General features: G+C 39.2%; 14 protein-coding genes and 1 non-coding gene across 17 annotated transcripts; 7 read left to right on the top strand and 8 right to left on the bottom strand.

Moving 5' to 3' along the window:
- Positions 1-6,425: 6,425 nt before the first annotated feature.
- LOC126802988 (zinc finger protein ZAT5-like) lies at positions 6,426-7,644 on the top strand. The gene has a single exon (XM_050530713.1). The coding sequence runs from the start codon at positions 6,486-6,488 to the stop codon at positions 7,626-7,628; it is 1,143 nt and encodes a 380-aa protein (XP_050386670.1). The 5' UTR covers positions 6,426-6,485; the 3' UTR covers positions 7,629-7,644.
- Positions 7,645-22,149: 14,505 nt separating this feature from the next.
- On the bottom strand, positions 22,150-26,273 carry LOC126801940 (monocopper oxidase-like protein SKU5). The gene is made up of 9 exons (XM_050529439.1): positions 26,112-26,273; positions 25,878-25,987; positions 24,277-24,547; positions 24,051-24,183; positions 23,536-23,893; positions 22,955-23,323; positions 22,567-22,823; positions 22,390-22,471; positions 22,150-22,295 (listed from the first exon to the last, which is right to left on the bottom strand). Exons 1-9 carry the CDS (start codon positions 26,271-26,273, stop codon positions 22,226-22,228), a joined length of 1,812 nt encoding a protein of 603 aa, XP_050385396.1. The 3' UTR covers positions 22,150-22,225.
- Positions 26,274-43,923: 17,650 nt separating this feature from the next.
- Positions 43,924-46,487, bottom strand: LOC126801941 (monocopper oxidase-like protein SKU5). The gene is made up of 8 exons (XM_050529440.1): positions 46,352-46,487; positions 46,147-46,256; positions 45,778-46,048; positions 45,540-45,669; positions 45,077-45,437; positions 44,608-44,976; positions 44,225-44,481; positions 43,924-44,114 (listed from the first exon to the last, which is right to left on the bottom strand). Exons 1-8 carry the CDS (start codon positions 46,484-46,486, stop codon positions 44,056-44,058), a joined length of 1,692 nt encoding a protein of 563 aa, XP_050385397.1. The 5' UTR covers position 46,487; the 3' UTR covers positions 43,924-44,055.
- A 9,925-nt stretch (positions 46,488-56,412) lies between these two features.
- LOC126804051 (ras-related protein RABC2a-like) lies at positions 56,413-58,713 on the bottom strand. Its single transcript, XM_050531809.1, has 6 exons — positions 58,323-58,713; positions 57,806-57,874; positions 57,653-57,718; positions 57,275-57,396; positions 57,045-57,173; positions 56,413-56,945 (listed from the first exon to the last, which is right to left on the bottom strand). The coding sequence occupies exons 1-6, from the start codon at positions 58,450-58,452 to the stop codon at positions 56,826-56,828; spliced, it is 636 nt and encodes a 211-aa protein (XP_050387766.1). The 5' UTR covers positions 58,453-58,713; the 3' UTR covers positions 56,413-56,825.
- A 667-nt stretch (positions 58,714-59,380) lies between these two features.
- On the top strand, positions 59,381-59,453 carry TRNAR-UCU (transfer RNA arginine (anticodon UCU)). Its single transcript has one exon. It is a non-coding gene; the product is annotated as a tRNA-Arg (tRNA).
- A 137-nt stretch (positions 59,454-59,590) lies between these two features.
- On the bottom strand, positions 59,591-62,615 carry LOC126804049 (mRNA cap guanine-N7 methyltransferase 2). Its single transcript, XM_050531806.1, has 11 exons — positions 62,456-62,615; positions 62,287-62,368; positions 62,102-62,196; positions 61,647-61,718; positions 61,438-61,547; positions 61,175-61,297; positions 60,962-61,054; positions 60,495-60,563; positions 60,292-60,380; positions 60,101-60,195; positions 59,591-59,966 (listed from the first exon to the last, which is right to left on the bottom strand). Exons 1-11 carry the CDS (start codon positions 62,567-62,569, stop codon positions 59,796-59,798), a joined length of 1,113 nt encoding a protein of 370 aa, XP_050387763.1. The 5' UTR covers positions 62,570-62,615; the 3' UTR covers positions 59,591-59,795.
- A 1,196-nt stretch (positions 62,616-63,811) lies between these two features.
- LOC126804050 (uncharacterized) lies at positions 63,812-65,006 on the top strand. The gene is made up of 2 exons (XM_050531807.1): positions 63,812-64,106; positions 64,189-65,006. The coding sequence occupies exons 1-2, from the start codon at positions 63,816-63,818 to the stop codon at positions 64,783-64,785; spliced, it is 888 nt and encodes a 295-aa protein (XP_050387764.1). The 5' UTR covers positions 63,812-63,815; the 3' UTR covers positions 64,786-65,006.
- Positions 65,007-65,517: 511 nt separating this feature from the next.
- Positions 65,518-72,480, bottom strand: LOC126804048 (dihydrolipoyllysine-residue acetyltransferase component 1 of pyruvate dehydrogenase complex, mitochondrial). Its single transcript, XM_050531805.1, has 23 exons — positions 72,250-72,480; positions 71,871-71,921; positions 71,422-71,476; positions 71,303-71,336; positions 71,149-71,195; positions 71,008-71,052; positions 70,784-70,857; positions 70,323-70,392; positions 69,922-70,101; positions 69,784-69,828; positions 69,605-69,678; positions 68,844-68,913; positions 68,264-68,659; positions 67,758-67,818; positions 67,633-67,677; positions 67,459-67,542; positions 67,205-67,281; positions 67,070-67,132; positions 66,711-66,781; positions 66,559-66,619; positions 66,272-66,332; positions 66,106-66,186; positions 65,518-65,925 (listed from the first exon to the last, which is right to left on the bottom strand). Exons 1-23 carry the CDS (start codon positions 72,342-72,344, stop codon positions 65,867-65,869), a joined length of 1,899 nt encoding a protein of 632 aa, XP_050387762.1. The 5' UTR covers positions 72,345-72,480; the 3' UTR covers positions 65,518-65,866.
- A 504-nt stretch (positions 72,481-72,984) lies between these two features.
- LOC126802840 (bark storage protein A-like) lies at positions 72,985-74,635 on the bottom strand. Its single transcript, XM_050530551.1, has 6 exons — positions 74,357-74,635; positions 74,188-74,255; positions 73,944-74,099; positions 73,650-73,856; positions 73,344-73,523; positions 72,985-73,264 (listed from the first exon to the last, which is right to left on the bottom strand). Exons 1-6 carry the CDS (start codon positions 74,598-74,600, stop codon positions 73,100-73,102), a joined length of 1,020 nt encoding a protein of 339 aa, XP_050386508.1. The 5' UTR covers positions 74,601-74,635; the 3' UTR covers positions 72,985-73,099.
- A 1,687-nt stretch (positions 74,636-76,322) lies between these two features.
- On the bottom strand, positions 76,323-80,797 carry LOC126802089 (3-phosphoinositide-dependent protein kinase 2-like). Its single transcript, XM_050529633.1, has 11 exons — positions 80,314-80,797; positions 79,206-79,386; positions 79,039-79,091; positions 78,501-78,602; positions 78,315-78,423; positions 78,165-78,243; positions 77,778-77,943; positions 77,385-77,519; positions 77,123-77,283; positions 76,776-76,998; positions 76,323-76,638 (listed from the first exon to the last, which is right to left on the bottom strand). Exons 1-11 carry the CDS (start codon positions 80,503-80,505, stop codon positions 76,555-76,557), a joined length of 1,485 nt encoding a protein of 494 aa, XP_050385590.1. The 5' UTR covers positions 80,506-80,797; the 3' UTR covers positions 76,323-76,554.
- Positions 80,798-81,923: 1,126 nt separating this feature from the next.
- Positions 81,924-85,168, bottom strand: LOC126802241 (uncharacterized). The gene is made up of 4 exons (XM_050529839.1): positions 84,924-85,168; positions 84,158-84,675; positions 82,545-83,444; positions 81,924-82,422 (listed from the first exon to the last, which is right to left on the bottom strand). Exons 1-4 carry the CDS (start codon positions 85,089-85,091, stop codon positions 82,143-82,145), a joined length of 1,866 nt encoding a protein of 621 aa, XP_050385796.1. The 5' UTR covers positions 85,092-85,168; the 3' UTR covers positions 81,924-82,142.
- A 6,138-nt stretch (positions 85,169-91,306) lies between these two features.
- LOC126802637 (uncharacterized protein C594.04c-like) lies at positions 91,307-93,129 on the top strand. Of its 2 annotated transcripts, XM_050530289.1 has the most exons (4): positions 91,307-91,634; positions 91,719-91,982; positions 92,108-92,599; positions 92,941-93,129. In XM_050530289.1, the coding sequence occupies exons 1-3, from the start codon at positions 91,404-91,406 to the stop codon at positions 92,585-92,587; spliced, it is 975 nt and encodes a 324-aa protein (XP_050386246.1). In that variant the 5' UTR covers positions 91,307-91,403; the 3' UTR covers positions 92,588-92,599; positions 92,941-93,129. The 2 variants fall into 2 exon arrangements, with proteins under 2 accessions (XP_050386246.1, XP_050386245.1); XM_050530288.1 differs by lacking the exon at positions 92,941-93,129 and having other exon boundaries at positions 92,108-92,925.
- Positions 93,130-96,667: 3,538 nt separating this feature from the next.
- LOC126803924 (uncharacterized protein C594.04c-like) lies at positions 96,668-98,102 on the top strand. The gene is made up of 3 exons (XM_050531657.1): positions 96,668-96,975; positions 97,059-97,322; positions 97,470-98,102. The coding sequence occupies exons 1-3, from the start codon at positions 96,721-96,723 to the stop codon at positions 97,947-97,949; spliced, it is 999 nt and encodes a 332-aa protein (XP_050387614.1). The 5' UTR covers positions 96,668-96,720; the 3' UTR covers positions 97,950-98,102.
- A 3,238-nt stretch (positions 98,103-101,340) lies between these two features.
- On the top strand, positions 101,341-104,485 carry LOC126803921 (probable inactive purple acid phosphatase 29). Of its 2 annotated transcripts, XM_050531654.1 has the most exons (4): positions 101,342-101,841; positions 102,522-102,916; positions 103,094-103,544; positions 104,248-104,485. In XM_050531654.1, the coding sequence occupies exons 1-4, from the start codon at positions 101,553-101,555 to the stop codon at positions 104,280-104,282; spliced, it is 1,170 nt and encodes a 389-aa protein (XP_050387611.1). In that variant the 5' UTR covers positions 101,342-101,552; the 3' UTR covers positions 104,283-104,485. The 2 variants fall into 2 exon arrangements, with proteins under 2 accessions (XP_050387610.1, XP_050387611.1); XM_050531653.1 differs by lacking the exon at positions 104,248-104,485 and having other exon boundaries at positions 101,341-101,841; positions 103,094-103,831.
- Positions 104,486-105,571: 1,086 nt separating this feature from the next.
- On the top strand, positions 105,572-108,221 carry LOC126803922 (WAT1-related protein At3g30340-like). Its single transcript, XM_050531655.1, has 6 exons — positions 105,572-105,818; positions 105,956-106,018; positions 106,111-106,227; positions 106,379-106,796; positions 106,889-107,040; positions 107,537-108,221. Exons 1-6 carry the CDS (start codon positions 105,634-105,636, stop codon positions 107,658-107,660), a joined length of 1,059 nt encoding a protein of 352 aa, XP_050387612.1. The 5' UTR covers positions 105,572-105,633; the 3' UTR covers positions 107,661-108,221.
- The last annotated feature ends 3,592 nt before the right edge of the window (positions 108,222-111,813 follow it).

The raw sequence follows: 111,813 nt of genomic DNA, 5'->3' as shown, positions 1-111,813 counted from the left end.
GATGTAACCAAAAAAAAAACTTGTATATGACCAACTTTGTTTACTATTCAAATACAGCCCCTAATGGTGACAAAAACATCCTGCCCGCTTCTTGTGATTTGTGAATTCATTATCCTCTTATTAGTTAACAAATTAATTAATTAATCACACTAGCTAGATTATGAAAAATGTACAATAGTCAACGCAACCAATAGGGGAATGAATTTTTCAGTTGGATCTTCAAGTCTACCATATTAAGTTTTGGCTTAATTTGCTGCACAAAATAACAGAAATGAAATAATAAATTTCTTCATAACATGAATTAACCATTCTGGCAAGCTAGAAGGACATTAATTTGCTCCTCTATAATTCTCTCCCGTTTTCCTCATTGTCTCCAACTCCCCAGGCCATCGCATCTCAAGTCTTTAATTTGCGGAAATTATTTGTGTTCTTAAATAAAATGGAGAGTATAATATCCTACGTATACTCTATGTCTCTATCCAACTATGCATGAGCATATGAGTGGTTGTTGTATCGTGTGATAGACGCAAATACAAGGTAGCAAGTCTGTCTTGTCTTCTTTGTCATGGAGGCTAGATCGAGGGGGGAGAGGGGGAGGATGTCTTTTTTGCATTAACTAATTATCTATAAGTGCGGCATTAAGTTATGCTTGAGACTTGGTGTAGTGACCTCACTTAGAATTAAACATACATATTTATATTAGATTTTAGATCAGCTTGCTATCACCTCGATCGACCTGGTTGTATCTGCCAGATCGAACCAATATACAGTTGGTTTCTTTGATCATGGGATTCTTACTTGTGCTTTCTACTCTCCTAACCCTAAATCACACACTCTCTAACTCCTGCTGTACGTACGTGACTTTGCATATGAATATTCATCTCTTGTACTCGATCAAACTCTGATACAACATCAGAAAACCACCCGATCTAAAAATTCTTAATAAGAATCAAGTTTAGAAAAAAATGGTTGTCGAGTTGCGCTGAATATTAGTATAAACATAACCCTTAACATAAATATAATGAATATACGTACGTACTTCATTCTGTTCATACATTTAAAGTTTCTGGTGTCTTGAGTTGTTTAGTTACAACAAACACATGTTCCATTGAGTGGCTCTGAAGCTACATGCACAGAACCTCTCTCTCTCTCTGAGAGGGAGGGATGGGATAACTTGTGAAGCAAAACTACAGATGGATATGGTATAATACTGGCTTTGGAAAAGTGGGTAATATTCGTTCTGAGGCATAGCTGCTGAGTACTGGTAGCAAGCTACTCCCGATAGTCCAAGCTATACAGTCTAGTATTGTATGTTGCCTCAGTGTATGTATATAGTTTATTATATGGCTGTCTTGTCTTGTACAGAATATTCTACTTAGAGATGAAGTCATGGAGAGGTAGCCATGATCGCAAGTGATCCTTTGCTTCTCCAAATTAAGCTAAGTTAGCCAATTAGCCTAATCAGGCTGCTTTTGTTTGGATCTTTATATACGTGCCGCACACAAACCATCACTAGCTATATATTCTCTTCTAACCAATAATTCTTCTTCTTCTTCTTCTTCTTCTTCTTCTTCTTCAATCCAAGAATGATTCGTGTTGGCCTAAATGACAACAACAAATTTAGCATTTCGTCATGCTTTCATTGTATGAATAATCCAGAGAAACCAGCAGTTTAATTAATCAGAGATATATTGTAGGATAAACGAAACCAGAATTAAAAGAAAGGTGACAAGTACGTATTCCATATATCTGAAGAAGCCAACAGTTTACGCATTAGCATCACGCACCAGATGCTCAACTAAACTACTTTTCTTTTTTCGTCTCGACCGAAAATTGTAGTTTAATTAAAAGTCGCATTTTTTGAAATTTTAGGAGATCGACTATTTCTGTTCACCGTGCAAAAGAGATATTAGAAACCTATACACGAGCTTATTGAGATCGAGTCAAACAACTATCCCATGCAATTTAGTGGTCTAGCACTCTAGCCCGAGAGCTAGATCGATCGAATGATGAAATTAACTATGTAATAGCTAGACTCAACTATGTGCATACAGCAAATGTAATGCCAATTTTTAACAATCGCAAACAACCCAAATTCACTGCAGTTGGAAGAACAATATGAGCAACGTAGGCGCATATTTTTGGAATATATATCAACAGATCGATCACTACATACACAAGTAAGTAGTCTTCCACTAAGCAAAGATCTTCTTATATCCCAAAGATAAGGTATCTATTGATTTGATAAACAATCTTCTGATAAACTTTTTCTAATTGATAACGAGTAGTTGCTTCGATTCTATTTTGTGCTGGATGATATTTTATTTGCCGCCTTAATAATTGCCTCAAATGAGTCAATTCCATCGTTTGGATGTGAACCTCAATGATTAGCTTGTACATAGAAAAACACCCCCACATAAATTATGTGATAATCAATTAATCATGTAGCTTGCTACAGTAGATCGATTTAGTTATATAATTATAGTTTAGAGATGTCTCATAATTTAAAAAACATACATGTATATAAAGATATGGCTTGTGATTAGGTCAACGTACACTACACATGATACTGATTCATTGATTAATTAAGACAGTTAATAGTGTGCATATTGCATAATGCACATTATGATACAATTAGTAGTACTCACAAATATACTTATCCGACTTATATACTACGTCATTATCTATACTTTCATAACCAAAATTCATTTTGTCAACCAAAATAAATATGAAAATACATGAACACTCTTACACCATATATTATTACAAAATGAGATTATATAATTCAAAAAGCAAAAGTAATTGTAAAAATCAAAATAGAAAAAAAAGAATTATTTCTAATATTTACAATAACATCCTTGCAATTAAACATTATTTATATTATAATTATAATTAACACCCACCCACATCGGGTGTGTTTTATTCTAATTAATGTTAAAAGAGGAAAAACGATATATATTTTTCAGTATTATACATGTGAACAAATCATGCTTATTTTGGAGAGAGAGAGAGATATATATATATATATATATATATATATATATATATTCTCCGTTAGTGTATATTTCTATTTTTATTTCTTCTTTTTCATTTTGTGTTGGCATATAGAACTAGCTAGAGGGCATTTTAATTAAGTCGACCACACATCCAAATTCCAACTAGCACATGATTTGATCGCCTAAATATGTATGTAAGAAACTAAGAACCATGCATGAAACTGAAAGAAAAAGAAATACAAGCAAGAAAAACGAAAATCATGTAATCGTTTTTGGTTTCGTGCTCTCTCTTAGGTTGTGTTTGACCCCGAGTTTGACCCAAATTATGGGCTTAAATTCTCAAATAATTTAACCAAGGTGTCTGGTGAATTAACTTATTTCCTAAGTTTACGAACTTCAATGCAATTTTTAGGCAAATTATAAAAACTGTAAAATAAAGCTTTTAGAAACTACTGGTTAAGTCTGCAAACGCAAATTTTTTCAATCGCATCTCGGAGCAAAACTGAGCCTTAATGAGATGAAAGCTTTGAAGCCAATCTAACACGTACCCACCCCAAAACGTAATGACTCGATGATGTCACACCTTAATTAACTCACCTGGGTTTGATTAAAAAGTTTAAACGGCGAGAAAGCGAGAAATCTTTCTCCGATCAATTGTACGTACGTGTACGCTTTCGTTAATGATCTTTGTGTCCAAAACTATGCCAGACTCATTTCTGCGGGGTTAAAAACATTTTACGCTTTTAAGGAGTTAAGGCTAGGTAAAACTGTGCGATTTACATGTTTGTGAATGCATGCATGAAAACTTATTATGGATATTACCTTGTATAACTACGTAAAACTTTGCATGCTTGTTTAATCATCGGCACCGGAATCTCTAATTGGCCAGCACTCATTGATGGATAGAAACTCTCATGCTCGCAAACGTGACTTGTACGTGGGTAACTGGCTACGTTAATTGGTCTTTTCTACTAGACTTGCATGTAATTAATTGTAAAATTAATTAATATTCATATCTGGTGTTTGTTTCTTTGTGATATGGACATATAGTGATCGACAGATGATTAGTATCACTATCACATTGTGCATAATTAGGAGCTAGTAATTGATGAGTTGTCGATCAGTTGTACATGCATATGACTTCAAATTTTGTGAACTAATATATACAGATCGTCATGAGCCAGAAACTTAGAGGCCGGCTGGGATTCAGATAATTTAGTGGGTTGTAATTTCCGGAAATTCCTTAAAATTAGGAGTAAAATCATAAGTAAATGCTAAGTTTGGCGCCCAATATGTTACAGCCAACGAAGAAAGACACATAAAGAGTTCCCAAGGTCATGCAAGCATGACGATACTTAACTGAGAAGAGTAATGTGATTTGTATATATACATATGAATATTGAATAGTATATATGTAGTAGGATCCATGGATATGAAATGAAGGTTACAATCATGATGAGGGAGAGAGGGAGAGATCGAGGGAGAGAGAGGAGAAATGGGAGTGGGGGGAGCACCGCAGATTCCGTAGTTCCAGGCTTGCACTCCAATCATCTCGATCGATCATATATTCATATTCATATATATATTATATATATATATATATCAAATTCATATTCATATTCATATTCATATTCATAAACTTGCACACAATACAAATATCGTTGAGGCAAAGTAATGGGGGCTATAGGTATTTTGTTGCCTCTTTGCCTTTGCTTGCTTCCCTACGACACACTTTGTAAATTACACTTCTCTTTCTCTGGTTTTCTCTGATAATAAAATAGTACTTGCGTACACGTCTACATGTGTATCTGCGCGCAGCCTGTAATTTTGGAGTCTCTCTTCAATAGGACGTCTTCGATCACTAGGTGTGGTTGGACAAGCTGCATAACTCACGCGCCTTCCATACTAACTTCCACAACCAAAGAGATATTTCCACCAAGAAATGTAAAATTCATGGAAATTAGATTATTTTTCCTGAAGGAATATTATTGTTACAGAGCACAATTGGAACCCTCATTAATTATCATTCCAACCCTAGAACTCCCAGCTTATACCTTGTAGGCTTGGGTTTACTATATATGCTAATATGGTAATATGAAGAATATCTCAATAGTGGATTCATTTATAATTAAACTTAAGAACTTAATTCTACTGGGAGTGATTGATTAAATTCATTTAGAATACAAACAGTTTAGATCTTGCAACACACACACACACTGTCAAATGTATAAAAATAAGAAATTTTATTATTTTAACACCTATATCCAACATTCCAACTAGTTTGATGTTGAGTATTTATATCCAACACCTATATAATTACATATAATTGCCCATCCCTTAAAGTATTCATCACCTAGTTCCCAATGAAATATATATTTTCAAGAGGGATATAATAATAAACTCTAAGTCAATCTATATTAATATATATTGCAATAATACTCTATTAGTTGATATTTGGATTCATAGTACATGAAAATTACTACATAAAATGATTTGGAATTAGGGCACAAGGATAAAATTGCTACATGAAAATTACCTGATCCGGCCATCTCTTTGAAAATAAAATTAATTAAAAAGGAAACTATACTTGTGTTGAATAGTTGGTAAGTTATATCAAAGTCATATTCCCTTAAAACTTAATCCACAAGTTGAGCTGCTTACATTAATCACTAGTTTATTACAAGCTTAGACTTTGTACCTAATTTGTTGGACAAAAAAAAAGGTGGTGTTATTGACACACCCTTAATTGTTATTAACACACCCTACTAATGATATAAACCAATAAGAACCAAGTAAAAGTTGTAGGATGCATTAGAAAAGTAACAAAAAATATATAAGGTGTGTTAATAACAAAAAAGGTGTGTTAATAATAATTTCCAGAAAAAAAAAAACCTAATTTGTTGGACAAGTCACAAGTTGATATTGTTGGAGTGAAGAGATGGAGTAGCACTAGGTAGCGTAGTGTACAACAATAACTCGGAGAGTGGGTGCACGCGCTAACTAAATTGCTTGGTTTTGCAAGTGAAGGATTGAAGGAAAGAGAGCATGAAACGGGGTTTGCGTTTAACAACCTCTTCTTCTTCTCTGGCTTTACACTCTCCAATCTCTAAATTTGCAACCCTTCTGTTATATCTGGTTGTTTTTGGCTATCCCTTAAGCATTTACTAAAACTCTCACTCTCTAAAATTACAACAACTTCTTGTTTTTAAATATAAATATGTGTTTATAAATACCTTGAAAGCTCAATAAAGATTGGAGGGACTAAAAATTTCACAGTAATTAGTGTTGTGTGTATTGGGTGGCCTTGTGATGACTCCATTATTCTTCACTATATATATTAATGCAATAAAAACCACTAAAACCAGTCTCTCTTCCTTCTCCTCCAACCCTCATCGGCCTCTTGCTTCCTCCCAACCCATTATTCTCTCCCTCTGTCTCTTAAGCACTTTGCTCAACAGGTAGAGGAGGAGAGCTGGGAAACAGCCAAACATGGAAGAAGCAGATCGTCAACGCGATCATCAACAGGAAGAAGTCGTCATAGACTGCAAGGAACAACACAACGACACCACCACCGTCACCACCACCACCAATAACATTATTATCAAGGGTAAACGCACAAAGCGCCTAAGGCCTCAATCCCCCATCCCTTTCGCCATTCCTACAAATTCTTCCACCGCGGAGAGCGGTGGTGGCGGCGGAGGTGGAGAAGGTGAGTGTAACAACACCATCACCAACTCATCTCCCACAACCTCCGCGGAGTACCAGGATAGCACCGAGGAAGAGGAAGATATGGCTAACTGTTTGATCCTCTTGGCACAAGGCAATTCCCGAGGTCCTTCCTCGTCCCCTAAGCTGCACCAACTTCACAATACAACCACAACATCAAGTCGGAGATTCATGGAAGCAACACCTCTCGCCGCTGCCGTGGGGCCTTCCAAGGTGGCCGGGGCGGGCGGGTATTACGTTTACGAATGCAAGACGTGTAACCGGACTTTCCCTTCTTTCCAAGCATTGGGTGGCCATCGGGCCAGTCACAAGAAGCCAAAAGCAGCGATCAATGTAGATGACAAGAAGCAGTTTGGAATTGGGATGTTAGCATCGAATGAAGAAGACACACAGTTGTTCAAGAACATGAACATCAACAACAACACGTCCTCCTCATCTCCACTTTCTCTTCATCTGAGTAACAGGGGGCTGGTCTTGAGTAGTACCAGCAACAACAAGCCTAAGGTTCATGAGTGCTCCATTTGCGGGGCGGAGTTCACCTCCGGTCAGGCCTTGGGAGGCCATATGAGGCGCCACCGGGCGCCCGTTGGAGTAACAGCTGCCAACACCACCTTGGCGTTGACAGCTGCTCCTCCAACAATTCCTTTAGTCTTGGAGGCTCCGCAACCTCAACAAAACCAACACCAACAGTACCACCACCACCAACAGCCCTTGAAGAAGCAAAGAAGCATGTTGTCTTTGGATTTGGATCTAAACCTTCCTGCACCCGAAGACGATCATCATCAACGAGATCAATCCAAATTTGTGTTCACACCCAAACAACAACAGCAACAACAACAAACGCAGCAACCTCAGCAGCAACAGCAACAAGAAAGGTTAAGAATTTTGGTGGATTGTCATTACTAATTAAAGGAAGGCTAAAAAAAATTCCCAGTCTGGTCAACTTGATCTGAATTACATTTTTTTTTACTTTTACTTATGATTCTTTGGATTCTACTTGAACAATATCATATATACGGACTTCGATTCTTTGCTAATTCAGTGTAAAATTTTTATACAGTCACATTTTTTTCCCGATGTGGCGATGTGGGAGAATTGTATTTGATCTACAAAAATGTTAACAATACCATGTAATGATGGGGGCTTTTTCTTGCTTATGATTTTCGGTTGGGTTTTCTTGTTGGTCGTTTTCTAGCAGGAGAAATGTGAGAAACACTTGGGGGAGTGCTTAGCTAGAGCTAGGTTGTCACCACCACCATTACAATCTCACAACCAATTTTAGTGATGGTGTGAGTTTCATTGTTTCATTTACAAGAAAGCCTGCTGCCATTGATGTAAGTGATAAGAATAGAATAAAAAGTGTGGAAAACCACTATAGTCACTGCAATTCCCACATGAATCCACCTCTGTCCTTTCCTTCTTTATGTTCAATATAACAAATGTGTGCTACTAAAAAAATGTGTCTAGTTGCTTATATTTGTCACTTTCTTTGATTGGTCACCTCTTGTTAGTTACTACCCCACTGTGCACACCTAAGAAATGTGTGGAATGATCCACTGCTTCATGACCCACAAATCTTAAAGTACTCATCAGTCCTAGGATGTTGAACTTGGGAACTGAAATAACTAGTTCAAAATCACTCTTTTCTCAAAAAATAAAATAAAATTCCATACCCACCTTGTGTGACATGTCTGCTTTAGATTGGTTACGAGTTCCTTGCATATGCAAATGGTCGCAATTATCTAGTGGTGGTGAAGTGTCTGCTTTAGGTCACCAGCGAGTTTCTTGCTTCGTCAATGGTTATTGCCGCTTAGTGGCAGGATGAGACTGAGTGCTGCCAGGTGTATCTTCCGGCGGCAACATATCGGGAAAGCTGAATTATTGGACATTAGAACATGTACTCGTGTTACATGTCTACAGTGAAATCTATTATGTCACTACTCTTTCAAAACAAATAGAGTCGTCACTGGAGTAGTACTATTTGCTAATAAGTGCTTGTTAGAATACATGTTTTTTTTTTGTACAGTTTCTCAATATTATTTCAGGAGTTCTTCTAAGTGCTTATTGTATTAAGGAGTTTGAGCTCCATGTCTCCCCCCATTTGTATTCAACGGTTGCACTAATGAACAGTTAAGGGCAGCCACACCAGCTCGTATTCAAATATATATATATATATATATATATATATATATATATATCATACACTCTTTAAGTTGTTAATTTACTGAGTCTTAGTGTTGGTGATCCAAACTACTGTTCAATATTTCATTCGAACTAGTGTTTGTAACCCATTACCATACTACCCATCATATATACTATGAGAGTAAATCCTTATAAAGTAACGAAAATTCAATTGTGAATTCTCTTTAATGTTGTTGTTTACATCTAGTTAAAATAGTTGATTATATATATACAGTCTCTATCCAGAGTGAACCTTCACTCTTAAATTACAGAGTGAAGTTCTAATTTTGGCACACTTTTCGGTCAATTTTTTTTACCATTAGTGATTCAATATTTAGGTATGTTATTCAAGATCATCTCTACAAACTTTCATCTAATTTGACAATGGTTTGAGCTTTCAAAATTGAAATTTACACGAACGGTTCACGTTGAACAGTTTTAATTCATTCATTGATTTAATCTAATTTCAACCTTAACGATGTCCGAATTAGATGAAATTTTGTAGAGATGATCTTGAATAACATACCTAAATATTGAATTGTTTATGGTGAAAAAATTTGACTGAAAAATGTGCCAAAATTAGAACTTCACTTTGGATAGAGACTGATATATATTAGTTTTAATTTATGATGAATAAATACGCTTAATGGCCAAAATAGAACGGAGAATGCATGTGATTCCAAATTTTAGTACTCTCCGTGTTTTGTCCTTCTTAGTTCATTCAATTGAGTTCGGCCCTCAACATGTTTCACGAATTGCCTCTTAGGTCATCTAGAAGCGGCTGTTGTAAGACAGCAGAGTTCACGTTTAAGTGATCAAAAATTGTCTGGACACTTATTCTAGCTACATTCCACGCAGAATTGAAAATTTTGATAATTTCAATAGATAACGCTATGTGTTTATTGTTACAAGGTCCTAATTCCGTTACCAATAAACCTGTTGTATCTAACTAGTGTTATATTTCATGATTAGAAAGCCTTAGTATGTTATCAAACATTAAACACTAGTTACACAGCAGAGAAATGCACACTAAGCTTGTAGGGGAGTCCGACAATCCATGTAATATTAGTGGCTCATGTCTAATGAACATTTCACAGTTCAAGTTCTGGTAGCGATCGAGTGGACTACAGAATTAGAGATGGGAAAGTTGGCCTAACTTATAGAACTTGTGGTGTTTATGGTGGCTACAAGCATGTGTAAGCACAAAGTAGGCGATTATAACCATCCAATTCAAGACAGAATTATACGGCAACTAATCAGCCTTGTACAATTGGTATCATATGGCATAGCTATATACACAAGCATAATTAGCTGTTCTAAGTAAGAGTTGGCCAATGTCTACCTCACATATCAGATCAGATGTTTGCGAATTCGGGAGTTGGGTTAACTATTCGGCTTAATTAACATTAATAGGTTGCTCTTATGAGGTCAAGGATGAATGTGCCAAAGTGAGGTGTGAACTATGAAGGATATGCTTAAGTCAGCTTATTGCTTTAGCTTGCTGCTGAGTATGCACCTAAAATCATATGATCAGATTTATGAGGACATATAATTCATGTTAACCACAATCAAATTTGTGCTTAACGATATAAGTGTGATCATCAACATGGTCCAGAAATATTACCTTGTAACTCGTTTCACACCAATCACCAATGAGAAGATCAAATTCTGCTTCTGGTTGCGGAAATGGTACTTGGATGACCAGACAAATCCCCACCAGTGTTGAGGAGCGGCAGTTTGTGCCTCAAACTCCATCGATCCATCTTCCCAAGAATAACAGTTTCTGTATTGCATTCACTTGAATAATTTGATTATATTGCTTGATTGATTTTCATACACAGATCACCTACATATATACTAGTCTACCCACAAAACACTCCATGATTCACTCCGTGAATCACGGGCCGTGTTTCACGCTGACACTCCCCCTCAAGTTGGTGCATACATATCAACCATGTCCAACTTGCTAAGTGAATCATAAAAGACCCTTTTAGACACTCCTTTTGTGAGCATATCGGCAAGTTGATCTTCTGTAGAAACAAAAGGAAAACTAATGATCTTCGCGTCTAGCTTCTCTTTTATAAAATGACGATCAACCTCCACATATTTTGTACGATTATGTTGCATAGGATTATGTGAAATATCAATAGCTGCCTTGTTGTCACAGTGCAGCTGCATAGCACATTTAGGCTTAATACCCAAATCTTGTAGCAAATTTCTAAGCCATAACAATTCGCATACTCCCTGAGCCATACCTCTGTATTCTGCTTCAGCACTAGATCGTGCTACCACATTTTGTTTTTTACTTCTCCACGTAACAAGATTACCTCCAACAAAAGTACCCTGATGTGGATCTCCGATCTGTAATATTTCCAGCCCAATCTGCATCTGTAAAGCCACAAATCTCAAGGACATTGTTGTGATTAGAAAACATTACTCCTCTCCCTGGAGCTGACTTTAAGTACCTCAAAATCCTCACAACAGCATCCATGTGATCCACACTCGGATTATGCATAAACTGACTCACTACACTTACTGCATACGTAACATCTGGTTTGGTATGTGACAAGTAAATCAGGCGTCCAACTAGCCTCTGATAACGAGTTTTGTCAGTAGGCACTTGATCTGGGTACTCTGCTAACCGATGGTTCTGCTCAATAGGAGTATCAATTGGAGTGCAATCTAAAATACATGTCTCCGTTAGTAGATCAAGGATGTACTATCTCTGACACAGATAGATACCATCACTTCCCCGGGCTACCTCAATGCCCAAGAAATACTTGAGTGTACCTAGGTCCTTCATCTCAAACTCTGTGGCTAGCTGCTTCTGTAATCTATCCACCTCAATAGTATCATTACCAGTAACTACCATATCATCAACATATATGATTAGGGCTGTTACCTTCTCTTGTTGGTGTTTGAGAAATAATGTGTGGTCTGAATTACTCTGCATATAGCCAATTTTCCTCATGAATTGTGAGAATCTTCCAAACCAAGCACGACGTGACTGTTTAAGACCATACAAAGACTTTCTCAATCTGCATACGGAGTTACTTGGAGAAGCGGCCACATATCCAAGCGGAAGGTCCATGTATACTTCCTCCGTTAGTTCTCCATGAAGGAATGCATTTTTAACATCAAACTGCCTAAGTGGCCAGTTCAAATTAGAAGCGACAGAGAGCAATACCCGGATAGTGTTTATCTTTGCAACAGGTGCAAATGTCTCATCATAGTCTATGCCATATGTCTGGGTGAACCCCTTCGCTACTAGGCGTGCTTTATACCAGCTTACTGACCCATCTGGATTATGCTTCACTGTGAACACCCAACGACATCCTACAGTCTTCTTGCCATATGGTAGAGGTACAAGCTCCCAAGTATTGTTCTTTTGTAATGCTTCCATCTCTTCCTCCATTGCTTTTCTCCATTTTGGATCTCTCAATGCATCATGTACTTTGTTAGGTACTGATACAGTAGATATTTGATTCAAAATGACTCATATGACTTAGATAATATTTTGGTAGATATAAAATTTGCCACATGATACTTTGCTTTAGTCTGAAGGGTAGGTTCATATTTTTTTGTTGGTTGACCCCGAGTAGACCTATTTGGCAACCCCAGATGAGTGATCTTCTGTACCAGGAGAGCTTTGGTCAGGGGTATAAACAGTTGTACGGGAAACATGAGGGGCAGTTGTGTTGTCAGCTTCTGGTGCCTGAATCTCTCGATTGATGACCTCCGGTGATGCCTGTGTAGCTGACACATTAGTAATCTCAACGGAACCTGTTACCATATCGACTGACTCACTGGTCTCCCCCTCTCCATGATACAGCTCTTCAAAATATGAATTCTCCCCCTGAATAGCAGTATCAGAAGAGGAAAAATAACTCATGTCCTAAAAAAAGATAACATCCATAGTGACATAGTACTTCCGGGTAGGTGGATGATAGCACCGGTACCCTTTATGATGTCCTCCGTACCTAACAAACACACATTTAACTGCCCGAACATCCAACTTAGAACGCTGATGTTGTGGAAGATGAACAAAAGCAACACAACCGAAAACACGGGCATGAAGATTATGAAAAGAGGGTAATGAGACATGAGATGCAAGTACCTCATAGGGAACTTTCCCTTGAAGGACACGAGATGGAAGACGATTAATGAGGTGGGTGGAAGTAATGATAGCATCACCCCAAAGGTATTTAGGCATATGGGCACTAAAAAGAATACACCGAGCCATATCAAGTAAATGACGATTTTTTATTTCAGAAACCCCATTTTGCTAAGGTGTGTAAGGACACGTTGTTTGATGACCAATTCCGTGTGTATTAAAGAACTCCTGAAAGACATGATTCACATATTCCCCCTTATTATCAGAACGAAGAACTCGAATGGTGTCATTATATTGTGTTTGGACAGAGGTATGGAAGGCACAAAAAGCGGGAAAAACCTCATCTTTATTTTTAAGAAGAACAATCCATGAAAGACGGGTGCAATCATCAATGAATGACACAAAATATCGCATTCCTGACACAGTAGACTCTTTAGAGGGTCCCCAAACATCAGAATGAATTAATTCAAAAGGAAGAAAACTTTTAATAGAAGTACTAGGGGAATAAGTAGATCGATGACTCTTACCCAAAACACATGTCTCACAACGTAAAGAAGACTCATCCACACTAATAAACAAAGTAGGCATGGATTTTTTCATAACACTAAAAGATGGATGTCCTAACCGACGATGTCAGAACCAAATTTCACTTAGCTTGTCAGAAGTGGAAAGTAAAGCGGTCCGAGACTGTCTCCCTGGTTTTTTTCCCTACGTATGTCAAATCCAGATGAAACAACCGGCCCTTCAGATACCCCCGACCAATTACTCGTCTGGTGAGAAGATCCTGAAATATCACATACATAGGGAAAAAGGTCACAGAGCACTGAGCGTCAACGTTCAATTGGGGAACAGATATCAAATGATGAGATAAGGCGGGTACATATAGTACATTGTGAAGCTCTATGGTAGGAGTAATACGAACAGACATTGTCTCTAACACCGGGAATGCCTCACCATTAGCATTAGTAACATAGGGTACGGGTGGAGGAGACAATTTGGTAAAATAAGATTTATCATAAGTCATATGATCAGATGCACCAGAATCAATAATCCATGTATCAAAACTAATAGAGTGAGAAATATTGAAAGCCATACCAATTTGACCACGGCCAACAATGGAGGCTGTAGGTGCTCCTCCAGCAGTATGATGATCATGCCCAACTACACCATAGATATCTGGTTCCGTAACTAATTGAACATCAAGAAGCCTAGAACTCTCCGTTTGGTGTCCAGAACCCATTGAAAAGAAACAATGCAGCAAAAATCACAAGAAATGGAGAACAATCTGTTGCTGGTGCATTTGCACCGTCGGTGAGTATGCACTGACTGAAGCTAACCGGACCGGGTCGGGTCGAGTTGACCGGGTCGAAGGCAGAAATTCGCCGATTGATCTTGGATGTCGTCTTCGTCGTCGCTGCGCCTCCGGAGGTATAGCGCGATCGTGGAGGAGAGGAGCGTCTCAAAGATCGCGTGGACATAAGATCGCGTCGTCGTCGGAGCGCGGTTGTTGTCGGAGCGAGGAGGAGAGAGTAGCGGGGAGGTGCCTCGGGGTAACCACCGGAGTAGAAGACATGCACCGAAGGTTAGGAGCGCCTCGAAGATCGCGTCGTCGTTGGAGCCCGGTCGTCGTCGGAGCGAGGAGGGGAGAGCAGCGGGGAGGTGCCTCGGGGTAACCACCGGAGCAGAGGTGGGCTTGGAGGAGAGGGCAGCGGAGATGGGGAGGAGACAGCAGCCGTGAAGCGGAGATGGGGAGGAGACAGCAGCCGTGACCACCGGAGCAAAGGAGACCGAAGTGCAAAGGCCGAAGTGCACGGCAAAAAAACAAAATCCCAGAAAAAACATAGACTCAGCTCTGATACCAACTTGAATAATTTGATTATATTGCTTGATTGATTTTCATACACAGATCACCTACATATATACTAGTCTACCCACAAAACACTCCATGAATCACGGACCGTGTTTCACGCTGACACATTCCTGTACAACAATTTTTCAATTAGGCCCGGTTGTTTTATCTCACAAGCTGCAACCAACTTGTTCCTTGCAAGCAATATTTTCTTTCCTAGAATGAATTCCAGTTCAAGTTCAACTGAGTCAGAAATCTGATAGTGCACTATTTTTTTTGTTGAGGGATATAAACGAATATGCCCAATTTCTCTCTGAAACCTCACACTTGGGAATTCCTTTGATAAGGAATACATTTAAACAAAAGTTATGAATTAATTACGTTCCTGGGTAGCTGAGATACTTGAATCATTGATTGATCATTAATATATAGGCCTTCGTATAAGCTCCACACAAGAATACATAGTCAAAAAAGATGATTTACTCTTTATAAAAGCACTAACTTAGGTCTACTTGCAGCTAAATTCCTGTGTGAACTAAAATCAAGATCCTCATGTTGAGCCTAACTAAAAAGAGTGGAGAAAGGAAGATGACATTCACCGGACCTAGTTATGAGAAGATGTTTATCCGTATGATTAAACACTTTTACATGAACAATACAATTGGTTGTTCCAGTGATAAGAGGCCCTGGAAACTTTCTGTTGAAGATAATCACCTAATTCACAACAAAGTTTGACTATGAATTGAATCACATTTTCTATCTTCATTTTTTTATACTCAAAGTAAGAGGGATTCAAACTTGGTAATCAAAATCAAAATTAAGTAGCTTAATCAGTTCATGCATACCGGTTGGTCCACAGATACAGACAAGTAAGGAGCACAATGAGAAGAGTAGCAGGAAGAATCAGCCATGGATCGACAACCGCGATCACTTTCAGACTTCTAGCTACTTGGCCCCTTATCACAAGTTGAATGAATGCAGTGGCAGTGCAGATTAGGGGTGGGCATAAAAAACGGAAATCTCGATCCCGTCCCGAAATTTATAGGGACGGAACGGGACGAAGGTCTAAAAACATTCGTCCCGTCCCGATCCCGTCCCGTTTCATAATAGTGGGATGAGACGTGAGACGAATAATTTCTATCCCTCTTCATCCCGTCCCGTCCCACCTTTAATAAAAACTTAAAAATGCTTATATATTTGTATCAAAATGAAACTAATTTATGTTCTTAATAACTCCAAAATTATATCAACTCAAATAATAATGATAAATTATAATATTTTGAACATAATATGCATTTTTTTTGTTAAATTTTCATTATTAAATATTACTTTGTTAATGAAAAAAAATAAAAATATAGGTTTTTATTTAACTTCATAGGAAGGTGGGATTTGTCCCGTCCCGTCCCAACTGAGATTAATCCCGAGTGATATGCATTCTTTAATACCCTCGTCCCGTCCCGATTCAAAAGAGTGGGACGAGACGTGGAATGAACCCCGTCCCGTCCCATTCCGTGCCCACCCCTAGTGCAGATGATAGCAATATGAGACCTACAAAGAGATAAAAACAATGGTCAAATGTCAAAGTGAGTAAGAGACTAGCTATGAACTCTCAATAAGCTAACATGTAATTAAAGTTTTATTAAACTTAATTAGCACTGGCTAGCTAGTATGTCTGATTAGCATACCCTGCTGCTGATTGTACAATCAATACATGTCTATGAACCATGACCCTCCAAAGTTTTGTAATTCTATTCAGAATGCCCGAATCGTAAAGCGTACCAGAAACTTAACTAGAAATCAACCATAATTTCAGCAAAGCAGGTCTTCATTGTAAACCGAAACTGATGTTTGTGCAATCTGCAAAGAAAGCTAAACAGAACCAGATGCTTGAATTCTTGAAATGCTATGTGAAATGCTAACATCTGCCAACACAGCCTAATAGGGCCTCCACAGAAGTAAATACTGGCTAGAATAAGAAAGCTTTGAAGACAAATAATACTATGTAAGCCTTGAAATGGAGAAAAAGCGTCCGGCAATAATTTTACAGAGCAAATTCATAGTTGAACAAGAAAGTTTCAAAAAGGAAAATAAACATCTCAGTAAAGAGTGAATTCAGAAATCTCAAAATCTTTGCCTTTTCATTCACGTCTTCCTTCGATTCCAATCACAGCTAATTCAATTCAAACTTGGAAAGTAAAATCGTCAGATTCATACATCGCATCCCGTGAGATTTGAATCGAATTGAATTTAGAGATTAATATTGGTTTTGAATCCCGCAATACGAACTTACCTTAATTCGATCAAATTACCTTATGTTCATCATCCGTGGATGTAAAACACGGAGAATTTCCGGCTACGAACCTGGGCAGAGGAAGTTCCGGTCTTCGAGTTCGTAACAGAAACCAAGTGTAGTAATCCTCTGCATCAAAAGTCCCTCCTATTCTCATGTGAAATGACCCGAAAGGCACACCATTTAATTCATTGTACCCAGATGATTGGATATAATAAGGGTATTGTAGTAATTGAATATTCATGAAAATATCACTACATATAGGCTCTTCTCCAACCCCCATCATTCTTCATCCCTCTGCATCTTATTTCTCTCTCTCTTGTTTATATATTTTTTGGATGATCTAGTGAGATTGGAGAGACTTACATAGAGTTTTAATCCATGGGGAGCTACATGGTGTTGCATGTTCCATATGTGTATGAAGCCTATGATGTGGATCAACTTGTGAGATCCATGAGATGGATGAGGTTGAGGGAAGATGGCAACATCTTGTATATGATCAAACGATGTGCATCTTTCCTCACCCTTAATCATCTCAAATGTCTCACAGGAATCCCTATGGGATTGATTGTGGATGAAACATGGTAAGTAACATTTTTGGTTCAATTTAAACGTTTCGGACATATGTAGTCGCAATTATCAATGACTTATGTGAATTTTATGTACTATGATTCTTATGAGTTACCACAACATGATTCTTATGAGTTGCCACATGTTTCCACTAATAGTATAGCCTTTTTTCACTCCTAATATTAGAATTCTTTTGATTTGTATGCATAACTCATATTTATTTCGAAAAAGAGTTATAAATTTGAGAGGGATGGAATTATAAGCTCAATACCAGCGTATAAGCTCATTTTTTTTTATCATAAATATGAATACAATTCACATTGTGAGAAAGTGAAAAAGCGCCGTGCCCTTTTACTGAGACTGTGAGAGAGAGAGAGAGAGAGAGAGAGAGAGAGAGAGGAATAGTCGGGTCGGAATTGGGGGCGATCGTCTAGGGTTTTGAGGACGTATGGATCCGGAAATGGATAAGGTATGGATCTGAAAAGGCTTTTGAGGAGGTTGTTGGCATAGTATATAATTCGTTACTTACTTGATTTCTCTTTGAACTGTAGGATTTACTCTCGGCCTTCAATGCTGAAATGGAAGACTTCGGTTCTGCAAGGTAAGGTCTGCTTACTTTGAATTTGATATCTACTTCTGCATCTGAACTAAAATATTGGGTGGTTGTACACTAAATGGTTTGTTCAGCTTTGTGGTTCTTGTATTGTCTAGCCTTGACAACATTTCCTTTTTGAGTGGTTCATATATCTAATATTCTGTGCCAACAACGTTTTAATTTAGGCTTCTTAGAAGAACTCAAAAGAATGGTTGTGTCGATGAAATGTCTACTAAGCATGTACCCTGTGTTCGGACCAGTAATTGTAAATTCTAGAAGGAACATAAGTTCTCTTTATTTTACCTGCATGTGCCATATCATGGGTTAATATACTATACATCAATGTATGTTATACATCTCACATCTGACGATTAGATTTTTCGACTTAGACGTCGTTGTTTCTATACCTCAGACGTCTTTGTTGAGTTTGTTCTATAGTATCACTTGTCCATCAGTCATGAATTGAGTTTTGGCTATTATGATAATTATATTAATCATTTCGTGGATGTATGTGTTCTATCTTCTCATATTAATTGTTTTCTTTGAGTTTTTTTTTAAATATTGATAACATAATTGAGTTGAGACATTGCATTACAAGACTTTACTACTACTGAATAAAAAGTTCTCATATGATATCAAACAACAATGTTTAAGATTTGAAAAAAAAAATCTACGTTAGTTAAACTTTTTTTTATATATAAAATGATAGTTAAATTTTAATTACACTAAATAATAAAATATTTCATGATATGTTGATAAATGATAATTTTAGTATTTTAGAGTGTGTATTTAAAGACGAATTTACATGAAATTTTAGATTAGTAGTGTATTTAAAAGTAAATGTGTATTAAGAAAAATAGTTTGCGTATTAAAAAAATTATCGATAAATTAACCTGCACAGTTACGAGTCTAGTAATAATAAAAATATCTTCATACTCAAAGCCATTTCGTAGGAGAAAATCTATTTATAGCGTGTGAGCATTTCCGCCGCTTGGCCTGGAGTCCCGAGCTTGGGCATCGCCGCCGCCGACCTGAAAGTCAGTCGGTCCTTTGTGTTGTTGCTGGTAAAGATTGAGACTTTTTGGTTATCTGATTGTTATTTCTGAGATTCTGGGTAATTTTTTAGATTGGTTCAGATGTCTACAGGCACAAGCTCTCCTGATCTGTTCCCTTTTTTCAATTCCCAGAATCAGCAAAGGTGATATCATTTTTCTGCTTGTGAATTTTCCGTCATTATTTTTTTTGTTAGATTGCCATTTTTCAGATACATAGGGCTTCAAGGATTGCTAGTGTAAATGGGATTTTTCTAATCCTTGTGGAAGAGGGACTCTTTCTTTCCTTCCTAGAAAGAAGCTAGGGGCTTTTCCTAATCCTTGTAGAATATGGACTGAGCCACATCTATATATGATATCCTCTCAACTAGAGTACGATAACTTCAGATATCGACTAATCTCTAGGCTCCATTATTATTATTATCAGTTGAGTTATACAAGCATGTCCGCAGAGAGGCATATTTTTCATACCACAGTGACGCGAGTAACTCTACCAACAACGGTGGAGAGAGGGGTTGTGGTATTACTACGTCTTTTCAAACAAAGGCGCTTTTGGAAAGATGATCCAGAAGACTTCACACAGGATGGTGAACCAAGCCTCGTCACCGAAGTAGCACTTCTTGTCAATGGCCCAGCAAATGAAGACTTGTTTGCTGCAAATCTTTTGCGGATGGGTGTTCCAGCTGAACAACATGAGCATATTTTTCTGAAATTTCTTCAACAAAGGTGTGTTAGAAATCTTGACAACATCGCCCCCAATGTGCCTTACAGTGTGAATTATATTGGACATCAGCGCTTCATTGTTGGGTTGTGCTAACTATAGTGAGATTGTTCGTTGGGTGGCACAGCAGCCGATCGTGTTTGAGAACCATTGGGGTCCTAAATTTGTTCCTGCAAGTAGATCTTGGATCAACAGTTTGAAGAAGGTGAGAGTTGATTCTTTGGAAGGAGATCTTGGATCGTGCGCTGTTTGTCTGAACAATTTTAGAGAATGTGTTGATCAGCTGGCTACTTTCTTACCCTGCAAACACCTCTATCATGCAGATTGTATTGCCCAGTCCCTGAGGACCTGTCACCTTTGTCCCTTGTGCCGACACCCAATGCCGACTGTGAAAGCCGAGGAACAATAAAACTGAGTCGAACCTGCTCAACTGAATCATTATTCACCAAGGATAACTTTGTAATCCTGCTGTATCAAGCTATGTATGGAAGGGAGAGCTGATCCCTTCCTATTGTATATTAGAAATTCATCCATCTTTTTACCAAAATAAATGGAAGGGAAAGAGTTGATTCTCCCTACTGTAGTTTATGACTGTATTTTATTTCATTTCTTTGGTTTGCAAGAAAGAATCCATCGGACTGTATTTTACTTCAACTTTGGCTGAAGACATTGATTATTTATTTGAAGGTTGGTGCTTGTAATTTGATGAAAAAGTGTGTTTATTGTTGTGCATCCTACTTATTTGATTGCATAGCTACAGTATAATATGTTTCCATGATGCATCGTCTTGATTCTTGGATCCTGAAAAAGAAAGGACCTAATTTTTTATTTAGGCCTTGCCGGCTTGCCGCACCTGTAGTCTGTAGTGAGGATATGAATGTTTGACAGAAGTACGGATCATGTGATGATATGGATTTTCTGCTTATGTTTAGCTAATTAGCTAGTTACTTCTTCTTACTATAGATCGTTAATCATTAAGATGAGCTCAAAATGTTTAACCCATAACTCCGTGCAGAAGTTAGCTTTCCTAGACATAAGCACAAAAACATGAGAGGCGCCCAACCATGCCCCAACAAATTAAAATGCTGGTTTTCTATGTTTACCAGATGGTTTTGGCTTATTTAATTGATGGAGAATCCTAGATCAAAATTGGGGTAGAGCTTCATTAGCATGTGGTTAAGTTATCATAATGCAGCACCCACCAATTCCAAATTTTGGATGTTGGTGATATTAAGCTTGCAATTATGAGTTTGTTCCATGTTTTAGTTTCTGAACTGAACTGCTTGATCTGCTGTGACATGCATAGCAGGAGAGTCCAACATGTACATGAAAAGAAATCAAGGTGATTTTATTGGATGTGCAAATATTGCATTTGTATTGGGCTGTTGGCAAGTTATCTTCTCTGGATCAGTAACTGACAATTCGAACATAACACAATAGCATTGGTTTGCTTGAAAGAAAAAAGCTTTTCCTAATCCTCCCAGGAGACATAGGAGATACCCTTGCTTTCCTAAAGGGGAGCTATTCCTTCCTACTGTACCTTATTTATCTTTTTAATTACCTTATTTTCTTAATCCTTCTGCGATTCCGGCAATCGGCCACGCGCAATGACGGCGCAGATGGTGCCGGCCTTGTCCCCCACCCGGCGCTCATGTCTGTGCCAGTCAGAGCTGCAACGCCGGCCCGTGGCGGCCGGAATCTCGAAATGTCCGCATAGTGATGAGAAACTTGAAATTTCGAGATTCCGGCCGGCGTGGGCCGGCGTTGTAGCTTCGGCCGACACAGACAGGAGCACTGGAAGGGGGGAGTGCGGCCGGCACCTTCTGCACTGTCGTTGCGTGTAGCCGGTCGCCAGAATCGCAAAATCCGCATAGTGCAGACGTAAGCACCTGAAACGGATTGTACATATATATATATATATATATATATATATATATATATACACACACAGTAGTTTTCACTCTTCAGAAACTGACTTCTCTATCAAAATCAGTAAGACAATTTACAAATAATCCTTGAACTATATAGATATATTATTATACGACCTTTGTCCAATTAATCGAATTATCTCCAGAAAAAATAGATTCTCTAACTACTACAGTTCTACCTAGAGGTCTTCTCTGGCACCTTATCAAAAGTTGAATGAAATTTTGGATATTCGAATGAATGTTGCAACAATGCAGATAATCACCATATGAGACCTGCACAAGAAGTAAAAGTTAATCGGATTAGTGAAAAAGGCTAGCTAGGAAACACATGATCAGAATTGATAGTGAACTAGCAGTGGATTAGTACCCTGCTGCTGTAATGTGCAAAGATGGTGCACTAGATGTCTTTGGAGGAGGCGCAGAAGGAGGAGTGGTCGGGGCGAATTTTCCTGTAAACGAAAAAAAAATTAACCTACCCTTAATCAAATGATTATATTCTAGATTTTTACACAAGGAAGTAATCTTAACAAACAGTGAGGCTGACCACAAAGAAGGATGTTATCAGGGGAAGGCTTCTCTTTTTCAGGGTTGGGATCAGCATTGTAGACTCTCACGTATAGCTCTTCACCCAAATACCAATTTTTCAACTGTTGTGACCTCAAATTCCACATTCCTGGGTTGTCAAGGTATGCATAAACTGCGCTCCACCCCCTTGGGTACACTTGTACAGTAGAACGCACCACTGGATCATAAAGATTGTAGGTTGAACGCGATTTAGCCCTCCACTTTCCACGGCCATATCTACAAAATTACATACATGTATATAGATATCAGAAACATTTCATATCGTTGCAACTCTTCAAAAGTTTGAGAACTGACGAATGTTTCGTTGGTGACATATTAGACTTGCTGACTTGCATATATGTACTTACCCAACAACAAAGAACCCAAAGCCATCCAAATGCCATGAGTCCATGACCTCCAAATCATTGTGGAAAACAAGTTCTATCCAACCTTTGTGAATCCCACTTGCAACGAAAACTCCACGCTCAGGTTTAACAATCGTAGAATTAGTAGAGAATTCATCAAGCACGTAGACTCCAGAGCCGTTAACAAAGTGATCAGCCAACTTTAATGGTGTATCTGGGGTTAAGTAAGACACATTGTTGACAGTAAACTTGGGTGCACCATCTATCTCTGCTGTTGATGCACTTAGTATGAACGTCTGTGATAGTGTCACATTATGAACATTGAAGCTTCCTTGTGGATTAGGCCTTGCTGCCCCTGTAGTCAGGTTCCACCTTCACAAGCAATAAAGTTCAATTCCTAGTAAGATAAACATATAAAAAAATTATGCTTATTTCTAGCTAGCTCTTTTTTTAATTTCAATTAATCATTGATACAGATCTACAAACCGAAAGATAAAAGGCCGATCGAGCAGTGTTATTTCTAGACATAAAAACAAGCCATCGAAGAGTGCAACAACAAAAGCTGGCATAGTTATTATGTTTACCTGATGGATTTGGCTTGATTGATGGATAGTTCTACATCAAAAGGATCAGGGCCAATTGGTAGAGGTCCACCAGCAGCTGTGGTGGAGCTATCATAGTGCAGCACACCAATTCCAAATTTGGTCATATCAGTGATATTAACCAATTTCGGAGTTGCTACCATGTAATAGTCTGAAGTGGCTTGATCAGCTGTGACAAGCACAGAGTAGGACTGCCCAACATGTACATCAAGAGAATCTAAGGTGATTTTATTAGTGTAGGATCCTTCTGTTTCAACTAGCACCATTCGATGATTTTGAATCATGAAATTCAAACTCCATGCGCTTCCAACGTTTGATATTCTAATTAGGTATGTCTTTCCTGCAAATATATAAGACCATAACTGTTATCAATGTTGCACTAACTAAGAATTGTGCTAGCAAGTAATGACTAATCGCCTGCTTGGACCAGTAAATGACAATTTAGCAATAGGAACCGATAAGCTAACATAGAACCAAACTAGCTAGTAATTCTTTACCTGGTGTAACAGTGAAGGTCTCATAGGCCTTTGTTAGAGGATCCCGATATGATCCTTTCCCATTCATCAAGATTTTATCAGGGGTACTATTGTAGGCGGCCATTAGGTTGCTGCTGAGTGCGGACCTAAGATCCTGTTACATATATGATACATAATATTAGGTTAATCAAATCAACATTGTGCTTAACGATATGTGTGGATCATTACCATGGTGCAAAATTATTACCTTGTAACTCGTTTCATACCAATCACCAATGAGAAGATCGAATTCGGCTTCTGGTTTGGAATATGGCACTTGGATGACCGGACGATTATGGACCTGAATCGGACCAAATCCCCCTCCAGCTTTGAGGAAGTTGATCGAGGGAAAGTAGGAAAAAGTACCAATTTGATCCTTGAGTTGGAACACATAAGTCCAGTTTGTAAAGGGCCGAATGGGGCAATTTGTGCCGGAAACTCCATCTTGCCAAGAGTTTCGTCTTTGTTGGATTCCATTCCTACAACGCAACTCTTTTATCTTTAGGCCGGGCTTGTTTTTTTTTTTTGGGTAATGTACCGGGTTTGTTGTTAGCTCACAACTATTGTTGATTTGCTGGCCATTAAATTTACGATGTTGCTAAATGTATCTAATAAATTTCTTAACATACTTAATAGATTTTGTACACCTATATAATTACTTACTACACTCAGTATTTTCCCATAAAGCTCCCTTTTTTTATCAAAACTCAGTAAAAGGGTAAACTATGTCTCTCATCATCTGTTTCTTTGCACCTAGAACAATACAATAACTCTCTCTCTCTCTCTCTCTCTCTCGGGTCATCTTCCATTTTGTAAAGGGATTATCTCTCCCAAAATTTAATCTTATATAGCTATTTGGCTACGCCACAATCATATGTTTTAAGATGAGAACCTAAAAATATGGGCATTGTGTTGGTTCATGTTCTTGGTTTGCCTATAAAAAGCATGTGGGAGTGGAAAAGTATTGGTTTTTAAGATTTTGTAGTGGGAATTTGCTTAAGGAGAAATGTGGGTTTCTTAGGTGCTTCTGGGATGGAGGATTATGTTTTTTTTGTTTTATTAAAACAATGAATTGTGACTTTTAGTGCCTAAGTTCATTATTTTTATGCATTTCCTCTCAAAACTCGCCATGTAATTAATTAAACCTTAATCACTTCCCATCGTTTTACTCTCCCGAGCCACCGCGGACGACACCGGTGCCTTCGTTGACCGATGAACATTTGAGGATGGGAGGGACGGAGGGTGTATGAATATTTTGAAACAAGAAGGACGGGTGTGATTTACCCTTTTTGGGTTTTGATAGAAGAAAAGCATTATGGAAAAACGGTTCGAATGTTATATTGCAATACAAAGAAGTTCTGTCGGTAGTTCTACTTCTTATTACTGGGTGCTAGCTGTATTTTTCCACCCACGTACTCACAGACTCACTCTACTACGTACTCTAGTACTTGCGCTAACCCTAGGGCTGAGTGCTGATCACCTGGTCAATGTTGAGCACCAGGTGTCGCTCAACAACCGTTCGATCTGACTGTTTGACCAGATCTGACGGTTGTTGAGCGCCACCTGGCGCTTAACAGCTGACCAGGTGATCAAAAGTGCTCTAGGGCTAGGGTTTACTTGAGAGCAAGACTCCAACGTATAATGTTCATTCTAGTTTTCTACTACTTTTTCTTATAATATGGAAATCAAAATCTTTCGGTAATTCGATCAGTAAGATTCCTGAGTACTGGAAAATACAGAGACTTAGACCAGAATAGTAAAAGCTAATTGATTAACATACCAAGTTTTTTTTTGAAAAGATTAACATACCAAGTTATGAGCAGTGCTTCATCCATATGATTGAACACGTTAACATGAACAACATCGTTGGTTGTGGCATTGATAAGAGGCCCGGGAAACATCCCATTGATTGTGATCACCTAATTCACAACAATAAAGCTCGATTATGAACCGAAACACAATTTTTATTTTCATGCTTTTGAACTAGTTCGAAGAGGGACTCAAACTAGGAAACTATACACAATTTAATCTGTTCATACATACCGGTTGGTCCACAGATGCAGGTCTGATACTCGTATCGACGGTGACATCCCATTGAAGAAAAATGTCCTCAGCACGAGCTCCATAGACAAGGAGGACTGTGAAAATAGTTGCCAGGAAAATTAGCCATGAACGACGGTGATCACTTCCAGACATCAATTCCATGTTATTGCATGGACTTTGAGACTTTGCCTCACGTAGAGACGGTATATATAGCTGGTTATAACTAGAATGGTTCAAGTAGCATAGCAATGAGCGCCCTTTGAATCTATAGCTTCGGAAATTTCAGTGTAAACAGAAGGGGCCAAGAAGCAAAAGGTTAGAAATATGGAGAGGGAAATTTTGGATCAAGGTAGAAGAATGATTTAAGAATTTGAATATTCTTTGCCTTGTTTTTCTCGGCCAGCAATCAAAAGCATATATTTGAATTGCACAGAGGATAATGGTCGAGTTTGACACCTTGACCTAATCACTAATACGAATCTATACTATTATAATCAAAACTCCATTTGTCAACTTAAACTCTATTTGTTAATCAAAACGTATGTAAAAATACATGAGCACTTTTGTACCATGTGTTATTGTAAAATTAAATTATATAATTCATGAACAAATTAAATAAGTAAAAGTTAAAATCAGAATAGAAAAAAAAATTATTTTAAATAACTCCCCGTATAACTTTTAAGATCATGAATTAAGTAGTTATCTTCTTTACAGTTGAATTCCAAAAAGAAATAGATTTTCCACACATGCAAGTTGTGTGTGGGTTGATGCTAGTTATAACTTAAAAATGCTAGTTATAACTTAAAAAAAATGGCACATCTTTGAGTTCAATTTGACCACGAACCAAAAGGACATCCGAAAGGAGAACAATTTTCTTAAACCGTAAAGTATGATCACTATGATGTGAATTTAGCGGCAGCACCAAAAGTATCATAATTTCTACCATTTGAAATTTTTATCCCCCTCTTCTAAAAAAAAGAAAATTTTATCCCTTTATGATACATGCCACACGGTAAAAGTCACAATAATCAGGTAAAATAGTTTTTATCTACACCATCATTTGAAGACGTCATAAAACTAGAACTATTCCACTTTCGCCGCTTCTTACTTCCGTAAGTCTCTCTCCTCTCTTTGGTCGTTAAATTACGAACCAATTGTAGTTTTACACTCGCTTTCTCAAGTCTCTGCTCAGTTTCTTTGTGGTTTTTGCCTCTTTGAATATATATATATAGAAATTCTCAATTGTGACGTCCGCACCTTTCGTACGGTGCGAATTTGGCAATTTTGGCCACCGGTGACGCGCAACGACAGCGCCGACCAGCACAACCACACTCCTCTCCTCCCGGCACTCCTATCTGTGCCGACTGGAGCTACAGTACCAGCCTACGGCGGCCGGAATCTCGAAATCTCCGCACGGTGCCCAAAAACTTGAAATTTCGAGACTCCGACGTCCAGCTATATATATATATATGTGCCTGAGTATAGCTAGGGTTTTCGTTTCAGATTACGTAATCGATATACATGACTAGGTTTTGTGGATTTCACATTGGTTTCTTGAGTAAAACTATAATTTTTTAAGCAGTGATAGATTTAGGGATTTAGATTAGAACAAAATATTGATCATTCCTCACACTATCACAAACTCGACAGTTTACTCGTTTAAATTTCAATTTCAACTTATCACTTCTTATACTTTCTAAATTCAAGCAATCTGGTACTTCCGTTATCTCTCCATCCAATTTGGGTGTTAAGTTGTTAGTTAGGCAAATAGAAATTGGATGAAACTTAATACTCGGAAAGATGACAGAATGACCAAATTGCTAGAATTTGAAAAGCATAAGGAGTGATCAGTTGAAATTGAAATTTGAAGAAGTAAATTGTCGAATTTGTAAAAGTGTGAGTAGTAACCAGTATTTATCCTTTAAATTATATGATTTAATTTTGAGTTCAAATTTGTGTAAAATAGTGGCAATTTGGGTTTTGTGTGGATAGATTTCAATTCGTGTCAGGGAATCCCTGAATTGTTTCTATGGTGCGCAGACGGCGCAGTCGCTGTAGACACATGAAATTTACCAAGAGCCCGACAAAATTGCACACGTGGCCAAAAAGTCAACAAAGTTTGCGCGGATCCAAATAAAACTCGTGTCAGCACATAAACGGATGATCGTAATCGAAGCTACGTGATTCCGTTTTGCACCGGAAAATTGAATGTCATTGACGATTCGAAATGGTAATCGGATATTTGATTAAATTAATAAATTCCTTAACGGTCATAATTAAATCAATTATTTTTTGTTTAATTTAGTTATGAGAATAACTAATTTTAAATTAATCGGAAAATACATATTGATTTAATTATACAATTAAAGAATTTATTATTTTAGTGTCATTAAAATATTATACAAAATAGAAACTTTGACACTATAAATAGCCCTTTCAACATAAAGAGAGGGGGGATTTTTTTGAGACTTGGAGAAGAAGGAGAGAAATCACTCGAGCAAGAATCACTCTCGACAAATCCCGAAGTCTCTCAAGTCCACGAAGATCATCAAATCCACGAAGAATCATCAAGCGGCCAAATTGCTCGTTCTTCCTCAAATCCAAATCCAACCTCAAGTCCACGAAGAATCATCAAGCGGCCAAATCGCTCGTTCTTCATCAAATCCAAATCCAACCTCAAGTCCACGAAGAATCATCAAGCGGCCAAATCGCTCGTTCTTCATCAAATCCAAATCCAACCTCAAGTCCACGAAGAATCATCAAGCGGCCAAATCGCTCGTTCTTCATCCAAATCCAATCCAAACTCAAGTCCACGAAGAATCATCAAGCGGCCAAATCGCTCGTTCTTCGTCAAATCAAATCCAAATCAAACTCAAATCCTCAAGATCAAGTGCATGTCACCCTTGAGCCAAATCACATACGGAGATAGAATCAGAGGAGTTCACCAAAGATTGTAACCCCGCGCTTGATATTCATTAAATTACATTTATTTGTACACGTGTCTGCATTCTCTTGCTTGTTTTCAGATTCGCGTTCTACAAATTGGCACGCCCAGTGGGACTTTTTTGGCCTCTCATCTCCTTCTCCGAAGAAATCTTCAATCCGTTGGTGCGATGGTTTCCAAGAACAACCAAGCCGTCCTAACGAAGAAATCCAAGTCCACAACCGCGAGGTCAAGCGGAGAGGCCGAGCCGGTCAGGAAGTCCAAACAAACATCATCAAAATCAAAGAGTGAACCGATTGCCCTTGTCACCCGGAGCGTGGCCAGAGCTCAACCCACGACGTTCATGGCACTTGCTAGCAAGCCTCGTCAACCAGTCATCACTTTGGAAAGCTTGGGAGCAATGAAGCATGCCTCTCAAAGTGGAAAGAAGCAAGTGTCAAAGGAGAAGGAGCCAAGTGAGCAATCTCTTCTACCCGTTCATGGTGATGGCCCTATCCTAGAAGACGTTTTCTCTGATGACGAATCAAGCACGGCATCATACCATGGAAGTCCCAAAGAAGATGGCGATAACTTCCGTTCTATGACACATGAATCCTCTTCTGACAATGCGCAGGTCTTGGTGATGGGGGCATCCACAGTCGAGGAGCAACTCTCCAATCTGTTGGAGATGGTTGAAAAGCTCACCCGAACGGTTGAAGAAAAGGATGTGCAAATCGCTGAGCTCTATAGCAAGTTGGAAGATCAAAATGATGAGAACTCCACCAAGGGGTCGCCTGGCAGGAGCAAAGTAAATGAAAAGGGAGAAACGTCCAAGAACGATGGCGACTCGCTTGGTTCCTTATCACTCCAGCAATTGCAAGACATCATCACCAACTCAATTCGGGCTCAATATGGAGGTCCTTCTCGTGACTCAATCACTTACTCCAAACCTTACACGAAGAGGATCGACAACTTAAGGATGCCGCGGGGGTATCAGCCACCGAATTTCCAACAATTTGAAGGTAAAGGAAACCCAAAGCAACATGTTGCCCACTTCGTGGAGACTTGCAGTAACGCCGGGACAGAAGGCGATCACCTTGTCAAGCAATTCGTTCGCTCGTTAAAGGGAAATGCCTTCGAGTGGTATACAGACTTAGAGCCAGAGTATGTTGACAGTTGGGACCAAATGGAGCGCGAGTTCCTTAATCGATTCTATAGTACAAGGCGAACGGTGAGCATGATGGAGCTAACTAACACGAAGCAACGGAAGGATGAACCCGCGATCGGCTACATCAATAGATGGCGCTCACTTAGCCTTGATTGCAAGGATCGACTGTCAGAGGTGTCAGCCGTTGAAATGTGCATCCAAGGCATGCACTTTGATTTGTTATACATCTTGCAAGGAATCAAGCCTCGTTCTTTCGAGGAGTTGGCTACTCGAGCCCACGACATGGAGCTAAGCTTGGCAAGTCATAAGGGGAAGAATGAAACCCTGGTCGACCAACGAAAAGAGAAAGTCTTCGGAAGCAGATTTGACAAGGTTGTGAAGAAGCTTTCCAAAGAATCAATGGTCATCAATACTGCACCGGTTAAGATCTCTACGCGGGATAAGAAAGAATTTAATAAGGTGGAACCTCCTCGAGCCTACGATAGGAGTAAACGCACGTTAAAGGAGATGGAGCGAAAGACGTACCCATTCCCAGACTCTGATGTGGCGGGCATGTTAGAGGATCTGCTCGAAAACAAGATAATAGAGCTTCCGGAGTGCAAACGTCCAGAAGAAATGCATCGAGTCAACGATCCGAAGTATTGCAAATATCATCGCCTCGTTAGTCACCCTATAGAGAAGTGCTTTGTTCTCAAGGATTTGATAATGAACCTCGCCAAGCAAGGGAAGATTGAGCTGGACGTTGACGACATTGCTGAAGTCAATTGCACTACCGTAACATTCGGGTCGTTCGAGCCGGTTCCACTCCCTTTTCACCCGATGAAAGCACCGTTCTGTTTCATAAAGGAGGCGCGCGAACATAAGAAGACCAAAGAAGTTAAAGAATGTCATGCTTCCACGCCTACCCTCCAAGTTGCCTCTAATGCCGATGACGAAGGATGGATATTGGTCACCCGAAGAAGAATTCGCAAAGGTATGATGCCAAACTCACCGGTTGCCCGACCAAGTCATAAGAAATCACATCCCCGCATGAAGGATAATGGACGAGGACATTTTGAAATGAAAGTCGTTCCATATTTGCAGAAACCTCTTCGCCGGAACTTCTCAATAGAGCAATTGCCTACAAAACAACCGAATGTCACTTCAATGGCCACAAGTTGTGAAGTCAGCTCCAAAGAAGATGAAAAGCCTGCAGCAAGAGAAATAGGTGCAAGTCAAGTGTTAAAGAAGAATGAGGTGTTGAAACAATTGGAGAGTCTACATTTCCAACTTAGCCTCTCTGACTTGATGCAATTGCCAAAATCAACGAGATGCGCACTTATGGAGTTACTTATCGACGTCGGAAAACACTCAACAAGCATGAAGGAATGTGGCGTGTGTGATGCATATTGTGATACCATTCACTTCACAGATGATGACCTCCAATTGGGCTCTAAGCCACATAATCGGCCTCTTTTTGTGACAGGGTACATGCGAGAGCGGAAGTTGAATCGCATGCTCATAGACGGAGGGTCAACAGTAAATATCATGCCCAAGTCAACCATGTCTCAACTCGGCATCAACGTTGATGAGTTGTCAAGGAGTCGTCTCATGATCCAAGGTTTCAACCAAGGAGGACAAAGAGCGATAGGGATGATCAGACTAGACATGGACATTGGAGAGCTAAAATCAAACACCTTGTTCCATGTCATCGATGCCAAGACATCATACAACTTGTTGTTGGGACGACCATGGGTACATGAAAATGGCATCGTACCATCCACTTTGCACCAATGCTTCAAGTTCTATCGCGGAGGTGTGGAAACCGTGGTAGGAGATACCAAACCTTTCACAGAAGCCGAATCATACTTTGCGGATTCTAAATTCTACACAGATGAGGAGTCGATAAAAGAAGTCCTTCCGGTCGGAGTACTCTCCACGGGGAAAGGTGCTAAAGTTAGGGAGAATGATGTCAAATCAAAAGACATTGAGCTTTATGGTGAAGTGTCACAAAAAGTCTCATCTGAAGTGGCAACATCCTCTGCAGAAAGAAAAGCCAGCCATGCATTTCCGGTCCTTCGCTATGTTCCGAAGTCTAGACGAAGGGAGGGGGAGTCCCCATTTGTGGGGACAAAGTCACAAGATTGCCCACGAAAATTAGAAGAGGATGATGTGAAATTGTTGAAGGAGGAGTCAACATTACCATTAATAAAGATGAACAACCGAAATCCCACAAAGCAGCCACTAGAGGGGTTTGTCAAACCGATTCAAGGTAAGACGGAACATGGATCGCTGCCCAAGAAAAGAACAAGTGAAGGGTTCGATCCTAACGCATACAAGCTGTTAGAAAAGGCCGGATACGACTTTGGTTCATCAAGTAAAAAGGACGACCAGGCTGCAGCAAGGAGGGCGCATGAGCTCGATGAGTCACAAAAGAAGTTAAGAGAGCAAGGGGCAACAATTGATTCTTCTAAAGCTGGTCTCGGTTTCACTTCGAGCAAGCCTATTAGAATTTCAGGAAGAAGAAGGGCAGAGCGAGCCAATGTGCAACATATCAGTGTCGAGGTAGTCGAAGAGAAGAGTCGAGAGGTTCAGTCAACCCCTCGCATTTCGTCGTTCGATCGCATTCGTCCAGGTTCCCGAAGAGCAATATCTGAACGCAATGAAGGATCAATCACAAGGGTGTCGGTTTTTGACCGTGTGAACATGACATCAAGTAGAGGTTCAGTCTTCAATCGCATCGGTATTACAACCACCCGGCCTTCCGTATTCAAAAGGATGTCAAGTTCAGACAAAGATAGGCAAAATGCAAACCTCATTCCGCGAAAGCCTGCGTTGGAAAGGATCCAAGCACCTGAGGAACGACAGATATGCAAGAGGAAAATGACTTGTGGTCAAGCGGAGAGCAAGGAAATCCGAAGTCTTATCCCGTCACGCATGAAGAGGCATTGTATGTTGGAAGTGGATTCCACGGATCAACTCAAAGTGAAGCAACATACCATCATATTCACTGGCCAAAAAGGAGATGGCAACCTCGATAATGACGGTGATGATGACATTGTCCAAACTTCTTATCATGTCACGGTGGCAGAAGCAGATGCCGTAGAGGAAGACGATCATGAAGATTTTGAAATTGAAGTAGACGAAGCTCCTCCAGAACTTGAAGACGGGGGGCAAGCCACTATGGATGAACTTAAGGAGATTAACTTGGGAACAGAGGAAGACCCAAGACCTATTTTTGTGAGTGCGTCTTTAAGTTCTGAAGAAGAAAAAGAACATCTTGATCTGTTGCTCGAGTACAAAGATGTATTTGCTTGGACGTACAAAGAAATGCCCGGCCTAGATCCAAAAGTAGCAGTTCATCGACTTGCTGTCAAACCAGAGGCTCGGCCGACCAAGCAAACACAAAGACGTTTTCGAACAGAACTTATTCCTCAAATTGAAGCAGAAGTTGATAAGTTGATTGCCGCAGGCTTCATTAGAGAGGTTCAGTATCCCAAGTGGATCGCAAACATTGTTCCTGTCAAGAAGAAGAACGGACAAATCCGCGTTTGTGTAGATTTTCGTGATTTAAACGAGGCATGTCCAAAAGATGATTTCCCTCTACCAATCATAGAGCTCATGGTGGATGCGACAACCGGGCATGAGGTTTTGTCATTCATGGACGGATCATCAGGTTACAACCAGATAAGGATGGCCTTAGAGGATGAGGAACTCACTGCATTTCGAACTCCCAAAGGAATTTATTGCTATAAGGTCATGCCATTCGGGTTAAAAAATGCCGGTGCAACGTACCAACGCGCTATGCAAAAAATTTTCGGTGACATGCTGCACAAGTATGTAGAATGCTATGTTGATGATTTGGTTGTCAAAACAAAGAAAAGAATTGATCACCTGCAAGATCTACGAAGAGTATTCGACAGGTTACGCAAATACCAGTTAAAAATGAATCCTTTGAAGTGTGCATTCGGTGTCAGTTCCGGAAAATTTCTTGGATTCATCGTGAAGCACCGAGGCATCGAGGTAGACCAATCCAAAATTAAAGCCATCCAGGAAATGCCAGAGCCAAGAAATTTGCACGAGTTAAAAAGCCTCCAAGGACGACTTGCCTTCATCAGACGGTTCATATCGAACCTGGCGGGCCGCTGCCAACCATTCAGTCGACTCATGAAGAAAGATGTTCCATTTGTATGGGATGAATCTTGTCGCAATGCCTTTAAGAGCATAAAGAAATACTTGGCGAATCCTCCGGTGTTGGGTGCACCTATCGCCGGGAAACCTCTTATCCTTTACATCGCGGCTCAAGAGAGATCACTTGGGGCCCTTCTTGCCCAAGAAAATGAAGCCAAAAAGGAGAAAGCCTTGTACTACTTAAGTCGGACCCTTACCGGACCTGAGCTGAATTATCCGCCGATAGAGAAGATGTGTCTTGCACTCGTCTTCGCCATTCAAAAGTTGAGGCATTACATGCAAGCTTACACAATGCACTTGGTGGCGCGAGCCGATCCAGTTAAGTTCATACTATCTAAACCAGTTCTAACCGGACGCATGGCTAAGTGGGCGTTACTATTGAACCAATACGACATCGTATATGTGTCCGCTAAAGCAGTGAAAGGGCAGGCGTTGGCCGACTTCTTGGCAGACCACCCTATTCCAGCGGATTGGGAAATCTCAGATGAATTCCCGGATGAGGAAGTCTTCCTTGCAGAGGTCCTCCCTACTTGGAAGATGTTTTTCGATGGCTCATCTAGGGTAGACGGAGCAGGGGCTGGTGTTATATTCGTCTCTCCACAAAAGCAGATATTGCCTTATTCTTTCACCCTTGGGGAATTGTGCTCCAACAATGTCGCAGAGTACCAAGCCTTGATCATGGGATTGCAAACAGCGTTAGAGATTGAAATCCAAAGTCTCGAAGTATATGGAGACTCAAAGTTGGTGATTGATCAACTGCTCACTAATTACGAGGTTAAGAAGGAAGATTTGGTACCTTATTTCCAACTTGCCACACAACTCTTGAAGGGCTTTGATAATGTTACACTCATACATGTGCCACGGAAAGAAAATCAAATGGCAGACGCATTGGCAAACTTGGCGGCGACCTTGGCATTGTCTGGAGACGGAATTTTGGACATCCCAATTTGCCAAAGATGGGTCGTGACAACAAAACCTTCACTCCAGTGTGCCAGTTCTCATGTAGTGTCAGTTCACACCATTGATGTTGAAGACTGGAGGCATCCTTTTATCGACTATCTTGAGCACAACAAGCTTCCCGAAGATTCGAAGCAAAGGTGGAGCATCAAGCGACGAGCACCACGCTTCCTCTACTACAAAGAAACTTTATATCGGAGGTCGTTTGACGGAGTACTCCTTCGATGCTTGGGAAAGGATGAAGCGGTAAAAGCCATGGAAGAAGTTCATTCTGGAGTGTGTGGAGCACATCAGTCAGGGCCAAAGTTACATTTCCAAGTAAGACGACTAGGGTATTATTGGCCTGCCATGGTCAAGGATTGTATGGAGTATGCACAAAAATGCCAAGCTTGTCAGTTTCATGCCAACTTCATTCATCAACCACCTGAGCCATTGCATCCGACAATTGCTTCGCACCCGTTAGATGTCTGGGGAATGGATGCAATCGGACCCATCACTCCGAAATCATCGGCTGGTCATATGTACATTCTGGCAGCTACAGATTCCTTCTCAAAGTGGGCAGAAGCGATACCGCTGAAAGAAATAAAGAAAGAAAATGTTGTGGACTTCATTACTGGAAGCATCATACAACGCTATGGTATACCGCGATGCATCATCACAGACAACGCCAAGTACTTCTCGAATACCGCAACAGAAAATTTGAGCAAGAAATTTCACTTCAGGCTTCACTTCTCTTCGATGTATAACGCTCCGGCAAATGGATTGGCAGAAGCATTCAATAAAACGCTATGTAATATTTTGAAGAAAACTGTCAGCAAGAAGCAGAGGGATTGGCATGAGAAATTGGGCGAAGCTCTCTGGGCTTATAGAACGACGTATCGGACAGCCACAAATGCTACACCTTATTCTCTCGTCTATGGTGTCAAAGCCGTGTTACCATTAGAGAAAGAAATCCCGTCATTGAGAATCGCTTTGCAAGAAGGTCTCACAAATGAAGAAAATGTCAAGTTGCGCCTGCAAGAGTTAGAAGCTTTGGACGAGAAGAGGCTTGACGCACAACAACACCTGGAATGCTACCAAGCTCGGATGTCACACGCCTTCAACAAAGGTGTTCGACCACGGTCATTTCAAGTTGATGATTTAGTCCTTGCTGTTCGAAGACCCATCATTATGACGCACAAGTCTGGCTCCAAATTCAAGTCAAAGTGGGATGGTCCTTACGTCGTCAGAGAAGTTTACACCAATGGAGCTTACAAAATTGTGGCGGAAGACGGTTTGAGAATCGGTCCCATCAACGGCAAGTTCCTGAAGAAGTATTATGCTTGAAAAAAAAAAAAAACAAAGTATGCTCCAAGTCCGCACGAGCATAAACTGCGTATGACACAAAAACAAAAAACAAAATGCTCCAAGTCTGCACGAGCCTAAACTGCGTAAGACAAAAAAAACAAAAACAAAAAAACCCTTGAACTACGTGATGACTTGATTCCTTCTTTAGAAGGATACGTAGGCATCTTAAGAATAACAATCTTAAGTTCAGTCACATCAAAAAAAAATATAAGGGTTTGATTGAAAAAAAAAAGAGCAAATCATGATCATTCAAGTCTGTCACATCCAGGTCAAACCCTTGAAGCTGCTCCGACGTTCTTCAAAGCTGGCTCTCAGTTATGGAATCTCTCGGATTAGACACTTCTTCTTTGACTTGAAGCTGTTCCGACGTTCTTCAAAGCTGGCTCTCAGTTCTGAAATCTCTCGGATTAGACACTTCTTCTTTGACTTGAAGCTGTTCCGACGTTCTTCAAAGCTGGTTCTCAGTTCTGAAATCTCTCGGATTAAACACTTCTTCTTTAACTTGAAACTGCTCCGACGTTCTTCAAAGCTGGCTCTCAGTTCTGGAATCTCTCGGATTAGACACTTCTTCTTTAACTTGAAGCTGTTCCGACGTTCTTCAAAGCTGGCTCTCAGTTCTGGAATCTCTCGGATTAGACACTTCTTCTTTGACTTGAAGCTGTTCCGACGTTCTTCAAAGCTGGCTCTCAGTTCTGAAATCTCTCGGATTGGACACTTCTTCTTTGATTTGAAGCTGCTCCGACGTTCTTAAAAACCGACTCTCAGTTCTGGAATCTCTCGGATTTGGGCACTTCTTCTGTTCCGGATCAACAAGTCTGGCATCATGAAGAAATAAGTCCGCATCCAGTGAGTCCAACGTCTACTCTAGCTTCTGTTGTTCTTTCTTCCAGTTCTCAAGGGACTCAAGTGTAGACTTACGCTGATCAAAACTATTTTGTCGGATTTCTTGGGCTGTCGTGATTTCAAACTCTGTCTCTGCCAATTTTTTAGCGCTGGTGCCCATGGCGCATTTGTGAGCGCATGCAAGCCTTGCAGAGTCATATAGGGTAGCGCTTGTCATCAACTGCTCCAATCTTTTTTTTATTGTTGATGGGTCGACTTCATATTTGATAAGTTCATTCGTCAACATATCAAGCTCATTCCTCCCAGCAATAATCATCTTCAGGGAATACGTCGCTATCATGCCTTCTATCTTTGCACAAACTTCTGCAGCTGCTCGCATGCGGATATCGCGGAGCCATTGACTTGTATCCACTACCTCGATATCGCACACAGAAGCTTCAGGAAATATTGCTTTTTCTGAAGGCTTCGTACTTCCCGTCGCCGTGGACAAACCTGTGTATGTGAGAGTGAAAATGAGCATACATTATTGAAGAAGTGCGGGAAAATAATATATAAATGAATTCGCGTATACCTCTCTGGTCAACTGGCTGTGGTTCACTCTCCTTCCGACATACGTTCTTTTCTGGGAAAATGTTAGCTGCGCACTCCTCGAAAGGAAATTGAACGCCGTCACCGGAGCAGACTTCATCAAAATAACCGATATCTTCAAGCTGAGAGGAACAAAATTGGATCAAGTTGGCAATAAGTGAACTGTTGAATATGATACGTAGCTAAAGAGGACGAGCACAAAAGCAAATATAGCAAAAAAAAATGGTGTATATGAATACCTCAACATGCGCAGGCACGAGTTTTGAAGGACCAGGAACGTCCCTAAGAAAATTGCCGCCAAGATCAAAGTCGGCATTGGGATTGAAGTAAATAGGTCCAAGGCCACCATCATCCCTCTTTTGACGTTTGAAGTGCACGTCACTATGAGTACTACTGCTGCTTCTACTACGCATCCTGGATGTAGCAACCTTCTCATTCGACTTGGGGCGGAAATCTGCTGAATCTCCAATTCCTTCCAAAGCTGGAGTAGGTGGAATCTGATAGTTGTCAACCGGGGGCAAAGCTTCGGCGGAGACCAAAATTGGGAGAGGAGTTGTCGGAGGCTCTTGTTGTGGCAAATTTACAATGGTTATCTTCATAGGCCTCTTCAACGCAGGGTGATGAACTTTGGACCACCATTCGATGTAGTCTTGAGTAACCATAAACTGGGTGATGTCACTTTTCATAGGCAAAATTACCTCACCTTTTGTGCCAAGCTTTGTCAAATTATCCCAAACCGAGTATGTCCGAGCTAAAGGTACGGGTCGATTATCTCTTTGGGAACCTCCGGGAACACCCTGAACATATCCGAATTGTCGGCTGAATCGCTGAGGGTTATATGGTTCGACTACTCGCCAACTATCTTGCCGTAGAGACACAAATCCGGAGCGAAGGCTAATGAGATAGGCGGAATCTACAGGAAGGGCTCCGTGAGTGTCAACGATCAGTTTGCGCACACTTGGAACTTTGGCAAATCGTTTCATCCGAACATTATCACAAGCTGTGAACAAGGCACGGGCCTGTCCATCCTCGAAATTCCTTGCTGACAATTCCCCTGAAATATGAACCATTAAAGGCCTGAAGCTTTCTGGATGTCGAGAGAAGAAATGAGTGCCGAAATACTCGCCCAACCACCCGTACAAATAATGAAAAGGAAGCGCAGCTGGACAGCTTCCTGGATCACTCGAGACGGATATGGCATTTAAACCCTGATATATATTCGCCAATACAGGAACCGCTAGACTGTAGTTTTGACCTCGGGCCAACACTACTGAGCAATCAATGCAGCTCATTAATGCAGACAAAAAAAAAAAACCAACACTGCTGAGCAATAAATGCTAGAGATGGATTGTCAATGATCATCAATAAATGTTCAAGCCATACCGAATCAACACCAAATCAAATAAATCGACGGGAGAGCCAGTAATTTCCCTTTGTGACGAACTAAATCTCGGAAGTCATAAGGAAAGATTACTACAAAATTTGCGGAGCCTCGAAAGCTAGCTCCACAAATTCTCCAAATCAAAAGTACATACTTCAAGCTGCGCTTTCGGCACGTAACGACGACATGTCTGCAGCACGACTTGAAGTGGGGGCATTTGTAGACACATGAAATTTAATGAAGTAAATTATCTTCGTTAAATAATTAAATCGACCAAGAGCCCGACAAAATTGCACACGTGGCCAAAAAGTCAACAAAGTTTGCGCGGATCCAAATAAAACTCGTGTCAGCACATAAACGGATGATCGTAATCGAAGCTACGTGATTCCGTTTTGCACCGGAAAATTGAATGTCATTGACGATTCGAAATGGTAATCGGATATTTGATTAAATTAATAAATTCCTTAACGGTCATAATTAAATCAATTATTTTTTGTTTAATTTAGTTATGAGAATAACTAATTTTAAATTAATCGGAAAATACATATTGATTTAATTATACAATTAAAGAATTTATTATTTTAGTGTCATTAAAATATTATACAAAATAGAAACTTTGACACTATAAATAGCCCTTTCAACATAAAGAGAGGGGGGATTTTTTTGAGACTTGGAGAAGAAGGAGAGAAATCACTCGAGCAAGAATCACTCTCGACAAATCCCGAAGTCTCTCAAGTCCACGAAGATCATCAAATCCACGAAGAATCATCAAGCGGCCAAATCGCTCGTTCTTCCTCAAATCCAAATCCAACCTCAAGTCCACGAAGAATCATCAAGCGGCCAAATCGCTCGTTCTTCATCAAATCCAAATCCAACCTCAAGTCCACGAAGAATCATCAAGCGGCCAAATCGCTCGTTCTTCATCAAATCCAAATCCAACCTCAAGTCCACGAAGAATCATCAAGCGGCCAAATCGCTCGTTCTTCATCCAAATCCAATCCAAACTCAAGTCCACGAAGAATCATCAAGCGGCCAAATCGCTCGTTCTTCGTCAAATCAAATCCAAATCAAACTCAAATCCTCAAGATCAAGTGCATGTCACCCTTGAGCCAAATCACATACGGAGATAGAATCAGAGGAGTTCACCAAAGATTGTAACCCCGCGCTTGATATTCATTAAATTACATTTATTTGTACACGTGTCTGCATTCTCTTGCTTGTTTTCAGATTCGCGTTCTACAGTCGCGCACTAAGTTGATAAATTCTCTTTGACATCTCTCACAGATCGAGGTTGGACGTCGGGTGGTTTCGAAATGCACATAAAGCAAGTGAGTTTGGGTTTAATTTGAGTTTCATACGTACGCAGAGACACCGTACACTTTCTGTAAGTCCTAATATGTCCTAATATTATATTTTATTCATGAATCATCGAACCACATATTGCAAGAAAAGACCAAGCTGATGACAAAACTTATTAGTCAGGTAATTCTTATTAGAGCATCCACACCCATGAAATGGATTTGCTCAAGCAAATGGTAGGGCCAGAAGCAAATTTTACTTCAAGCAAATCGATTTCATATTTTCCTCAAGCAAATCGATTTTTTCACACACCCATTTACAATTTGCTTGAGCAATTCAATTTTGTCTTGTTGTGAAATAATTAATTTTTTTACCAGATATATTTACAACCAATAATAATGTGCCACGTGTCATTATCGACTCGATATTATCCAAAATTTCTAATAAGATTTTCGATTAATAGATAATTGACAGGAGTCACTGCCACGTGTCATTGTCGCTAAAATAATTGGAGCAGATTTCCGATAAGATTTTCGACTAGTAGAGAATTGACACGTGTCACTGTTGGCAAAACAATTGGACCAAATTTCTGATAAGATTTTCGACCAATTTGCTATAAAAACGTCTAATATCACTCATTCTATACTCACACCATTGTGAAGAATCCGAGCATATAACTCATCCTACAATCTAAATACTTAGCAACATTTCCTTGTTCATCATTTTGATGAATCCTTTAAGCTTCCACAATTTTTTCAGGCGGAGACAACGTCAACAAGAAGAGGATGACGATATAGAGCAATCATTCGTGAATCAGGTGGTCATGGCGGAAGCACAACACGATGATGAATCAACACGACCAAGCGGTTCACGTCGCGGTAAAAAAATGAATAAGCCACGTTAGAGGCTAACTAGGGGACGCAATCTCATGGAAGATTATTTCATCGAACGTCCAATTTTCGACGCTCAAGACTTTCGTCGGAGGTACATGATGAGCAGAGACCGATTCAACATTATCATGACGGACCTCTGCAACCACGACATGTCTTGGCATCAAAGAGAAGACGCCACTGGTTTGCTAGGGCTACTTCCCCAACAAAAGATGATCGGGGCTCTACGAATGCTAGCGTACGGGTCAGCCGCAGATCAGTGTACTGAAATTACAAGGATGGGGGAATCGACTACCCTGGAATGTATGAAGGAGTTTTGCAGCCAAGTGGTTCATCTCTATGGTCCAAGATACCTCCGCAGTCCAACACCGGTAGACCTCACGCGACTACTAGCTAAAGCCGAACGCCGAGGTTTTCCAGGTATGATTGGAAGCATCGACTTCATGATGTTTGTGTTTAATTATTAAGCTTGTGTTTAATTTCAGTATGTGTTTTAATTTAATGTGTATTTCAATTTCAACTTAATAAATAAATTGCATTTTATTTCTCGAAAAACTTAAATTACATAAAATGACGAGCCAAGCCCAGATTTATTCTTAATACAATACTATAACTACTATGGAAAAAGCACGCGATTTGGGTGATAACAATCCGAATATGTTTCATCGGTAGGTTGATCTTGACTAGTTTCTCCTTCATTAAGGATTGCTAGTTTCCTCTTGGTAAAATACCTTTTCGAGATTGGGGTCATAGCCTCTAAATCCATTGTCATGATCCTTGTGTCATTCTCTTGTTTCTTCAATCGTAACTCTTCTTCCGCCCTTGTTTCTTTCCGCTTTTGAATGTCTATGTACTCCGCATAATAATTAAGCTCACTTTCATTATGGGCTAGCCTCTTGGTATGCCATGATGCTTGGTCACTTGCAATGGTATGAAAAACCTCCACCCGTTGCTCAATAGGAGTCTTACCCTGTTTCTTTTGGCGCCTAGCTTCCTTTGCCGCCTTGGTTCCCATTGGTCTAGGTGGACTCGATGGAGCTACCGTGTGTTGCTTTGAGGTGTCTCATTCAATTGGTTGTCATCCAAATTGATGGTTGGAGATGATTCAGTTGTGGAAGGAGTACCGTGGTAACTACTTGCATATGGAGATGGAGTAGTAGGTAGCACCGCAACGAAAGATGGATGATTTTTAACCACTTCCCAACATTCAAAGCGTGTAAACTTTTTCTTCTTGGCATTATAGTAACATGATTGAGCTTGTCGTTCCTGATGTAAAAAACTTATATTAGGTACTTATTTAATTACATAATTTAATTCATATAATCAAATAAAAATTATAATATATGATAAAACAATGTACTTACTTCGTCCATTAGCGAAGTGCCGCTAGCTATACGTTGTCGTGATGCCGCCAAACATTTGCCCCATTTTTGCAAGAGTAGTTTGAACTTGTTGTAGTGAGAAGCGAGCGCGATTCGGGTCCTCGGCTGCTTCAGAGGTTTCTCACCCGGTGCTAGCACCCAATTTTGCATATAATCGCCATGAATTGTCTCCCATAATTTGTCCCTTTTTTGTTTGTTACCGTCATATTCATAAATACTATGACGGACAAAAGAAATGCACATTTGTAAATATTCGGAAGGAAGCCAATGGGTGCCCATTGTTTTGGAAAAAAATGCTAAACGAAATGAGAGAGGAGATGGAGGAAGATGTGAAATTTGTTGTGCACAAATTGGTATGAGTTCATAACAAATTGAAGTAGTATTTATAGGTAATTTTTTGGGAGAATTTTGAAATTTTTGGGATTTTTTTTACAATTTTTTGGGTTTATTTCCGTTATGATCAAATAGTAGCCGTTGCCAATTAATTCTGGCCGTTGGATCGAAATTTCTGATTCAAAATGGAAGGCCCAGATCTATTGGACCGTTGGCCAATCGGTGAGACACGTGTCAGCCATTCATTGGCTCGCTATTTTTTTTCCTGGCGCGTGCAACATAAAAACAATTCGCCCGTGGCTGACGTCACCCACAGGCGGTGGGCTCCGCCAGGCGAACGAGCAAACGCCGGAGCAAAATTTGCTCGAGCGATCGGACGAGCACCACGACTCGGTTGACTGGGCGAGCAGCTCGCCTCCTCCTGCTCGCCGGTGCGAGCCCCCCTTTCTCCTGCTCGAGCTCCTCCGACCGGTCCCTCCTACTGTTCGAGCACGCCGGCACATTTGCTCGCCGGTGCGGATGCTCTTAAGTTTAGAACACGATGAATTCATGACAGGAAAAGAATGCTTTGCATGTAGAGATATATTTCATACGTACTCTTATGTAGCCAAAGTATACAGAATTGGAAAATTATTGCTACATATAAGTTTTTCCCACTTCCAATCACCACTCTCGTGTCCATGGACCTGGTGCTGGAGCTGGAGGAGAATCAGAAAAAATTCCTACAAGTAGAACGAAAGCTTACACAATTAATCTCACCGAAAACATAATAGAACTTTTCAAAATTAAGTACTGGATAACATAAATGAAATTGCATGAACTAGCTAGTTACCACATAGAAGGAGATTATCTGGTGGGGGGCGTTCCTTAGCAGGGTCAGGATCAGCATCAAAAACTCGCACGTAGAGTTCTTGTCCCAAGTACCAGTGCTTCAGTAGTTGTGACCTTAAGTTCCACATTCCTGGGTTGTCTAGGAATGCATACACTGCAGTCCATGCTCCCGGGTACACTTGCACGGTTGATCTCACAACAGGATCGTAGAGGTTGTATGTGCTGCGTGATTCTGTAGTCCAATCTCCCATGCCATACCTGCTCATTAATATTTTCCAGGATCATCAGGCTAGTGTCTAGCGTACATGATTTTTATTACGTCCACATTACTACGAAGCTATTAAATAATATTGAAGCTAAAAATATATATAGAGCCAGGCTTACCCAACCACAAAAAATCCGTAACCATCAAAATGCCAAGAATCCATGGCCGCCAGGTTGTTTTTGAACACAATTTCTACCCATCCTTTGTGGATTCCAGTCACTACAGATACTCCATAACCGGCATCATGGTTGACTGATTGCACTGGAAAATTATCAAGTATATACACACCGGAACCATTGACAAAGTGATCAGCGAGTTTCAGCGGGGTTGATACAGTGTAATATGACACATTGTTGACAACATAACGTGGAACATTTTGAATTTGAGCCACTGTACTTTCTAGGACGAAGGTTTGCGATAGGGTCACATTTGAGACGTTGAAGCTACCTTGTGGATTAGGCCTTGCAGCTCCAGTAGTTAAGTTCCACCTGGTCATGATTGGGGGTAGATATATGATATATCAGAATGTGTTTGATGAAACAAGTAGATCTGTCACCAACTAAATGTTGAATCACTTTTGTATTTTACCTTATAGACCGAGCCTGGGTCATCGAAAAATCGACATCAAATGGGTCAGGTCCTTCCGGCAGCGGTCCACCAACTGTTGAGACAGAGTTCGAATAGTGCAACACCCCTATGCCTACCAGGCTGCTATAATCAGAGGTGTTTAGTAGCTTGGGAGATGCCACCATGTAGTAGTCAGCCTCATCTTGATTTGCTGTGACAAGAACCGAGTATGAGTGGCCAACATGTACGTCCAGAGAATCCAAAGTAATTTGTTTAGTATATGATCCTTCTGTTTCAACCAACACCATTTGATGGTTCTGAATTCTGAAATTGAAACTCACAGCATTCCCCACATTTGATATTCTCAGCCTGTATGTCTTCCCTGCGTATATAACAAACGGCCAATCATAAATAGTTGATCGATCAAACTAAGACGTACAAATAGTAGATACATGTAGCTTTCAGTACTCCTAGATAAATGTACCTTGTGTGACAGTGAAGGATTCATGGTCTGTTGACAATGGATGATTCAGAGGGCCTTTGCCATTCATTAACATAATATCTGGAACGATGTAATAAGCCGTCTCACTAGTATTCATCTGTGATCGAATTGCCTATTCCAATTCCACCCCAAAATAAATGTAAGCTAAAAATGAAATTGAACTTTAAACTAAAGCTAATTCATCATGATATTCATGAATATAATTATTAGTGAAAGAGACCTTGTAGCTGTCATAATACCAATCACCAATGAGGAGATCAAATTCAGCCTCTGGTGCAGGGAAGGGTACGGCAATGACTTTGCGGTTGACGACACGAATAGCTCCAAACCCTCCAGCAGCCTTGTGGAAGTTGATAGATGGAAAGTAGAAGAAGCTGCCAATCTGGTCCTTGGTTTGGAACACATAAGTCCAGTTTGTACCGGGCAAAATCGGACAATTTGTTCCAGATACTCCATCTTGCCATGAGTTTAGCCTTTGCTGTATACCATTCCTACACCACGACCACAACCATTAGTCTTTGATAAGTTAATTAGAAGTTTTGAAATTTGGTCTATGCAAAATCATTTGTTGTGAGATACTATTACATACCATGTAAATAGTAGAGGCTCATCCATATTGTTAAAGACATTGACATGTACAAAGTCATTGGTTGTGGCATTGATAAGAGGCCCTGGAAACTTCCCATTGATGGTGATGACCTGCTCAACAGTTAACACAAAGCAAAGGTTCAGATTCTCTAACTGTAAGTAGTAGCAGAAAACCGAGAAAATTGAAATAAGCAACCGGTTCTCACAGGTTGATCCATAGACACAGGCTTGATAGTACTGTCAAGGGTCACATCCCACTCAAGAAAAATGTTTATAGCACTGGCTTCAGCAACAAGAGCTAAGATCAATATTGCACATTTGATCAGGCCACTATAGGCCATTTTTTCTCTGTTTGGGGCTACTGCGTCCTGTTGGGAAATGCAAATGGACAATGCAGCTTATATACGTGAATAACAAGAAAGGGTTAGAGAGGTGAAGATTCATAGAGGGAAGACAAGACCCAGGGTATAGGTAACAGCTGGAATAGGGCATCAAATCGGTGATAACAAAATCTTTCTCATTAGTAACCAACCAACGCCGGCAGGTTTGAGCTGAACAACAAGAGTACAAGAGGAACTGGTCACAGGACCCTGGCATTGGTTTGATCAACCATCGGGCCTTAGCTAGTTGACTGTAACAACCTGTTTTCTCAGAACACATTTGTCGTACGTCTGCTAAGTAACTTTTTTAAGATTTAAAACGCATAGATCATCTCAGGCAATGGCTACATGCCTACATTTATAAGAACAATGGAAATGTACGTATCACGTACATACCAAAAGTTGTTTAGCAGGCCACATGTCAACTAGCTTATAAGGAATATATATAACTAGTCTAAAAAGATGGTCGTCGACTGCAGTTCAAATTCTCCCATTTTTCTTACATGAGAAAAAGAAAAGAGTTGCACGCACGCTCATATAGTAATTTCAATTACAACACGCTCATATGGTTGAGAGATACAGATATAAATGAAGCAACTCAGTGAGGCACGGAGGCACATCAATATGAAAGGAGTAATAATGCAGGTGACACAAATGAATTTAAGAACAATTCATAAACGTATTGAACATATTAGAAACCCGCATTATATTAAACGGCGAACCTTATTGCGTCAACAAAATAAGATAATAATTCACTATAATGTTACCTTGTGGGTAGAAAATTAAGAGACCACACCTTAGTAAGTCGACCTCGACCTCGACCGTCCATTGAGTCTCACCTCTCTTTTTTTGGGTCGTGAAATTTACAATCCACACTCTCACTTTCCTTTTTACTTTTTAGGTAAACCTTTTATAATAAGACAAAACACTTGTTACTAAAGACAAAAATTAAATTTACTAAAAGAAGAAAGTTGGAGTGTGGAATGTAAAATGGGAAGTATAAATTTCAGTTCCCTTTTTTTTTCTGGCTAATATTGCGTAAAAGATTACGTGAATCCTGATCGAATGATATTGTCTACCTGCAAAAACAGGAAGGTTGAGTTGATTGAATTGAAGAACAAAATTCGCTGCTTCTTGTCAGTGTTGTGTTGATTGAAGCAGCTCACGTAACATAATCATGGTAAGTTTGTTTATAATCAGGTTATACTCATCTGCCATATAAATTGGATTCGGAAACTGTTTTCTTTTCGTTTGTTGGTTGTATGAGTTTCCAATATATCAGTGTTAGATAACTTAGATATTGTAGATGTTTGATTGAAATGTTATTTTTTTCTTCACAGGATCATATAAGAAAAGGGTGATTGGTTTCTGGTTATATCGTTACTTTCTTGGTTTCATATTCTTCACAAAAAAATAAAATAAATAATAAATAAATAAAGAAAGAAAAATGAAGCAGAAAGCTGTGGTCGGAATATTTGCCTTTGAAGTTGCAATAAGGATGTGTAGGCTTGTCCGTATGTGGAGATGCCTAAGCGATGAAGAAGTTGATAAGCCAAGACAGAGGATTTCAGATTTGATTGGTATAAAAAAAGCTTGTGTCAGATGATGATGATTTTCTTCTAGGACTCGTAGCAGGTGAATTGTTTGACGATGCGTTAACTGTGGCCAAATATGTGGCCAGGCTTGGGAAGAATCATTGTTCTGATCCGAGTTTGAAAGATTTTGAGCATTCTATTAGTGATTGGATCCACAGTAATGTCGACCCTTATGGATGGCAACTTTCATGGGAGGATATGGAAAGGGAGACCAAGGTGATGAAGGAGTTCATTTCAAAAAATGCAGAGTTATATGACCATATGAAACGTCTTTCGGTTCTTGAACGTACTCTGAAAGACAAGACTGCCACCTTAGATGGTCCAAGTTTGCTCCAGCTTCAGAACAAGGTAGGCCTGAAGCGGCGCGAGGTGAAGGATCTGAAGAAGGTCTCTGTGTGGAATACGACTTACGATTACGTAGGCATCCTTTTGGCAAGATCTGTCTTCACAATTGCAAGTAGGATCAAGCATATTTATGGATTGCCTAAACTTATAGCAGATGCTGACACCAACAAAGATTCTGATCATCAGATAAATACTCCTACTCATCAGTCAGCTTCTAATAACAACACATTAGTTGGCTCTAGTCCATCAATCTTTAGCAAGCACAAGCTGTTGGATGCTCCACCCTTCATAAGTCCACGCAGGAATTTAGCGCCAGAGAAAAAGGCAAAGCACTGGAATAAATTGGTTATATTAGTTGATGATTATTCATACACATATCAACCTATATATATACTAATTTATCAATCAATTTATCCGTGATTCACGCCAACATTCACGCCAACACTACCCCTCAAGTTGGTGCATACATATCAACCATGCCCAACTTGCTAAGTGAATTATAAAAGACCCTTTTAGACACTCTTTTTGTGAGCATATCGGCAAGTTGCTCTTCTGTGGAAACAAAAGGAAAACTAATGATCTTTGCGTCTAGCTTCTCTTTTATAAAATGACGATCAACCTCCACATATTTTGTACGATCATGTTGCACATGATTATGTGAAATATCAATAGCTGCCTTGTTGTCACAGTACAGCTGCATAGCACATTTAGCTTAATACCCAAGTCTTATAGCAAATTTCTAAGCCATAATAATTCGTACACTCCCTAAGCCATATCTCTGTATTCTACTTCAGCACTAGATCGAGCTATCACATTTTGTTTCTTACTCCTCCACGTAACAAGATTGCCTCCAACAAAAGTAAAGTACCCTGATGTGGACCTCCGATCGGTAATATTTCTAGCTCAGTCTGCATCTGTGAAGCTATAAATCTCAAGGATATTGTTGTGATTAGAAAACATTACTCCTCTCAATGTAGCTGACTTTAAGTATCTCAAAATCCTCACAACAGCATCCATATGATCCACACTCGGATTATGCATGAACTGACTCACTACACTTATTGCATACGCAACATCTGACCTGCAATGTGACAAATAAATCAGGCGTCAAACTAGCCTCTGATAACGAGTTTTATCAGTGGGCACTTGATTTTGGTACTCTGCTAACCGATAGTTCTGCTCAATAGGATTATCAATTGGAGTGCAATCTAACATACATGTCTCCGTTAGTAGATCGAGGATGTACTTCCTCTGACACATATAGATACCATCACTTCCCCGGGCTACCTCAATGCCCAAGAAGTACTTGAGTGTACCTAGGTCCTTCATCTCAAACTCTGTGGCTAGCTGATTTTGTAATCTTTCCACCTCAATAGTATCATTACCAGTAACTACCATATCGTCAACATATATGATTAGGGCTGTTACCTTCCCTTGTTGGTGTTTGAGAAATAATGTGTGGTCTGAATTACTCTGCATGTAGCCAATTTTCCTCATGAATTATGAGAATCTTCCAAACCAAGTACGAAGTGGCTGTTTAAGACCATACAAAGACTTTCTCAATCTGCATACGGAGTTACTTGGAGAAGTGGCCACATATCCAGGCAGAAGATCCATGTATACTTCCTCTGTTAGTTCTCCATGAAGGAATGCATTCTTAACATCAAACTGCTTAAGTGGCTAGTTCAAGTTAGCAACGATAGAGAGCAATACCCGGATAGTGTTTATCTTTGCAACATGTGCAAATGTCTCATCATATTCTATGCCATATGTCTGGGTGAACCCCTTTGCTACTAGGCGTGCTTTATACCGGCTTACTGACCCATCTGGATTATGCTTCACTATAAACACCCATCGACATCCTACAGTCTTCTTGCCATATGGTGGAGGTACAAGCTCCCAAGTATTGTTCTTTTGTAATGCTTCCATCTCTTCCTCCATTTTGGATCTCCCAATGCATCCTGCACTTTGTTAGGTACTGATACAGTAGATATTTGATTCACAAATGACTCATATGACTTAGATAATCTTTTGGTAGATATAAAATTGGCCACCGGATACTTGGCTTTAGTCTGAAGGGTAGGTTCATATTTTTTTGTTGGTTGACCTCGAGTAGATCTATTTGGCAAAACATATTGTCTACTATTAGCCCGAATAGAATGACTAACCTCAGATGAGTGATCTTCTGTACCAGGAGAGCATTGGTCAGGGGTATAAACAGTAGTACGAGAGACATGAGGGGCAGTTGTGTTGTCAGCTTCTGGTGCCTGAATCTCTTGAGTGACGACCTCCGGTGGTGCATGTGTGGCTGACACCTTGGTAATCTCAACATAACTTGTTACCATATCGACTGGCTCACTTGTCTCCCCCTCTCCATGATACAGCTCTTCAAAATAGGAATTCTCACCCTGAAGAGTAGTATCAGAAGAGGAAAAATAACTCATGTCCTCAAAAAAGGTAACATCCATAGTGACATAGTACTTCCGAGTAGGGGGATGGTAGCACCGGTACCCTTTCTGATGGCCTCTGTACCCAACAAACACACATTTAACTGCCCGGGCATCTAACTTAGAACGTTGATGTTGCGGAAGATGAACAAAAGCAACACAACCGAAAACACGGGCAGGAAGATTATGAAAAGAGGGTAATTTGACATGAGATGCAAGCACCTCATAGGGAACTTTCCCTTGAAAAACACGAGATGGAAGACGATTAATAAGGTGGGCGGAAGTAATGACAGCATCACCCCAAAGGTATTTAGGCATGTGGGCACTAAAAAGAATACACCGAGCCATATCAAGTAAATGACGATTTTTCCTTTCAGAAACCCCATTTTGCTCAGGTGTGTAAGGACACGTTGTTTGATGAACAATCCCGTGTGCGTTAAAGAACTCCTAAAAGACATGATTCATATATTCCCCCTCCCCATTATCAGAACGAAGAACTCGAATGGTAGCATTATATTGTGTTTGGACAGAGGCATGGAAGACACGAAAGGCTGGAAAAACCTCATCTTTATTCTTAAGAAGAACAATCCATGAAAGACATGTGAAATCATCAATAAATGACACAAAATATCGCATTCCTGACACAGTAGACTCTTTAGAGGGTCCCCAACATCAGAATTAATTAATTCAAAAGGAAGAAAACTTTTAGTAGAAGTACTAGGGGACCAGGTAGATCGATGACTCTTGCCCAAAATACATGTCTCACAACATAAACAAGACTCGTCCACACTAATAAATAAAGTAGGCATAGATTTTTTCATAACACTAAAAGATGGATGCCCTAAGCGACGATGTCATAACCAAACTTCACTTAGCTTGTCAGAAGTTGAGAGTAAAGCGGTCCGAGACTGTCCCTCTGGCTTTTCTCCTGCGTATGTCAGATCCAGATTAAACAACCGGCCCCTCAGATACCCCCGACCAATTGCCCGTCCGGTGAGAAGATCCTGAAATATCACATACATAGGAAAAAAGGTCACAGAGCACTGAGCGTCATCGTTCAATTGGGGAACAAATATCAAATGATGAGATAAAGCAGGTACATAGAGGACATTATGAAGCTCTATGGTGGGAGTAATACGAACGGGCCTTGTCCCTAACACGGGAAATGCCTCACCATTAGCATTAGTAACATAGGGTACGGGTGGATGAGACAATACGGTGAAATAAGATTTGTCATAAGTCATATGATCAGATGCACCAGAATCAATAATCCATGTATCAAAACTAACAGAGTGAGAAATATTAAAAGCCATACCAATTTGACCGCGGCCAACGATGGATACTGTAGGTGCTCCTCCAGCAGTATGATGATCATGCCCAACCACACCATAGAGATCGGGATCCAGAACTAATTGAAGAGCTGCTTTCGCCTGGGGACGATAATGAGGCCTCTTAGGCCTAAGGTGTAGATATAATTTCCAACAGGTCGCACGAGCATGGTTAGAATCATGGCAATAAGAGCAAGGAGGACGAGGCTGATTCCCGAAACCTGATGGTGGTCCTTGTCGGTGAAGGGGAGCGAAAGTTGCTGGTGGAAGGGGTGGTGCCGGAGAACGAGCATGAACAGTGAGACTGGAAACGACAGCCGGTGCCTGAAGAATACTCTCCTGCTGAGACTCATCTTTTCAGATATAGGTGAAAGCGGTGAGAAAGCTGGGTGGTTCGGCCATTCAGAGAAATTCGCCTTTTGCACTGGTATGCTTTGCATCAAGACCTTTTAGGAAATGGTGAACTCGTTCAAGCTCCTTCTCTTTTTGGTACCAAACAATATCCTCTTGATTTTTGATCATGCAAGGACGTTTCATATCAATCTCAGCCAAAATATTCTTTAGTTTGGTGAAATAGTGCGCCACTGGTTGCCCATCCTGGTGTATTGCCAAAGCTGTGCACATTAACTCATGAACCTGTATGAAATCAGGGTCATTAGTAAATAAGTCGGCTAGTGTCTCCCATATTGCCTGTGTAGTGGCACATGCTTCCACCAAAGCAACTATCTCATCATTCATAGCTTTTCACAACACGGACATGACAAGACCATCATCGTCGTCCCATTTATTGTAGGCAACAATATTCTCAGGACTAGGAGCCTTAGTGACGCCGGTGACATGGCCCATCTTGTGCATGCCTCGAAGATGAGCAGCCATAAGTCGTTTCCATTTACGGAAATTGGTTCCGTTGAGTTTGGCGCCCCCAAATGAACCGTTGTCAGAATCTTTGATAGATACTTCGAAGGTCGGAACATCAGGAAGCTGAGAACCCTCCACTTCATGTCCAGAACCCATTGAAAAAGGAAATAATGTAAAAACACAGGGATTAGACAGCAAAAAACGCGAGAAATGGAGAACAATTTGTCGCCGGTGCACTTGCACTGTCGGTGAGTATGCACTGTCTGAAGCTAACCGGACCGGGTCGGGTTGAGTTGACCGGGTTGGGTTGAGTGGACCAGATCGGGTCGAGTGGACCGGGTCGGGTCGAGTTGACTGTGTCGGGTCGAGTTGACTGTGTCAGGATGAGTTGACCGGGTCGGTGCGAATTTGGGCCGGGCTGTGTCGAAGCTGTGCTGGGCCAGGCTTCTCGGATTTGGGCCGGATCTGGGCGGGTTGGTTCCGGACGCGGCAGCTGTGATTTTGACAGCGTGATGCAGCGGACTTGACGCGGCGGTGCTGAAGGAAAGAGATGTCGTCGGTGGAAGGGTTGCAGCAGCGGGAACGACGAGGAGATCAGAGCTTTGTCGAGGCGTCGAGGGGCTCGTCAGTGTCGAAGAGAACGGCGCTCGTCGAGGCGTCGAGGAGGTGCCTCCGGTGGAAAGGTCGCAGCAGCGGGAACAACGAGGAGATCGGCGCTCGTCGGTGTTGACTGCTGGAGCTCGGGTGAGCTGCACGTTGCCGGGGAACAGTCGGGTATTCCGACTGATTACGTTGCAGTGGTGTGTGCTCCGAGGAAAGGAGGTGACGTCGCAAGGTTGCTGACGTTGTCGACGATACCACGATGTGTGCTCCAAGGCAGCAAGCTCAGCGGCTTAGCACCAAAAAACTGCAAACAACAAACCCAGGTAAAAACAGAGCATTGCTCTGATACTAACTGGAATAAATTAGTTATATTACTTGATGATTATTCATACACATATCAACCTATATATATACTAATCTACTAATCAATATATCTGTGATTTAGTCTGTGATTTAGACTGTGATTCACGCCAACAAAAGCCGTGGACTCAATAAAGGGAGATTGATCTCCATCTGATATTTCCTTCTTCATTTGTTTCGAAAGAGCTCTGCAACTGAGATTAACTCTTGTGGTCTTGTGGATACCCTGGAGGTAGTTCCTATATGCACCTCCTTCTTTATGATGTCTGATTGTCTGGTAATGTCTGGTAGTGAGATGCAGGGATGTTACGGTTTTGATATTTCACTCAATTTGTATGAATAGTTTTCTGTGTAACTGAGAAGTTAAGCAATTTATTATATATAAAGATGTGGCTTGTGAACACCATTTTTTGTGAAATGCGTTTTTCTTTTACTGTGTAGATTATATATATATAATCTTTATCGAGAGTGGACTTTCATTCTGAAATTACATAGTGAAGTTCTAATTTTCGCACATTTTTCGGTCAAATTTTTTCACCATAAATAATTCAATATATAGGTATGCTATTCATGATCATCTCTACAAAATTTCATCCACTTTAACAATGTTTGAGCTTTCAAAATCGAGATTTACACGAACGGTTTACGTTGAACAGTTTTAATTCGTTCATTGATTTAATCTAATTTCAATACCTTAGCAATGTCCGAATTGGATGAAATTTTGTAGAGATGATCTTGAATAACATATATATATATAGGCCATTTCAGGTGCGGACGTCCCGATTCCGGCGAACACAGGCCGCAACGGTGTGGCAGACCAGCAGAGCTGCACTACCCACTTTCCGACGAACCCGTTTGTGCCAGCCGGAACTCCATCTGCGACCTACGGTGGCCGGAATCTGTAAAACCAAGTTTCTGGGTAGATTCCGGCCGCCGTAGTCCCGATGGAGCTTCAACCGGCATAGACGGGACCACCGAGAGGTGGGGAGTGCGGTTGTTATGGTAAGCCCTGCCGTTGTGGCTTGCCGTCGTCACCGGAATCGGAGAATCCGTATCTTAATTAAGGTACAGACGTCCGCACCTGAAAATTCTCATATATATATATATATATATACAGACGTTCTTGGCTACGGAGGTCCGGACTGTCCGGATTCACTGTTTCCGACAACGGCAGGCCACAACGGCGGGGCGGACCAGACAGGATCGCCGGGAGGAGGGGAGCACGGTTGGCACTATCCGCACCGTCGTTGCGCATCGCCGGTGGCCGACATGGCTGAATCTGAACAGTCCGGAATTGGAACCAGACAACAGCGGCAACTATGTCCTGCTATCTAATATATATGCTGAAGCTGGCAAGTGGAAGGAGGTGGACAGATTGAGAAATCTATGAAAATCTAAAGGGATGAAGAAGAGCCCTGGATGCAGTTGTGGATAGAGGTCAATGGGAAAGCCCATATGTTTCTTGGTGGAGATACATGTCACCCTCAAGCAAAGGAAATTTACATGTTACTGGAGGAATTACCAAAAAGGATGAAGGCAGCTGGTTATGTACCTGACACTAAGTTTGTTTTGCATGATGTTAGTGAAGAGGAGAAAGAACATAACCTTACAACCCACAGTGAAAAGCTTGCCATTGCCTTTGGACTTCTTAATACTGATCCTGGAGTAGTTCTCCGTGTGACAAAGAACCTTAGAATTTGTCGAGATTGTCATACTTCCACCAAGTTCATATCTATGATCTATGAGAGGGAGATTATCATAAGAGATGTGAATCGATTCCATCACTTCAGAGATGGGCACTGTTCCTGTGGAGATTATTGGTAACAGAAAGAAGCCTAGTCTCACATTAACCAAAATGTATGTGTTTTTTGAAGGATGACATTACCGTATTCGGATCGGATGGATATACCAACCGCAAACTTTCTTATTCAAAAAAGTTGGCAAGAGAAGAACTAGAGCCTCTTCTAAAGCTGTACAAAATGTCATACGACTGCGACAAGCTGAGCATTCTTGCTTCAGGTGCAGCAGACAATCATGAACCTGTAATTGCGTACCTAAACCATGGTCTGATCAACAGAAAGGGTTCTTCGTTGATGGTATTTTCTTACTGACATCCCAGAAACCCGGACCATCATTTTTACCTGAATTGAAAGGGTGATGGCAGTATCCAAGTTGAGTTGGGTCATTCAGTTCCTTGTTTTGCAAAAAAAAAAATAAAAAAAAAATTCCCGAGGGGTAAGAAGAAGGAGAAGGATGCTCAAGATTTTGCTGGAAGTGCAGTACAACTACTCCAAGCTGAGGTTAGATTCTGGGCCTTACTTTTCTTGTTATTTGAGATCAAGAAGCTCTGTTTCTCATCAGCGAGAGGCCATGTTTACTCATAAGCAACAGATTGAACACATAAGAAATTCTGGAAAAGAATGAATAACTAGATTCTATAAGTGCTTACACTAAAAAGATACGACTTCCCATGCAGACAAAACTATATTCTGAAATGTTGCAGTCTCTGTACATCTTATATAATTTACAGACATTTGTGGATACGGAAGCATTATTCTCTAACAAGCTCTATCTTTGAAACGCTTTAAACTCTCGTACTTCCACCTGCAGAGTACAATAAACTAGCTAGAAACTATCTTAAACCCAAAAATATTTGTCATGGAAGTGATGACAACAATTTGAGAACGGCTTTTGGAAAGCCATAGTCCACTTAAGTTTCATTACCCCCACTTCTTGACCTTGTACCGGCATGATCTAATGTTTTCTATTGATTGCAACAAGTCGCGCTACAAGGCATATGGTCTTGGTCTAGTTGTTTCTGCTTCAAAATTTGTCTCTTCACATCCACAGACCCACTCTGCAGTAGGCTTGGTACCTCCAGCATCTGCACAACCGTCAAATTTGTTGCAACTTAGAAAACCATTTATGCATCATTAGATGATAGCCTTGAAGCATGTTAGGTCTTTAGTTGTGAGATTGGTACCTTCAATGTGAGATCTTTAAAGCATTGCTGAACATTTTCTTTAGTTTTAGCACTACATTCAAGAAACAAACATTTATGCTCCTGTGCAAGAGCCATCCCCTCTTCTCTGGTTACAACCCTCTCTTTATCCTGGAAAGGTTATACATCATTATCAGCTTTAAGTATTGAGCAGGCACAATTGACATATCTTTGCATACATAGGAAACCACAGCTAGCAGAACCAAACTTACCCTGTCAACTTTGTTCCCGACTAAAATTTTAATGCAGTCTTGATTGGTGGAGTACCGGTCCACTTCCTTTGCCCATAGATTTGATAAATTTGTAAAGGTTTCTCTCCGTGTTACGTCATACACTGAGATTGAAATAAACAAAAGAAATCAGTTCCATTTTTTGATTTGCCATAGTTCTCACTATGGCTAAGGAACGATTTAACATCAATGTGCAATTCACCCAATGAACAAAATAAAAAAATTAAGTATCTTCAATGGTTGAACACTTGAAAACATGCATTTTTGTTTGATGCGACGTGCAGAAACCTTTGAAGACAATAAACCAAGTCAAGAATAAGTGATCACTCAAGAATGGACAGTGAAATGCTATAGACATACCAAGAATGATTCCATGTGCACCTCTGTAGTAAGAGCTTATTACTGTTCCGAACCTCTCCTGTCCAGCTATGCGCAAAACAACACAATATTCACAAACTAATTCCATTGAATGATTGAAATGGCGAAAGAAGAATCTCAAAATCCATTAACTACCCGTGTCCCAAATTGTCAGCTTCAATCTCTTCCCATCAACAGAAAGCTGTTTAATCTTGAAATCGACACCTTGAAAAGTTAAATGGTTGCAACAGAAGATCAGCAGCAATAATAATAGCAATCAGAGAATTCAAAGAACCAAAATAGTTAGAATTCCTTCAAGTTCATCATTAATTTCCAATAGTAATAGTAAAGGTCATAATATTCAAGCTCAGGTACAGATACAAGTATGGCCTTCTAATTTGGTTCCTTCCATCTAGTGGTGTGGTAGTTTACTAGACTCTTCATATACAAAGCCAACAAAGAAATAGAAAGAAAAATCAATGCATGCCCCTATTGGAGTTCATGAAGTTTGCAAACTGAAGACACAGAACACCAGTATTTCGTAAGAGTTAGAACCCAATTAAGTACCTGAACATGTAACTGAGACGTCAATTTCAAAGAGAATTTGAAACAGCTAAAGCTTAAAACTTAAGGCGGATGAATCATGAATGAATACTAGTATTAGTATTAGTACCAATTGTAGGAGAAAGGTCTTCAACAAAGTCGGAAACGAAGCTCAAAAGAAGACTGCTCTTTCCAACACCAGAATCACCAGCCAGTAAAATCTTGAACGAGTAATCATAATTTCTTGGTGAGCTCTTCATTCGTCGAGAGATGATGTTGAACACCTCTTTCTCTATATAATTATATAGTTATATACGTTTGTGTGTGTGTAGCTTCTTCTTCTAGTACTGATCGATATTTCTCTGGTTATGATCTTCTCATCAAACACAAGCAAAAACAGCAGAGAGAGATAGAGATAGCTAGTCTTATAATTGGAAATGGGAAATTTCCTGAGGTACCAAGACGTGGTATTGGCAGGTAGCTTATACGTGTACTCTGTGTATGGGACTATGAGAGAGAGAGAGAGAGAGAGAGAGAGAGAGCTAGCTCAGCTGCTTAAATATACAAGTAGTGTGTTTAAATATGTCTATCCTATCTAGCTAAGAATGATTTGCAGTCCTCTAATTTGTGCAAAAAGGATTGTGCAGGAATTTTCGTCCTTTCCTTGAACGGCTTTGGAAGCTTTCTTAGTTTCTTAGGCCGGGTTTATTGGCAGCTAATATTTGTCTCCTTGCGAATGTCACACATTATAAATCACACTTAGCCTTAAGGGCTTCACATTACTTTTGTTACCTACAAGACCTGTGAAATTTTCTCACTGAAATGATGGGTGAAAGCTGAGGTATAGCTTTCACAAAACGAAAAAAGGATGATGTGAAAAATAGGACACCTCAAGGTTGGTGTTGGACAAGGCCAGAGATGAACAAGTGTTCACCATGCAAGGAGCACGCAACCAGACCTTGCTACGTACCCCTATTATATGGTGTCGGTATGAAATTGTGATCGACATGATTATATATCTGAATATTTTGATCCCTCAAATTGTGTGGACTAAACTGATTGGATCCCAGAATCTCAGGTTGTCACCTGGCAGAGTTGGACCAACAACCTCAACCCAAATTATAATCCTTGGTTAAAGTCATGGAAGTAATGTTTTTACTAATTAACGAAAATATCTGGTAACAACAAGCGCCCATGGCCTAATGGATAAGGCGTCTGACTTCTAATCAGGCGATTGTGGGTTCGAGTCCCACTGGGCGTGCATTAAAGTATTTTTCTATTTTCTTGATTCCATTTCTGTTGAACACATACAAGAAAAGCTTTAGACCCGTTTGTTTGCTTGTTTTTTTTTTTAAAGGAAGAAATAACAGATTCAAACGGATCTTTGAGAAGTTGGAGTTTCTGATGAACTGAAATTGCTTATCAAATGTGAAAGCTCCACTACAGAAATGTACACACACACACACCACCCACGAAACGAGTACAAATTCCACTGGGGAGAATGTAATCATCTAAATAAAGTTCTAAACCCTCCCTGGCCTACACAAGTGTTACAACTTTGCACAACAGTGTCCTCTATGTTAAACATTAGTGACTTCCAATACTAATTTTTCTTGCCTGAAACAACCACCAGGTCAAGTGGCTCGGCAAAACGCAACTCGGCGGGGCCAGGACCCAAAATCCCCTTTTGCTCACTAATCTTCCCAAGGCCGGGAAGAGGCGGCTCGGCTGTACTCTTTTCTTCATCTCTCCAGAAACTTCCATGCCACTCTTTCTACAATGTCGAAAGCAAACACATTCAATGAGATCACATTGAGTAGAACCGTAAAAGATGATTCTGAGATTAAAAACGTAGAATTTCTTCCTCACCCAATTTCAGTGTAATCCCCACAAGTTTAAAATACTAACCTCGTCAATAACGAATGGGGGATCCTGCACCGGTGTCATAACTGGAGGAGCAATTTCAGGGTCTGGCTTTTGAAATATAAATGTGGTATACAGACCTGCAAAAAAAAGGGAAAGCAAATGAGGGACTATAAGCCAAAGTGCAGCTAGGCACATTGCAATAGACAATGAGGTAGACAGAATGAATGCAATACCTAACACATCGTATGATCGGGGAAGAAGTCTGCCTCGCGGATCAGCAAGGTTTGGACCTAAATTCATTAGCATGCCAGCAAAATGTGCTCTAAAAGAAAATCACCCAAAACAAAAAAGGAAATTTAGAAGTCGGCTGTGATAAGTTGAAGTAGAGTTATCAGAACTTCACTAACGGGATTGTCAACAGAAAATGCATTCAAACCTGTTGTCATCATAAAATTCAGTAAGATTTTGAATCTCCACGCACTCAATACCAGCTTCTCTGGCTAACCTGAATATCATACAACAAAAGTGATCACTAGAAAATTGATATCTAAGGTAGAACAATTACGGCCAAGACAATGAAGAGTGTTTGACAAAGCCAAAGAGTTGATACATGGCAGTGACCAGTAACCCAAATCTCCTGACAATATGATAAATAGAAGAAAAAAATTCACAATCAAGAGTAAAAAAAATCTAAAATTGAATTTTCAATCAATTTAGACTTAGGATTACACTGGATCAATTTCAGACAAGTACAAGTAAGCAAGCCATCATCATTAATAAAGTCAAGCTTTGAACAATGATAAACTTCAGTAACGCTCAAGTGTGATACATATGTCACACAAAACAATATCCTATAATTAGAATCAAACTTTACAGGCAAGAAAGATATACTACAATTAGTACCTAATGAAGCTAGGGAAATGAACCAAGCAATGGGTTTCAGGAGGAAGATCATTAGCCAATTTCAGCAGGTACTTCTTTCCGAATAAGGGGAACCTGGATGTTTCAAGTAAACTCATTGGGATTAAAAGTGAACAGTCCAAGAAAACAGAAGCTACTTGTCCAAAAAGGAAGAGAAAAAAAGAGTCAAGGTCCCTGATATCTCAGAATACATACTTCTCTTCCTCAATTTCAAAAGTGATCACATAGTTCTCTGATCTAATGCAGTTGGGAACAATGTTTGGTTTCATGCCAGCACTTCTGTTGTGGTATGCTTCCACATTCTTCTGGTACTTTGCCCTGCGTAATTACAATGTTAATAACCTAGCAGTAACAATCTCCACAGGCATGAAAATAATTCCGCAAATTTCTCGATATCGAACAAACTCAATGCTATAAAACTAGCTAATGGACGTGTCTTTCGCAAGCATATTTCATACCATATTGTAGATGAGTCAGGAGTAATACCAAAAAAATAACCCCCTGGCTTCAATAAAGCCGAGACATTTAACAAGAGCCTCCTTGCTTTCTCTTCAGTTTGGAAACACAGCTGCAAGTGAAAAAGATTTGAAACACTTGATTCTTAAAGAAAACACATCCATTAAAATTAACAAGAAAAAACGAAGAATCATAAAAAGTATATTGAGACCTGCAAATTCTGCAAGCAGCAAACTAAATCAGCCAGAACGGTGTCCTCATTCAGATGTGGCCCTATATCATCCTGTCAAACACAAAACGATCCAAAGCAAGGAAAATATCAATACATGTATGAACCAAACAATCCCTATCTGAATTGATCAACATAAAAAGCATGGAAAAGACATAATCTTTCAACGTGAAATGTTAAGACAGTCAGTACAGGTAGCTGAAACTTGTCGAAAACACAGAATGTGAACTAACACAGACTTCCAATATTGATCTAGTTCATGAGAAACCTAGTAAAAACTAGTGCAATACTATTCTGGGGTTGTGATCAAAATGGGACTACAAAAATCGATCAGGTGGGAAACCTCTTAAAAAGCTTCCAACACTCAGTAAACTAAATTTGGAAGCAGCAACATGAACAAGACACAGCCTTAACAACATTGAAAGAGAGAGACCAACCATGCAGGGGTCAAGCTCAAAGAAGTCAGCAGTGTAGCCCTTCCTCTGGCTCTCCCACGCTTCTCTTTTCTGGCTTATCCCCGACGTCGAAACATCTACCAATCACAGCCACCATTACATCACATCACAACACAACACAACACAACACAACACAAAATATGCATGAACAACAGATAATACAATACCAATCCCAATGTAGTGACCGATTTGGAACTCGTCCCACTTCTCCGGGTCGACTCCTCCGCTTCCGCAGTACAGCTCACACACCTTCACAGCCACAAATCACCCAATTAGATGAATACACGTGTGTGCGACTACTATAGAGAGAGAGAGAGAGATAGAGAATATACGGACCGAGGCGTATGGGTGGACGAAGATTTTGGTGAGGGCAGATTTGGAGAACTCGTAGAGTCGATTGTGAGGCGACTCGGCTCTCGGCGCCGCCGGGTGTTGCGGCATCATCATCATACCTGATTCTCTGCTCTGCAGCTCCCAGAGGTCGGAAAGCTCTCTAATGTCCAAGAGAGAATCCGAGACCAAAATGTAAATATATAATTAGCTTCTAGCTCAGGCCCTTGTTTGCAAATATATAGACAATTACACAAATGGTCGCGGCTCGCGGAGTTGTATCACACTATCACATTCAAAACTTTGGTCACATGTGGAAATATCATTTTAGATCATAGTTCACCCACGATGTTTACTTGCTTATTCCTTTCTTGTCACTGTTTTGGTTCTAAGTTGTTAAAGCTCCATGTATTTGAGTTATTTAATTTGTCCGATAAAAAAAAGCTGTTCAAGTTTGTAAGTATTGTCCGAAAAAGATAGTCGAGAGACATCAAGAAAACTTTGGCATGTTGACCATAATTTTAGGGATGTTTACGATTGTTTTATGTGAAAAATTGATATAATGTCTAAATTGATCGACATTATGAAATCTAGTGCGAAAAGTACTGTATTTAAAATCTTTCTGATTACAAATGCCCTAAACCCTAAATAATTACAAATAAAAACCTCATAGACAACAGTAGAAGAGAGTGGTTCCAAAACTCCAATATAGAATGACCCTAAATTATGCTCTCAAACTTATGTATCCGAGTAAGGTAGTGTTTTAATCAAAGTCTAAAATATCGATATTTTCGGCGAAATATTGTCGAAAATATCAATTTTTTTGTCCATGAATATATCTTTTACATACAACCATAATATCGCACGATATTTTGAAAATTTCGCGATAATCACGAGTTTATCGTGATAGTATTCCTTTAATCTCGCCCAATTTTTAAAAAATTGAAACAAAATTTAAGTGCATATGGGGAGATTCGACCTTGGGTCAATCAAAGGAACCTCAACTCTTTAACTAACTCAAGTGAGATGGATATTGTGGTCATTTTATGCACTTTATAATATATATTTAGTCTTAATAATTTTAAATACTTTTATTTTTTTTATAAAAATTATATTAAGATTTTCTCGATATTTCGATAGAAATATCTATTTTTTTAAAACTCGAAATTTTCGGTATAGTCGATATTTTAGTCATTGGTTTTAATGTCATGGTAAACGTTAGTGATACTTACCATCGGTGTCGAACTCAATTACCCAAAGTTAAAAGACCATTTGTGTAATTCTCCTCATTATATATGACCCGATCCGATATAAACCGGTTTAAAACAATAGGCTTTCCACTGAGGACTTGAGTTAGGCGCAAATAATGGAGACATTAGTTGAAGCAGCTCTCCGAGTCTTGAACACCGCCGACCCCTTCGACAAGGCCCGACTCGGCGACTCGGTCGCCTCCCAATGGCTCAACGGAACCATCACTCTCCCTTACAACCCGACCCTCGACCTCCCCATACCAGACCGCCCCGCCAGGCTCACCAACGTACAGCTCGTGCCGCCGAGTCAGATGCCTAAGCTCGGCAGGGGCGGCAGCTTGCAGAGCCGGCAGGCCATAGTCCACAGCCTGGCGCACACCGAGAGCTGGGCCATCGACTTGTCTTGGGTATTAATACACTAAACTGGTCATTGCTTTCGACTCTTCCCATATTGTTGTCTTAGAGAGTTTTGGACGTTTTTGTACTTAGGATATCATCGCGAGGTTCGGCAAGCAGGAGGCAATGCCAGTTGAGTTCTTCACGGATTTTGTGAAGGTGGCGCAGGACGAAGGGAGGCACTTCACTCTGCTGGCGGCGAGGCTGGAGGAGATGGGGTCGTTTTACGGCGCGTTGCCGGCTCATGATGGGCTATGGGACTCGGCAACTGCGACATCGGAGGACCTGCTGGCAAGGCTGGCGGTGGAGCATTGTGTGCATGAGGCGAGAGGGCTGGATGTGCTGCCGACGACGATAGGGAGGTTTCGGAATGGGGGTGATGAGGAGACGGCCGGGCTGCTGGAGAGGGTGGTGTACCCGGAAGAGATCACGCACTGCGCGGCGGGGGTGAAGTGGTTTAGGTATGTTTTCCTGAGGTCGGTAGGAAAGGGTGTGGATGGAAATGAGGAAGATGAGGAAGATGGGGTGGTTGAGAAGTTTCATGAAGTTGTGAGGAAGCATTTCAGGGGGCCTTTGAAGCCGCCGTTCAATGAAGAAGCGAGGAGGGCTGCAGGTTTTGGTCCTCAATGGTATGAACCTCTTGCTGTCAAAGAGAGCAAGACTGTTAGTAATATTACTGCAACATTTTGATTGGAAAATCATGACAAATTGTCATTAGGATTCTCCAGAAATAATGGAATGCCCTGTTTTTTGTTCTTGATTTCGGTTTCTAGAAAGTAATTGTTGAAGTGAGAAATTGGGTGTTTGGATTCTATGTTTCTATCAGCAATTTCAGAAACATTTGGGTTTAGGGTGATTGCATTGTACCTCAATATTTTAGTATGTACCTTTGGTTGCAATTTGATTCTAGATGTTTGACCACAAGCAATTCTATTTAGAGAGATGTTTTGATTCTCTAATCAAACTTCAATCTCAATGAGGAAAGATTGTGCACTTACTATATGATCAGTAAACTAATGAATGGGACTAGATGCTTAGAATTGATTAAAGAAAAGTTAAGTGGATGGGATTACCATTAGTTTACATATAAACAAGACTACAAGAGCTGACTAGCTGACAATGACTGAGCTAGATTTCTTATTGAGGTTATTAAACTTCAAACCCAGCATAATCACATTCGGACAGGTTATCATACTTCAATAATCAATCACTTTTGGTAAAGAATGTTTCAGAGAAGACTGAACTCAAAATTTTGTTCCAGATCCATCTTACCAATCCAATTTGCAAGTTGTAGTTACATTTTACCAATTTCCCATCTTCAGTAACGATTTAGAATTCCCTATTTTAAAATTTATCAAACGGAACTTGGTGGACCCCGGAGCAGGTTATACTGGAAAATACATGGAAGCGAAAAGAAGCAAATTCTGCACATTATAAAGGAAATTTTATTGATGAAAAAACGTGATCTTTCCTGAGCCAAGTTTGTACATTGTTCCCTTTACCAAAGGGAAGAAAGTTCTTTAAAATCAGATGGTAAGTACTGCAAAATCTTGCACCAATTGGTACCTCAACTATATCGCTCTCACGGAGTAGAACTTGGAATTTGAAATGTCAGTAACAGTTCTGCAAACCAAGATGGCACAACAAATGCAAATGTGCAGGAAATGGATATCCTGGGAACAAAATATTGTGATTTTTGAAAGAGAATCGCCATCATGGCTATTTTGGGGAAATCCCACAGCTTAGGTTAAGGCTTTATCTCACTTGTCATTTACAAAAGAAGTCTTCGGATGTCGCTGAAGTTTGATTGTAAAGCTGAGAGGAATGCACCTGCACAATCGATCAGCATATAAATTTCATAAGCAAGTGTGAAAAAAATAGGAGCTAAGGTCTATATCAACCCATTGACCACTTCTTCTCTAATAAAGTATTCTTAAAAACTTAGATTGTGGCCATTATATTATATTTTTCTGAAGTACAATTTGGAATAAAGATCGTAGCATCATGTACCTCCAACTTTGCCATCAAAAACACGATGATCTGCCGACAGTGTCAAGTTCATTTTCGTGACAACTGCTGGCCTTTCAATTCCTAAGGAATACAAATGTTCACTTCATTAGCCTACTCAAGAGAGCACGAATATTTAAAACTGCAAAGTTGAATAAGCATATATTACCATCACTTCCAATTACTGGTCCAACAACTTTGTTGCCTCTGCCTACAGCAAGGATACTGGCCTGAAGAAGTAAAGGTGAATTTACATAAGATACCAAAATATCAGAACGACAAGATCCCAAACAATAATCAAATCCAGCTCAAACTTCCGTTCAGATGTGTAAGTTCTCAGTATGTAACATTAATCAGAGTAACAATTAACAAAAAACATCATATGAATCCGAAAAGTAACTAAAGATAATGGTGTGTGTAGAGAGAGAGAGAGAGAGAGAGAGAGAGAGAGAGAACCTGAGGTGGATTTATAATTGCACAGAAATGATCCACTGGAAACATCCCCAAGTTTGAAATGCTGAAAAAGAAATAGCAAAGTAGTTGTATTGACTTACTTGGGGAAAAACCCAAAAAAGAGGAAAAGCAACTAAGATTAGAATTTAGTTTACCTGAAAGTTCCTCCTTGGAATTCACTTGGCTTAAGCTTTCCTGCCCGGGCCTTCTCAGCGAGTTCCTTGACCTGACAAACAAAGAGCATACCATACATAAAATAATGGTAAAAAAGAATAATAAGAAAAACAAAAAGAATACAAAAATTATATTATTAATAATAAGACCACTTTTTTAAATAAAAGATGAGATAGGATTAAAGGATCGCAATGCTAGACCAAGTTTGGTTGCGAACTTTGGAATATCAAGTCAATGAACAGTATATAAATTAACGCCTGTTCCATAACTGAGGACTGTCTTTTTCAGAATAGAAGGGAAAATCAAAGAATGGAAGCAATTCACAAGGAGTTTGGAATACCTCTATGGAGATTGCTGATATTGTTTTCTGATCCGCATTTTTCACAATTGGAGTCATCAGACCCTGTATCAAAACCCTATCATGTCAATGGGTGCTGTAAAATACTTTGCAGGAAGCTAATGACCAGCATCTTACCTTGTCAGTAGCAACAGCAATTGATATATCAACAGAATCACATAGAACAACTTCTCCCTTTTCAGCATCCCAGTAAGCTGTTAAAAAGGAAGCAACTTATCAGAAGATTATTTGACAGGACCAGCTTGATTTCAAATGAATATACTTGCGTACAACAATTATTTTTCAAGAACCCTCATGCCCACTTCCACCCCTATATATATTGGTCAGCAATTAATATAGTTGAACCAAAATGCTTGTTTATATGTCATTACCATTTGCTTCAGGTACATTTCTCAGTGCAATAGCTACAGCTCTAATGACAATGTCATTCACTGAAACTTTGACATTATGATTCTCTGTTTCAGAACCCACCAAAAGAAATGATTAGATCCAAACAATATTGAAGGGCACGAATAAGAAGTAGCTTCTGAAGTGCTTCATTATACCTTTAAGATCCTTTCTAAGGGAAAGAAGAGGATCCAGTATAACATCTGAAAGACAGCAGGAACAAATTTCAGATAAGGATTAATTTGTAGTAACAAGCAAAGGCTTCATCGAATAGTTACATGACCTGAGGATAAATACAAGTGTGGTATGTTTTGTTTTGATTCCAGCAACCTACTGGCTATCACCTGCAAACAGATTGTGAACATTTCAACATCTTGAGCAAAACGACATATTTGCAATATTAACATCCCAGTCAACATGTTTGAAGAATTTGACAATATGAATACAGCTTAAAATAATATGGGAAACTAATATACAGGATGATAAAATTACACAAGACAACCTTAGTTTAATTCCTGCCCCAAACAGTAAATCAATAATACCCATCTCTAAGTTTCGGCACGCACTAAACTGTACTACTTAGCACTTGTAAGCTATACAATGATCTCAGAAATCTCATCCTCTTGGCATCAAAATGTAAAGCGCCTAATATCCCTTGCAATTCATGTTGGTATAAGCATGGTCAATTAGATTTTGTGCACAAAATTCTATTGTTTGATTAGTAGGTCCTCAATCACACAGATTCTCAAGGCTAGAAAACTTAAATCAAAACCGAAACTTGTTTACTACCTTGCGAATTTGACTGTTGGGGAACTCTTCAAAATCTATCTTCTTTAAAGAGCTTGAATCTGGTGATGCTGGAGCTATCTGTGTATGTGCTTGAGGAGATGAAGGTGTCTTCTCTTTCGATGATGAAACTTTGGAAGACCCAATTCCTGATTTCATAGCGGCTAAAACATCACCTTTCAGTAGTGTCCCGTGAGCACCTGATGCCCTCAATGATGATGCATCCAACCCGTGTTCTAGAATTAGCATCTTAGCTGCTGGACTGATCCTTAAGACATTGGTCGTTTTTACTGCTCCATTTTCATGTTTAGTATCCTGATCAATTGGTTTTTCCTCTTTGACACTTGAACCAATCCTGACACCATTCTTAACAGTTTCCAAATCAGCTACATCCTCAACCTCCCAGACAACAAGAATTAGCAATAGATGTCATCAGTTAACTAGCTGAAATAACTAAACTAGTTCACTGCTAAATTAAATAACAGGTTTTGAAAAGTTTCTTCATGTTAAGCTTTAGAAGCAAAATCGTCTACAAGGATGAGTAAAAGGCATATGATTAAGTCCTAGAAGCTTTTGCACTTACTGTTACAGCAATAGGTTGACCCACAGCAACATCCTTTGAACCTTCAGGTGCTAGTATTTTAGCCAAGTATCTACAACCAAAATAAATAAGAAATCAAGATTACCTGGAAAAAAGTCATTAATTTAAAATTTATGTATATGCTTTTTCACAACTATTCACCATATCATAAAAGAATGATTGTAAGAAAATCTTTGGAAGGAGTAGAACCAAGATATTTAAAGCTGCAAATACTGAGGGGAAAGCATAGGAATGGACCAGTTGACATGTTTAATCAGTTTTTAACTACTAAATCACAGGCAAAATGAGTAACTGACCATATGGTGTAATTTAACTGAAGACCTTCCTACCCATCCACTCAATGTACTCTTAGAATTTCCTTGACCCCGTGAAAAAACAATCTAGAATGGATTCCATATGTTCTCTCTAAAAGTTACTGGTCTGACAATCTGACATACTTCATAAAACAATGATTCCTGAATTCTATATTTCATGCTAAACATATGATGCATGTTAATTAGACATTTCATCCACACAGCCACTATTATAGCACAAATCAGCTACATAAAAAAGATGTAATAGATATCAAATTCTTTGATGACGTTGTAACACAAAATTTATATAGATAACGCATGAAACACAGTGAGCCGGTGACACAAATAACATAAATAAAGATTTTATATGTTACCCATCTTCAAGAGCAATGAACTTTGAGCAAATTCTTCAATAGAAAACTTAACATAAATAAAGATTTTATATGTTACCCCTCTTCAAGACATTCAAATTCTAGGGTTGCTTTGTCCGTCTCTATCTCACACAAAACATCACCAACTTCTATCTGTTAACACATATTCGAGAAAAGAAGTCAGGTTGACAAATAGAACACGTTCAGCTCAAAAATGTGTTGCTTGGCACTCATAATCTTACATTAAATCTAACTAACCTTATCACCTTCTTTTTTTCTCCAGATAGAAATGTTTCCTTGGCTCTGAATAGGAACACATCAAAAACAACCATAAGCTCTCATGATAGATTTCAGCTTTAATAACCTTGGCAGAATGTAGAAATGAAATGCCCTTACCATAGTTGGAGAAAGAGCTGGCATTTCAACTACAATGTGAGGAGGAAGGTCTGCTGCATTTATTCCGACAGACCTTGAATCGTTTTCCCCAACGTTCTGATTTTTTGGTACAACCTCTTTCGCCTCAGATCCACTTCCGATATTAGAAGGAATATTCTGGATTTCATCTTGATCCTCGACCTAGCGAATGCAATAACGTGAGTGCCTACAATAACTAATTGCTAGGGTAGTCGTCACAGTAATTCATATAATATGAAATAAAATAATAAACATAAAAATTAAAAACAATTAAAATCTGAATGATACGGACTAGCAGTAGAATAGGATATGTGCAAGTGTGTAGGAGTCTTCATGAATAAGAGAAATAGGCAATAAAGGCTAAAAAAAAAGTCACTGGTTACCGTTACTGCAATAGGTTGTCCCACAGGCACATCCTTTGAACCTTCAGGTACCAGTATCTTGGCCAGAAACCTGCAAGAGAAGGTATAACAATATATAAGACTATATATATATATATATAAATATATTTATGTGTATGTAATGAGTGTAATAGGGAATACAAGAGTTTGTTGGAAACGCATGATACAAATAATTCTTTTTCCCTTTAAATAAGATCCTCACTGACTACAAAAGGTAATTCCGACATCAGGAATGAAAGTTAATAATGTTACTATTTATTGATGATAACTGAACCAAGTCAAAAGATAATCAACTCTAAAAGAAGGTGCTAAAAGAAACTATCTGAACATTATATTTGAACCAAAAGTATTACTTCAAAGCTAAAGTAAAACATGCATTATTTCCATTCCAACCAACTCGCAAGTTTTTTTAAGTAATAAAGCAAAAAAAAAAAAAGACTTACCCTTCTTCAAGACTTTCAAATTCAAGTGTAGCTTTATCAGTCTCAATTTCACATAGTACATCACCCACTGCAATCTGTTAGATTTAATGAGTACTTAGAAAACTGAATTTACTTATGAAACAACTGCTTCATCCTAAAATAAGATAAGATATATCCTTCTACATGTAAATATCAGCTCACATGAAACCTAGAACCTCAGATTATGAATACTTTGCATGACTGACCTTATCTCCCTCTTTCTTCCTCCATTTAGCAATGTTACCTTGACTCTACCAAGTAAAATGGTACGTCAGTAATAAAGTGAAGAGAAATATTCAACTACTACTTAAGTTGTTAGAACTGAAACTATCCCTGCTGAGGCTTACCATCGTAGGAGACAGAGCAGGCATATCAAGCACAGCATACAAAGGATCTGAAATAGATATGAACGTGGTCAGAATTGAAATTTGCTAACACTAAAAACCCAAATGGCTTGAGTTTATACTAATAGAGTTTTGTAACTGAATGTCAAACCCATACCTGAAGTTGAGTAATGCTTCACACCCATACGAGGCTGAGAATGATAAAAGCATCAGCATATGGTTACACATTGATAGATATTTACTATCTACCAATCCGCATTTCCAAAAAAAACTAACCTTGAGGTATGAAACTTTATACTGGACTCCAGTGAGCACGGACAGAGTTGCAGGCCTGATCAATGTCCTTGTCAGTAAAATGCCAGCACATACAAATACAGAGAATAAAAAGCTAAGGAAACAAGCTATAACCCAACCCAGCTAGACCTATCTTCAATAAGTATCACTCGGGTGTATGAGTAACACAGAGGAAAACAGCATATGTTTAGAAGAATCCGGAAAGGATCATTATAACGCCATTGTTGATTCCAGTATTTGAACTTTTAACCTAACAAGCTAACATGCAACCCCGACATTCCCTTTATGGTAGTGGAAACAATGATAACTAAACTAACCCTCCTCTGATTGGATAATGATAAACCACAACTCCTCTAATAAATATCAAAATGCAGCATGAAACTAGGCAATCATAACTCAATTTCGTAAGCAAAGAGTCAACAACTACACACCTTAACAGAGTACTATCACCTCCCACAGTCGAATTCTTCACAATGGAACTTCTGCATCATCAAGCAACAATAGGAATCATATAAACACACAGTTTACACACATTTCACTATTCACTCCTATACAAAAAAAAAACTCCCACATGACAATTCACAACACACAATCGCAAACCCTGCTCCTCTCTTAGCTCAAAAGAACCAAACTTGGCAAAACTAAAGCCCTTCCAACACAAACCCACCACCCCAAAACCCATAATTCTCACCATCCCAACCTCAATTCAATCAAATACCAACTAACTCAGAACACCAAAATCAGTGACGCAATCAAGGACTGTTTGCTTTGGAGTTGATCAAAATGAGGGAATGGAATCGAGAAAGGTACCGAGTGAGTGATCCGGTGGAGGAGGAGAGAAGCCGAGCTCGGAAGAGACAAGGGGCGCGTGAGATCACAGGGTGTCGGAGCCGGGAGAGCGCCATGTTTATTTTTTGCACACTAACAAAAACCAAAGGCTCTTCCTTTCTTGTATACTTCTTGGCTCAATACGTATGAAGAAGCATATGTGAAATTTGATACAACTCTCTGTCTGTGTGTATTTTTGGTGGGCTGATGAGTTTGACCCAAAAACAAGGAGGAAAGGCAAAATATAAAAGGGAATGTCAGATTCGCAAGTGTTGGCGAGCTCTATCGACGACTCTTCACTTTGTTGGTGGGTTGTGACAAATTTGGAGGATACTGCAAACTCATGATCTACCTAACCAGCTAGCCTCGTGTGGTTTTGTTATGGTTTTAGTGTTGAACATACTATAGAGTAAGGAAAAATTATAGTGTTATTGAGTAATGGTAAAACTATCATAGTGTCTATTCCGATGTTTGTTCAATGTGTGGATAATGGATGGTATATACAATATACATACCATGAGTTTCATCTTTATTGTGTCAATTTGTAACTTTAGGGGATCTAAAATAAGTGTTGGGTTTTTTTTTGTTCGACTCTTAGAACGTGAGAGGTTGTGTCTTAAGAATAACCTTAATGCCAACTACATACATCCAAATAAGTACATATATATACATATATATATATACACATACATGTGTGTATGTGTGTCCGTACTCGCTCTTATTTGCATACTTTTCTTAATGTAAATTAAAAAGTTTTAACAGTACAATATCAATGTCAACTAAGCTTCAGTACGCCTTCAAGGGGCCCTAACTAATAGGGAACTTTGCTAATTTATTTTTGCTCTTGCAGGGCTATGATGAACTGTACAACTACTTTGCAAGCATTAATAGCTGCAAGAGGCCCAAAGGTCTGAATCGGGTTCTCTCCTGCTTGCCTTCCTGCTAGATCTGATAACCCTCGGATCACAATCACCGGGAAGCCATTCGACAAGCTTGTCTGTCAAAGCCACCAACTATATTAGCCAAGTTTTGGAGAAGATGGGGGAATAGATCAGTTCAGCTTATTGAATACTAACCATTACTACAGCCGAGCTTTCCATGTCCACTGAGGAAACATGAAAACTTTGAAAAAGAAAGTTTCTGTAAGCTGCATTGTCCACAAAAATGTTGCCTGTTGATCCCCTAAGACCAACAACTAGCTTAGGCTTCTGTGGCAGACATAAACTCGAATTCACACATTGCACCAGTTCAATACCCTGAAACAACAAGAGACATGTTACATTTAAAGTGACTATATATCAGTCATTTTCTACTAGTCTGCAGTGTAATTCTCTATTTCTCCTGTAAGGACCTAGATAGTATTGAGGTTATCTGCATCTAACCTCCAACTGGGCAGCAACCTGAAGCCACTTTCGAGTAGTCTTTGCCCAAAACAATGGCCGCACAGTATTTGGAGTATTGAACTCAGAATAGAACTCTTCATTTCTAAATCCAATGTGTCCTAGCAGATTTTCTCCTCCTTTTGGTGCATTGTATGCTTTGAAGTCTAATTGTGTGATATCTTCCGGATCCAAAGTTCCATTTGGGTTCTATTAGTAAAGAATATGATACAATCATGAGGAAAACAAATTGAAGAATAACATAAAAGATGCAAATGTGGTTAGAATATACTTTACCCCCCAATCCCATAGGCCAGTGTGAGCAAACTGTTGAGGAATGGTAACATCACCAATAGACATAGAGTTATTGGCATTGCCAGATATACCAAAATGAACAATTCCGGCAATGTCAAATAGATCCAGCATTTGTTGTGTTGCTGCTGCAGCATTCACCTGACAAAACGATCTGAAGGCTTAACTTTTCCTCTAAACAATTAAGAATTTAGTAACTTAAGGGACACTAGGAGGAATTATGGTATACCATGCCAATTCCACATTTCACATAGATGACTTTCTTGTCATGGATCTTTCCTACCCGGAATCGCCTACCTGCGTGACAACACTACCATTTATGCTAACAGAAGTACTGAACTACTCTGAAATTCTTCGTCAAAAGGTGAAAGAGAATTGAAGAAAACAACTGCCCTGACCTGAAAAATCCAGAAAAGGATGCTTCGGATTAGGCCTAAAAGCCCCAGTGTGGAAAAAGGCAGCCTCTTCTGGTGAATAAACTGTGATGAGGCCTATGTAAGGTCCTTTCCGGTTAACTTCTTGGAGGAACTTCAAAGATCTCCTATTTAATGGCAAAGAAGATGAAGAAACTACTAGTAAACTCATCATAACCAAAGTAAGCAGGCATTCTGCAACTTGATTTGGAACCATGGTCGTCTCCATGAAATAAAAGAATAAAAATTATTGAAGCTGGTAAGAACTAGTATGCAAGAACTGCTAGCACCTAGCAGCCACAAGTATATAAAACACTCGATCCGTTGACTACACTTGATGGTCTTCATTTTGGAAATGAAGTTAGACAGAAAGGTAAGCGTGATTTCTTCAACAAAAAAAAGGGTAGGCGTGGCTATTTCTTCTGAGGACTTTCAGTGGTTAATAAAAGTTCAGGTCACTGTCTTTACTATTCAACATTAGACTTTTTTTTAGAATGAAAATACTTTTATTCAAGAAATAAGATTACAGAAACACAAGGGAATTATCGGTGGTAGACAAAGATGTCACACTGGCATTCCTACGACTAACATTAGTTACGGGTGTGTCATCCAAGATGACATTCATAAGCCAATCGGGCTCAACCCCTAACCACATACGACGCCCCTGAAGTCGGCCACTCTAGTTGTAATGACATGAGCCACCCCATTAGCACTTCTAGGAATATAAGAGATTGGTGCAATACCAAGAAGATCCAACAAGGAGCGAATCATTTCTACCAATACCTCATCATGTGCATACGCTTGCAACTCCGCAACATGAGGACTGAGCCTACCCAAACATCTCTCCCCAACTGCCAATCTAAGATCACCACCACAATTTCTAATTACAGCTGCAATTCCAACCTGACTTCCTCCCTCTACTACCGAGGCATCACAATTAACCTTTAAAGACCCAAACAAAGGGGGTGACCACTTCGCTGAACCAGCAATATTGTCAGAAATTCTCTCTACACTCTCTAAAGAAAAAAGGGGCAGTCAGAAAAGTTATGTAGTCATGGAGACTGACAGAAACAATAACCTGAGACGGCCATGGATTGGGCTGACTTGAGTTTGCCAATCCAAAGAATCAAGCGTATGCTCTTCACGAATGGGAACAGGGAACTCTACGGCAAACCCATGTTCATGTATGATGCACGTTATGGTTTCATGTTTTGCTTCATACACAACGCTGAACATTATCGAATCTGTCGGCCATATTTTGCGATCTATCAAATTCCAGTTACACTGCTGTTGCTCATTCTGCCATGCTGTAGTTTTCCTTACCAGTAAACTATGTCATCCATCGGAAACTGATCCTTTTTTTTTTAGAGAAATAAAACTTCATTGATAAAAAGAGGCCGTGGCCAAAGACAAACAACCAGTCAAACTACAGATAAAGAAAGTCCTGCTCCCCCACTAAAATCAAATAAAGATAATAGTAACAGGAGCTGGGGGATAAAGAAAGTCCTGCTCCCCCACATGCTTCAAATTCAGGGACATGGCCAATTCCACCCCCAAATTCAGAGCTTCGGCCTCCGCCATCTCGCCGCTGGCACAGCTGGAGGAGGAAGCAGCTCCGCCTATGAAGAGGCCTTGGTCATCCCTTATAACCACTCCAAGTCCTCCTACATCAGGAGGGTGCCAAGCACCATCGCAATTCACCTTCGCAAATCCCATCATGGGACAGGTCCATCGACTTCTACTAGGATCAGACATAGTAGTAGGAGGAGATGGGAAAAGGCTCATGTATTCCAGGTACGATCTTGTAGCCATAGAAATAGTAAAAGCTGGACAAATGGGCTTATGATTATAAATAAAATCACACCTTGGAATGTAAAGATTTTAAAACTATCATTAATTGGATGTTATTTTTCAGTACAACAGACAAGTAATGACCCCAGCCCCTTTACAGACCCTACAGTTAGGACCTCACAGTACAAAATATGCCATACAAGGCATGAAAATGGGTGGAAAACCCCTTCTCACTTACAGTTTTAGGAATCAACAGAAAGACGGAGCTTTGCGCCTTAACAATTGATGACTCGCCAAACCCCAGCACCTCTTTCATTAATCTTATCAGTGGCATCCTTGTTCCTCTGCAATACCATAATGTCAAAGGAATATCTGTCAACCATGAGCAGATTTCACCTATTTTGAAGCCCCTCAATTGCCTTCTTCCATTGCCACGCTCTTTGCTTTGCATCCTCAAACGACAGTACCTTTTTTGGCTGTGTAAAAGAAAATGCAACCAATTCAAGACTTGGAGGCTATTCTAGTCTTGTCACTCAACATATTTCTCTACATACATTAGAGCACCGTGATAAATATACCAAAAACTGAGAAAATGAGAGCAAGGAGAACATACCGTAACAATTTTGAATTGTGAAGGACTAGCAACTTGGACATTGAGATCATTAGAGTTGTCAGACCAAATTATATTTCCCTTCATCATCAGCTTTGCAGGATCCACATATATCAACTTTGGTTTGTTGGTGAGAATAAGCTGCACCTTCTTGCTTGTCAACTTTTGAATTTTCTTCACCATTGAGATCATGAGAACAGATTCACCAGGCTCAAGGAATTGTTGCCTGTTAGCACAGAATTTATTATTATCCTCAAGTTCAAAACAGATTTCGCAAGTAAAAGAACTTTGGTCTCTTGAAAATGAAAATAAACGATGCTAAGTCGGGAGCATAGATATTGAGACAATACCATTTTGAATCAAAGGAATCGATCGAAGCTAGCCTAGTTACATGACCAGATGCTTCAGAAGAAGATGCAGAACCGGTGTTACCCTCACTTTGTCTTGCAGTGCCATCTCCAATATGTGAAGGGTTCCATGAGTTATCGCGGACATCATCAGCCTCCCCTGACTGAATGGGAAAAACAATTGTGCACAAGCAGAAGAGGAATAAGGCAAGGAAGAGTTTATATTTCTTTATACCAATAAATGAAAGCATAAAGGAAGCCATACCCCTGGCTCCAAGGCAAGTTTTGGAGGGGTTTGCGCTCTTAAGTTTTTCCAGTCAACTTTCTTAAAGAATGGATGCATCTTCAGTGCAGCATAACCATCACGTCCAGCACCAGGCCTTCTACTGGGATCTAAATCCTGCAGCATTTGCAGCGTAAATGAAGGCTTCATATACATACTAGCTGCTACATCCAAAATAACTACAGATTCTGTGTACATATTATTGATATATCATATATATATATATATGAAGTCATTTAGAGAACCACACTGTTTCTATCACTGTAAAGGATGAATACAATGTTATATCGTAGAGATGACATAAGCTTGAATGAAGAAAGGCAGAAATAGGATGACTGCCAGAAGACTAACAATGTGTAAGAGTTGGTAGCTTACCAATAACCGATCAATAAGGTCTTTGGCTTCATCTGAAAAATAATTAGGAAACCTAATATCTCTTGCTATAATTCTTTGAAAAATAAGCCATTCGCTTGCATCTTTGAATGGAGAAGTTCCAGAAAGCATTTGGTACAAGGTGCAGCCAAGCGCCCAGAGGTCATTTCTGTGTTAATATGTTCAAACAAGGAGATAAATGTTATTATACACGGATCATTTACCATATGAGAGCAGGAACAATGAACAGAGAACAAAAAGAAAGTAAAAAAGAAAAAGACAAACTGCTTTCCGAATATAATTCAAAAGATCTACAAATTGTACACTAAGTTGAGCATAGCATATACAAATGACGTACTGGCCATAGTGACTCAAACATAAATTCCATACCCAAAAGTTGCCGGGGAAGAATTCAAGACTTCTGGAGGAACATATGCAGCTGTCCCAACGAATGTGCAAGCCTTGTCATCTAGAAAAAATCAACATTCAGTTTCATAGTATTGCTCAAGTAATGCAGGCATATGAACAGAATTGTAATACCTGATGCTGCATTAGGAAGGACTGTAATTTGGCTATCCTGCATAGGCTTTACACTCCCAAAATCAGCAACCTTGATATTACCCTCTGCTGTAAGTAACAAATTCTCTGGCTGTGATTTGAAATCAATTAGCATATGCATAACTCCATATGACTTGAAACTACACAAGTGCATTATAAAGTATATACCTTTATATCTCTATGTATCAATCCCATACTGTGTATATATTCAAGTGCATCTACAACTTCTGCTGCATAAAAGCGAGCTTCGTCCTCAGACAGACGACCTTTCTGCACACAATTAAACTAAATGATGGATACAGTTGGACAACCTAGAGGGATAAAGCACCATGAACTAAAAGTATATCAATGAAAAAAGTGAAAGAAAAGTTTATGTTTTTCACACGATAACTTGGCATATTTTTTCTTCTCTATACTTGGGAATCCACTATAAATGACATGTTATTACTTCTTAATACTTGTGAAATCATTTGGAGCTCGGCAAACATAACAAGTTGTCCAAGGGCCAACATAGGAGATCGGAAAATGTAATAGAATTTCAAGTATGGAAAACAAATATACCATACAGTTACATGCTAAATTACCAGAATGATGTCGAGAGGGAAAAGAACATCAAATGAACTATTTTTATGGAATATTCAGATACAGAGATAACTCCTCAACATAATATAAAACATGTGTCAGACCAATCAAGGTTTAAGCTTACCCTTGTTATTTGATCAAAGAGTTCTCCACCTTCACAGGATTCCAGTGCCATATCTTCACAGAAAATTAAGGAGACAAGCGTCAAAGTGATTATACAGATAGTAGATCGAAAATCTGCTCAAACAAGTATATGGGGACTAAAAAAAGGTCACGTCCAAGAATACCTACACAGTGAAAAGGAATCCTGAAAAGTGAAATATAGCCGCACAACACCTGGATGATCTAACTGATCAAGAACAATGCGTTCTAGCTTCACATAAGCTGTTTTATTTTCTTTGGTGATGAACTTTTTGTCCATGATTTTTAATGCGTAGACCTTTCCTGAATCCTTCTTCCTTGCTCTCACAACCTGCAATTTTAAGGAAATTTTAACATATAAAAAACCACAAAATTGAGCATTGTAAACAGTTCAGCAACCTCAAGCAGTATAATAGAGATAAATTCTTTCTTTTGAAAGACGTTCACTACAACATTAACTAAATAACATATAGAGAGTCAGAAATCTCGTGTGGAAGTGCCATTCATCGAAACCAAGATATGGTACTGCGTTCGCACATCAGTTTTCATCATCTTCTCATTCATAAGAAAAGAAAGAATAATTCAGACTTGCAGGAAAAACCATCCGGAAGGAAAAAGATAAGACGTGTTCAAAACTCAAGGAATATACAGTTTCCACAACAGAGAGAGAGAGAGAGAGAGAGAGAGGGAGATGAGAAGCATATACGAAGTAAACTACACAGTAAAAGAAAACGCATTTCACATAAAATGGTGTTCACGATCCACATATTTATATATAATAAATTGCTTAATTTGTCAGTTACACAGCAAACTATTCATAAATATTGAGTGAAAAATCAAAACTGTAACATCCTTTCAGGTCCCTGCATCTCACTACCAGACACACCAGCATCATAAACTCCTATGTCCTCTAGCTCATTGTTAGCTCACAACAAGCATATCCAAATTAGGAGCTCTATCACTCTCGGAACAAAGATCCAAACTCACACATTCTTCCCTAAAGATAAATGCAGGACCACCCCTCAAACCAGAGACACTACAAAGTTCTCAACAATTACATAGAAACTACAAGAGATACAATCGCCTGGTAAAAATCCAATTAACTCCACCTCAAACACCAAAGCTAGCATTTTATGCAACATGCAACTCATTGATCAATCAAATAACATCCAAAGCTACAGCAGGAACCCATATGACAAAACTAAGAAAATCAAAGCTACAACAGAAACCCAGAAAGGAAATGCAATAAAGCAGAGACCTTTGAATAAGAACCAACGCCATAGATCTTGCCCAATTCAAAGTCTTGGATGGTGAAATTCTCCTGGGGAGCCCTGAAAGCAAAGCTCTTAGCTTTCTGAACATTACTATTACCACCACCACCATTATTATTAGAAGAAGAATTGCCCTGAATCTTCAACTTGGCATCAAAGTCTTTCTCCATTGCCAACATATCTATCTGTTCTCAATCTCTAATCTCAAACCCAATTCATCTACATAGTAAAGGAACCAACTTTTTCTCTCTCTAGAAACCCAGTCTCTCAAAGACCATTGAATTGCGTCCTCTGGGGAAAAAGGGGCAAAAGGTGAGGAATTGGATTCCCTAATGTGAAATGTGGGTTAATGGGTATGTGTGAGGAGGTGAGTAGCTTTAGCTTTGGTGGTTTCCTAATTTCAAAACCCTAGAAAGTAGAGAGGAATTGGGTAATTGGGAAAGAGAAGGAAAGAGTTAGAGAGAGAGAGAGAGAGAGAGAGGAGAGTTTATATGAGTTGTTTTTGTATGGAGGAGAGGGAGGTATGGGGATGGAAGAAGGAAAAGGAGAAGTGGGCACGTGACACATGGGATTCAATGATGTTTGAATAAGAGAGAGATGAATGAATGGATGGATGGATGGATATATGCGAGTCCTCTTCATTTCCAAGTCCAAATCCAAAGGACTAAAAAAGGAAATTGGATGCGATGCATATGCTATAATGCTGATTCAATTAAGCTTGTGAGGTCTTTTTTTTTGGATATACATTGAAAGGACCATTCCAATTTCCTCACATTGAGGAAGGTCTCTTTCTCTTCGAGCATAGACTCTAGCTTCTTCCCCTTTCTCTCCGGATATTACAATGTCTCAGTTCCGGCCAGGCTAGTAATAGTTGTCTGGTGTTTCGCCGGATCGCAGTTGGACCGTGTTGTCGTGTACACCACATAGGAAGACTAGTTGAGATTAATGTGCATGTTTTTTTGTGTTAGTCGCTTGAAGCAATTGGTTGAGCAACTTATCTGTAGTCTATTCTGTCGCTCTCTCTACGCAAGTTGCATAGTTACAAAGCAATTATCATGTTTCAACAATTGCCTAGCAGTTTCAAATTTTGATTAGGCAAATTGCCAGCTTGAATCAGCTCCCAAGAGCTAAGCTCATATGGGAATGTCTTTGAGCAGAGCAGTGGCATATGCGTAACCATTACAAGGGAGCAGGGCTGCGTGGATTGAACTCCATGTATCAACAAAATCAATTATCAGTCTATTCAAAATGTCCAACATTTTGAACTGGATAATCCACGTGTAGGACATTTTATGTGGTTAAGAGGAGAGAACTCAGAGAAGTCACACTTTTGATGCAAATGTTTTTTGGCCACACCATGTTAGTTGTAGGTTAGCTATTGACTTCATGCAAAAAGCTGAAAATGAAAATGCAATAATGTTTATGCTTCTACATTTCAAGCTGTCCGTGCAAATCTGATGAGCTAGTTATATCATGGTCCTGCTGCTTCCGATACCTCTCAAAGATAAAAGTTGTCGGAAGTATGTAGTGATGCAACAAGTAAATTCAAATTTTAAAAGATTAAGACTTTTAAGAGGTAATAACACAAAAAATGGAATTCTGAAAAGAAAAAATAAATTTATATGGTACTAGTTTTGATCAAAATGGTCCAGTTAGAATATGATAGGTATTACCGTAATACTGCCATACGGAAGAGTATTGCAAAATAAATTTCTCCATAATTCACCTATACAAGAAACACTACTGACTCATCCAACAATGGAGAGGTTTCTCTAAAGTCCTGCTATAGCATATTTTCAATGTTATTACCACACACTCATTCTTCTTCATTGCCCAGACCATGGCCATTTGGTTGGTTTTCCTCCTCAATTCCTTCTCCATAATGAACCCATGGTAGCACTGACTCAAACAAGACAGCTAATGGATTTCGATTTGCAACATCACGGGGAGCAAGGACACCCTCATTTAGATTGACAAGATGCTCCTCATTATGCATAACGCCTTCCATCCTTGCGTTAGCCATAAAATGTTGCAAATTTTCAGGTGGGGCAGCAGGCAATGTATAAGAGAAATTTGAAGCCAACAGGTGAGAATACCTACAAAAAACAACAAGCAGGGGATCGTTCTTAACCATGCACATATAAACTTTTTAAAATTAGTACTACTAGTTCAAATAGAAAAGGGGTAGCTGATGTAAGCAGAGTGATGGCATACTTACTCATTCTTGTCAGATGAGAATGCTTCTTTTCTCACACAAGCCCAATCATTTTTTTCGCTACTGTTCTGTCTTAGAGTTTCAATCACCAACTGTGCTGAATCCCGCAGCAATTTCTGCAATTCTGGAAGCCTCCATATAATATGATTACTCTCAACATATATGTTAATCAGGTGGTCCAAGGATGGGATTCCTACTTCATCTGCTTGGAAAAATGTGTTCTTCAGAATTTCCGTCCACACTCGTTCCTTCAGAGGTACCTTTGCTACTAGTTTTTTAAGGACTGTGGGATGAAGCATCAATGCCTGCTTCATAAGATCAGTTGAAGTAGCTTTGGTGGTTTCCTTTGAAGATTCCGCTTTCTCAAGATACAATCGGCATATGGCAAGGGAATATGAAAAATTTGGATACAACCACAGGGTGTTATCACTTCTATATTCTTCAGAGAAACGTTCCAGCCATGCATACTCCTCTGCCCTCACTGAGAAATAGTCAATACAGAACAGTGCCCCCATTGGATCATCAGTATCTAGTGACATTAAGAACTTGCAAACTTCTAAAGCTGAACGATGACAGCCACGTCTGTCCATACTTTTCATGTGAGTGAAAAGTGCAACGAATAAAGGCTTGTTTTCTTCATGGCTGTATTTCACTTGACAATCACCCTTAAAGGGAGTGAACATCAGATGCCATGCACATTCCAAACCATATAAGCACCTAGAGATAGCATCTGCTGACATTTGATGCTCACCCGCAAACTTAAAGTACTCTGCCATGGTTAGTAGCGAATCCAAATGATAGGGATAGTGCAATAAAATGTTTGCAATGGCATTGAGATCATGTAAAGATTTGGCAGATTCAAATGCACTCTGAGCATGATGGTAGGCCGATGAATATGTATATCTGCAGATAATAGAAACCAAGGATATGATTGGGTTTTGCATGTAGATTTATAAGATCAAATATCACAGATCATGATAAGAAAGAAAGAAACCATGAAAACCAAGGTTTGAAATGATAATACACTCTCAGCCTTGGGGTTATTGCTCAACCAAATACTATGACAAAATACCAAGGTGAGATCTTAAAACACAGTTATCATTGCTTACACATCAGGATTAGAGAGTTGTCTCAAATTCTCCATAGCTAAATCACAATTATGGAACCAACAATAGTTTTGTGAAGAGTGTATTCCTTATCAGTTAGCATTCTGTAACTTGACACAAGAATCAGCCAATTTGATATTCAACAAGGTCCTGCATTTATCACCAAACAAAAAAATTGCATCTAATTGTATTTTTCAATGGCAAAGGCAAAACATTTCTTGCTAGTATTCTTCCAGTCGCATTAAGATTTTGTATTGTACATAGAACTTTTCTCAGTGACTCTACATTCACACTAATATGATCAGAGGACATAAATTAACCCCATTAAACTAGTCATACTTCCAGTTGCAGCATAGCTACTTGATATGGCAAAAACATTATCTACAGAGCTTAAGCCCGATATAGTAGCATCAAGTAATGTTTTTATACTTGCAAAAAAGTAGAGATAACCAAAAAGTCTTGCAGCTATGTCAAAATACAAGAGTAAAGCAATAGACCAAATGCTCTTACCGATAATCATAGTATCCATTGGGTGAGTTATGGAGTACCATGTTCATAGCGCCATCCCAGCGAGGCCATTGGTCCGATGGAGTGACAAGGAAAGACTTCCTATGAACCATGCCGCGTCTTCCGCCACGCGCCATTCTAGAGCTACCACTCGGCTGATTCTTCTCAAACGACTTCACCACCTTAGATCCAAAAATCCTTCGCATCTCATTGTCGGCATTCAAGTACTTGGGATCCACTTGCAGAATAGACGGAACATACTTCTCATACGCATCCTTTACCACACCATCACTAGCTCTCAACTCCGCCTGTTTCTCATGCGCATAAGCGTAGAACTCTTCCTCCCCCCTCTTCTTCACTTTCGATGCAGCTGAATTCGAAGAAGAGACCTCTTTGCCTTTCTTCTTCTTCTTCTTCTTCTTCTTCTTGGACTTCTGACTCGACACCGAAACCGCTTCTGCACTAGGTTTCAGCTCAGGCACCACATTCGAGACGTCATCATCAACGTCCATATCATCCTCCTACACCAATCCAAACACCACAACTTAAACATCCAACTAACCCTAACAGCTCAATCTCACACCAAAAATGAAAAACTTCAATCTCGAAATTCGGCTTCAATTTTCTAACAACCATAGTCTAATTCAGCTTCACTAACCCTAAATATCTACACTAACAGAAATTAGCAACACAACAACAGCTTAATCTTAGGCTTATATGGAGTAATGAAACTATGGAAACCCTAAATTGAAGGTAGGAAAAATCGAACCTGGTGGTCTTCGGCGTCGTCATCGTTGAGGAGGTCGAAAGGGTTGAACTTAGCTTTGCCGTTGAGCTGGGGGTGGTCGTCGTCGGCGTCTTCTTCTTCGTGGTCTGATTCCGGTTTGCGCTCTTGTTGTTCTTCGTTGAGAACTTTCTTCAGGTATCGAGCCGACATGGTTTTACCGGGAAAACCCTAATTCGGATTCTGGCGAATTTCCAAAGCGGCTCTGAAATTGAATCAGCTTCAAGAGCTTCACAGAAGAAGAAGAAGAAGAAGAAGAAGAAGAAGAAGAAGAATACGACTTCAGTCAGACTGTCGTTTTTCAATCTTGCTCTTATAGAAACCTTATTTTATTTTTTTCGAATTATTTTTTTTAGGTGATTTCTATAACATTTTACCTTTATATGTATATGTACACAAGCTTTACCAAAGATTGCAAAGGCGTCATATTTTCTGAAAAATTACGAATTATTAGATGTGACTACACAGTGCGATATTTCAATTTTCGATGTAGTTCATTATGTGCCCTGAGCTACATTATCGTCTTTGTAAGAATGAAAATATGTTGGTCGGTTTTTTTTCATTCATACAATATAAAATTATAAAAAGTAATGCTTAATCAAATTGGCATGGAATTTGGCATGAGACTCATATTTACATTTTTATGTAATTCCTCAACTTAAATCGACTTTCATTGTCGTAATTTTGGAAAGGAAAAATGTTGGTCGATTTCTTTGAAATTATAAGTTTATAACATTACTTCACTCCATACAGCAATAATTCATCGATATAGTACAAGAATCGCACTAAGCCACTTAGGTTGATCATGTTAATCAAATGCGTTAGGACTTCCGTGTTTTCATTTAATATTCTTTCAATTTGTACCCAAAAATCTGGAGTTTTTAAGGCATAAAGGCAAGCTTAGTTATCGCAATGATTAGTGGAAATGAGTTTGTTTTCATAGGTCGACACCAGGAAGTAACTAATCACAAGATATCCATCTTGGAAATCGAAATGAAGATTGGTTCCATCTTGGCTCAATTTACATATCTAAAAGTGAATATAACTTGGGTGTTGGAGAGTTTTCTTAAGATACTCCCTTCCTTCGAGCTCTCGCTCGAAGTTTATGTCATGAGTCAATGATAACAGAATACTTGTAAACGGTTATGAGTAAATTTCCACTCTAGTAAGCATATTCAATTGGTAAGAAAAAGTTGTTAACAAATTTTTTTTGTTCAACCCTTTTGGCGACATTTTTGAGAAACACTTTTCTCTAAATATAATGGCGGGATCCATGTCTCAAATAATCTCATTTTTGTCACTAAGGCCTGAGATTTATGAAATTTAAGTCTAAAAGAGAAAAAAATTTGGGTAACGTACACTAGTATTCTTTTTTTTTTTTCACATTTCATTTTATGTACAAATTTTATTAATGATGAGATATACTGAAAAGTATGTGTAAGAAGATACTCAGGCAATGACTGAAAATAGAAAACGTGATTTACAGAGATTCGAAGGGAAATGAGTACATTTTCACATCTCCTGGGGAAGATATCTTGACTTTGAGGAAAAAATGGAGGCTGCCTGGCTCAAGGAAAATGTTCGAATATATAAGCAAGAATGGCCAAACCCAAAAAAAAACAGTTGGGGAGACAGGGCCTGATGAAATAATCGGGACAATTAGGACCCGATGGGATAATTGAAGGGTGAAGCAAGACTTTATGTAGCATGGGGTTCAAAAAATTTCTCTTGAGATGAGTGTTCAAATAGAAAATTTGATGAGGGAGTTATAAATTATTTTAGCCCTATATTTAAGACGAATATAAATGTTGTACTAATTAGCATTTGTAACTGCAACAAATACTACGACAATAAGTGTTTATTATTATTAACAATCATTGTAGTAATTAATATGATGATTAATTATTACAATTATATGTTTATATTTAATATTACAATGATTAGTGGAAACAATAATATAGCTATAAGTGCCGGAATTAATACGACTTTAATTGTTGATGCCATGAATAAACAAAGTGCAAACTAGAGCCTAGCCTGTAAAAAGAAACTCTCAACTATTATACGACTTTAAAAGAAACGCTCCCCATGCCTAGCTCTATTCATCCTAGTTTTACTATTTTGCTATCTCACAAACATCTCATCATTTTTTACAAACACCTCTTCTCCTCTGTTGATCACCATGTCGAGGTTTAAGATGGCCACGACCTAATCTATGACACTTGCTAGCGGTGATGTCATTGATGTATCGTTCATGGATCATTTGGATAATTCACTGATCCAAAAGAGTACCTTTCTCTTGGCCAAAACCCTCACCACCGAGCCGGTGAAGATTAAGGATTTGCAAGGCAAGTTTCGTCGGATCTGGAAGTTTTGCCGCAATTTTAGGGTTCAGGGGATTTTGTCAACGTTGGAAGTTGAGATCGGAGATGGTCAAAGTCAAATTGTTGAAGGTCATGATCCAAGGCCTAGTGTGAAGGGCCAAGAAAAGGTTTAGTTTAGTATGATGTCTATTGCTATGCTCGATTAAGTCGAAGAATAGACATTTATTAGGAATAATTGAGGGTCCCCTAGTACTAATGAATAGTTCTATACCGCATACTAACTTTGAGTTTTATTCATGACCTCTTGTCTTTTGCGTAGTCACAACGGATGAGCATGTAATAGTTATTCAAGCCATAGAGAAATTTTATAAAACATAAGTATGTTTATCTTTAAAAAAATACGACTTTAAATGTAATACTAATAGCGACAAAGGTGTTTAAGTGTTTCTTATATAAAAGAGGCTCGACAATTAGGTATCTCATCTCATTCCATCCTCACTCACTTTACAATCTAAAAGTGAAACTAATTTGTGCGTCAAAGAGGTTTTTACATGTACCCCTTTTTCTTAAATGAGATTTAAATCTAAAGTCAATGATGATTGGATATTGATAGATGATTCCGGATCAGCTTCGACAACAGTCCTCATATTAAACTGGTTAGGTAAAGTACTTAACGAAGTTTTCTCCTCCAATAACCATAGCACAAGGGCGGATCAAACCTTTTTTTAAGAAGGCTCAGCATCCCTAAACTCAAAAGTTTTCAAAAAAAAATTAGGGTAATTTTCCTTAGCCTTTTTTCGGGGATTCCCAACCCAAGAAATACTCTTTGTCCTTAGTTTGATTTTTCCCTACTCTTTCCTTTCTTAGTTCATCTAGTATACTTCTATTATTTCTTTTAATTTTGTAATAATTTTCTGGTTAAATTTCTAAATTTCTCAAGTACAATACTACCTCTAGTCTTTTCTCTCATTCATTAATTAAACTCTATCACATTGTCGAGATTCTCCATTATTTTATTTTAGACTAAGAAATTTAAGCATCCCCAATATTGTAATCTTAGATCCGCCATTGCCATAACATAAGAATGTGAGCTTTGTTGGTTGGGATACAAACCAACTACCATAGCATATGGTTCATAGAGAAAATAATGGATGCTTGTGTAAACTTCACTCCATAGAATAATAATTCATCGATATAGTACAAGAATCGCACAAAGCCACTTAGGTCATGTTAATATTTCATTAAAAAAATTTCTTGATTTAGTATGCGTTAGGAGTTCCAAATGAAAAACATATTATTCTTCAATTTGCACCCAAAAACCTGGAGTCATTAAGGTATAAGGCAAGCTAATTATCGCAATGATTAGTAGAAATAACTTTTGTTTTCATAGGTCGACACCATAAATCTTTTAATTTGGGAAGTAACTATTAATCATAAGAGATCTTCTAATAACTCCTAGTTTGAACATGAATATTTCTGCTAAGTATCTTACTATAATTTCTAGCTACCTAAAACTTTCCTATTTTCATGAGGAGGCTTTCCTTCTTAACTAATATCCTAATCCATGGGGGATAACTTGTTTCCCATTCTAAGGAGGAGGACTTACTTTCCTATTATCCGGAGGACCTCAGTGGCATATAAATAAGGACTACTCTAAGCTGTAAGAAACATATTCTGAATTCGATCAAATTCTGTTTTGCTCTTGACTCGATCGATCTACATGACTATAGATATTAAATCGTTCCTCCTCTGCTAAGAGTGAGAAAGAAGGGTACGTCTCAGCACGTAACAGCTTCTCTTCAACTTCATTGGAAGAAGAGCACGTCAATGCATCTGAGCCCATCAAATCTGATGACGGTAATGAAGAAGAAACTCATCATATGCTTCGATACAAATACTTCAAAGCGATTGCAAGTTTGAAGCACTCGAAAGGTTTCATTGGTGAAGACAAAGGCACTAGCACTAGCAACAGCAGCAACACTACTCTTTTCGAAGACAAAATCTCTCGAGCGTTTTTCAAGCAGCTGAACAAGACTCGTCTTTCTTTTGCTAAGTTAAACAAGCAGACTCGTGTAGCCATAAAAAAATCAGTAAATATGGCAAGAGGTCATGAGCTTCCTCGACTTAAGCGCTCCAAGAAGGTTTACAACGAAGATTTACAAGAGAGTAAGCCAGCACTGAAAACAAGACAAATGTCCACAAGACAGATGTCTGATGGGTACACAAAAATGATCAACACGATGAAGACGAAGACCATGAAGTTCAAGACTGAGAAAGAGAGGAGGGAGATAAACATGATGAACCGTCTAGTAGTATCTCCTCCATTTTGAAGTAAAATAAATTCTCTGAACAATGCCTCATAAATTTGCATTGTATACGACTATACGGTTTTTTTACATTAATTCTGTAACGTTTACTTGAGAAATTTCCATTAAGAAAAGAAAGGACGCTTGCTTGAGAAATTATTCAATTTTATTTCTTTTTCTCTTCTTCATTTTTGATGAATCACTTCCATCGCTCAATTCATGGGAAATCTACTAACCTAAATCCTTTCATCCAAAATCTGAAAATCAATAGATTTTGCCCTCCAATTGCACCCCTCGATTATGGTCACCAAAGAGGCCAACGCGCACTCCCCTCAAGTAGAAGTTCATTATTTTACAAGGTGTTCTCCACAACGATCTAGGTCTTATAGATCTGTCGATTTGATGATACTGCTCAAACCAATGCCTTTTATGCGCTGCATTAGCATGCCAAGAGCAAAAGGGAGAGCTTAACTAACCGGCCAGCTCGATCGACCTCTTTTGATCGAGTGGAGACCCTATGCATGCTTTTCATGAAGTGCTCGTACGTGCTAGATCAGCTATTGCCGGCATTTGCAGATGCAGCGCTGCGCCGTACGCTATATTTATATAGTCGCAGTTCAATTTGCTCTACTTTTCGATCTGGTGCAGATTATATAGACCGATTAAGCATAGAGTTTGAGGGGGGGGGGGGGGGGGGGGGGAGGGGGGGGGACCAATTGTAGAGAAGCTATACATATACATATACATATAGTGTGTTTGATCAAGACTGCCAAGTGCCAAGTGAGGTATATCATTGCTCACACCACTTACCATGAGCTTCAAAGTAATTAGCATCATTGCAAACACTAAACATGGTAACCATCTCATAGCTACATGCCTACATGTTAATTATTTCATAATTTCGACCAATCTACATAATCTCCACCCATTATCATCATGGATCGATGATTACTTAAGTACTTATCAAGGTAAGTAAATGACATTTGAGTGTTAGGTAAGTGAGGCATGTGTCACGAGCTTACTCTTTTGCTATGCAACTCGTGCGTCCTTAGCAGCTCCTTTATGCTAAGTCAGCCTTACTCTCGCAAATGCCCTGCTAGAACAATTGAAAGGCAAAGAAGAATATCTCGAAAGAGAACTTATATTGAACAAGAGAGAACTTACAAGTATGCTTGATAGCTTGCTTGATTACTTGATGGTGTAAATGAGAGGGGTGCCTTGCTATTTATAGGCCTCCTCATCCTACTTTACAAGTTCTAGATACTTCTAGGACTATGTATATTCTAGATAACTCTCCTTGAGTCTATCCAAATCTACAAGGCTAGAGAGTTCTAGATAACTCTCCTTAAGTCTATCCAAATCTATAAGACTTTGAGATTATCCTTGAGTGTTCTAGAGGATTCTTGAATAGTCTAGTTCCACTAGCCTCTCCAAGGTTCTAGAGATTTCCGGAAATGTCCCAAGGCTTCTTGAGACTTCTAACATCTTCTAGGTTCTTCCAAATGGTTCCACCATATTCCGGACCCGCCTAAAATGCTAAGGTAAAATTTTGCTTAAGTTTGGCGGGATGTGACACATGGCTATCTAAAGAATGTTCAACTTCATTTTGGGCAACCATACATGTGTTCCTTATCAGATTCCCCAAGGGATTTGCACCTCTGCTAGTGATCATTTCAAGAATCTAACTGACCCACCAAGCAGAAAGAAGCTTCAACACTCATATAGTCATTTTCTTAAAACCTTCATCTACTTTCTCACAATGGAAAAAATAGGAACCAGGACTATAAAACCCGACCCTCCTATTCATCTGTTATAGTGATCCCACTTGAAACCCCAAAATGGCTTCAAATAACTTGAAGAACGTGCCGATTGCATTTCTAGCACCCCTTCCCTCCATTCTCTTCTACCTCACATTCCTTCACAACCACCAAACCACTACTAGCCCTGAAGCTCTCTCTCCTATTTGGGCATGGTGCTATCACCACCCTCTTCTTCTAGCCAATGCCCTCTTCTTCTTCAACGTCAATGTCCTCTTCTGGGTCATCAGCCAAGTCCTCTCCAGCCATTGGGTACCAATAAAAATCTGATCTTTTTGGATTTCCATGTTAAAAATGTGATCTTTTTTGCTTATGTGATCTGGGTTTTTGGTGCAGATGATTGATTTGTATTGGACGGTGATTCCGGTGATGCTGGTTCATTACTACCGGACTCACCCTTTGGCTGAGTTTAACTGGTGGAGGTCAACGATTGGAGTGTTGTTGACTTGGGTTTGGAGTGTTAGGCTCACCCATAACTATTTTAGGCGGGAAAATTGGCATTGGGGGGCCAGAGAGGACTGGAGGTTCACTGATATGAAGTCACAGTATGGCAAACAGTGGTGGTGGATTTCATTCTTTGCTGTTTATCTTTCTCAGCAGGTAATGCTTGCTCTGTGTTTTTTTATTTTAGCTTTAAGTTTATAATGAAATGAATTACGAGATTTTTTAAGCTAGTGGAAATGGCTGCTTATTGTTGTTTTGGTGGTTGTTTGTAACGTATGTAGGTTTTTCTGATTGGAGTATGTCTTCCACTGTATGTGATCCACTCGGTTAATGTTCCTTTGAACATATGGGATTTTGTTGCTATCAGTATCTGCATTTGTGGCATTGTTGTTGCGTACTTTGCTGATACACAGCTCCACGAGTTTGTGAGTAGGAACAATGAGTTTAGAGAGGTTGGAAAGCCGGTTGTGGCTAATCTTGATGAGGGGTTGTGGCGTTATTCGCGGCATCCCAACTATTTTGGAGAGCAGTTGTGGTGGTGGGGACTGGTTGTGTTTGCATGGAACCTGGGACAGGGGCGGACCTTTGTCGGGTCTTTTGTCAATACAATGTGTCTGGCTTATGTGACGACGCTTGTGGAGAAGCGAATGCTGAACCAACAGTTCAGAGCCGAAGCGTACAGGCAGTATCAGAAGACTACCTCGGTCTGGATCCCTTGGTTTAGATCATCTCCAACTGGAGGGAAAGATAAGAAAGCTTGATTTGATATTTCTGTAAGTGTTATGGCTTTCCAACTGTTTTATCCGCTCCATATATATCGTTTCTTGTCTTATAATGCGCTGCGCCTGGCTATTGTCATCAACTCTTGTTTATTAGAAAAAAAATGTGAGTGCAATTTGGAATCTATTTGTGCATACTTAGACATACTGTTGTAAGAAATTGTTCTTTAATCTTGAGAATATGTAGCTCTGGCTTCTTTCTTAAACTTGGTTGTGTTATGGAGTCCTAACTCAGTACAGAAGTATCTTCTGTTAACATTTGTATATGACACAAAATATATGTTTCTTGCCAGTCTTCTGATTGAGTTCTTAAAACATAATGCCTTCCAATACAGAATTAGATGCATGGGTCCACTGCTTCAATTGACATATTGGAACGCAAAAGATATATATTAGGGGAAAAAAAAGCAAGTAGGAACTATCGAAATACTGAACTAGAATATCACATACCTTGATCTGTGAAGCTCTTGAATATGGAGATTGAGGCCAGAAGTTGCACAGGTAGGCCATCTTCAAACTTTAATTGTTCTGAATATCTAATTTCATCCTTCTCTAGAGAAAGTTATCTGGAATATAGTCATATTACGTACATACGTGGGATCTGCCTGATCCATTATACCTAATTTAGTTTTCTATTTTGTAAAAACACATGCTTAACCTCTCATAAACAGCTCTTCATTTACCTTTCTTTTAATCTCAAGAAATCCACTGATGTGACTGGTGCTAAAGAAGATGTGGAGTCATGGCATGTGTTTAACCACAGGACTAGTGGGGAATGGTGGTAATGGAGTACTGTCTTCCTTTGAGAAATTCTTGTTTTTGTGAGAATATGACAGAGCATCTGAACATAGTACATAACTATGGATGCGTTTTCACCTTATGAGCATGGTAGCATTAAAAGAAAGAATCCTATGAAAGAAAAAATCTTCGAGTATCATACCAAAACAATAATGAGGTAATTTAATGAGCTTAGGTTTCCTGTTACCTTTGGGATGGGGCTAATAGCTAATCTTATCTCGCTCTACTTTATTTGAAAGCTTGAACAATGGTATTAGTGTTAGTGGTTCAGAATCTTATGTATTGAAGATACGAGCGAGTAATAAAGAATCTGGGAAGAATGCCAGTAACTCGTTCACGAAATGCATGGAATTGTGGCAGCTGCCTTGAGAATTAGATTGATCGGTCAGTATTAACCTTACCCAAACCATTAATATGTGAAACCTGTGCAATTGAAGAAGCAACCATGAGAGTTAAGGTGCTATGAAATATGCAGACAGTTGAGGTTTGTACATTAGCACAGGGAAAATTCACACAAATCTATGAAAAAATGATGTATTGTGGTTGTGAACAATTCTCAAAATAGTATAATGTTTCGAACAAGATGTAGCATATTAGTGAGTCCTAAAGCCTGCTTGGCTGGAGGCCTGGGTTTGATCTCTAGAACTGGTGTCTTTCTGTGTTAATGAAGATAAATAACACCACCATTCTGCATTCTTATTTTCTTTACATTCATACTGTTTTCTTTTCTTAATAGGCATATCATGACAAAGAAACATCAGATCCTAGACAATGATTACAAGACCCCACATGAGTTGAAATTATACATAATTTCCTCTGTGTTACTGTTTAAGATCATTGCAAACACCAGTCATGGGAGCCATCTCATAATTACATGTTCTGTATGGAGGGGTTGGTTTTTAATTGCATATTGCACGTCCCTTATGATTGATGATTGCTTAATTACACAAACATGCTTAGTTACAACTCAAATGTCAATTAGCATTTAGAACTAGTGACAGACAAAGATACTTTTACTCTGATAGATAAAAATGTTCAGAACGTAAGCATTTGTTTGATTTTCCTTTAGATAAATGATTTTCATTATTGAATGTTTTTATCTGTTGAATTAATTTTCAAACCTCAAAATCGTTTAATGAGATTTCTGAAGTGAACAGTTGTGAAAAGAGATTCTGACACAAAATTGTAAGCAATTTAAATAGAATAGTATATTACATTCTTAATACATCTATACTAATGTCCTATATATAATCTAGTAAACGTACACTTTAACAACAATTCATTTCTTAATTCCCTCCGTGAATTACGGACGTGATTCACGGAGTCATTTACGCTAACACTCTCCCTCAAGTTGACGGATACACATTAATCATGTCCAACTTGCTAAGTGAATTATAAAAGGTCTTCTTAGACACTCATTTTGTGAGCATATCAGCAAGTTGCTCTTCTGTACGAACAAAAGAAAAACTGATGATCTTTGTGTCTAGCTTCTCCTTTATAAAGTGACGATCAACTTCCATATGTTTTGTACGATCATGTGAAATATCAATAGCTGCTTTGTTGTCACAGTACAACTGCATAACACACTTAAGCTTAATACCCAAATATTGTAGCAAATATCTAAGCCATAATAATTCACACTCCCTGAGCCATAAGCTTCCACTTTTTGTTTCTTACTATTCCATGTAACAAGATTACCCATAACAAAGGTAAAATACACTGATGTGGATCTCCGATCTGTAATATTTCCAGCTCAGTCTGCATCTGTGAAGCCACAAACCTCAAGGATATCATACATAGGAAAAAAATGTCACAGAGCACTTAACATTAGTGTTCAATTGGGGAACATATATCAAATGATGAGATAAAACAGGTACATATAACATATTGTGAAGCTCTATTGTGGGAGTAATATGAATTGACGGTTAGGGCGATGATGAAGGATGGCGGAGGCGGTGACTCGTCGTATCTCGGAATGTGGAAGGAGGCGGGTGAGGCCCGGGGAAGGGCTGTGCCGCCTGTGGAAACACGGAGGGTGAAGGGCTGTTCTCTTATGCTCCGATCGAGGTGATACCAGGTGATACCAGCCGAGCTGCACCAAAAACTGTAAAAACAAAACCCATAAAAACAGAGCACTGCTCTGATACCAAATAGAATAGTATATTACACTTTTAATCCATCTATACACACTAATGTCTTATATATAATCCAGTAAATGTACACTTTAACAATAATTCATTCCTTAATTCCCTCTGTCAATCACGTCTGTGATTCACGGAGTCATTCATGCTAACAATTTAAGGTCCATGATCAATGAAGGAGAAATGTTGGATTTACAAAAAGCAAATGTAGACTCACTTACATAGGTGGGTGCTCTTGTTAAACAGCGACAAGCGTGGCCCGTAGACCAACTGTACCAATATTGTCCCAACTTAGCCACCTCACAGGTGTTGGGTTTTAATCACAAAAGGCCTCGGTACAATTGGTTGTTATCCACCCACTTATAAGCTTTATTTTCTTTGTCACTTCTTAGATGTGGGATCTCTCCTCTCCAACACGCCCCCTCACGTGCAACCTAATTTTTAGGTCTGCACGTGACAGATTAACATCCCACATACTGGGATGAAAGAAACTAAGGTCCAGTAACCAACGACACTTAGTGGTCATGCCATCGGAAATCCTCCGATGGCATGACAAAGTGGCACTCAACTCGGGCCCACGAAAGATTAGAGGCGCGACTGGAGAGGGACCCGCTCTGATATCATGTTAAATAGCGACAAGCGTGGCCCGTGGACCAACTGTACCGATATTGTCCCAACTTAGCCACCTCACAGGTGTTGGGTTTTAATCACAAAAGGCCTCGATACAATTGGTTATTATCTACCCACTTATAAGCTTTATTTTCTTTGTTGGATTTACAAAAAGCAAATGTAGACTCACTTTCATAGGTGGGTGCTCTTTTATTTCTGCAGCGAGGGGTCTATATGGACAAGAGTTCATAGTTTGTTCATAGTTATTTTGCAGAAAAACTAAGGTGAAAGTGAGATGAGTGTTTTTTTTGGGTGATTAAGAAATAAGAACAGACAAATACTTGGTGAACCTTGTGAAATGAAGAACATCTTTTTTGGAGTGAATCAATTTGACATGATTAGTACCCTCTGCCAATGATTATTTGGAGGGATCTTGTTGCCCCACCAAGCAGAAAGAGAAATAAGCTTTCCTATTTTTCTACTATCTAGTATCATAAATAGGTCTCTCTTGATAGTAGGGAATTAGGTAGTGGGACTATATAAACAGGCCTTTGTTCTCTTCTGGTGATGTACTTGCAAGTTACAGCCATGGCTAATAGTAACTTGAAGCATGCAGTGATAGCATTCCTAGCTCCCATTCCGTCCATTCTCTTCTACCTTTCATTTGTCAACAACCACAGTCACCAACCCAGTAGTACTGGAAGTCTGTCTTCTCTTTGGGCATGGTGCTCTCTGCACCCTCTTCTATTAGCCAATGCTCTCTTCTTTCTCAATGTCAATGTCCTTTTCTGGGTCAGCAGTCAAGTCCTATCTAATCACTGGGTACGTTAATCTTTACTTGGAATCTTCTGTATTGTTTCTATGTCTTATAAATTTAATTGTTTCTATGTTTTGTTTTTGTGCAGATGATCTCTTTGTATTGGACAGTGATACCAGTAATGCTAGTTCACTACTATAGGGCTCACCCTCTGGCTGATTATGATCGGTGGCGCTCCATTATTGCAATTTCGATGACATGGGTTTGGAGCCTCAGGATTGTTCACAACTATTTTAGGAGAGAAAATTGGCACTGGAATGCCAGGGAGGATTGGCGATTCACCAATATGACCTCACAGTATGGCAAGCACTGGTGGTGGGCTTCCTTCTTTGCCATATACCTCTCTCAGCAGGTACTGATAGATCTGAACTCACACTGATATTTAAGCTTTTGGTGAAATGTCCAGTGATTTTTCAAGCGTACTGATTGTTTAGGGCTACTAATTGTCTTTGATGGTTGTTACTGATAGTTTTTTTATGGTCGTTGTCAATTTATGTAGGTTGTTCTAATTGGACTATGCCTTCCGATGTATGTAATCCACTCAGTTAATGTGCCACTGAACATATGGGATTTTGTTGCCATCATGGTCTCCAGTTTTGGTGTTGCTATTGCATACTCTGCTGACACACAACTCTATAAATTTGCGAGTAAAAATAAGAAGCTAAAAGAACTCGGAGAGCCAGTTGTACTTATTCTTGATGAGGGATTGTGGCGTTATTCACGGCACCCCAATTACTTTGGAGAGCAATTGTGGTGGTGGGGACTCGCTATATTTGCAAGGAACCTCGGACATGGATGGACCTCTGTCGGGGCTTTTCTCAATACGATGTGTTTAGCTTATGTGACAAAGCTTGTGGAACAGCGAATGCTAAAACCAGACTACAGAGCAGAAGCGTACATGAAGTACCAGAAGACAACCTCAGTGTGGATCCCTTGGTTCAAGTCATCCCCAGTTGGAGGAAAAGATAAGAAACCGTAGTTTCATATCTATTTCACTGTCTGTCTTTGTAGTGTTTAGCTGCACTAAGTGCATCTCTTTTCTTCTGTTGTAATACTCTATGGCCTGCTGTTGTGGTATTGTTTTCAACTGTTCTGTAATGAGAAGAAATTAATGCAAGTTGGATTTTACTTATTCATACGTGAACCTGTTCTAAGAAATTGCTTTAAAACCAGTCTTTGGATGATTCATAAGGCGAATCATGTCGAGATGCATACAATTCTTTGCAGAAATTCAAATCAAAATCCATGCATATGGACCAAAGTTGCACGATTTTGCTCAAATGAAAGCCAGAAGGGACATGTAAGATAGTTGATCTTTTTCCATATAATCTTTGTAAATAGTACTAAAGTAAAGTGTGATATCATTTTACCACTCTTTTTAAAAACTTTACAGAAAAGAGATTGGAATCCGAAGTAGGTTCCTTTCAACCTTGACATTGCTCGTTCATCATTTTTCATTTCTTCACTGGATAATGTTGGATGAACCACTGACTTTTACAGTCACTGTATTCATTTCAAGGCACTCATGTATCATCCAGATGTGGGAACATCTTGACCCACCATTACCAATTTAGCTTTGCTATTTTCAAATGCGCATGCTTTACTTCTCAATTTCTCATACACAGCTAGCTACTTTAGGAAATTGTCCAGGATCTTTTCGTTTAATTAACCTCAAGAATGTCACTTATGGATCAAATGCAAAGGAAAGACAGGTGTGATCCTTCTGGAATTTTTGCTCACCCATATGGATAATTCAAATTATTGTCCCTCGAGGTACAGATACAGATTCATAGTGCAGTAAAGTCAGAAGGATCATTTGTTAGGTCTAACATTGCTGCTACGTACCTTCAGGTTTAAGCAGCTTGAACACTTCTGATTGCTTCAGTGTTTTTTGTTTTAAAGATTTGACCGAGTAATTAAATAACTTAAAGTGCTTGAAACAACGATTAGCTTCCAACCTAGCTGGAAGCCTAGAATACAAAACAAGGAACCGAATTTTCATCACAACAATCTAATTAAGTAGCAAGTTAACATCAAAGCCACTATGCGTTTTGTTTCTGGAAGCTTAAACTGTTTTCTTTTTTTTGGCTTCTGGTTTTTTGTTTCAAAATGAATCATACAGATTATCAGTCACCAGACACCAACCCACGAGTTGAAATATTTGCAACAACTTTATACAAACCCCATGGTCTTTGTGTTACTGTTCAACTTGTCAATGGCAAAAGCCAAAGTATCTATAGCTGAAAATATATCCAAGTATCAATCACCATTAGTATTGATCATACAGGCTACAAGCCTAACAAGGGCAAGCAAGTGAAGCAACTACTATGCAGCACGAGATTTTGATCTGTTGTCATTATCTTATGGTTGAACGAGTAAGTTAAGTAGTGTTTGTCATGACCCAAAACCTATCAATTTTTTTTATCATGATAGATGGCAACCCCTTTGAATACTACTACTATATTATTCAAAGAAGAGGAAAGTTCACCAACAGTCCCTGAACTCATGTGGTAAGGACAGTTTGATCCCTGACCTTTAAAAAGGATCAAATAGATCCCTGAACTCTTATTCTGATATCAATAAGGTACTTCTGTTAAAACTTTTGGAATATTCCGTTAAAATATTCTTTTTATGTTAATTTTGTCATTTTGTTAAAATTTTGACGGAGCATGGTGGACCTAATTCTTAAAATTTATTTTTCTAAGAAGTTTACTAATCTTTAAATCTATCCTCTATACTCAAAGGTAAACATTTATTTTATCATCATAGCAATTATCATAGCTTCTAGACTTAGGCTTTTAGCGTTTGCTAAACTGTCTTTAAAAAAACTGCAACAAGAAAAAGAAAAATATAAAAAACTAATAACAAAATAGGAAGAACCTTCCAAGAAATACCAAAAATTATTAGGATATTATCTACAGAATACAGCGTAGAATCTACGCATCCCAAGAAAATATTGAAGTTCTTTAAGAAATTTTTGAAGAAGATCATAAACCTCTTCACATTTTGAGCATCGGTTAGATTCGCCCTAGCTGGTATCAGAGCTTGTTTCGCTCAGAAACAAGTGAAGATCAGGCTTATGCCACAAAATTGGCTCATTTTATCGAATAAAAAAGAAGTCAGACATAAAAATTACCAGTCTTTTTGTACTGAAAAAGCTACTGATAAGTGGCAAATGTGCTTTCATTCAAAACATATTCAAGAAAGTCAGTACTCCATAGAATACGTTTGTAGAATATTAAATGTCCTATACGACGAACATATTCATCTCCAAAAAGAGATTGGAGTAGCAGATATTGATCCGTTAAGACCTAGCCGGATTGAATTTCTAGATTATCTATATAGAGAAAAATGCAATAACAAAGTTGCAGAACAACGCGAAAGGTTTAATCTTCGATTAGATCAATTCAAATAAATAAATTCCCAACTAACAAATAATAAAATGACAAAATTAACATAAAAAGAATATTTTAACGGAATATTCCAAAAGTTTTAACAGAAGTACCTTATTGATATCAGAATAAGAGTTCAGGGATCTATTTGATCCTTTTTAAAGGTCAGGGATCAAACTGTCCTTACCACATGAGTTCAGGGACTGTTGGTGAACTTTCCTCTTCAAAGAATGCCCACATTGTATATCACAAGAATATGTTAAGCAAGAAAGGAGAGTTTTTGGATGTTTGCTATTGCTATTAACTCATTCTTTGATTCTTTCACTCACGATGGCTGAGATCTCAAAGCCTCTTACTAATCTACCAAACTACCTATGAATTAGTTTGGTCATGGAAGAACAAAATCTACGATTCATACACATGGACTTGTTCATATATCAGTACAGTATTTTGAAAGTGTACATGAAACTTTTGGTGCTATAGTTGTCGTAATTTATGCACCTGTTTAACTTCCATTATTTACAACAAGAGTAATCAAATATCTCTTATTAGCTTTAATCATTTCTTTTCAGTAGCGACTTTCATGCGTAGGAACATCAATAATGTTCTAAATATGGAATTACAATCCACCCTAATTTCGCCTTCATATTCATAAACTTTCGGAGGATATAGTCAAAATCTGAACCCTAAACAACCACAACAGCTCTTCAAGCTTCCTGAATCGCAGCTACGCCAATCTCATACTAGTAGATTGCTTTTATCCCAAGTATATTCCATACCTTAACCAAACAATGATGAATGATTCCGGCCAGTTCATGACTTCATGTCATATAGTCATATAAAAGACGAGGGGAGGAAACAAGAGCCCGTGAGCCAATGAGTCAGTGCCACTTGGCAGACAAGAGCAAAGCTAATGACACAACTGCCTATGTATCACAAGCAGTTCCAATAGACCAATACACAGAAAAGTCTGAAGCTTTTCCTTTGCTTGATTTGAGACAGAGAAAAAAAAAAGCAAATAAAAATAGAGGAGGAAAGATTTCCATTTTTGTTTTTGTGATGAGCAAAAGGCCAAGACTTTGCAAATGGTCTGTGATACACTGACACCGTCCTCTGCTATATAAGTTAAGGGTCGCAGCTTTGCTACAATGTCTGCCGTGAGGAAAAAGATAAACCTCTGAAACAGTGAGATGGGTCGTTTCTGGGCTGCGACGGTGGTCGTGGCGTTGCTTCCGATCTGGGTTTTGGCTGCGGCGGCGAGTAAGCACCGAGAAGAGAAGAAGACGACGAGGTTGAGGTTTGGGGGAGATGGGCAGTTTAAGATACTGCAAGTGGCGGACATGCACTACGCCGATGGCAAAACGACGCCGTGTGAGGATGTGCTGCCGGAACAGGTGCCCGGTTGCTCTGACTTGAATACCACGGCGTTTGTTAAGCGGATGATTCAGGCTGAGAAGCCTAATTTCATTGTTTTCACCGGTATTGCCTTCTCTTATTTCATTGTTCTTATTGATCATGTTTTTACATTTTTATTTTTCATGTTGATATCAAAGCTCATCAAAAATCAAAACAGTTGCCTTTTGTAAAACAAGTCATCTTTGAGAATAATCTAAGTGTATGTAATTTGCATACTGACTTTACTTTGTAATAGTTTGTTATGTATGCATTAGTACGGAAACTAGGGAAGTTCAAGATTTTGGAGTATAACTTGATGATGTCAATAAGGTTGATGGGTTGTTGTTTATCGATTTGCATTGGTTTTTACTTGATGATGTCGATATGGGTTCAATACACAAGGTTCTAGGCATTAGTATGAAAGTTCATGCTTTTGGAATAATACTTGGTGATGTAGATTAGGTTGGTAGGTTGCTGTTTATCTGATTTGCATTGGATTTTACCTTGTAGTTGTTGGAATCGAATGTTAAACTGGAATGTGTATGTAAATTCAGTAATGTTGTTCTTTGATACATTGGTAGGAGAAAAACCCATCTCTCAGGAAAATAGAGATGGTATCAGTATGGGGTGGATGGGTAGTTTTTCTATTTGCAATGACTTTTGCTATGTAGTTTCTAAAGTGTTGTTCTTGCTTTTCTTGGCAAGCTTTCAATCCTTAGCTCTGGCTCTTTGATCGACTTTCTGACATGACCTGTGTGCAATAGGAGATAACATTTATGGGTTTGATGCTACGGATGCTGCTAAATCTATGGATGCTGCGTTTGCCCCAGCTATTGCGTCCAACATTCCGTGGGCAGCTGTTTTGGGGAACCATGATCAGGAATCGGACCTCTCAAGGGAAGGGGTGATGAAGCACATAGTTGGGTATGAAAGTACTCTTGCTCAACTCAATCCTTTGGATCAACTTGTTATTGATGGTTTTGGGAACTATAACCTGGAGGTAGGTGGTGTTCAGGGTACTGGTTTTGAAAATAAATCGGTTCTCAATCTTTACTTCCTTGACAGTGGAGATTACTCCACAGTTCCCTCTATCCCTGGCTATGGTTGGATCAAACCCTCCCAGCAATTTTGGTTCCAGCAAACTTCAGCAAAACTAAAGGTACTAATCATATTGTTTTTTTTTTGGTACCACCAAACCAAAGATAAGCAGTTTTCATCATTCTTGCATCACATCCACTTCAGACGTTGTTGCTACCAACCTAGCACATAATCACCAAATGTAATTTGTTGATGATTAAGATTCACAATAGGAAGTAATATTCATTCTATGTTGCAGAAAGCATACATGAAAAAGCCACAGGCGCAGAAAACACCTGCTCCAGGGCTCGCATACTTTCACATACCATTACCAGAATTTGCTAGTTTTGATTCATCAAACTACACTGGAGTGAGGCAAGAAGGCATTAGCTCTGCCTCTGTGAACTCTGGCTTCTTTACTACCCTGGTTGGAGCAGGTGATGTGAAGGCAGCTTTCACAGGCCATGATCACCTAAATGACTTCTGCGGGAAGCTGACTGGCGTAAACCTTTGTTATGCTGGGGGATTTGGATACCATGCATATGGGAAGGCAGGATGGGATAGGAGAGCAAGGGTGGTAGCAGCAACCTTAGAGAAAACAACTAGCGGAGGTTGGGGAGCAGTCAAGTCAATCAAAACATGGAAGCGCCTGGATGATCAGCACCTCAGTACTATTGATAGTGAGGTTCTCTGGACCAAGAGTTCTGCGGGTAAGATTTCTTTAAAGGACGATGAACAATTCCAGTGCCCTGCTCCTGCATCATTCTAGATATTAATAACTGAACTTCCAAGACTAGGAACATACATTTTCTCCTTTTTTGAGATCCATACATAAACATAATGCCTGATTCTTTGGTGTCTGCATAAGATAATGGTGTAATAACAACCCTGTGTAATAATTCTGGGCGGCAAGTTGCTAGATAATCATAGCAACTATTTACCTGATATACATCACTCATGATGAATTATTATTTAAACTATTTTCTCTTCCTTGTAAGAGTGCTTTTGGCGAATAATTTTCTTCTTATTCACCAAGTTCCAGTTTTGGCTGAAAGAACTTGTTACTGTTCAGACCTATAATATATATCTGACAAAAATTCCAAAATTATTTGCCTCGGTAACAAAATAACGTGGCATTGTTGGTGTAATGTCATTCACACGTTTTTTAGTTTCATTTTTCCTCATACTTTCGAACCATGTATAATCTTAAATCATAATGCCACATTCCAATTAGAAAGGGAACTGGATGTGAAACATTCTCCTGTATTATGATCCCTCATATCAGATCATATCGCTTTCAACTTCCATTCTCTAATAATCCTTGTCGCAAAGGTCAAAATGCAGTGCTATTCCCCGCAGTTGAAACTCTCTTTTCATTTTTCTTATTTCAGTCTCGATTGCTTATCTGAACAGGTGCGCGTAGAAAGAAACACATTGGCCGTCATTGAGCAATTAGCATATCGTAGGAAGACGGCCAGAAGTAGACATGAGAGAGCGGGAAAACCACTTCAATCTGTGGGGGGGATGTCATATGCATTTTGTATTCTCAACGGACAAAATGAATAGGATTCAGGTAAGACAATGTATCAAGGAACTGTATGCCTTGTGACTCTGGTTTGAAATGTGATAACCAGCAATCAATGAGATACAACATTACAACTTCTCGATTATTAAAAACTTATACAGAGCCTGTTGATGATTTTAGAAGGTTAAAAATCATTTCCATTCAGTTTATATACTATTTGGGCGGGTAGCTGTTTGGGAAGGGGACATGTTAAGCATCTGAGGAAGCAAACACGTCTGCATCAAGCTGATGAGATCAACAATTGAGCTTTATGGTGCAATTATCTGAGGAGCAAACCTTGTCTGCTATATTAACTGAGCACACCCCATTACCCCTCACCCGAATTTCTTAGTCTCGACTCATCAAACTTCACTGGAGTGAGGAAAGAAGGCAATAGCGAACCCCTCAAATTTAACCAAATTACAAATTTCTCAAAGTCTTTTTATTTCAGGGAAAGTACATATCATTTACGTTCTATTAAAAGTTGTATATACTCTACACCTTTTTTTCAGCATGCGTTTGATATGAGTCTGCAGAATTCTTTGAGTTTCCAATTTCACACATGTTCCAAAATTATAAACTAGAAAATAGTATTTTGAACATGCCAATTTGGTTCTTTCTTTTCTTTCTTGAGCATCAGGAGCATTTCTTCTTCCGTTCCAATAAACAATTAACAATATGCTATGATTTGACACATTGTTCATATGTTCGTCCAAACAGTGCAGGCGCAAATCACCAATAGCAGTGAACATTAACATTTTCACCCAAATAATGCAGTAGTCCATTCACTTAAAGGAGGTATTAGATACTACTCGAAAGAAATGGGAGCCATCATATCTGCCTCCACCAGTTTTTGAGATGCCCTGACTTGTCAAGAAAGAAAAGAAAGAACCAAATTGGCATGTTTAAAAATACTATTTTCTAGTTTATAATTTTGGAACATGTGTGAAATTGGAAACTCAAAGAATTCTGCGGACTAAACTGAGTCGTAGGTGGTGATTGAGCTTCGTGAACGATTCTATCATCAACTTTATGGCAAAGTTTCAGTAGACAGAAATCAAAAAAGAATTGCTAAAATACTTGCATGTTGATTGTTGGCATAAAGTGTTGAAAAGCATCAATGAATGTTTGATGGAGAGAGCGACTCTCATCTACATATATACAAGCACAATGAGTCTAATTGCCTCATCATTTGAATCATAGTAGCCAGAGAACTGGGGGGTTTCATATCAGAGATGGTGAGTTGCATTGAACAATGGAAGCCAGTGGTTGCCATGATTGGCATCAACATTGCTTTTGCCATAGTCAATGTGCTTCTTAAGTTAACTCTGAATAAAGGAATGCACAATTCGGTGGTAGTTACTTATAGGCAGTCAATTGCTTGTGTCCTCTTGACACCCATTGCCTTCTTTTGGGAAAGGTATATAAGATCTATACTTCAACTATCACCATCTTATTGCATTCATGATAATGGCAGTGTTGTCTGTTTACATATAAACTCCATGTCTTCATTCTTAAGGTAAGACCGAATGATCTGAAACAAATATTTTCTTGCAGAAAAAGTAGACCTGAACTTACAGCTCGAATTATATGCCACCTTTTCCTCAGTGCTCTAATTGGGTTGGTTAAACTTCTTCTCTTTTCCTTCTTTTTGGGTGCAATTATTTGATAGTTTATCTAAATGCATGGAAATGCTTGATATTACCTTTCAGGGTAACATTCACACAGTACTTCTTTCTTCTTGGACTACAATATACATCAGCTACATATGCTTCTGCCTTCACCAACATGGTGCCTGTTTACACTTTCCTATTGGCGCTACCATTTGGGTAAACTTTAGTGGATTACAGAATAATAAGTTACATGCTGCATGCACTCATCAAGTATCTGATGTTTTCAACATTTGCACTTGGTTATTTGAAAGTCTCGATATCTTCTTCATAATAGCTATAAATAACTCAATTCTTTAAATGGTTTTAGTCTAGAGAAAGTGAGCATTAGGAGCAAGGGAGGCATAGCCAAGATTTTGGGCTCCTTAATATGCATTGGTGGAGCTTTGTCACTGACCTTATACAAAGGAATGCCACTGACCAACCAACACTTACATGCTACAGCTCAAATTGAAAACCATGACCATATGATGAGTGCAGCAAAGAAGAGAGAGAGGTGGATACTTGGTTCAGTGTTTTCGGTAACAGGTGGTATCTTATGGGCATCATGGTTTCTCATACAAGCCAAGATTGGGAAGAGCTACCCATTTCAGTACTCTAGCACAGCCATTTTGTCTTTCTTTGGTGCCATTCAGTCAGCCATCTTGACCTTGCTTACTGAAAGAAGCATCAACATGTCAATGTGGGTTCTGAAGGGGAAGTTGGAGATACTGACTGTCATATATGCCGTGAGTCGTTAGTTCGGTCTCTTCAATTTTCATTGACATTCATGTTTTGCCTATCTTCAAGAACTCAGAACTTTCTATTTGGGTTTACACAGGGAGCAGTTGGATCAGGGTTGTGCTATGTAGGCATGTCATGGTGTGTGAAGAAAAAAGGTCCATTGTTTACATCAGCATTCATTCCCTTAATCCAGACATTTGTGGCTATGCTTGACTACTCCACCTTGCATGAACAGATCTATCTTGGAAGGTTAGTTAATCATATGTTCTTTTTTGTGTAATCAGAGGCAAACTCGGGTCTTGAGAATATTTTTTTTAAAGAACTACATATCTCTGATAAGAAACTACTTTTCTTTATAATTATAGAGCTCACGATGATCCACGGCTTGATAAACTTTTCCATAATCTGGATATTATGATGTATAAAAAGATTCAATTTCATCTGCAGATTAGTATAGAATTTTTTTGTTTTTTTTGCAAAGGACGTTATTTCATTTATCCTCGTTGTGACATTTGGGTTAAGACTTGAGATCTTTTCATTGATATTGATTTTCAGGCTTCATTTCATTCTGTCCAGATTAATTCTGTAAAAATATTTCAATGATTTAGATACTATTACTTTTGATGATACTCAATTACTCATACAGTCAAAGTTTCGAACAAAACTGCATTAACACTACAGTATAGATATTTGACTTTTATGAATTATGATAATCTGTTACTAAAAGTTTGGCATTGTTGACCAGTGTGGTGGGATCTGTCCTAGTCATAGTAGGAATGTATGTTCTACTGTTGGGAAAAAGCAATGATGGAAAGGAAATTGGGGTGAAGCAGAGAGAAGCAGCTGAAGAAGGAGCATATATCCCGTGATATGGATTAACTTAACGAGGCTACTTAATCTTATTCTCGTACAGTAGAACAGATAAAATATTTTGGTAAAGTGTTCGATGAAATGCCTGAGAGAGCATCATGTGAAGTTTTCGAGGAATTGGCTGCTGATCGAGAATTTGGAGGAGGAGGAGAGGCTCGGAGAGAGGGAGGGGCTGAGGAGGGTGTAGGAGATAGCGAGTTCGGACTTGGAGAGAGGAGGCCAATAGGAGTATGTCTTCCAGTTAAGAGGCAGAGCCATTGTGGGGTTTGCCTTAGAATAGATGGCCCATAATGGCGCATTGAATGTCCAGGCACATAAAGCTCGATCTTTTCACTTCAACTGGCGAAGACTCGAAGTTTAACCCTTTGGAGAAACCAAACGAGCTCTGTAGTTCACTTTGTATGGATCTTACCTTTTGGGGGATTCCGGCCATATGAAATGTATATCAAAGGATCTCCACTTTAGTTACTAAATAATTTTATTTGATCATCAAATATGTAAAAGGGTAGTAATATAGTTTAGCCTAATGTTATGATCAGAGTTTTGAGCTGAGATTGTTTCCTCAATCTTGCTGATATATTTGAGACTGCCCTCTGGCCTATACAAGGCTTCATCTCTTCAAATATAGGGAAATTTAACAATTAAATCATGAATTTACTGAATCGAAGGAGGATCAACCTCCTTGCAGTACAAAGAAGTTACAATTGTGAGAGCAAGTCTAGCCAAACCATATGCTGATTGATTTTATTTCTTCCCAACATGTTTCCAATATATATCAGCTCAAAGCCATTCATTAATTGTCTGATCTCTTCCATGCAATAGCACCCACTTCAGTAATTAAGGCCAGCTAGCTTCAGGTTCCAATCAGTCAATTACATCCACATCCAGTGCATCCCCCACTTTATCAAATTTGATAATGCACAGTTCTATGCAATATCTAACCCCATGAAATAACAATATTGCACACCCACAAGGCCACCAAAACTCATTTCTCACTAATCACTATTGCTCCCAAACCTAGATTCCCTGGTTCATATCACCCCAAGCTCCATCTTAGTTTAGTTTTAACCTCTCATTTGGGGGTGACCATTATAAACTGCTTCTCTATCTTGATCCCCACTATCATCTTTCTTTGCTTGCTCTTACACCATGTCTATAAATAATGGCCATACAACTCATGGACTTGTTTGACAATATCTTTGTATTTGGATCCCCAAAGTTGCTTCCATATGTGTATCCCATTGTTCCTTTCCCTACTACTTGCAGCCTCATGTAGGAACAAACCAATAAAACTTGGCTCCTTGGAATATTCACCCTTCTTTCCCAAAAACAATGCAGCACCGTCTCATTAGTCATTAGCACAAGTGCACAACTACAAGTCCTATTAGGATCCGGACTAGCTGATTCTCCGTTCCAACAAACGCTCATTCCAAGGTTAGAAATCATGTAGAGCTCTTCTTGACTTCTTGCCTAAGTCTATGCTTTTAGCTCTCAAGTGCTCTCCAATAAAGGAACAGGATAGAGTATTCTCAGGGGAAAAAAAAGGAACAGGTAGACTCTCTTAGGAATTTTAAGATGGATTCCAAAGACTGCTCCAAAGAGGTCTGGATTTCATAACACTTCCTACCACTAGTACTGCCCTAGTACTGCCAGTGATCAAATAGTCGATTACAGTATCTACTATCTACTGACATACATCACAGATTCACAGACGAGATCCAAAACTATTAACGGAAGCAACATAGATTGTTTTCAAGATTTAAGCTTCAAGTGTTTGCTCATTTAACAGTATTTAAGTTATAGCTCCATGAAGTCTTATTTTTGCAGCCATAGCCACCATGCATCCTCACTTATTTCTCGGAACCTAGCTAGGACAAAAGAGATGATCTTCATGTCATCCTCAAATCTCATACAGTCCATGGAGTATGTATGCCTATGCTAACACAGAAGGTCGGAATATATCAATTATCAAGTAAGTCCTGGAATATATATATATATATATATATATATATATATATATATATATAACATGTACACTGTATTTCTGTAATAACCCTAATTTTCAAAACAATATTTGGTTTGTTTTGGATTCTATAAAGTTGCTAAATTCAATTAAACGAATTTGATTGTTTTGCGATGTTACGAAACGAAAAACGGAAACGTTCTCGGAACGTTTAATTAGAAAAACGTTACATTTCTGCAACGTATATATCGACTTTTATTCCATCGCTCGGTTGCGAAAACTTCCTTCACGAAAGTTGTAGAGCTCGTCGATACGAGTTCGTGGATATATGACGCGTTCTAATCGGACGATGTACGTAAAAGTTATTAACGATAGAAGTTGTTTCCGATTTTAGAAATTGGTATAAATATAACATTTTAGGGATTAGGGTTTCCAATTCAGGAAACCCTTCACCCGCCCCCATTTTCCTCTCTCTCCTCTCGCGCTCCCCGATCGCTCTCTCTCTCCCTCCCTCGAGCTTCGCCTGCAACCTCACCTACCGGCCGCCGTGGAGCACACCGCCTAGTCCAGAAGCATCACCCACTCCTTCGCAGTCGACCCCGGGCTTGCGGCGCTCTGCCTCGCCGCCTCGATCCTTGCCTCCAAGTTGTAGTGTCCTTCACCGCCTTCCCCTGGGGCATCGCGAGACCCTCAGCTGCCACCCGCAAGCACCCCGTTTCTCGTTTCGCCGCCAAGGAGCTGGATCGACGATCGAAGATCCTGCGAGAAACTCGTCGACGATTCTATCATTTCTAACGCAATTTGAGCTCCGATCTAGGTAAGAATGCTTTCATTTTGATGTTGTGATGTGTGTGAATGGATTGGTGTTTGATTGATGGAGATTTGGGGAAGAATCGGGAGTGGAGGAGATTGAGAGATATCGCCGCCTTAGGCGGCGCGTGTGAGAGAGTGAGGTAGTCTAGGGGTGGTCTTGGGCCGTGGGAAGGGCGGAAGGAAGGAAAAGGAGAGATTTAGGGCGGCGGTGGCGTGACACGCGCCGTTGGTGGCGTCGGCGAGTGAGCCCCACGCGCAGCCCGCCGGCGGGTGGCGCGTGTACCCCACGCGCCGCCACGTGCGGCGGCGTGAATAGTATTCTAGAAGGGTATTTTGGTAATTTACCTAAGTACGGTAAAAGTAAATGTAAATTTTATTTATGTACGGTAAATGTAAATTAAATTTTACCTACGGTAAATGTAAATATAAATTACTTTCAGTAATTGTAAAAAGGTAATTTAGTAAATTTTATTTACTGAGATTGTATTTACATTTGAATAGTATTCGTACGTACAGAAATACGAAAGCAGTACGTATACGTACAAATACATAAAAGTATGTATACGTACAGAAAATACGTACACAGTATGTACATTTACAGAAGATACGTATTAATTGTGTATTTGTACATTAACAGTGAATAGTAACAGTAAACAGTAAAAGTGAACAGTGAACATTAACTTCGTAAAACCGAAAATTGCTGAACAGTAACCGATTATTACTGTTTCGGCATTTAAAGGTTTACGAAACGTTTCTAAATTCTTTTCTTATCTTTTCAAGGTGATCGATAAAGCAAGGAAAGGAATTATCTTCGAAAATTGTGGAATTACGCTCAAGTCAATAAGGTGAGTAAAATCTCACATATTTACGAATCTACCCTCGCGGTGATTCAAGATTTTGCAAGAGTATTTAATAATGAATTACAACAGGTATACAATTTAGTGGATTACATATATACTGTATAATGGTAATAAGTACATATATATATATATAGTTCATTATATTATATACTGTTATTAATTCATTAGAAATAGTCATTTCAATGACGAGAAATCGTGTATTGAGCATGTGTTTGTGAAATATGACATGTATAGGATATAGTGGACTATATATATATTGTATAAATGGTAAATAAGTACGAATATATATAGTTTGCTATATAATATATTGTTATGATTTTTATTGTGATTATATCAAACATAGTTTTGAAACGTACAATATGATGTGTGATTATTGTACGTGATTTTAACACGGAGATTGTTAAAATATGTGATTTGTCTTCGGACGTGATGTTTGGTACAATATGATGTGAGATTATTGTACATGTTTGGCAAGTCGGAACCTAGTCTTTGGCCAGGCGAAAGTTACTATACAGT

This window comes from Argentina anserina, chromosome 7 (genome assembly GCF_933775445.1).
Source record: "Argentina anserina chromosome 7, drPotAnse1.1, whole genome shotgun sequence".
In the NCBI taxonomy this organism is placed as follows: domain Eukaryota; kingdom Viridiplantae; phylum Streptophyta; class Magnoliopsida; order Rosales; family Rosaceae; genus Argentina; species Argentina anserina.
Note: the sequence above shows the minus strand (reverse complement) of the source record. Positions and strands in the feature narration are given on the sequence as shown.

Coding starts and splice junctions, on each gene's coding strand:
- LOC126801941 (XM_050529440.1), bottom strand. CDS start 46,486: ATGGCCTATAGTGGCCTGATCAAATGTGCAATATTGATCTTAGCTCTT. Junction 44,977..45,076: donor ACCCAGGCTCGGTCTATAAG/GTAAAATACAAA, acceptor AATCATGACCAG/GTGGAACTTAACTACTGGAG. Junction 44,482..44,607: donor TACGGATTTTTTGTGGTTGG/GTAAGCCTGGCT, acceptor ATTAATGAGCAG/GTATGGCATGGGAGATTGGA.
- LOC126803924 (XM_050531657.1), top strand. CDS start 96,721: ATGTACTTGCAAGTTACAGCCATGGCTAATAGTAACTTGAAGCATGCA. Junction 96,976..97,058: donor AAGTCCTATCTAATCACTGG/GTACGTTAATCT, acceptor GTTTTTGTGCAG/ATGATCTCTTTGTATTGGAC. Junction 97,323..97,469: donor CCATATACCTCTCTCAGCAG/GTACTGATAGAT, acceptor CAATTTATGTAG/GTTGTTCTAATTGGACTATG.
- LOC126802241 (XM_050529839.1), bottom strand. CDS start 85,091: ATGTCGGCTCGATACCTGAAGAAAGTTCTCAACGAAGAACAACAAGAG. Junction 84,676..84,923: donor ACGACGCCGAAGACCACCAG/GTTCGATTTTTC, acceptor GGATTGGTGTAG/GAGGATGATATGGACGTTGA. Junction 82,423..82,544: donor TTCTCATCTGACAAGAATGA/GTAAGTATGCCA, acceptor TGTTTTTTGTAG/GTATTCTCACCTGTTGGCTT.
- LOC126804048 (XM_050531805.1), bottom strand. CDS start 72,344: ATGGCGCTCTCCCGGCTCCGACACCCTGTGATCTCACGCGCCCCTTGT. Junction 70,393..70,783: donor TTTGAAAGTCTTGAAGAAGG/GTAAGTCTTTTT, acceptor CTTCTCTTGCAG/GTTTCTGGCCAAGATACTGG. Junction 67,678..67,757: donor ACACTTGTATTTATCCTCAG/GTCATGTAACTA, acceptor GCTGTCTTTCAG/ATGTTATACTGGATCCTCTT.
- LOC126802988 (XM_050530713.1), top strand. CDS start 6,486: ATGGAAGAAGCAGATCGTCAACGCGATCATCAACAGGAAGAAGTCGTC.
- LOC126802840 (XM_050530551.1), bottom strand. CDS start 74,600: ATGGAGACGACCATGGTTCCAAATCAAGTTGCAGAATGCCTGCTTACT. Junction 73,857..73,943: donor CTGGCCTATGGGATTGGGGG/GTAAAGTATATT, acceptor CTTTACTAATAG/AACCCAAATGGAACTTTGGA. Junction 73,265..73,343: donor AAAGCTCGGCTGTAGTAATG/GTTAGTATTCAA, acceptor TGGCTTTGACAG/ACAAGCTTGTCGAATGGCTT.
- LOC126802637 (XM_050530289.1), top strand. CDS start 91,404: ATGGCTTCAAATAACTTGAAGAACGTGCCGATTGCATTTCTAGCACCC. Junction 91,635..91,718: donor AAGTCCTCTCCAGCCATTGG/GTACCAATAAAA, acceptor TTTTTGGTGCAG/ATGATTGATTTGTATTGGAC. Junction 91,983..92,107: donor CTGTTTATCTTTCTCAGCAG/GTAATGCTTGCT, acceptor TAACGTATGTAG/GTTTTTCTGATTGGAGTATG.
- LOC126804050 (XM_050531807.1), top strand. CDS start 63,816: ATGGAGACATTAGTTGAAGCAGCTCTCCGAGTCTTGAACACCGCCGAC. Junction 64,107..64,188: donor GGGCCATCGACTTGTCTTGG/GTATTAATACAC, acceptor TTTTGTACTTAG/GATATCATCGCGAGGTTCGG.
- LOC126803922 (XM_050531655.1), top strand. CDS start 105,634: ATGGTGAGTTGCATTGAACAATGGAAGCCAGTGGTTGCCATGATTGGC. Junction 105,819..105,955: donor ATTGCCTTCTTTTGGGAAAG/GTATATAAGATC, acceptor ATTTTCTTGCAG/AAAAAGTAGACCTGAACTTA. Junction 106,228..106,378: donor CTATTGGCGCTACCATTTGG/GTAAACTTTAGT, acceptor AAATGGTTTTAG/TCTAGAGAAAGTGAGCATTA.
- LOC126802089 (XM_050529633.1), bottom strand. CDS start 80,505: ATGTTGGCAATGGAGAAAGACTTTGATGCCAAGTTGAAGATTCAGGGC. Junction 78,424..78,500: donor TGATACATAGAGATATAAAG/GTATATACTTTA, acceptor TTCAAATCACAG/CCAGAGAATTTGTTACTTAC. Junction 77,284..77,384: donor AACTTGCCTTGGAGCCAGGG/GTATGGCTTCCT, acceptor TTTCCCATTCAG/TCAGGGGAGGCTGATGATGT.
- LOC126804049 (XM_050531806.1), bottom strand. CDS start 62,569: ATGATGATGATGCCGCAACACCCGGCGGCGCCGAGAGCCGAGTCGCCT. Junction 61,055..61,174: donor TTTGAAATTGAGGAAGAGAA/GTATGTATTCTG, acceptor TGAAACATCCAG/GTTCCCCTTATTCGGAAAGA. Junction 60,564..60,961: donor CATTTCCCTAGCTTCATTAG/GTACTAATTGTA, acceptor TATGATATTCAG/GTTAGCCAGAGAAGCTGGTA.
- LOC126804051 (XM_050531809.1), bottom strand. CDS start 58,452: ATGAAGAGCTCACCAAGAAATTATGATTACTCGTTCAAGATTTTACTG. Junction 57,875..58,322: donor AGACCTTTCTCCTACAATTG/GTACTAATACTA, acceptor TAACTTTTCAAG/GTGTCGATTTCAAGATTAAA. Junction 57,719..57,805: donor GCTGACAATTTGGGACACGG/GTAGTTAATGGA, acceptor TTTTGCGCATAG/CTGGACAGGAGAGGTTCGGA.
- LOC126801940 (XM_050529439.1), bottom strand. CDS start 26,273: ATGGAATTGATGTCTGGAAGTGATCACCGTCGTTCATGGCTAATTTTC. Junction 25,988..26,111: donor CTGCATCTGTGGACCAACCG/GTATGTATGAAC, acceptor GTTGTGAATTAG/GTGATCACAATCAATGGGAT. Junction 24,184..24,276: donor GGTATGAAACGAGTTACAAG/GTAATAATTTTG, acceptor TATATGTAACAG/GATCTTAGGTCCGCACTCAG.
- LOC126803921 (XM_050531653.1), top strand. CDS start 101,553: ATGGGTCGTTTCTGGGCTGCGACGGTGGTCGTGGCGTTGCTTCCGATC. Junction 101,842..102,521: donor TAATTTCATTGTTTTCACCG/GTATTGCCTTCT, acceptor TGTGTGCAATAG/GAGATAACATTTATGGGTTT. Junction 102,917..103,093: donor AAACTTCAGCAAAACTAAAG/GTACTAATCATA, acceptor TCTATGTTGCAG/AAAGCATACATGAAAAAGCC.